The sequence below is a fragment of the Ahaetulla prasina genome, chromosome 17, assembly GCF_028640845.1.
Source record: "Ahaetulla prasina isolate Xishuangbanna chromosome 17, ASM2864084v1, whole genome shotgun sequence".
Lineage (NCBI taxonomy): Eukaryota > Metazoa > Chordata > Lepidosauria > Squamata > Colubridae > Ahaetulla > Ahaetulla prasina.
In genome coordinates, this window is record NC_080555.1 from 10,906,752 (window position 1) to 11,047,838 (window position 141,087).

At 47.1% G+C, this 141,087-nt stretch overlaps 5 protein-coding genes across 13 annotated transcripts in view; 3 read left to right on the top strand and 2 right to left on the bottom strand.

The window, feature by feature from the left end:
• The first annotated feature begins 917 nt into the window (after positions 1-917).
• Positions 918-8,497, top strand: ARL2 (ADP ribosylation factor like GTPase 2). The gene is made up of 5 exons (XM_058160069.1): positions 918-1,067; positions 2,326-2,436; positions 3,050-3,212; positions 4,417-4,497; positions 7,805-8,497. Exons 1-5 carry the CDS (start codon positions 1,003-1,005, stop codon positions 7,937-7,939), a joined length of 555 nt encoding a protein of 184 aa, XP_058016052.1. The 5' UTR covers positions 918-1,002; the 3' UTR covers positions 7,940-8,497.
• A 5,759-nt stretch (positions 8,498-14,256) lies between these two features.
• SNX15 (sorting nexin 15) lies at positions 14,257-66,443 on the top strand. Of its 7 annotated transcripts, none has more exons than XM_058160048.1 (8): positions 14,258-14,452; positions 15,705-15,740; positions 17,766-17,886; positions 18,454-18,569; positions 20,616-20,811; positions 21,929-22,084; positions 24,789-25,046; positions 66,255-66,443. In XM_058160048.1, exons 1-8 carry the CDS (start codon positions 14,354-14,356, stop codon positions 66,269-66,271), a joined length of 999 nt encoding a protein of 332 aa, XP_058016031.1. In that variant the 5' UTR covers positions 14,258-14,353; the 3' UTR covers positions 66,272-66,443. The 7 variants fall into 7 exon arrangements, with proteins under 7 accessions (XP_058016026.1, XP_058016031.1, XP_058016030.1 ...); XM_058160047.1 differs by lacking the exon at positions 66,255-66,443 and adding an exon at positions 60,731-60,765; XM_058160046.1 differs by lacking the exon at positions 66,255-66,443 and adding an exon at positions 37,839-38,157.
• On the bottom strand, positions 15,368-55,653 carry LOC131186456 (RNA-binding protein 4-like). 3 transcript variants are annotated; one of them, XR_009152371.1, is made up of 4 exons: positions 55,521-55,653; positions 46,566-47,560; positions 45,500-45,562; positions 15,368-15,755 (listed from the first exon to the last, which is right to left on the bottom strand). XR_009152371.1 is itself a non-coding variant. In XM_058160056.1 (3 exons), exon 2 carries the CDS (start codon positions 47,535-47,537, stop codon positions 46,587-46,589), a length of 951 nt encoding a protein of 316 aa, XP_058016039.1. In that variant the 5' UTR covers positions 47,538-47,560; positions 55,521-55,653; the 3' UTR covers positions 44,509-45,562; positions 46,566-46,586. The 3 variants fall into 3 exon arrangements, 2 of the variants coding, with proteins under 2 accessions (XP_058016039.1, XP_058016040.1); XM_058160056.1 differs by lacking the exon at positions 15,368-15,755 and having other exon boundaries at positions 44,509-45,562; XM_058160057.1 differs by lacking the exon at positions 15,368-15,755 and having other exon boundaries at positions 44,509-45,574.
• Positions 66,444-79,253: 12,810 nt separating the features above from the next.
• Positions 79,254-95,040, top strand: GPHA2 (glycoprotein hormone subunit alpha 2). The gene is made up of 4 exons (XM_058160070.1): positions 79,254-79,356; positions 87,864-87,970; positions 90,732-90,916; positions 94,852-95,040. The coding sequence occupies exons 2-4, from the start codon at positions 87,877-87,879 to the stop codon at positions 94,951-94,953; spliced, it is 381 nt and encodes a 126-aa protein (XP_058016053.1). The 5' UTR covers positions 79,254-79,356; positions 87,864-87,876; the 3' UTR covers positions 94,954-95,040.
• Positions 95,041-103,702: 8,662 nt separating this feature from the next.
• Positions 103,703-141,087, bottom strand: part of PPP2R5B (protein phosphatase 2 regulatory subunit B'beta) — a 45,996-nt gene continuing 8,611 nt past the window's right edge. Inside the window, exons 2-13 of the mRNA XM_058160039.1 lie at positions 127,392-127,588; positions 124,282-124,383; positions 122,962-123,054; positions 120,305-120,435; positions 112,971-113,030; positions 110,878-110,986; positions 110,708-110,761; positions 108,599-108,649; positions 108,361-108,480; positions 106,809-106,936; positions 104,621-104,722; positions 103,703-104,142 (exon numbers count right to left, since the gene is read on the bottom strand). Coding sequence (XP_058016022.1) covers positions 104,013-104,142; positions 104,621-104,722; positions 106,809-106,936; positions 108,361-108,480; positions 108,599-108,649; positions 110,708-110,761; positions 110,878-110,986; positions 112,971-113,030; positions 120,305-120,435; positions 122,962-123,054; positions 124,282-124,383; positions 127,392-127,588 — 1,277 coding nt within the window. The 3' untranslated portion in view covers positions 103,703-104,012. The remainder of the gene's footprint in view (positions 104,143-104,620; positions 104,723-106,808; positions 106,937-108,360; positions 108,481-108,598; positions 108,650-110,707; positions 110,762-110,877; positions 110,987-112,970; positions 113,031-120,304; positions 120,436-122,961; positions 123,055-124,281; positions 124,384-127,391; positions 127,589-141,087) is intronic.

Below are 141,087 nucleotides of genomic sequence, written 5' to 3' on the forward strand. Positions count from 1 at the left end.
TCCCTGATGGGTGGGGAATTCTGGGAGTTGAAGTCCGCAAGTCTTTTAAAAGTTGCCAAATTTGGAGAACCCCCAATTTAGCCAATGAAATATGAAGATCTGATTTGCAATTGGGGTGATTTTTATATGTAAACCAACTTGGGTGCCTTTTCTGAGCAATTTCATAATTTGCTTATTTTGCATTAAATTAAACACAAACGAATTTAGACAGAATTGAGATTTTTTTTTTCTTCCTAATTTCTTTGGGTCTATAATCCCTTCTCCCCGGCAAAATAAATAAATAATCTTTTTAAACTCTCAATGCAACAGCACGTATCTCTTCACAGTTTCTCAGATCTATGTTGCGGTAGGTGCGACAATCTTCCGGCTTGGCGATTGGTCTTTTCAACCCGGAAGAGGGCGGGACTCGTCGTTGAATGGCCACGGGCAGAAAAGGGGTGCGGTCACACTTGTGGGCAGATTCGACTTCAAGTTCCTTTTGACGATGGAAAAAACCTGACTAAATCACTAAAACCTTCCACCCATTTGAAAATATCAAATTAATTCTATAGAAGGCTTTTACTTCTGAGTAGACCGAAAACTTTGTCTCAGACACTCACATAAATGCATAACTAGTCTCGCAATATATAAATCATCCTGCTTATGCGGGAAGCGGGGTGGGGTTGGACTAGAAGACGTCTAAGGGTCCCTTTGTTATTTTGCTACATCTCTTCGCTGCCATCTACACAAAACCTCTACACAACCGTGTGCATCTATTCTATGCAGTAATTGCTTCACGCACCAAGGTTGCCGTCTTCTGGCTGCCACGCGGGGACCAGCAGAACTGCGATCGAGAGCCGGAAGTATCTATTACATTTCTCACACACCCCAACTCTGTTTCTTCTACAAGCGGGACCGCCCCCGGCCTTTCTGATTGGCGGAGGCGGAGTTCCGAGGGGGGGGCGGAGCCGCGCGCCGTATCCCGGCGGTGGGCGGAGCGCTGGCAGAGCTTCCGCGCGGGCGATGGGGCTGCTGACCATCTTGAAGAAGATGCGGCAAAAGGAGCGCGAGCTGCGCATTTTGATGCTGTATCCTTCCGCGAGGGGAGAAAAAAAAAGGACCAATGGGGGGAACTGGGATTTTTTTTGGGGGGGCTGAAGGGTTGAGTTGGGAAAGGCGGGGGGACCCCAGACTTTTGCATCCCAGGAAAGAGAAGCTGCTTTGGGCTGGGCTCCCTCCCTCCCTCCTTCCCTCCTTCCCCAGGCAGCCTTTCCATCTCTCCACTCCCCAGGTCAAGAGTGCCCTTGTGCATGGGCAGAGTGCTTTGGGCTCCAGCTCTGCATGCTTTGGGCTTCCCAGGAACGCTCGTCCTTAAGTTTAGGGGTGCAGAATTGCTGGGGGGGGGGTTGGGCTAGATGACCCATAAGATCCCTTTCAACTGTTTTTCTGTTAATAAATGGTGCAGGGTCCCCTGCTTGGGAGGGGGGTTGGACTAGATCAGGGGTCTCCAACATTTCGGGGACCACTAAATTCATAATTTTAAATCCCGAGGACCCACTAATATGAATTTTTTAAAAAGTATTTAGTGCAATAATAAAAAATGCAAATCATTTTTCTGCGGACCACCAACATTTTCTCGCGGACCACCAGTGGTTGGTGACCACTGCACTGGATGACCCACAAGGCCTCTTCCAACTCTGTTATTCTGTTAATCTGTTAATAAATGGTTAATAAATGGTGTAGGGTCTCCTGCTTGGGTGGGGGGCTGGACTAGATGACCCACAAGGTCCCTTCCAACTCTGTTTTTCTGTTAATAAATGGTGTAAGGTCTCTTGGGCGGGGGGGTTGGACTAGATGACCCATAAGGTCCCTTCCAACTCTGTTTTTCTGTTAATAAATGATGCAGGGTCTCCTGCTTGGGCCGGGGGTTGGACTAGATGACCTCCAAGGTCCCTTCCAACTCTGTTATTCTGTTAATCTGTTAATAAATGGTGTAAGGTCTCTTGGGCGGGGGGTTGGACTAGATGACCCATAAGGTCCCTTCCAACTCTGTTTTTCTGTTAATAAATGATGCAGGGTCTCCTGCTTGGGCCGGGGGTTGGACTAGATGACCTCCAAGGTCCCTTCCAACTCTGTTATTCTGTTAATCTGTTAATAAATGGTGTAAGGTCTCTTGGGCAGGGGGTTGGACTAGATGACCCATAAGGTCCCTTCCAACTCTGTTAGGGAGGCATGCATTTCCCTGCTCTGCAGCCTTCCTTTGCCAGGAGCTTGGCGCGTTCCTCTTAATGCTATCTCGCTTTGAAACACCGTTTACTTGTTGCCCTTGACCGGAGCCGTCCCGAGGGGCTTGGACAACGCGGGCAAAACCACCATCCTGAAAAAATTCAATGGGGAGGAGATTGACACCATCTCGCCCACGCTGGGCTTCAACATCAAGACCCTGGAGCATCGCGGGTGAGGATTCGGCACCCTCCCTTCCTCCTCCTTCCCGCTTCCCCTTTGTCGTGTCCCACTCCTCCTCTGACGGCCGGGTCGGGGAAGTCTGTCTCAAGCGTGGCCACGAAGCCTCTGCAGCTTTGCCAAAGTCCTGTCAGAGTTCTCAGGGCAGGCAGGAGTCCAAGGTGTGAGTTCGGCAACCAGATTAGACTTTGCCTGACTCAGAGAATGCCAGAAAGCAGATCCTTTATATAGGCCATGGGGTGTGGCTCCATGATTCAGCACTTATCCAGGCTGCCCCTCCCTTCCTTTTGCTGACGTCGCCTCTCCATTCTCCGGAAGCGGGGATTTATCCACCCTCCAGCTGCCGGCAATTCCAGCTCGTGACTGCTCCTCATGTTCACATGCTGTGGGGGAGGGGTTTATTTGCTCAGTTTGTCCGGGCCTGGTGCCAGGACTGGGGGCTGGAGGCATGCCAGGCCCTTCATCTGCACTATCAGTCTCTGGCTGAGATAACAGGAGATAAGAGGGGCCCGGCTGCGGAGAGGGGGGCGGGTGAGGCACAACACCCTTGGGGCTGGCTCTCCCATCTCCGCCTTGCCCCCCCCCCTCTCTCTCCCTCCACACACAGGTTCAAGCTGAACATCTGGGACGTGGGGGGCCAGAAGTCCCTGCGCTCCTATTGGCGCAACTATTTTGAGAGCACCGACGGGCTCATCTGGGTGGTGGATAGCGCCGACCAACAGCGGCTGCAGGACTGCAGGAAGGAGTTGGAGACCCTCCTGGTGGAAGAGGTGGGCGAGCTCGTCGCGGGCGTAGGTGGGGGATGGGATGGAAACGGGCGGCTTCCTCTGGAATGTGTGGGGCGGTCATTGCAAGCCTTCCAGCATCTTGGGAGACATCCACTCCCAGAATTCCTTGGGAGTGGAGCAGAGAATGTTGGGAATTCTGGGGCGGATTCCCCGAAACACCTAGAGCTGCGTTTCTCAACCGTGGGAACTTGGAAGAGATGTGGACTTCAACTCCCAGACTCCTAGTCTCTTCATAGATATAAACGTGCGATTTATATATATATGTATATAAAACCAGTTTTGTCTCGTGGTGAAGAAGGCTAGGAAGCGGGAGATGGTGAATTCTAGTCCTCCATTAATCATGAAAGCCAGTTTGGTGACTTTGGGCCAATCACCAGGAGATGGTGAGTTCTAGTGCTGCCTTAAACATGAATGCCAGCTGGGTGACTGTGGGCCAATCACCAAGAGGTAGTGAATTCTAGTCCCGCCTTAAACACAAATGCCAGCTGGGTGACTTTGGGCCAATTACTAGGAGACAGTGAGTTCTAGTCCTGTCTTAAACATGAAAGCCGACAGGGTGACTTTGGGCCAATCACCAGGAGACGATGAGTTCTAGTCCCGCCTTATGCATGAAAGCCAGCTGGGTGACTGGGCCAGTCCCTCCCCCTCAGCCAAGCCCACCTCACAGGGTTGTTGTTGATGTGGGGAAAATAGGAGGAAGATGCGTTGGGTATGTTTGCCACCTTGAGTTATTTGTAAAAAAAGAAAGGCGGGATACAAAATATATAAGTATCAAAAAACGAATATTCTTGGCAATGTAGTCTCTGCCCTCCCACCCTCCTGTGATTTCCTTGTGGTCTCCCATCCTGTCCTAACCAACTCCAGCAAGGTTGAGACCATCTGCCGAGACCCCGTCGAAGAAAACCTATTCAGGATTGTGCTGCTGCGTTATTGTGGCCCAACCCAGCAAGGCTGGGAAGGACTCTTACCTTCTATGCCAGCTGGGGAATTCTGGGAGTTGAAGTCCATCCATCTCAAAGTGACCACGTTTCTCCGTTTAGGGGAGCTGCCCCATCCCGGATCCGGTTTCTTAGGACTGCAGTTCCCAAAATTGGCATGTGGTGCGCTGCCCCCTGTAAGCTGTTAGGTTGAGTGAGAAAATTTGGAGAATTTGATGGGTGTTTTTTCTCTCTCTCCCTCTGTGCAGCGTTTGGCTGGTGCCACTCTTCTCATCTTTGCCAATAAGCAGGACCTGCCAGGTGCGTTAAGTCCCAGCGCCATCCAAGAGGTAAGGACCATGGCAGTTCGCTTGTGTGCTTATTTACTCAACCGGTTTGCCCAGCCTTCTTAACGCACGGGCAACCACCATCGTTGGGCATCTGGCTGGCATCTCTCACACAGTATTTCTCAGCCATGGGCTCTTTGAGATGGGTGGACTTCAACTCCCAGAATTCCCCAGCCAGCTTTGCTGGCATGACATGAAAGGCTGGGTGACTTTGGACCAATCACCAGGAGACAGTGAGTTCTAGTCCCGTCTTAGACATGAAAGGCAGCTGGGTGACTTTGGGCCAATCACCAGGAGACAGGGAGTTCTAGTCCTGTCCTAGGTATGAAAGCCAACTGGGTGACTTTGAGTCAATCACCAGGAGACAGGGAGTTCTAGTATTGTCCTAAGTATGAAATCCAACTGGGTGACTTTGGGTCAATCACCAGGAGACAGGGAGTTCTAGTATTGTCCTAGGTATGAAATCCAACTGGGTGACTTTGGGTCAATCACCAGGAGACAGGGAGTTCTAGTATTGTCCTAGGTATGAAATCCAACTGGGTGACTTTGGGCCAATCACCAGGAGACCTTGAGTTCTAGTCCCGCCTTAGACATGAAAGCCAGCTGGGTGACATTGGGCCAATCACCTGTAGACAGTGAGTTCTAGTCCCGCCTTAGATTTTAAACCCAGCTGGGTGACTTTGGGTCTCTGGTGGCTCAGCAGACTAAGTCTGTCTGTTATTAACACAGCTGCTTGCAATTACTGCAAGTTCAAGTCCCACCAGGCCCAAGGTTGACTCAGCCTTCCATCCTTTATAAGGTAGGTAAAATGAGGACCCAGATTGTTGGGGGGGCAATAAAGTTGACTTTGTATATAATATACAAATGGATGAAGACTATTGCTTAACACATTGGAAGCTGCCCTGAGTCTTCGGAGAAGGGCGGGATATAAATGCAAATTAAAAAAAAATCACCAGGAAACGGTGAGTTTTGCTGGCTGGGGAATTCTGGGTGTTGAAGTCCGCCCATCTCAAAAGCGCCCAGAGTTGAAAAAAAATCTACCTTTTAAGATTCCAAATTGAAAAACACAGCAGACTTTTAACTTTACTTTTTTAAAACTGGAGAAAGAACACGGGACAGAGAAATTTTGCATTTTTTTTCTTTTCTCCCTAGTAGCAAATTCTTAAGTGGGATGAAACAAGAACTTGCTTCTGAACGGTCCTTCCAAATTCAGAAAACCCCTGAGGTTCTTCTGCATGTAGAATTGTGCCCAGGGTGAGGGTTCGAATCTGTTTCCCCTCGCACAATTCGGTCTGCAGCTTCTCTCCCTTCTCTTCAACCCCGATGGCATTGAATTGGGGAGAAAAAAATCCCTCAGCTTTTCTTTCAATTCAAATCTTCCTCCGGTTCAAATCCTGCTCCTGACAGCTTGCAAAAAAAAAAAAAAAACACCTCACAGGTAGTCCTCCACTTACGACCAGAATGCAAACCACCACCCCCCAATTTTTTTTTTTTGTGGCGAAGTTGGTTTTGCCCCGTTTTACGACTTTTCTTGCCACATTGCTTACATGAATCACTGAAGTTGTTAAATCTAACAATCTAACACGGTCGTTAAGCGAATCCGGCTTCCCTTTTTCACTTGGCTTGTCAGTAGGTCGTTAAAGGGGATCGTGTGACACTCCCTCCCTCCCCTCCCCTCCCCCCCCCGCAGACACTGCAACCGTCATAAGTGTGAGTCAGTTGCCAGGCATCCAAATGTAAATCGTGCGACCGCCATGGGGATGCTCGCAAAAGGTCGTAAGTGTGAGAAACGGTCGTAAGTCACTTTTTTCAGTGCCGTTGTAACCCAGTCACTAAGCGAATTGTTGAAATGTATACCTGCATTTCTTCTTTTTTTTAAAAAAAAAAAAACTTATTTTATTAAACTTCAAGAACGCGGGTGGAATGAGTTTTAAAAAGCAAGGCGAGACCTGATACTGCATGCAAATTAAATTGCAGTGTATAAATTGCATTTTATAGCTGTATAAAATGATCTTTCAATTCATGGCGCACAAACGCGCAACACACGTCGATGTTGCTAAATTGCAGTTCGGGGGGTTTATTAGTGGTGTGGTAAAAAGACACAGAACAAAAAAACAAAAAACAAAAACTCCAGTGTTCTGACCCAGCTCCCCAAATTTGACAAACCCTCTGAAGTTAAATCAATGATTCCTTTATTAGGAGCGCCGGCAGGCCTGACCAAAAAAATTCTCTCTCACCACAGGCTAACAAGTCTGTCCTGCAGGAGATGAACAGGTGTCTGCCCCATCTATTCATCTCCGCCCCCTGCCTTTTATCCCCAGAACTAGGGTGTTGTGGTTCCAGCCCCCACACCCGGGCCTGGCCCCCTGCCAGAGAGTGACTCAGGGAGTGAGGGGGAAGGGCCGTCAGGGCTCCCTTCTGCAGGGCCGGCTTCCCTGGCTCAGCTCCAGGAGCCAGAAACAGGCCAAGTGGGAGAGGTGACGAGGCCTCTGTCTCCTGTATCTCCCCTCGCCCTGGAAACGCTTCCAGACCCAGCTGAGGACAATCAGTCCTGGTTAGATCCCAGGTTTCGTAGACAAGAGAGGCGGGAACAACAGAAGCAGGGGTGGGGCAGGCCTAGAAAGTCACGGAGCCACACCCCACAGGGTATAAAAGCAGGAGGGGCTGCTATACTGCTTCGTGACGAACAAATCAAACTGCCTAGAGAGAACTTGAGCTGAAGTGCTGTTTATTCCTGACTTCCTGGTTGACACGCCGTCATCAAGAAAGATAACAGAAAAACCTTGGCAGACGCTCGCTGGGTTGCTGCCAGAACTGATAGCTGCCATGGACTCAATTGCTGGCTAATTGAGTCATTTCTCGTGCCTCCCGGACTGCGGTGGGGGAACAGAACATAGGGTGAGGCTTCGCTAGCAGAAGTGTCTCTTCCGTCCCGAGGACCAGCCCATAGATTTCCACTGTTCTCCTCTCCTCTGCCTTCTGCACATCCGCACCTCAGGCACTGGACCCAGCTGTTCCTCCTCCTCTTCATCAGCCACCTCCAGATCTGGGGGCTGTTGGCTCTCCATCTGAGGGCTGACGGGTGGTCCAGGCTCCGCCTCTGTCTCTCTCTCTCTGCCAGCTCCATTCCCTCTTCCCCCTCGGAGCTCTCAGCTTGCCTTGATGCTGACCCTGACTCCCACGCCTACTCCTACTCCTCTGAATCAGCTTCTGGAGGGGCCGGCGGGTGAAAGGCCACAACTTCCAGACAACAGGAGGTCCTTGCACAGAAGGGGATTTTTTAAAAATGTTCTCTTTGCTTCCTCTCCAGGCCCTGGATCTCAACAGCATCCAAACCCACCATTGGTGCATCCGAGGCTGCAGTGCTTACACTGGGGAAAATCTTCTGGCGGGTGTCGATTGGCTGTTGGATGACATCTCAAGCCGGATATTCACCGCGGATTGAGAGGATCTAACATGTGTTTTTCAACCTTGGGCGCCGGAAGATGGGTGGACTTCAACTCCCAGAATTCCCCAGCCAGCTGGGTGGACTTCAACTCCCAGAGTTCCCCAGCCAGCTGGGTGGACTTCAACTCCCAGAGTTCCCCAGCCAGCTGGGTGGACTTCAACTCCCAGAATTCCCCAGCCAGCTGGGTGGACTTCAACTCCCAGAGTTCCCTAGCCACCTGGGTGTACTTCAACTCCCAGAGTTCCCCAGCCAGCTTAACTCCCAGAATTTTCCAAGTCCACCTATCTTCCAGCGCCCAAGGTTGAAAAACACCAATTAAAGACTCTATTCTGACCGCTGCTTAAAGGCCCATCTTTGGTCCTGGATCTGGGTGCAATTGAAACAACGCCCAGTGCAAAAATCAGTGTTTGGATCCACATTCGTTGTGGTCCGTGGCATCAATCCTGTGGCAGGGTGGGGGAGGCAAGAAATCCAAATGTCTTTTATTATCTCCCCTTATCCACAGGGGATTATGTTAAGAGCAGACCAATAAATCTGTGGCTGTTTTAAAGAGAATCTATTTTGGAGTCAGTTTGTGCGCGGCTGGGATCTGTTCGCTGTTCTGCGTTCGAGGTTTGCACAGGCTAAACCAGGTTAGGCTGCGTTCCTACGCTAACTATCCATAAACTCCCATCCCTCCCCTGGAACCTTAACTCCCTTCTTGCATTAAAAAAAATACAGAAAAATTTAATTGTTTCTTAAGTCGGTTAGTTCTTTCGTGGTTAGGCCATTTAAACTAGCATTACTTATTATTATTATTATACAAATAATTAATTATTAATAATTATTAATAATAAATAATTAAACAAATAATTCCATCAACACTGTCAGACTATTTACTGAATCTGCACTACTATTAATCGTTTCATAGTTCCCATCACCAATCTCTTTCCACTTATGACTGTATGACTATAACTTGTTGCTGGCAATCCTTATGATTTATATTGATATATTGACCATCAATTGTGTTGTAAATGTTGTACCTTGATGAACGTATCTTTTCTTTTATGTTCACTGAGAGCATATGTACCAAGACAAATTCCTTGTGTGTCCAATCACACTTGGCCAATAAAAAATTCTATTCTATTCTATTCTATTCTATTCTATTCTATTCTATTCTATTCTATTCTATTCTATTCTATTCTATTCTATTCTATACTTTATTCATTAAACACGAGACTCAGTCAATTGAATATTCAAAAAGGCATCACTGGTGCTAATGGTTGATACAGATGGCTGCCAGCGTCCTAGGTATATCAACCAAGTACCTACTTAAGATGTACAAAGTTCCAAGTTTTGCATTTTTGTCCCAGTCGCTTTACCGTTGTACACCCTGGTTCCCCAGCAATAGCCACTGAGCCCTGTAGCAGCCCATTTTTCGGCAGATGTCCGGGCGACGACCTATCCGGTATGGAATTTTGTTGATTTCTTCTCACCATTAGTGATGGTAGATGCCTGGGTTGGTTCACGGTGCCTAAGCCACTACTGATCTGAAGACCAGCGTTCCCATAACCAGAGACTGCACCTGTCCAGGCCCAGCCACGGGGAATAATAATAATAATTTACTTTATTCATTAAACATGAAACTCAGTCAACTGGACATTCAAAAATGCATCACAAATACCATTGACTGGTGCTGATGGTTGATACGGGTTGCTGCCAATGTCCCAGGTATCAACCAAGTACCTTCTTAAGATGTACGATGTTCCAAGTAGCGCAGTTTTTTGCAGTTCTGCTGGTGTTATTGCAGGAAACTGCAATTTGTTGATGTATCTTATAAAATTCTTGGACATGATACCAAGAATTGCCCCGATGACCCTGGGTATCACTGTTACATGTTTCATCCATAGCCATGTAGTTTCGATGGCCAGGTTGCGATATTTCATTTTTCCAGTTCTTTTTCTTCGACTCTGGCATCTCCTGGTACCACAATGTCAATAAATTGTACATTTTGGTTTTTGACAACTGATATCTGGTGTGTTGTGTTTCAAGTGACGATCCGTCTGTATTTGAAAGTCCCACAAGATCTTCACCTTCTCATTTTCTATAACTTTTTCCACTTTATGTTCCCATAACCTTTTGGATACAGGCAAGTCATATTTTTTACATAATGACCAGTGGATTAATTTAGCAACTCGGTCGTGTCTAGCTTTGTAATCAGTTTGTGCGATTTTGCTGCATTCACATATTAAATGTGAAACAGTTTCGACTTTGTTGTTGCAAAGTCGGCAGTTTGGATTGTCGGTGGATTTTTGTATCTTTGCTTTCTTGGCATTAGTTTGTAGTGCTTGTTCTTGAGCAGCGAGTATTAAAACCTTCCGTTTCTTTCTTGATGGTTCCCATCTTAAGCCATGCCCATGTCAAGTTGTCATCACATTTTCCTTCAATGTTTTTCAAGTGCTGTCCATGCAAAACTTTGGTTTTCCATCTATTTAATCTGTCATCCAGCTGTTTTTCCTTATATTCTGCCTTTGTTTCTGTTTTTATAATGTTCTCTGTTTTCACAGCCTGCAGTAATTTTTCTGTACTTTGGTTCAAAGTACATTCAAACTTCCTTTTTTCTTCTTCTACAGCTTGATTTGCAATAGCCCTCTGCCCCCTATTTTTCTTGGCAGGTACAATCTGTCAATGTCACTTCGTGGATGTAAAGCATGGTACATATTCAAAAGTTTGTGCGTTTTCCGATCCACATTTTCTAGTCCAGTTGATTATTATTATTATTGTTGTTGTTGTTGTTGTTGTTATTCAGAAAAAATATTGGGAATAGCTTCTGAATTTCATCCACATCAGCCAGCTGACCAGTTTTGTTTATTTGGTATTTGAATCGGAAGGCCAGCATGTGAGTTTCATTATTTGCTTTACTTATTATTGTAAAAATAATCTTTTTCCATGTTGCATAACTGTCCCCAGGTTCTTAAGAACATTGAAATAACCCATAATCCTACTTTGCAGAGGGAAACAAATCCGCTTATTCAACCCCAGAGGCAGGAAAACATATTTTTGATTTCAAAAGTTCTTCCCCCATTCCCTAATAAAAGAGATCTGGGTCCAGGTTGGAATAAGCCAGCTTTTTCCAGCTTGGCAATCTCCGCATTGGTGTTTCTTAATTTCGGATACTTGAAGATGGGTGGACTTCAACTCCCAGAATTCCCCAGCCAGCATGGAGTGAGTAACCTCTTCCATGGGTGGATTTGGCATACAGACCTACAACAGTTCACTTAGTAACTATTCTAAGTTAAAACGGCATTAGAAAAATGACTTATATAGATGGCACTTAGATCCCAAAAAATTATCATGTATGTATCCTAATATCCAAGCGAAATGTTGGAGGTGTGATTGTGATGACGCTACATATTTTCATATTTGGTGGACTTGCAAGAAAATTAAGGCCTTTTGGATAAGAATTTGGTGGATTATTCAAAATGTACTGAAGAAGAAGATAAAGTTCCTGCCACAATTTTTCCTTTTGGGAATTATAACGGATTGTACAGGGATTGAGACTAAATTGATTCTGAATTTAATAACAGCAGCAAGACTGTTGATTGGACAATACTGGAAGAAAGAAGAGATACCTACAATAGAAGAATGGATACTGAAAGTTATTAATTTGGCTGAGATGGCTAAAATCTCAGCTTTTTTAAAAGACAATACGCAGGAAAGATATTTAATTGAATGGAAAAAATGGATTGATTATCTACAAAACAGATATCAGATTAAGAAATATCAGATTGCCTTTGAATAATTAGAAAGTTATTTTATGTAATGGGGAGGGGGTTGGGAGACGAAAAGCTTTGGATGTGGTTATTTGGATTGGAAGGGAAAATTTTATTCTATGTTTGGTTTATGTATAACAATACCTTGTGATTGACCCGGGAAGCCGGGGGGGGAGGGGGTTTTTTTGGGAGGGAGGGGGGAAAAAGGGGGAAAATGTTTTTGTTTTTTAAAACTCTTTCAATAAAAAAAAAAAAATGACTTATGACCGTTTTCACACTTACGACCGCTGCAGCCTCCCCCATGGTCATATGATCAAAACTTGGATGCTTGGCAACTGACTCCTCTGTATAGAACGGCTGCTGTGGTTATGTGATCCCCTTTTGCAGCCTGGCAAGCAAAGCCAGATTCACTTAACAACCGTGTTACTAATCTTAACAACCGCAGTGACTCACTTAACAACGGTGGCAAGAAAGTGTCGTCAAACGGGTCACAGCTCACTAACCCACTGCCTCACTTAGCGGCAGGAGTTTTGGGCTCAATGCAGTGGCAAAATCCAATTTTTTTTTACTACCGGTTCTGTAGGTGTGGCTTGGTGGGCATGGCAGGGGAAGGATACTGCAAAATCTCCATTCCCACCCCACTCTGGGGACCGGCCAAAGGTGGAATTTGCCGGTTCTCCAAAGCACTCAAAATTTTCACTACCTGTTCTCCAGAACCGGTCAGAACCTGTTGGATTTCACCCCTGGCTCAATGGTGGTCGTAAATCGAGGATTCCCTGCATTTATTTGTTCCTTTTCAAGATTTGCATCCTTCCTGCCCCTTTCCACAATCTGGAGAATTCTGGGAGTCGAAATTCCCCTCCTCCCCCCCAGGGCCAGGTTAAAGTTTTTATTTATTTATTTATTTTGTCACAACAGTATATACAAGCATAAGCATGAAATAACTATACTATATATAAGCATATATATATAAGCATAAGTATGTAATAAGAATATTAATTGGATATTAATAAGATGAAGACACATCTTTTCATTCGCGTGGGGCTGGCTTGAATTGAATTTTATTAATTTTAAATTTTTATTAATTAATTTTAAATGGGGTTTTTTAGTCTAGTATATTTTAACCTATCAGGCTAATTTTAAAATAAGTTTTTTAATCTGCTTTTTAAATTGTATATTGTATTATCTGTTTTATTTTTGCCTGTATACCGCCCTGAGTCCTTCGGGAGAAGGGCGGTATAAAAATCAAATCAAATAAATAAATAAATAAATAAATATAATGAAAGGAAACAATAGGAAAGGAACGGTAGGCATGCTAGTGCTCTTATGCACGCCCCTTATAGACCTCTTAGGAATGCGCAGTTTCTTTTCCAAAAACACCACACTATTAACCAGAGCATGTTTTATATACAGCTCGCCTGTCTGGAACCCTCACCACATCTCTGACATCAATACAATTGAACGTGTCCAGAAATATTTTACAAGAAGAGTTCTCCATTCCTCTGAAAACAACAAAATACCTTATCCCACCAGACTTGAAATCCTGGGCTTAAAAAGCTTGGAACTCCGTCACCTCCAACAAGACCTAAGTTTAACTCACAGAATCATCTATTGTAATGTCCTAAAGACTACTTCAGCTTTAATTGCAATAATACAAGAGCAACCAATAGATTTAAACTTAATGTCAACCGCTTTAATCTAGATTGCAGAAAATATGACTTCTGTAACAGAATCATCAGTGCTTGGAATACTTTACCTGACTCTGTGGTCTCTTCCCATAATCCTAAAAGCTTTATCCAAAAACTTTCTACTATTGAATGGGGTGAAGTCAACAGTAGATACAGTCTTTGGTTAAAGCTTTGGGGATTTTGGGAAGAGACCACAGAGTCAGGTAGTGTGTTCCAAGCATTAACAACTCTGTTACTGAAGTCATATTTTCTGCAATCAAGATTGGAGCGGTTCACATTAAGCTTAAATCTATTGTGTGCTCGTGTATTGTTGCGATTGAAGCTGAAGTAGTCTTCAAGAGGAAGGACATTGCAATAGATGATTCTATGAGTTAAACACAGGTCCTGTCGAAGGCGTCGGAGTTCTAAGTTTTCTAAACCCAGGATTTCAAGCCTGGTGGCATCAGGTATTTTTGTTGTATTCAGAGGCCTGGAGAAGTTTGAGAAATTCAAACTCAAACTTGGGTGGCTGGGGTTGGACTAGATGACCTACAGGGGTCCCCTTCCAACTCTGTAATCCTCAGCAGTTGTGGATGGAGGGCGAAAGTCCAACTTCCCCAATTTCCTCCCTCCCCCTCCTTCCCCCCCCCGCCCCCCGCTTTGGAATTCGGGGAGGGGTCCTTTGCAAGGACCCCCGCTGAAGGGGCGCCAGGTTGGAGAAAGGAAACGATCCTCCTTCGCTTTTGGCCCAATCGGGGAGTTGCTCCACGATCCCTCCACGCCGCACTCGCAGGATTGTCCTTTGCAGACGCTCCCTTGGCTTAGTTGGAGAGGAAGGCGGGAGGGAGGGGGGGAGTTGAAAAAAAAAAAAAGGGCTGGGCGCGCATGCGCCCTGCCGGAAACCCGGCGGCGCGCGGACTTTTCGGCCGCAGCCCTGGATTTAAAGGGGCCGCGTCGCCCCAAAACAAAAAAAAAAAGAAGACGACGCCGGGATGTCCCGTCGGGCGAAGGAGGAGTTTCACCGCTCCTACGCGGTCAGCGACCCCCGCAGCCACCCCAAAGGCTACACCGAGTACAAAGTCACGGCCAAAGTGAGGAAGGGGTTGCAAGGCGGGGGTGGGGGGGGTCCCCAAAACCATGCAAATGCGGGTTGGGTGGGTGGGGGGGAGGGTGCAGTTGCAACCAGAGAAGCAAAGGAGAAGCATAGTTTCAGGAGCATGTGCAGAGAGCCCGGGCCAGATGGGAAGGGAGAAGGCACTGGGATTCCCCATTCTGCATTATTATTATTTTGCAAAAAGGGGTTGGGGGCTGCTTCCCCCCCCCTCCTCCCTCCCCAGCCTGTCCCCTTGGCAGAGGCGTGGGTGTGTGCAATGCGTGTGTGAGTGTGCAATGCAAGTGCCAGGTGGTGCAATTGGGGCTGCCAGTGGGGGAGATTTGGACGGAAGGGGGGAATCTCTGCCCCACCCCCACCCCAGGGTGCAATTGCTGGAGGGCCCCCCCCCAGAGAGCATCTGGACATGCAAGGAGGGAGCTGGCTTTGAGGAGCTGGCATCCCTGATCTGGGCCACCACCGCCACTCCCTGGTTCCTCTGCCATTCCTGGCATTGCTCAACCATCCGGGAAGGGTAAGACTTGGCAAGGCCTCTGGTGGCTCAGACTGCTAAGACAGTCTGTTATTAACAGCAGCTGCTTGCAATTACTGCAGGTTCAAGTCCCACCAGGCCCAAGGTTGACTCAGCCTTCCATCCTTTATAAGGTAGGTAAAATGAGGACCCAGATTGTTGGGGGCAATAAGTTGACTTTGTATATAATATACAAATGGATGAAGACTATTGCTTGACATAGTGTAAGCCGCCCTGAGTCTTCGGAAAAGGGCGGGATATAAATGCAAATAAAAAAAAAAGATGAGAGAGAGAGAGAGAGAGAGATAGATAGATAGATAGATAGATAGATAGATAGATAGATAGATAGATGAGATAGATTAGATAGATTAGATAGATAGATAGATGGGCCTCTGGTGGCTCAGGCTGGTAAGACAGTTTGTTACAAACACAGCTGCTTGCAATTACTGCAGGTTCAAGTCCCACCAGGCCCAAGGTTGACTCAGCCTTCCATCCTTTATAAGGTAGGTAAAATGAGGACCCAGATTGTTGGGGGCAATAAGTTGACTTTGTATATAATATACAAATGGATGAAGACTATTGCTTGACACAGTGTAAGCCGCCCTGAGTCTTCGGAGAAGGGCGGGATAGAAATGCAAATAATTAAAAAAAAAAGGCGGCCGATTGACTTTGTCTTCTTGTTCTCTCTCTCTCTCTCTCTTTTTTTTTTCCCCCCTTCCAGTTTGTCTCGAAGACGAATCCGGATGACAGCAAGGAGGTAGGTGGACCCAGCCTGCCAAGGAATTAGGAAGAGGGGGGGAAAAAAATAATCTCAATTCTGTCTAAATTCGTTTGTGTTTTAATTGCATGCAAAATAAGCAAATTACAAAATGGCTCAGAAAAGGCACCCACGTCGGTTTGCATATAAAATTGCTTAACACAGTGTAAGACGCCCTGAGTCTTCGGAGAAGGGCGGGATATAAATGCAAATTTAAAAAAAAAATCATCCCAATTGCAAATCGGATCTTCCTAATTTCGTTGGCTAAATTGGGGGATTCTCCAAATCTGGCAACTTTTAAAAGGCTTGTCGACTTCCAACTCCCAGAATTCCCCAGCCATCCTGGACTGTATGCAAGGAATATATGGACTACCGCATCCCAAGCTGGCTGGGGAATTCTAGGAGTCGAAGTCAACAGGTGCCTTAAACTTGCCAAGTTTGGTGACCCCTGGGCTAGTAACACTAACAGAGTTGGAAGGGGCCTTGGAGGTCATCTAGTCCAACCCAGGAGGACCTGTACTAGGAGATTCGAACTGCCGACCTTCCTGATCAACAAGCTCAGCGTCTTAGCCACTGAGCCACCTGGTCAGGCTTTGAGGCAGGAGTGACCCTTCGCACAACACACTGTCCCCACAGATGGGGGTCTGGGGCTGGTGGAGGGGTTTAGCGGCTGGATTCACACACAGCACCCTTAGCTGATGTCTCAAGCAGCCTTTTTCTGGGGTTTGCCCAATTGTGCCAATTCTCCGAGGACACTGACCCGGGTCAGTTGCAAATCTCCGTGGCATCCACACACCTTAATATGAATCTTGGTTAACAGAACACAGGCAAGTCCTCGACGTACGACCGCAGTCGAGGCCAACGTTTCTGGTAGCTAAGCGAGACATTGGTTACGTGAGTTTTGGTCCCATTATTACGACTTGTCTTGCCATCGTTGTTAAGCGGATCTGGCTTTCCCCATTAGCTTTGCTGGTCAGGAGGTCGCCAGAGTGGATCGGTGTGCCTTCACTAAGCTGGACAACCGTAATGTGTCTTGTGACCAAGGGCCCAAGTAGGTAGTAGGAAACTCGGTCCGTGAAAAAGCAAACAAACTTTATTTAAACAGCTGAGAATTACTTCATTCCCAGCGTTGTTCAATTCAAATTAAAGCAAATTCCTCCCAACACAAATTCCTCAGTCCTATCACCAACCTTGGTCCAATTAGGCAAACTGCCAAAGGCCTTTCTTGGCAAACGTTCAGAAGTCACAGAAATAAATTCAAGACGTAGATGAAGCAGAAGACGAAGCTATCAACATTGTTTTCCAGCAAAGCCCAGACACCGTTGCTGGTCTTTTAAGCCTTATGGGAGGGGCCAATCATCTCTTGGCCCTACTCCCGAGTTGTCCTCTCTGCTTGAGCTGCTCCTGCCTTCTGGCAGCTCTTCTCATGCGTGCATCAGTCTCTGGAGGCTCCGGAGTCCGCACCTCACTCCCCGATGGCCCTGGCCTCATCTCAGCCTCCGACTCAGTCCGACTCCGTTGCCAGCTCCGTAGGCTGCTGGCGGACCACAACAATGTGTGACTATGCTCTGAGTAGAAACTTACATAGTTCACGATGTTGTAGGAATCCTAAAACCAGTCATTTTGGTAAACCATTATTTTAACGATCTCTGGTCCTTGTTGGTACATAGGGGTCACTATGGTATTTTAGCAGTTATATTACAAAAATCAGCTAAGGCACAGTTAATGTCGCAGCAGGAGGTGGCTACTTAGCTGTCCCCGATGAGCCAGAAAACTAAGCAGAGTTTTAGCCCTGTTGAATGGGAGGCCACTAAGAGATCTCAAGATTGGAGGCTTGATTGGAAAGTAGCAATGATTTTCTTCCCGTCAACATTCTTTCCTTCAACCTGTGCTTTTGATGAAATCTGTCTCTTTTTTAGGCAATTTCCCAGCCTCATTGGGGGGGGAAGCTGGGGGACCATTAATTTAGCCAGTACCACAATGCGTCCTAGTCAGTTTCACAGACATCTCTTCACATTCCGACAGATTGTGGTCTGGAAGAGATACAGCGACTTTAAGAAGCTGCACGCGGACCTGGCCTACACCCATCGCAACCTCTTCCGCCGCATGGAGGATTTCCCCTCTTTCCCGCGGGCTCAGGTCTTCGGTGAGTCCTCAAACGACCCCTCTCCCCCCCCCCCCAGTCTAGTTTTGCAACCCAGGAAAAAAAAAATCACCAGATTTTGGGGTTCCGCTCCCTTCCTCCCCTTTTCCCACAACCAGCTGTCTTCTCGGGGATTACAATACCGCTAATCCCCAGCCATGAAGGTAAAGGTTCCCCTCGCACATACGTGCTAGTCGTTCCCGACTCTAGGGGGCGGTGCTCATCTCCGTTTCAAAGCCGAAGGGCCAACGCTGTCCGGAGACGTCTCCGTGGTCATGTGGCAGGCATGACTCAACGCCAAAGGCGCACGGAACGCTGTTTCCCTTCCCACCAAAGGCGGTCCCTATTTTTCTACTTGCATTTTTTTAACCTGCTTTCGAACTGCTAGGTTGGCAGAAGCTGGGACAAGCGACGGGAGCTCACCCCGTTAACGCGGCAGCACTGGGGATTCGAACCGTTGAACTTGCCGACCCTTTCGATCGACAAGCTCAGCGTCTTAGCCGCTGAGCCGCCACCGCGTCACCCAGCCATTAGGAATCTCTCAAAACTTTGCTCCCAAATCTTCCGCAGGCCGATTTGAGCCCGAAGTGATTGAAGAACGGAGAAAAGCGGCGGAAGACATGCTGCACTTCACCGTACATATCCCGGCTTTAAATAACAGCCCCCAGCTGAAGGAATTCTTCCGGGTACCTTCATTTATTTATTCTGCGTTTATTTTGGATGCGTGGCAACCCAGTGAGCCACGTTGGGTGGGGAAGGAGGGAGGGGGGCTGACTGACTGTTGCGCAATCATGTTTTGCCATATCCTGAATCTTCTTACGCGATAGAAGCCGCCCAGAGTCGCTTGGGACACGAGATGGGTGGCAAATAAATTTCATAATAAATACATAATAAATACAGGTTAGTCCTCCACTTACGACCAAAGTCGAGCCCAGAGTATACGACGTTCGTTAAAAGTGAGTTTTGTCCCATTTTGGCAACCGTCCTTGCCTCATCGGTTAACTGCCGCCATTAAGTGAGTCGCCCGGTCGCTAAGCGAATCCATCTTCCCTCGTTGACTTTGCTCGTCACAAGGTCGCAAAAGGGGTTCGCGTGACACCCCCCCCCCAGGACACTGCGACCGTCATAACTATGAGACAATTATCAAGGAGCTGAATGTGAACCCTGGGGATGCTGACACGGTCATAACTGTGAAAGATGGTCATAAGTCACTTTTTTTCAGAGCCGTTGTAAACTTTGAACATTCCCTTGGTGAAGTATTGTAAATCGAGGACTAGCTATAATCCCAAATAACAAAACAAACAAATTCTTGTTGCAGTAAAGCTGTTGAATTCACAGATGGGAGCCATTAATCCATGGACTGTTAGGTTTCACCCGGTTCGGGCAAACAGGTAGCGGAAATCGTTGCTGAGCCTGGCCACCAGCTTCGGCTCTAAGCCATCCTATTTAGGCACATTTTTGAGGCCGGGCGCATGCGCGGAAGGCAGGTGCGTGCACGAACCGGGCGTGCGCATGAAGCGAGCATGTGCGCACGCGGCGAACCGGTAGTAACACAATCCGAAACCCACCACTGCGCAGGATCGACTGTTGGGATCCGTCACAAGTAGCCAGGCTAGGATTTAGGGTTCAGGGTCAGTCACCCCGTGCCTGGGCCTCTTGCATGATACATTTATTTATTTATTTTTATTTATTCGATTTTTATACCGCCCTTCTCCTGAAGGACTCAGGGCGGTGTACAGCCAAAAATAAAAACAAACAATACAATATACAATTTAAAATACAAATTAAAAAACTTATTTTATAATTGGCCTAAAAAACTTTAAAATATATAAAACTAAAACCCCATTAAAATTAATAATAGATAATTTAAAATCAATAAAATTTAAGCCAGCGAATGAAAAGATGTGTCTTCAGTTTGCGGCGGAAGGTCCGAAGGTCAGGTATTTGGCGTAAACCCGGGGGAAGCTCGTTCCAGAGTGTGGGAGCCCCCACAGAGAAGGACCTTCCCCTGGGGGCCGCCAGCCGACATTGCTTGGCGGACGGCACCCTGAGAAGTCCCTCTCTGTGAGAGCGTACGGGTCGGTGGGAGGCATAAGGTAACAGCAGGCGGTCCCGTAAGTACCCGGGTCCTAAGCCATGTTGTTATACATGACATTAAACCCAGGGTTTCCCCGTCTGATGAACCCTAGCGTAGGTGGACTTCAACTCCCAGAATTCCCCCGGGGCAACTGATGTGCGTACAGTTCAAAGGGAATTCTGGGAGTTGAAGTCCAGGCATACCTGCAAGTTTGCTGGGGTGAGAATTAAACCAGCATTCAACCAGGATACGGTTTGATACCGTTGAATTTTTCTTACCAAAAAACCGATGCAACATGCTTAGCCCAGCCCAATTTGCAATTTTTTTTTTGGGGGGGGGGACTTCCGCTTTCCTGCAAAAAAAATAAAATAAAAAATATGGGGGATGGATTCACTTAACAACCATACATTCACTTAGTGACCACTGCAAAAAAAAATTCAAAAAGAAGAAGAAGAAAGAAAGAAATCAGGTCTGGTGACATGACCTCTCCCGACTTACAGCGACAATGGCTTATGGCCGTTGTTCCAGGCTCAACTATGGTCGTAAGCCGAGGACTGCCTATAATTTTTGACTGCCCTTGCTGGCCAAATGCAGAAGGCAGCAACCCCGGCGCCTCGGTTCCCCGGGTTGTGTGAACCAGGGTTTGTCCTTGCAGGGCGGGGAGGGGCAGAGCGGTCCCAGGCAATGGGAGTCGCCTCCGCTGCCCCTCCCTCTCATCCCAGTGCCCGCGGCGGGAGTCGAGCAGGGCGAGGAGGCTCTGGGCCTGGTTCAGGATGATGGGCTGCTGCTGGACCCGAAGCCGGAGGCGGCCTGCAAAGATGGTGTCTCCGAGCCCCGAATGGAGAACCAAGGTACCCCCCTTTAAGGCTCTTGATTCCAAAATGAGAAAGGTTGAAAGTAGCATTTTCTTCCTCCCTCCCTGATTCTCTCTCCTGCCATTCCTTTTTTCTGCCTTTCTTTTTCCTTCCTTCTCTCCTTTCCTTCCCCTTCCTTCCTTCTTTCCTGCCTTCCTTCTTTCTCTACCTTCCTTCCCTCCCTCCTTCTCTCTATCTTCGTTCTTTTTCTCCTTCCTTCTTTCCTTCTTCTCCCTGCTCTCTCCCTTCCTTTCCTTTTTTTTTGGCCTCCTTTCTCTTCCTCCTTCCTTCTCGCCTTTCCTTCCCCTTCATTCTTTCCTGCCTTCCTTCTTTCTCTACCTTCCTTCCCTCCCTCCCTCTCTCCCTTGTTTCTTCTTCTCCTTCTTCTCTCCTTTCCTTCCCGCTCCTTCCTTCCTGCTCTCCTTCCTCTCTTTTGCCTTCTTTCTCTTTCTCCTTCCTTCTCTCCTTCCTTCCTCTTCCTTCTCTCTCCTTCCTTCTTTTCTCCTTCCTTTCCTTCCCCTTCCTTCTCTCTCCCTTCCTTCTTTTTCTCCTTCCTTCTCCTTCCCCTTTCTTCTTTCCTGCCTTTCTTCTTTCTCTATCTTCCTCCCTCCCTTCTTCTCTCTCCCTTCGTTCTTTTTCTCCTTCCTTCTCTCCTTCCCGTTCCTTCTTTCCTGCTCTCTCTTCCTTTTTTTGCCTTCTTTTTCTTTCTCCTTCCTTCTCTCCTTTCCTTCCCCTCCAGCCTGCCCTCCCTCTCTCTGCCCCTTCCTTCCCCTTCCCTTCTTTCTGCCTTCTTTCTCCTTCCTTCTCTCCTTTCCTCCCTCCCTTCCTTCCTTCCTTCCTTCCTTCCTGTCCCTTCCTTTTTTCTGCCTTCTTTCTCTTTCTCCCGCCTTCCTTCCTTCTTCCTCTTCCCCTTCCTTTTTTTCTTTTTTCTGCCTTCTTCCTGCCCGGTGAATTCTGGGAGTTGAAGTCCACCCATCTTAAAGCTGCCGACATTTTGGTCTGATGAATCGCATGCCCGCAGCCTTTGGGGAAAACCTAATCCTAAAGTTCCATAATCTCCACCCTAGATGGGAGTTTACACTAAAAGGTTGTGTGCTGCTGCTTCTACTGACAGAGGGGGCCTCTGACGCTGTGCAGCAAGAGGAAGACCTGGATGCCCTCTTTGGCTCCCGGGAGGAAGACGAGGAAGAAGAAGGCAAGAACGACTCGCCTTCTCACTGCCTCTTATCGGTCCAAGAATTAGCCCTCTTTGACCCCTTCTCCAAAAAAGGTAGGTAGATGAAGACCCACGTCTCCTCTCCATATGCAGGCATGGTGGCCTGTGAGCCAAGACACGGATAAGGGGGGAATCTCCCCATGGAATATAGAATCCCAGGGCTGGGAGGGACCTCGGAGCTCTTTTAGCCCAGGGGTCTCCAACCTTGGCAACTTTAAACCTGGAGGACTTCAAAGCTGGATGGGGAATTCTGGGAGTTGAAGTCCACCAGGCTTAAAGTTGCCAAGGTTGGAGACCCCTGTTTTAGCGCAACCTCCTGCTCCAAGGCAGGAGACCTTACACCATCCCAGCCAAATGGTTGTCCAATCTATCAATCTATGTTTGTTTGTTTGTTTATTTATTTATTTATTATTTGCATTTCTATACCACCCTTCTCCGAAGACTAGGGTAGTTTACAGCCAAGCTAAAACACATATACAAAAGTTAAAACAGAATATTTCGATTAAAAATCTGATTCAATTGGCCAAAATATTAAAAATAACGAGTAAAACTATAAAACCAAACCATCAATAAAACCACCCATTTATTTTTATTTTATTTTATTAGATTTTTATACCGCCCTTCTCCCGAAGGACTCAGGGCCAAATATTAAAAAAAAACCCACAATATACACATTAAAACAAAACTAAACTAAAACAAGCATATTACAAATGGCCGAAATTTAAAACATTTTAAGATCATAAAATTATAAATAGCCCCAATTAAAAATTTAATAAAACTTTTAAGACTTTTAAGCCAGTCCTGCTTGAATAAATAGGTGCGTTTAATGCCATTAAAATTGGCATTAGGCCAGCCCTGCTCGGTAAAACAAAAAAGTCTTGAGCTCGCGCTTAAAGGTCCGGAGGTCGGGGAGTAGGCGTAGCCCCAAAGGTAAATTCATTCCACAGGGCAGGTGCCCCCACAGAGAAGGCTCTTCCCCTGGGGGCCGCCAGCCGACATTGTTTGGCTGACGGCACCCTGAGGAGGCCCTCTCTGTGAGAGCGCACAGGTCGATGGGAGGCTGTTGGTGGTTTGAAAGCCTCTGGTGATGGAGCACCAGTGGTGAAATGCAGCCGGCTCTAGCTGGTTCGTGCAAGTCGGTAGCACCGGCGACGAGCTGGTATCAGCAGCGGCGGGAGGCTCCACCCTGCCAAACCAGGATGTCATCACGTCCCAGTTTGGCTTTGCGCACGTGCAGAACACGGCACGCGCATGAGTGGAAGCAAGCACATGTGCTGATGATGGTGCATGGGCAGCATGCACACATTAGCAATCCGGTAGGAAAGGTAAGTGCATTTTAACCCTGTGGAGCCCCCACAAATTCCGAAGGCAAGACGTTCCACTGGTTAATTGTTCTCACTGTCGGGGAAATTTCACTTTAGTTCTAGATTGGACCTCGCCGTGGTAAGTTTCCGCCTGTTAATTTTTGTCCTGGCCTCAGGTGGTTTGGAGCTGAAGTCAATCCCCTCTTGTCTGTGACAGCCCCTCAAGTATTGGAAGACAGGTGTCAGTTTTGGAAGGCAATTTTCTTTTTGCTTCTTAACTGCCACATATTTTAGCTGGGGAAGTTGGGAGGGGGTTGTTGTTGGAGCGGTAGAAAGTTAGTCATAACAACAATCCGTATTCAAGGACTTTTGCCTGCGTCTGATGGAGACTGCCTGACGACTGTCTCCAATTGAGTGTGAAGAGTTGATTGGACAATGGGATGAACTTGTGGGTGTGAGGCAGGGCTGTGAACTGTCAACTGGGTGTGGAAAACCTAGAAGCTTTCAGTTTCGGGTTTTCCCAGCTGTGCCAACATGACATCTCTAATAAATTGGAACGTTGAGGAACCTCAAGCCTCAGAGCTTTATTTCGTTGGGGGTGTTCCTTGGAACCCTGACAACATATCTATCATGTCCCCTTGTCTCTTAGATTAACCAGCAGGGTCTCCAATTCTAACTTTTAAGACTTGTGGACTTGAACTCCCAGAATTGGACTGCGCCCAGGGAGAGATAAATCTGCCGCTACCTAGGATTGAACTCTCAATTTTCTGAACGGGAGGCGATTAGCTTCACCATTAGGCCACCACAACGCTCAGCTCCATCCAGTTACCCCGACTCTACCCTGAATTAGTTATGGGATGAGAGTCGTTAAAGGAAGCACTTGGGAATGTGCCGCCATGAAGCGCCTAATAAATAACTGGATTTCTTTTGAAGCTTGGCTCAAGACTCATGATTTAATTAAGGCATCCCTCGGAACCCTGATAGCAAGCCAGCTCTGACCCTACATAATTTACGCTCCAATTATTAAACCTGTTTTCCCCCTCCTCACAGAGTGTGCCATCAATCACATTTGCCAACAGAGCAATTTCGAGGTTTGTAGAGGTCACTCCCCTCAGCTGCTGTAGGTAACCCTGGGATACAGCCTTGAGAGAGATAAGCGTGGAATGTGCATCTGTCTTTGGCTGCTGTGCCATTTCGCTGGTTTGCCATTCCCTCCCGAAGAGGCCAGGGATATTTTGCGAGTTGTCACTCCCCATCCTAGCTGGGGAATTCTGGGAGCTGAAGACCACAAGTCGCCAAGGTTGGAGAGCCCTGGACTAGACATACCCCATTCCCTCAACCGTTCCTCGTACAATTTAGCCTCCAGATCATTCACCGTCTTTGTTGATCTTCTGGCCATCTCCTTCTCTAGCCAGTTGAGCATCTTCCCATCCGTTCTTTTCCTTCTGACCCAGCTTCTACTGCCACCGTTCTCTCCCACGGAGAAGGTCTGGCTTCTCTGGAGGCCTCAGAGACCAGACCGGAACTCCTCCTCAGCGCAGACACGACGCAGAAACCCGAGGCAGAAGGTACCACGTTGGATCCCGGCAGGTATCTGCCCCAAGCGACGGAGAGGATCCGACAAGCTGTGTTGTGCGAAGCGTCCAAGGACTACCAAGGTGCCTTTCACGGCTACCGCAGCGGAGTTGACTTGCTCCTTCAAGGTCTGCAAGGTACGTTGAGTTGGGTAGGTGGGTCTCTTCGGCTTCTGGGATTTTTTTTCCAATCTGGAGAGAAGTTTGATCCCTGGAGAAGCGCCGAGTGCAGCTGGAACCAAAGTCTAATCCAGGCAGCAACTGTTCTTGGCTGCTCCATCTTGCAGCAATCCTGGTTTGAGTTTGATGTGTGAATACGGCTACTGAACCAACAGGCTAGGTTGGTGCAATAGGCAAAACCTAAGGCAAAAATCATTAACTAAGGTCCACACTTAACCAAGTTTATTTATTTATTTATTTATTTATTTATTTATTGATCACATTTGTATACCGCCCTATCTCCCGAGGGACTCAGGGCGGTTAACAGGCATATAAAAAGGACATATAAATACAGATTAAAACACAAATAAAAAACTTATTCTAACCAGCCTGATTACCAAAACCAATTAAAATCAATATAAAATTTAAAATTTCAAAAATTTAAAAAACTAAAAAAAACAAAAACAAAAAAAAACTAAAAAAAAAAAAAGTTTATTGTGTGGTACAAGCGTAGCTGCTTCGTCTTTTACCAATTCTGGTTTGAGTGTGTGGTTTGAAAGTGGGCAGGAGAAGGCAGTTCTTAAAAGCCGGTCGCCTGTAACCGGTAGTCCTCGACTTACAACAGTTCATTTAGTGACCGCAGTTACAACGGCACTAAAAAAAAGTGACTTAGGACTATTTTTCACACGAGGGAAGACCGTCGTAGCATCCCCGCAGTTGTCGCAGGATTTGCATTTGGATGCCCGACAACTGACTCACATTTATGACGGTCGGACTGCGTCCCCGGGGTCACATGATCTGCTTTTGCAACCGTCTGACAAGCGAAGTCAATGGGGGAGGGGGCTGGATTCACTTAACAACCTGGTTACAACCATGTTCCTAATTTAAACAGCTGCGACGACTCACTCGACAAAGGTGGCACGGAAAGTTGTAAAAAAGGGGGGTAAAACCCACTTAACGAATGTCTCGTTTAACAACATACATTTTCGACTCCATTGTGGTTGTAAGTCGAGAATTATCTGTATTTTGCTAAATGCTTCAAGCTGCTCTTTTGACATTTTGGGTTGTTGTTTTTTTGCTGGCCGGATTCCAGGGTCCAAGTGAGTGGTGCGGTGGCCTAGAGATGAAGCTTTTGCCTCACAATCAGGAGGCTGTGAGTTCGATCCTAGGTAGCGGCAGATATTTCTCTCTCTGGGCACGACGAGAATATATCTGCTGAACAAAACTCCGCATTGGCGACAGGAAGGGCATCCACCCCGTAAAAACTCCATTCAGTTTTTACTGGCCGGACTCCGCCTTGCAAGGGATTATGGGGTTGTTAAAAGATGATGATGAAAATTAAGTCTTTCTGGATAAGAATTTGGTGGATTATGCAGAATGTTCTGAAGAAGAAGATAAAGTTCCTACCGCAATTTTTCCTTTTGGGAATAACAACAGACTGTACAGTGATGGAGACTACATTGAATTTGAACTTAATAACAGCAGCAAGACTGTTGATTGGACAATATTGGAAGAAAAAAGAATTACCCACAATAGAAAAATGGATATTGAAAGTTTCCAATTTGACTGAGATGGCTAAAATCTCAGCCTTCTTGAAAGACAGTACTCAAGAAAAATATCTAAACGAATGGAAGAATTGGATTGATTATATTCAAAATTAGATATCAGATTAAGAAATTTCAGATTGCCTTTGAATGAAGGATGTTGTTTTTGATTTTAATGGAAGAAGTCAGGTTATGTGAGAGAGAAGGATTATAATTGTGTTAGATTTTAAAAATTTAATGTTTTTTATTTTTATTTTATTTATTTTGTCACAACATCATACAAAAAGATTATATAGTATATACACATATAAACATATATAGGAAGAAGAAAAGAAAAACAATAGGACAGGAACGGTAGGCACGTTTGTGCGCTTATGCACGCCCCTTATGGTCCTCTCAGGAATGGGGTGAGGTCAATAGTAGAAAGTTTTTGGTTAAAGCTGTTAGGATTATGGGAAGAGACCACAGAGTCAGGTAAAGTATTCCAAGCACTGATGATTCTGTTGCAGAAGTCGTATTTTCTGCAATCTAGATTAAAGCGGTTTACATTAAGTTTAAATCTATTGGTTGCCCTTGTATTATTGCAATTAAAGCTGAAGTAGTCTTTGACAGGAAGGACATTACAATAGATGATTCTGTGAGTTAAACTTAGGTCTTGTCAAGGCGACGGAGTTCCAAGTTTTCTAAGCCTAGGATTTCAAGTCTGGTGGGATAAGGTATTTTGTTGTTTTCAGAGGAATGGAGAACTCTTCTTGTAAAATATTTCTGGACACGTTCAATTGTATTGATGTCAGAGATGTGGTGAGGGTTCCAAACAGGTGAGCTGTATTCTAGAATTGGTCTAGCAAATGTTTTATATGCTCTAGTTAGTAGTGTGGTGTTTTGGAAAAGAAGCTACGCAAAATTAGGTTTACAACTCTTAGAGCTTTTTTTGCTATGTAGTTGCAGTGGGCTTTGGCACTTAGATCATTTGACATGAAAACTCCAAGTTCTTTAACGGGAATGGGGTCGTCTGTAAGGTAATGTCCATCTAGTATGTACTTAGTTTTAGAGTTCTTTTTCCTATATGTAAGACTGAGCATTTGCTGGTTGAAATTTGAGCTGCCAATTTTAGACCAAGCGGTTAGATGGTCAAGGTCGTTTTGAATGATAGAAGTGTTGTCTGTGGTGTTAAATAGTTTGACATCGTCAGCAAAGAGAACACAATTACTTGAGATATGGTCACAAAGATCATTAATGTATAGAATAAAGAGTGTTGGTCCAAGGACGCTGCCTTGAGGAACGCCACTCTTGACAGGAACAGGATTTGATAAAGCATTGCCAATTTTGACCACTTGTTGTCTGTTAGACAGAAAAGCAGATATCCATTTGTGGAGGGGTCCTGAGATGCCATAGGATGTTAGTTTAAGGAGAAGTTTATCGTGTACTACTGAGTCAAAAGCTTTGCAGAAGTCTATGTAGATTGCATCTATTGATTTGCCTTGATCTAGATTTGAAGTCCATATGTTTTTGCAGTGGAGAAGTTGTGTTACATGATAACTTTTTCCTGAAACCAAATTGTTTGTTGGAGAGTAGGTTGTTAGTTTCTAAGTGTGAGGTAATGGATTGATTGATGATAGATTCCATGACTTTGCAGGTGACGAGCAAAGGGAGATCGGTCTGTAGTTTTCGACTAAGCTGGGGTCTCCTTTTGAAGATGGGGATGACTGTGGCTAGTGACCAAAGTTTGGGAAGAGAACTGGTAGTGAAAGCTTTATCAAAGATAATACTTAGGGGTTCAGCTATATTAATGGAAAGTTTTTTTAAGAAATATGCACATAGACCATCAGGTCCAATAGAAAGCGATGGTTTTAAGTTGTGAAGAGCTTTACCAACGTTGTCTTCTGTGAAATCTATATGAGTTAGATCATCATAGTCATTGCTGGTTCGTTTGTGGAATGTTGGATATGTGTTATCGGAGTTAACAAAACTGAGCCAAAGAAAATGTTGAAGAGGTTTGCTTTGACTGTTTCGTCATTGCATTCTTTGTTGTTAGAATCTTTTAGTGGTGGGATGGATCTTGAATCTTTAAGTTTACTGTTGACAAAATTATAAAAGGCACGATTGGAATTTGTGCGTAGAAGGTTTTCTTCTTGCTTGGTGTGGTAATTTGTGCATTCAGTTTTAATTTGGTTGCATATGTTTCTGTAACGGTTTCTGAAGTTTGTAACATAGCCTTTTTTGTTTCTTTTCCAGAGGGATTTTTTTTTGATTGAAGCTTTTTTATTGATATGGGTAGTTTGTTTTTCTTGGACATGGTAGTCATTCGTGGTACATATAATTTAATGACTCTATTGATTTCAAGTAGGAAGATTCTATAGAGGTCATCAGCGGTTATGCAGGTTGCAAACAGATTTTGCCAGTTCAGAAGTGAAAGATCGTTGTTTATAAGGTCGTAATTGGCTTTCTTGAAGTTGTAGTTGGGAGTTCTGGTGTTATGACGAATTAAGTATGGACGATATTGAGACGAAAATCAATCGTGCAGTGGTCACTGTTGGAAAAAGGTTCTTTAATTTGTAGTCCGTAAATTGAGTTTGGATTGTTGCAGAAGATGAGGTCAAGGCAGTTGTTGAGTCTTGTATTGTTAGTTACAAGTTGTTCAAGACCTAGGTTTGTAACAGCGTTGTATAGTGTAGTATGGATTGGGTCAGTTGAACATTCGTTGGTTGTCCAGTTAATGAGAGGTAGATTTAAGTCACCAAGGAAGATAAGAGGGTATGGGCAAGAGGTAGTCCATGTTAGCATTGAGGTTAGTATATTTGCGTGGGTAATGTCATAGTCGGGGCTCTGTAGCATAGTAAGAATCAAGAGTAGTGTCAAGGGATAGGTCGCATACTATGGTTTCAGGAAGAGAGAGTTTATGTGCTACTTGGATATTTTTAGATTCAGTGTCTTTTGTAAAAGATAGCCACTCCACCACCTCTTCGGTTTTCCGATCTGATCGATAGACTTGATATTCTTTGTTTGAGATAATGGAGTCAGGAAGGGATGAATTCAGCCATGTTTCACAAACAAAATGATATCAAATGTGCCACTGTTTAATAAGAGGATAAATTCAGGTAATTTGTTGACTATGCTTCTTGCATTTATCAATTTGCATTTGAGATCTGATATGATTGGTGTTGAAGAGGTAAGGCGTGCATACCTAGTTTTGGGTGTTAGTAGGTTGGGGTTGTGGACAATAGATGGTTGTATAGATGGTTGGATGGTAGTTTGGGTGTTTGGATGGATGGTTGTTTGATGGCTGGTTGGGTGGATTGTTGGGTGGCTGTTTGGATGGCTGGTTGGATGGCTGTTTGATGGCTGCTTGGATGGCTGCTTGATGGCTGTTTGGATGGTTGGTTGGATGGTTGGTGGGATGGCTGGTTGGATTGTTGATTGGATGGCTGTTGGTTGGATAGTTGGTAAGATGGTTGGTTGAATGGGAGGTAGGGGATGGGTACTTGGTTGAATACTGGGATGGCTGGTTGATTGTTATGGGTGATGGGGGTTTGAGGTGATTTTTGATTGCAGGTTTTATTTTTATGCAATCAGCATGGTAGTCGATGTATAGGTTGGATTCACCATTGTCTTGTCTTCTTTAAGTTCTGTGCGAAGTTCACGAGAGCGTATCCTTTGTAGAAAGGATAGGTCAGGACGTGATCTAAGTTTACTGTAGGTAGGGTTGGATTTAGCAATTGAGTTTATAGTCTTATGAATTTGCGTTTGCTGTCCTCATTAGTGCATATAACTCTACAAAATCTTGGTGCTGTTGTCCCATCGCTGTTTTTATATTCTGGTCCATCTCTGGAGACAGCAATTATTTCATTTGGGGAGATGGTTGATGAATTATAATTTCCAATGATGTTGTGAATCTTATTGATATCTGGTTCATTTGTGTTTTCAAGTCCAAATAATATTGCATTATTTATTTTTTGTCCTCTCTCCATTGCATCTCTGATTAGTTGATTAGTAGTTGTTTGTTGATTGGGTTGTGTTGTATTAATTTGATGTCTAGGTTGAGTTGTAAGTTGTATATTTTGTGGTGATAGATGAGTTTGGAAGAGATTTAGATCATTAGAGTTTTCATTTTTTAGTGTTGAAATTTGTTTTATCAAATCTGTGAAACTTTGTTCAATAACTGATAGAATTTTTTTCTAAGTTTTGTTCAATATTTTGAATTCTTTTTTCTAGGTTTTGTTCAATATTTTGAATTCTTTTTTCTAGGTTTTGTTCAATAGCTTGTAATCTTTTATCTATGTTTTGTTCAATAGTTGTTAATCTTGATTCTAAGATTTTATCAGCGTTTGATTTTCTGGCTGGCATAATGATGATCTTTCTTATTCCTTTGTTTTATTTTATTTTTATTTTATTTTATTTTATTTTATTTATTATTATTTTTATTTTAGTAATGATTAAGTGTCTGTCACTTAATCAATTATCTTTGATTTTATATTTGTCTCTTTAACTTTAAATGGTAGTCAATTTGGCAGTTGCTATGGTAATAGGGAGTTACTATGGTAACAGTGAGATTTGGCGGGAAATTTAAAATGGTGAGGTAGGGTGGTTGAAGAAGCTTCTTTACAGGTGGCTGTAATGGCGGAGATTCAAAAGTCAGTAGAGGCCGGAGACTGGAGTCTCCTAGGAACTCACCAGTAGTCCTGCAGCAGTCCTGCCGATTGGGGATAGGTTGATTAGGGTTGTTGTAAATGTTGCTGGGCTTTTATCTCCTTGGTGGGAAATTTAAAGTTTGTAGCAATGTGGGAGGCGATGATGGAGGGCGGTGATGGCAGCGGTGCGACTCACGGTATCGGCAGCGGCAGCGGCAGTCCCGGTCTGGTGGGGTGGCTTTAGTGGTTTCGGTGTCTCCAGCCGCCTTTAATGCGGTAGCGGTGGTCTCGGTCTGGCGGCGGCTCTGGCGGCACAAGCGGTAGCGGCAATCCCGGGCTGGCGGCAGCTCTGGCGGCGGCCCGTGGCGCCACGGGCTGGCGGCGGCCCGCGGTGGCTCCGCGGCACCAGTGGCAGCTGGCAGCAGCAGTCTTGGGGCTGGCAGCCCGTGGCGGCACAAGCGGCAGCGGCAGTCTCAGGGCTGGCGGCTCAGGGCTGGCGGCAGCTCTGGCGGCGGCTCCAGCCTCTTTCAGTCGACGGCCTCACGGCTGCGGCAGTCCAGGCTCCGGCGGTCTCCGGCTCTTTGCCCACCGCCTGTGTCCTCTGCAGCCTGGGAGAACCCCGGCAGCCTCAATCCACGGCAGCCTGGAAAACCTTCGGCTCTGGAGTATCGCCAGCAAGGAATTGGGAAACTGCTCTCCTAAGAGCTCAAAAGAGCCCTTTTACAGAGAGCATTTCTCCGGTGCAACCTTCCTGGTCGCCATCTTCCGGAAGAAAAGTATGACTGTTTGTTTATTGAACTATACCTTGTGTTTGCTCCGGGAAGTCGGGCGGGGGGGAGGGGGGTTTTGGAGGGAGGGGGGAAGGAGGGGGAGGGGGGAGGGGAGGGGAAAAATTTAATTGTTGTTGTAAAACTTTTTCAATAAAAAAAAAAAAAGATGATGATGATGATTCCAGGGTCCAAGTGAGAGCCACCAAAAAGGCATCCGATATGTCTTCCCGTTCGCAGGCGATCCCAATCCAGCCCGCAGGGAAGCGGTGAAGAAGAAGACGGCGGAATACCTTCAGCGGGCTGAAGAAATCTTCCAGCAACATTTGAAGCATCTGGAATTGTGACTTCCAATTCCGCTGCTTGTATTTATTTCCTGCCGCCAACAGACCCGGGTGACCACTTTCCCTTTTTGTCACGGGTTGGGAATTCCCACGTAAAAACAAGTTTGTACATTATTATTTTTATTTTTATTTTTCTTTCCGAAGGACTGCAGCTGAATTCTTGGCTTTCGTTGTGCGTTTGTGCCTTTTCTAATCCTCCTTCGCCTTCGATCCCAGATTTGGAAAGTTAAACCTGGGCGAAAAATTAACCTTGGGGACTTTTTTTTTTTTTCCTTTCGGGGAGGGGCTGAGAAAATGACGGGGGTGGTGGTGGAGAAGCTGAGGTTGGCCGAAATGGCTTCGGTTTACACAGTTGTCTGAATGTGGAAATTCCCGTCTCAGTTGATTCAACTTCAGAAGTTTTCCCAAACTCCCTGCGTGTTAAAACTTCAAGCAGCGGGTTGTGTGAAGGCAAAGCCGAACATCTAGAGAAGGAATTCTAGATATGATCATTGTTATTTTTTTTATTTTTTTTGGCAACTCCTCTTTAGAAGTGCCTTCCTTTCTTGAGCTGGCTTTGAATCCGTGTCGGTTGTCCAGTAATTGCTGTGGACGTCCAAAGCGACACAATCCCAGAGAGAGAGAGAGAAAAAAAAATATTTGAGATCATTGGGAAGAAATATCGAGGGGTTTTTTTTCGTCAAAAATGGGAGGCCCGAGAATAAAGAGGTCTGAAATGTTTGGTTCAGGGAGAAAAATACTTTATGCTTATTTAGAGGTCTTCAATTTTCATGAGATGGGATTAATTCCCAGAATCCCCCAGCCCAGCATAGCTATGCTGGTTTGGAGAATTCTGGGAGTTGAAGTCCACAAGTCTTAAAGCTACTAAGTTTGAAGATCTCTGCCTTTAGGTTTACTTTTCCAATTCATTTATCACATTTATTTATTTGTTTGTCAAATTTCTTTGCTGCCCATCTTACAGTTTAAGGCAGGGGTCTCCAACCTTGGCAACTTTAAGCCTGGTGGACTTCAACTTTGCTGGCTGGGGAATTCTGGGAGTTGAAGTCCTCCAGGCTTAAAGTTGCCAAGGTTGGAGATCCCTGGTTTAAGGCAACTCGGCTGCCTCCTCCAAGTGTGTTGGGATACCCCCTGCCCTAATTCGAACCTGTTTCATCTCTTTGAACTTGCTTGGTTCTTCCCCTGCCTGGGCCGAAAAATGTGGAATTCAGGATGATAATCCTTGAATTCCAAATTGAAGATCGGATGACGTGGAGTAAAATTTACTATTCAGTGGTGATTGGGACCAAATTCCCTCTTAAATTTAAATGAATGATGACCAATGAACGACGATGATTACTCTTAAGAAATACGGTGACAGATAGTCCTCAGCTTATGACCACAACTGAGCTCAACGTTTCTGTTGCTAAGCGAGTTAAGGGAGTTTTTACGCCCTAAGTTTACGACTTTTCTTGCCACAGTTGTTAAGTGAATCACTGCAGAGGGTAAGTTAGTAACACGGTTGTTAAGTGAATCCAATTTCCCCCTTGACTTTGCTAGTCAGAAAGTCACAAAAGGTCACATGACCCCTCCCGGGACACGTCATCCGTCATAAGTACATGCCTGTTGCTAATCGTCTGAATTTTGATCACGTGACCATGGGGATGCTCCAACGGCCGTAAGAGTGAAAAACAGTCGTAAATCACTTTTTTCAATGCCATTGTAACTTCAAACGGTCATTAAATATGGACTGAGAACTACCTGTATAAGTTCATACAAGCATTGAATCTCTGCTTCGTTTGCGTAACACGCTAAATTCGGTTCGTATAGTCGTCATCATCTTTTAATGACCCCATAATCCCCCCGTGGGGTGCAGTCTGGGAACTGAATGGCCTGGAGTATTTACTGGCCGGATGCCCTTCCTGTTGCCAGTGCGGAGTTATATTTAGCAGATAAATTCTGATTGTGCCCAGACAAATAGCTGCCTCTACCTAGGATCGAACTCACAGCCTCCTGATTGTGAGGCGAGAGCTCCTTCTCTAGGCCACCGCACCACTCACCATCATTCATTTAGTGACCATTAGAAATTACAAGAGGACTGAAAAATGTGACCTGTGACCGTTCTTCACACTTACGACCGTTGCTGGATCTCCATAGTCACGTGATCAAAATTCAGATGGTTGTCAACTGACTTGTATTTATGACGGTTGCAGTGTCCTGGGTCTCGTGATTCCCCCTTTGCGACCGTCTGGCAAGCAAAACCAACGGGGACACCGGATTCAAATTAATGACCGTGTTACTAACTAGCTGCAGTGATTCACTTAACAACAGTGGCAAGAAAGGTTGCAAAACTCACTGAACAACTGCCTCACTTAGCAACAGAAATGTTGGGCTCCGTTGTGGTCATAAGTCAAGGATTACCTGTTTGGGGGAAGTAATTGACTGTACTTAAATTTATTCTTGCTGTAAAAAGATGCTCTTTAAATGACTTTTCATCAAAACAGTCAAGGGGTTAAGCAGTTTATTCACAATTATTTCTATTAAAAGATTTGGAGGAAGAGATGGAGAGAATCTGTATCGAATCCGCAAAGGACAGAAAATTACCCTAGAAGACAAGAAATAAAATGCAAAATGATCTTATGAGGGTGGGCTGAAACTTAACCACACTATAAAACAGGTGTTGAGACTCTAGAGTGCAGAGAAGAGCAACCAGGATGATGAGGGGACTGGAGGCTAAAACATGCGATAAACAGTTGCAGGAACTGGGCATGGCTAGTCTAGCGAAGAGAAGGACCAGGGGAGACAGGAGAGCATCTTCCAATATTTGAGGGGCTGCCACAGAGAGGAGGAAGGGGGCCAAACTAAACAGGACCAAGGAGAGATTCAACCTGGAAATGAGAAATTTTCTGACAGTGAGAACAATCCACTAATGGAACAGAAGTTGCCTTCGGAAGTTGTGGGAGCTTCATCACTGGAGGCTTTCAAGAAGATATAGTGTAGGGCCTCCTGCTTGGAAGAGGGGTTGGACTAGATGACCCACAAGCACTTAGACTTGTGTACCATTTCACAGTGTTTTCCAGCCCTCTCTAAGCGGTCTACAGAGTCAGCCTGTTGCCCCAGCAATCTAGATCCACATTTTACCCACCTCGGAAGGACGGAAGGCTGAATCAACCTTGAGCCTGGTGGGATTTGAACTGCCAAGTTGCATGCAGCCGGCAGGCAGCAGGAGTAGCCTGCAGTACCGCACTTTAGCCACTGCGCCACCGTGGCTCATAATCTGTTAATCTAACAGTGACAAATGCTGTCTTTTTTAAAATTTATTTATTTACATTTATATCCCGCCCTTCTCCGAAGACTCAGGGCGGCTTACACTATGTTAGCAATAGTCTTCATTCTATTTGTATATTTATATACAAAGTCAGCTTATTGCCCCCAACAATCTGGGTCCTCATTTTACCTACCTTATAAAGGATGGAAGGCTGAGTCAACCTTGGGCTTGGTGGGACTAGAACCTGCAGTAATTGCAGGCAGCTGCTGTTAATAACAGACTGCATTAGCAGTCTGAGCCACTCAAGGACCCAAGGACTAAAATTTTAAAATTTAGGATAGTGAATAGCCGTGATATTCAGCGAAAATGTCCTTGATTGCAACCTGGATGTGAGCCGGCGGTGTGATACAACTGCAAAAGAGACAGAGGCCACCTGGTTTCCAAAATTAGAAATCATCGTTTTTATTGCATTTTCATCAGGCGCTACTCTGGGTTCGGTTTTGGGCACTGAGTGAAAGCAGAAAGTAGGTTTAGAGGGGAAGGTGGGGGGGGGAGAGAAAAGGGGTTAGAAATTAAATCCAAAACCACCAGAGGGCAGGACAAGAAGTAATGGGTGGAAACTTTAATTAAAGACAGATCCAACCTAAATTTAAGGAGAAATTTCCTGACTTGAAGTCCACAAGTCTTAAGGTTGACAAGGTTCGATACCCCTGCTGGAGGGCTTCCTGCTTGAGTAGGGGGTTGGACTAGAAGACCTCCAAGGTCCCTTCCAGCCCTAGGAGTCTATGATAGCGAGGCAGAGTCCAAATGGATTGTTGGAGGGAGGGGGGAAATCCCCTTTGTAATAGAAAAGGGTGTTTTAGCACCAGATCCAATAACCCAGGCACCGATGGGCATCCCTTCGTGGGTTATTTTTATGGTAGGAATAGAATCTCATCCTGGCTCTCGCCTCACAATCAGGAGGCTGTGAGTTCGATCCTAGGTAGAGGCAGATATTTTCTCTCTCTGGGCCCACTGAGAATATATCCTGAGTCCTTCGGGAGAAGGGCGGTCTAGAAATCTAATAAAATAAATAAAATAATTTTTTTTTTGTTTTACATTTATACCCTGCCCTTCTCCGAAGACTCAGGGCGGCTTACAATGTATAAGGCAATAGTCTCATTCTATTTGTATATTTTTTACAAAGTCAACTTATTGCCCCCCCAACAATCTGGGTCCTCATTTTACCTACCTTATAAAGGGTGGAAGGCTGAGTCAACCTTGGGCCGGGCTCGAACCTGCAGTAATTGCAGGCTGCTGTGTTCTAATAACAGGCTTCTCTATTGCCTGAGCTATCCGCTGAACAAAACTCAGCACTGGCGACAGGAAAGGGCATCCGGCCAGTAAAACACTCTGCTAGCTCCATTCAGTTGTCCAGACTCCACCCCGCAAGGGATTATGAGGTCATTAAACGAAGATGATGATGATTACGATAGAATCTCATCCTGCCCTGAGCAGAATTGGCCTCGGACACCTCAGTGTTTCTCCCAATTTTATGGTTTATGCGTTATAGGTAGTCCTCGACTTACAATTCATTACTGACCATTCAAAGCAACAACGGCACACACACACACACCCCGAAAAAAAATGACGGTTGTTCTTCACGCTTGCTGCATTCCCCATGGTCACGTGGCTAAAATCCAGACATCTGCCAAGTGACTCATATTTACGACGGTTGCAGTGTCCCAGGGGTCCTGTGACCTGCTTTTGCGACCTTCTGACAAGCGACGTCAATGCGGAAGCCAGATTCACTTCAAACAACTCTTGTTACTAATTTAACAACTGTGGTGATTCATTTAACGACGATGGCACGAAAGGCCGTAAAATAGGGCACAACTCACTGAACAAACGTCTCACTTAAATTTTGGGCCCCCATTGCGGCAGTTAAGTCGAGAATTACCTGTACCAAAACTCTTGTGCCTGCTTGTCACCCTCAACTGGGCAAAACGGCGCATCCCACAACAACTATTTTTGGAATGAACCAACCCCAAATGGACTAATTTACAGAATGCATCCAAAATCCGGCGCCCGGGATTCCTACGGGGTTGAAAACTGGCAAAGTTGCGGCCACTTCAATGCCACAGTTGCATGATTTTCATTTCCAATTGTCTCTGCCAGTTTCTTTCAAGGAAAGTCACACAGGAAGTCGCTTCAGTTTCGAACTGCTTTTTTTTGGCTGGCTACGTTCGTTGTTTTTCTGTTTAGGTAAGGAAATATCTTTAAAATGATCCAACCGGTTCCAGGGTATCTACTCCTTGATTAATGTTGTCGCTTCAGCTGCTCCTCTTCACTTTTGACCCCTTCACTTTCTATCAAACCAAAAAAGACTTTTTAAATCAGAATCATGAGGACTACCATCTCCAGGGCGCAAAACATCCCAGATGAATCCTCGCTATCTTCAGGGAAGATAAAAGCTACGAAAAGTCTGTCATTTCAGAGACCTGCAGGAAGAAAATGTGGAGCACAGAAAAATAAAATCTCAAAACCAGCCGCTTCTCTTTTGAGGATGCTGAAGTTCAAACTTGGCAACTTGGAAGAATGGTGAACTTCAACTCCCAGAATTCCCCAGCCGGCCATGCAGTTCTGCATCCCCCCCCCCCAGCCTCCTTCAAACTGCTTGAATCAGGGGTCTCCAACCTTGGTCCCTTTTAAGACTTGTGGACTTCAACTCCCAGAGTTCCTCAGCCAGCTTTGCTGGCTGAGGGACTCTGGGAGTTGAAGTCCACAAGTCTTAAAGGGACCAAGGTTGGAGACTCCTGCTTTGCTGGCTGAGGGACTCTGGGAGTTGAAGTCCACAAGTCTTAAAGGGACCAAGGTTGGAGACTCCTGCTTTGCTGGCTGAGGGACTCTGGGAGTTGAAGTCCACAAGTCTTAAAGGGACCAAGGTTGGAGACCCCTGGCTTGAATGACAAAAATGGACTTTTCAAAATGTCTTGCCAGAGCGAGCCTGGGAGCGAATGCTTTCCATTCACTTACATTCACTGGGTTGCATCCACACAACACAAGTAACCTGGTTACTACATAGATGAATTGATGTGGTGGGTTTGCGCAATTGGAAGAACCTCATCATACCCATATTAATCGCATTATCAACCCCTGGAAGCTTTCAAGAAGAGACTGGACTGCCATTTGTCAGAAGTGGTGTAGGATCTCCTGCTTGGGCAGGGTTGGACTAAATGACCTAATAGGGTCCCTTCCAACTCTGTTATTATTCTGTTATTCAGAAGTTGTGGGAGCTTTATCACTGGAAGCTTTCAAGAAGAGACTGGACTGCCATCTGGCAGAAGTGGTGTAGGGTCTCCTTGGGCGGGAGCGGGGGTTGGACTAAATGACCTACAAGATCCCTTCCAACTCTGTTATTCAAAGATTGGAGAACCATTTTGAGTGGGATGGTCCAAGGGTTCCTGCTCGAGCAGGGGGTCAGACTAGAGGATCTCCAAGGTCTCCTCCAACCCCACTATTGTGGGTTGTGTTTTCCAAACGCAGTAAGGCCGAAAGACGGAAACGAAAGCAATTCCATTCACGTAACCAGGTTTATTAAGATTGTCTAGACCCTTTTACCTGGTTTGTTTACATCCTGGTTTTCACGGCCTAGTCTACTAGATGACGCGATGTCTTGTCTTCCCGTTGCATCCTCTCTTCGTGGTGGGATCACGTGCCGGTCGCTTCCGAATGATGGGCAGATGCACCCAAATAATAATAAAACTTAAAAGGAAAATCGAATAACAAAAGGGACATTGGGGAAGAGTTGCCACCGTGGCTCATAACGGATTTGGGAAGGGTGGGGATGGATACAGGATGCCAAACCAGCGAGGAATCAAATTCTTTTATTTATTTTTGACACCAAAAAAGGCATCAGGTGTTGTGACTCCAGTCCCCAAACCTGGCCCCATGCCCAAAAGTGACTCTGAAAGTGAGGGGGAAGGGCCGGTAAGGCTTACCTCGGGAGCACCGATTCCTTTGGCTCGGCTCCAGGAGCCAGAACCAGACCAGTCAGAGGACGTAATGAGGCCGTCATCCCGATTCCTCCCTTCCCCAGGCTACGCCTTCAGACCCAGCTGATAATAATAATAATCAAGCTTGGCTCAACCCGCGCTTCAGATTAGAGAGGCGGCGTCATCAAAAGGAAGGGTGGGCCAGGAGCCCCACCCCACAGGATATATAAGGAGCTTTGGGACTGCTCTCACTCCACGGGAAGCAAAAGTTTAGCTGAACTGTTTCAAAAAGAGCTGAAAGTCTTGCTACGTGAGTCATTTGTTTGAACTTTGGCAGGCAGCTGCGATTTCTCTGCCAGGACTGATAAGAGCTGTGAATCCACTGGCTGAAGGCCAGCTTGTGGGTCTGAAGTGGGGAAGGAGATAGAACAGGAGGGTCTAATTACTGACTCACCTCGGGGCAGCGGCACCGACAGCCCCGCTCAGCAGGATCCGGCCCACTTTGTCCGGATCGATCCAGAGCTCTGTTATTGGGTGCAGAGGGCTTTCCATAAGGCCTCTGGCCACGAACCGGAGGCCGGGATGGCGCCGTGCGTGTCGATCCGGAGGCCGTTTCTTGGCTGCGGAGGGCCTTCTGGAAGGCATCCGACGGTGAAACGGAGGCTGGGGGGGCGACACGCACTTGTGGGGCAAGTGGCCACAATAGAAGTAGGACTGCAAGTTGAGACAGGTGTCGGAGTGTGCAAGGGTAAGTAGGGCAGCTCCACCCCCCATCCCCACCCTAGCTTAATTTTTACTTGTGCATCTTGCACTTATTTTTGGGGTAGGGCTAACATTATTTTTCGGAGTGTAAGATGCACCTTAGTTTTTGGAGAGGGAAATAACAAAAAAGGTGATTGGCAGGTGGATGGGCCTCCCAGAATACCCCCAATCAGCTGTTCTCAGAGGTGAATTTTAGCAGCAGATTCCTTGGTTGTGAGCTCTGCGCCTTGCTTTTTTTCCCTGCCTCTGAAACCTCTGTTTCAGAGGCATTTTTTTCTGCCTCTAGAACTTCTGAAACTCTGTTTTAGAAAAAACTTTTTTTTCTGCCTCTGAAAGAGCTTTTTTTCTGAAGCTCTGTTTGGAGGCTTTTTTTCTGAAGCTGTTTGGAGGCTTTTTTTCTGAAGCTCTGTTTGGAGGCTTTTTTTCTGAAGCTCTGTTTGGAGGCTTTTTTCCTGAAGCTGTTTGGAGGCTTTTTTCCTGAAGCTCTGTTTGGAGGCTTTTTTTCTGAAGCTCTGTTAGGAGGCTTTTTTCCTGAAGCTCTGTTTGGGGGCTTTTTTTCTGAAGCTGTTTGGAGGCTTTTTTCCTGAAGCTCTGTTTGGAGGCTTCTTTTCTGAAGCCTTTTTTCTGAAGCTTCTTTCAGAGGCTTTTTTTCAGCCTCTGACACCTCCGTTTGAGAGGCTGGGCGGGGCTACATTCGGCGTATAAGACGCACCCAAATTTTCAACCTTTTTTGTGGGGGAAAGGTGCATCTTATACTCCGAAAAATACAGTACATTGAGCACATATGTAAAAATCAAGCTAAGACTTACTTTCAAGGTAGGTCATTTTTTGGGGGAAACACAGTACATTTAATAAAATAAATAAAATAATGGCTGCCCTCCCTGATTCCTGCCTCTTCCTCCCCTTTATGCCAGTCTGGGTTACCTACCCACCAAAGAGGTTGTGACTCAGCAGCTGACAGCCAGGAAACAGAGGGGTAGAAACAAGGGTGAAATGCTCCCGGTTCAGATCAGATTGGCCGATCCGGTAGCAATGGTGGCGGGTAGTTCGGAGAACCGGAGCAAAAATCCCTGCCCACCCATCCCCATGCCCAGCTGAGCCGCGCGATCATCAGAGGGTGTTTTTTTTTTACTTTTAAAAGCATTTTTTAAAAGGTAAAAAAGCTGAAGCCTGCTAGGCAAAAAATGGGGGGTTAGGGGTTCGTTTGAGAGAGAGAGAGAGAAAGGAAGGAAGGAAGGAAGGAAGGAAGGAAAGAGAGAGAGAGAGATCGGAAGGAAGAAAAAGAAAGAAAGAAAAAGAAAGAAAGGAGGAAAAAGGAGAGGAAGGAAGGATTACAAACCTGGCACTAGACGCAGCTGCAGAGGATAATCCAGGGCAGGAAGGGACCTGGAGGTCATTTAGTCCAACCCTGCTCCAGCAGGACATTGTTAGTGAGTTTCTGTCTTTTGGTCCCCCCAGTCGCATAGCCACGCCCATCCAGTCACGTGACCCCGCGCCCACCAAGCCACGCCCACAAGAACCGGTAGGAAAGAAATTTAGATTTCATTTTAGAAACCATTTGGCACTATATACCAGCTTCCTGTCCTCTGAAAGGAGTCCAGAAGTTTGGGACTTCGGTTCCCAGAATTCCAAGCCAGCTGTCGGGTCAGCCCCATCTGGATCGCCAATATGCAGGTCGTCCTCAACTTGCAACCGTTCGCTTAGCGACCGTTCGAAGTGAACAACAGCCCTGGAGAAAGCGACTTAGGGTCCCCTTTTCACACGACCGTTGCGGCACCCCCTATGGGTCACGTGATCCAAATTCGGAGGCTTGGCAACTGGCATGGACTTACGATAGTTGCAGTGTCTGTCCCGGGGAGGGGGGGGGTTGTCACGTGATCCCCTTTTGTGACCTTCTGGCAAGCAAAGGCAACAGGGGGGAAACCAGATTTATTTAACAACTAACGTTGCTCGTTTAACAAAAGCAGGGAATCCTTTAAGGCAGGGGCCTCCAACCTTGGCAACTTTTAAGACTTTTCGGCCACAAAAAAACAAAATGCACAGGTACCGTATATGTGGTACCTTGCTCAACAGTAGTACCTGTGAAAGGGATCTTGGAGTCCTAGTGGACAACCATTTAGATATGAGCCAGCAGTGTGCAGCAGCTGCCAAAAAAGCCAACACAGTTCTGGGCTGCATAAACAGAGGGATAGAATCAAGATCACGTGAAGTGTTAATACCACTTTATAATGCCTTGGTAAGGCCACACTTGGAATATTGCATTCAGTTTTGGTCGCCACGATGTAAAAAAGATGTTGAGACTCTAGAAAGAGTGCAGAGAAGAGCAACAAAGATGATTAGGGGACTGGAGGCTAAAACATATGAAGAACGGTTGCAGGAACTGGGTATGTCTAGTTTAATGAAAAGAAGGACTAGGGGAGACATGATAGCAGTGTTCCAATATCTCAGGGGCTGCCACAAAGAAGAGGGAGTCAAACTATTCTCCAAAGCACCTGAGGGTAGAACAAGAAGCAATGGGTGGAAACTAATCAAGGAAAGAAGCAACTTAGAACTAAGGAGAAATTTCCTGACAGTTAGAACAATTAATCAGTGGAACAACTTGCCTGCAGAAGTTGTGAATGCTCCAACACTGGAAATTTTTAAGAAAATGTTGGATAACCATTTGTCTGAAATGGTGTAGGGTTTCCTGCCTGGGCAGGGGGTTGGACTAGAAGACCTCCAAGGTCCCTTCCAACTCTGTTATTATTATATTATTATTATAAAGTCTTAAAGTTGCCAAGGTTGGAGACCCCTGCTTTAAAGGCTGCGGCAAGGAAAATTGTAACGGGACAAAAATTCACTTTAACCACACTCTCACTCTCTGCACTCTGTTGGACTGAAGTGTTGGATTTTTTAAAATAGACTTATATACCGCTTCACAGTGCCTTTACAGCCCTCTTTAAGCGGTTTGCCCAACAATCTGGGTCCTCATTTTACCCACCTCGGAAGGATGGAAGGCTGAGTCAACCTTGAGACGGTCAGGATCGAACTGCTGGCAGTGGGCAGAGTTAGCCTGCAATACTGCATTCTAACAGGAAGGAAGGAAGATAGCAATAGCACTTAGACTAATATACCGCTTCACAGTGCTTTTACAGCCCTCTCTAAGCAGTTTACAGAGTCAGCCTCTTGCCCCCAACAATCTGGGTCCTCATTTTACCCACCTCGGAAGGATGGAGGGCTGAGTCGGCCTTGAGCTGGTTAGGATTGAACTTCTGGCAGTTGGCAGAATTAGTCTGCAATACTGCATTCTAACTACTGGGAGGGAGGGAGGAAAATAGCACTTAGACTTATATACTGCTTCACAACCCTTTCTAAGCGGTTTACAGAGTCAGCCTCTTGCCTCCAACAATTTGGGTCCTCATTTTACCCACCTCAGAAGGATGGAGGGCTGAGTCAACCTTGAACCAGTCAGGATCGAACTGCTGACTGTGGGCGGAGTTAGCCTGCAATACTTCATTCTAACAGGAAGGAAGGAAGGAAGGAGGGAGGGAGGGAGAGAGGAAGGAAGGAAGGAAAATAGCACTTAGACTTATATCCCACTTCACAGTGCTTTTACAGCCTTCTCTAACCAGTTTATCGAGTCAGCCTCTTGCTTCCCCAACAATCCGGGTCCTCATTTTACCCACCTCGGAAGGACGGAAGGCTGAGTCGACCTTGAGCCTGGTGAGATTCGAACTGCCAAATTGCAGGCAAGACGGCAGTCAGCAGAAGGAACCTGCAGTACCGCCGTCTAACCACTGCACCACCGTGGCTCATAATGGATTTGGGAAGGGCGAGGATGGATACAGGTTGCAGCCATCCCGTTGGGGGGGCGGGGGAGAGGGGGGAAGATCTATAACTCAGAAGTGAACCGTTGGATCGTGGCATTCTCCGAGAACATCAAAACCCCGAGAACGGCCATTTTCAGAACACCCTGTTCTGTGTTTCCCGGTGCCTATTTTAAGACTGTGACAGGAGGTCAGGATATTTTCCCTTTGGGTAGATGAAGCAGCTTCTTGTCAGCAGATCAAAAAGGCGCCGGGTGGTTTCGGATCAGCTTTGCCTGCTTGGAAGATGGTGGGGGGTGGGGGGCCTCCAAAATTCCTGGCTTCCACAGCTGTCCACAGAGAAAGAGAAATCAATGAGGGGGAGGGGGGGAACAGGGTTAAACAGCATCAGTGGCCTGGCAGTGTTCGGTTAGTCTCAAAGCCAAAAGCGACGGAATCCGGCATTCGCACAAGACCACGGCTTCGGATGGCGCAACGGTTCGGCTGACTCTCACGGCCGGGGAGAGGGTGGGGGGGGGGAGTTAGTGGCGAGAGCAGCCCCCTGGCGGGGAAAGGAGGTGGCGGTGCAGAGGGCCGTCGTTTTGGAAAGCAAAGGAGGGGAGGAGGGCGGCGTAGGCGGTGGGAGAGCGCAAAAGGTGTGCCCCACGCGGCCCAAATCTGGATCGTTCCGTTCCCATGCAGACAGGAGTGGGTAGCAGGCGGTAGAGGTGAAGTCGGATCGAGGAGGGGGGGGCGACTGCAACGCGCATTTGACGAGGCGGACGCGAGAGGTTCTGTGAAAGCCGTTTAATCGTTCACATCTCAAAAACCAGAGGGAGAGGGAAGCGAACAACTTTCTGCCAGCAACCCCCATTTCGTTTTAACCGGTTGTACAAAATTAAAACGAGAACAAATCAACGGGGACAAAATAAAAAAGAGAAGAGATCTCGATCAAACCAGGGAGCACCCAAGAATACAGCAAAGCGGAAAAAGGAAAAAACAACCCAAGCCCCAAATAGCCTGGTTTAGAGAGGCCGGCATCATGGCGGCGGCGGCGGCGGCAGGGAATCGAAGCTTAGCACGCAAAACACACAGCAAGCAAAGATTGGAGCTGGCGGAAGGGGGGGAGCCGTTGTGTGCAAAGGTTGTGCGGCATTCCGGGCCGGAGGGAAGAGTTCGGAAAAAAACCCCACGACAACGGACAACACCGTCTTCGGCCCCATCGCAGTTTCGCAAGGCGGGGTTGGCGTGGCAGTTCTTCGACCGGATCGGATCGAAAACGTGGGGGGCAAGGAGGAAGGAAGGAAAGGAAGAGAAAGGAGATGGGGATGGTGGGGAGGAGGGGGAAGGAAAGGAGGGACACACAAAATGCAGCATCACCAACCTTGGAAGTCAGTGCTCGGCTGGTCGGCCAGGAGGCATCGCTCCGAGTCTGCCCAGGAAGAGCCTGTAAAGAAATCTACGTAGTTTAAGGGGTACGTAAGAATCGCAAAACGCGCGCGCCAACCCCAGAAATCGCACCCATCTGTCTGGAAGCAAGCTGATTGCTTTTGGGGTACCACATGGGGGGGATAACAAGAAGGGGGGGCCTAGCATCATCTAGAAACCACTGAACTGTACTCACAACTTACAACCATTCTTTTAGTGACCGTTCAAAGTTACAACAGCACTGAAAAAAACCTGATTTATGACCGGTTTTCAAACGGCCGTTGCAGGCATTCCTAGGTTCCCGTGATCAAAATCCCAGCGCTTGGCATCTGGCCTGTATTTATGATGGTTACACATATGTTGGTTATACTATCCGGCCTATATTTAGGATGGTTTAGAGCAGGGGTCTCCAAACTGGGCAACTTTAAGACTTGTGGACTTCAAAGTTGGCTGAGGAACTCTGGGAGCTGAAGTCCACAAGTCTTAAAAGTTGCCAAGGTTGGAGACCCCGGTTCTAGTCTGCTTTCCCACCTCCAGGAAAAACGGATGGACACAAATGCAGACCTACAAACAGGTATAAAGACACTGCCTTGCGGGGCCCTTTGCTGCACTGACTCCTAGATCAGAGGTCCCCAACTCCCTGGCCGCAGCCCAATCCTGAACCTTGAACCGTTTGGAACCGAGCCGCGGAAGTGGCAGGCGGGCGTGTGCGCGCATCTCCCCATTTGCATGAGCAGCCGGCAAGCGCAATGCCCATGGCTGCATTTGCGCGAGCAGAGGACGTGTGCGCCTCAGAGTTTCATGCACGCCCGTCTGCTCACCCACAATTTGCACAGAAACTCTTCCCTCCCTCTGGTCCGCAAAGCCATGGGAAGGTTGGGGAACTCTGTTCTAGATCTGCCGTGCTGCTTTCGCCTTGTCTTTTATTTTTTTTACCCGCAAAACAGGGACCCTCGTCCCTCCCGCCTCCCTGGCTCCCTTCCCTGCACCCCCCATGCAACTGAGCATCTCTGGACACTTACAACTGGAAGGGTGCAGTGCTCTCAGAACGTCTGGGCGTACTGGTCAGCGTAAGCACTGGCGTACCTCTCATAGTACTCCGCCACATTGTAGGCAGTTCCTAGACTGTACTGAGAGTACGTTGCAGCAGCCGAAGCAGCGGCGTACCCAGGTTGGCTGTAGGCTTGGCTGTACGTCTGGTTCGCTGCAGCCATGGCCGCGGCGGCGGCCGCTGCAGCCGCAACAGCAGCATAGGGGTCAGTGTATTGGGCCACTACGGCAGTAGGGGTAGATGTCCTCCGCCCCACTGGGCTCCTTTCTCTGTAGGCAGCTGGGGCCGAGGGTAGGGCTCGGTCATACGCTGCTCGTGCTCGATCGTAGAGCTCATACGTGTACTGATCACAATACTCCCGATCATACCAGCCACGAGCACAGTAGGGCGAATAGGTGGCAGGAGCAGTGGGCACGCGTCCCCTGGAGAAGTAGTAGCTGGATGTCGGAGTGGCCGGGGTGGGCACCGAGGCCCCTTTGGTAGCCCGGAGGGAACTATTACTCTTGGAAAGGGTGACAAAAATTTTCTGATCCTCCAGCGGGGTGTCGTTGAGGTGCAAGATGGCGTCCATGGCTTCCCGCTCCTTGGCCATGTGGACAAAGGCGAAGTTCTTGACAATGTCGCACTCCACCACTTTGCCGAAGCGCTCGAAGAGCTGGCGGATTTGGGCGGTGGTGGCCTTGGCCGAGACGTTCCCCACGTAGATCTTGGTGGCGTTGCGGATCTTGGAGGTGGCGTACTCCACGGTCAAGTGGGTCCCGTAGAATTCGCTCTTGTGCAGGGTACTGATGGCCTGGTGGGCCTCGTCTTCCTTCTCCATGTGGACGAAGGCAAAATTCTTCAAAATGTCGCACTCGTTGACTTGGCCGTACTGCTCAAACAGCTTCCGCAGTTCTTCGGCTGTGACCAAAGGAGAAAGACCCCCAACAAAGATCTTGACCATGGTGGCCCCACCTGCCAGGAATCCTTTGGAAGAAAGGAAGGAAGAGGAAAAGAGTGAATCCAAAGACATTCAGACATTACGCTTCTCTGTGGTCAGTTGAACAAGATTGCCCCCACACAATGTTGGTTTCTTTTGATCCTGGTTAGGGGTGGTTGTGTTGCCTTAGTTTGCTCTACTGGTCTCTTTGGCTTGTTCAGGGTGTTGCACAAACCGAGAAAACGGGTTAATTCAAATCATCATGTGTTGTGCGAACGGAGCCATTCCTTTCCCAACCCATTTTAACGCAAGCTGGTAGACACGATTTTGGCACCATCCCAATTATTGGCTTTGAGGAAGCTGCCAATCATCCAGTCAATCATTTAACTCCACTTTGTCTATGAGATAATGCAGTTCCATCATCCTCAGCTGTAACGACATGTATTTATGGCTCTTTCTGACCAAAAAATAAAGGCAGTCCTTGACTTATAACCATTCATTCAGCAGTTATGACAAGCCTCCCCAAAAAGTGACTTGGTCCTCAGACTTACAAATCATTATTGCAGCATCTAATTCTGGGAGTGACTCACCTTAAAGCATGCTGGATGGGGAATTCTGGGAAATGACGTCCGTCTTAAAGCATGCTGGCTGGGGATTTCTGGGAAGTGAATTTCACTCACCTTAAAGCAGGGGTATCAAATTTGTGGCCCATGGGCCGGATGCATCGCATGCTGGCCACACCCACCCCTGGTTAACGAAGGGGGGGGAGTCATGATATGTCACATGACGACCTGAGGTCCTGAGTTTGACACCTGTGTCTTAAAGCATGCTGGCTGGGGAATTCTGGGAGTTGAAGTCCTCCCATCTTAAAACATGCTGGCTGGGGAATTCTGGGAGTTGAAGTCCTCCCATCTTAAAACATGCTGGCTGGGGAATTCTGGGAGTTGAAGTCCTCCCATCTTAAAACATGCTGGCTGGGGAATTCTGGGAGTTGAAGTCCTCCCATCTTAAAACATGCTGGCTGGGGAATTCTGGGAGTTGAAGTCCTCCCATCTTAAAGGATGTTGGCTGGGGAATTCTGGGAATTGAAGTCCTCCCATCTTAAAGCATGCTGGCTGGGGAATTCTGGGAATTGAAGTCCTCCCATCTTAAAGGATGCTGGCTGGGGAATTCTGGGAGTTGAAGTCCTCCCATCTTAAAGGATGCTGGCTGGGGAATTCTGGGAATTGAAGTCCTCCCATCTTAAAGGATGCTGGCTGGGGAATTCTGGGAATTGAAGTCCTCCCATCTTAAAGCATGCTGGCTTGGGAATTCTGGGAATTGAAGTCCTCCCATCTTAAAGCATGCTGGCTGGGGAATTCTGGGAGTTGAAGTTCTCCCATCTTAAAGGATGCTGGCTGGGGAATTCTGGGAGTTGAAGTCCTCCCATCTTAAAGGATGCTGGCTGGGGAATTCTGGGAGTTGAAGTCCTCCCATCTTAAATCATTCTGGCTGGGGAATTCTGGGAATTGAAGTCCTCCCATCTTAAAGGATGCTGGCTGGGGAATTCTGGGAGTTGAAGTCCTCCCATCTTAAAGGATGCTGGCTGGGGAATTCTGGGAGTTGAAGTCCTCCCATCTTAAAGGATGCTGGCTGGGGAATTCTTGGAATTGAAGTCCTCCCATCTTAAAGCATGCTGGTTAGGGAATTCTGGGAGTCGAAGTCCTCCCATCTTAAAGGATGCTGGCTGGGGAATTCTGGGAGTTGAAGTCCTCCCATCTTAAAGCATGCTGGCTGGGGAATTCTGGGAATTGAAGTCCTCCCATCTTAAAGGATGCTGGCTGGGGAATTCTGGGAGTTGAAGTCCTCCCATCTTAAAGGATGCTGGCTGGGGAATTCTGGGAATTGAAGTCCTCCCATCTTAAAGGATGCTGGCTGGGGAATTCTGGGAGTTGAAGTCCTCCCATCTTAAAGCATGCTGGCTGGGGAATTCTGGGAGTTGAAGTCCTCCCATCTTAAAGCATGCTGGCTGGGGAATTCTGGGAATTGAAGTCCTCCCATCTTAAAGGATGCTGGCTGGGGAATTCTGGGAGTTGAAGTCCTCCCATCTTAAAGCATGCTGGCTGGGGAATTCTGGGAGTCGAAGTCCTCCCATCTTAAAGGATGCTGGCTGGGAAATTCTGGGAATTGAAGTCCATCCATCTTAAAGCATGCTGGTTAGGGAATTCTGGGAGTTGAAGTCCACCCATCTTAAAGCATGCTGGCTGGGGAATTCTGGGAGTTGAAGTCCTCCCATCTTAAAGGATGCTGGCTGGGGAATTCTGGGAGTTGAAGTCCTCCCATCTTAAAGCATGCTGGCTGGGGAATTCTGGGAGTTGAAGTCGGCCATCTTGAAGCATGCTAACTGGGGAATTCTGGGAGACGTAGTCTACCCAAATTAAAGCATGGTGGCTGGGAAATTCTGGGAGTTGTAGTCCACCCATCTTAAGGCATGCTGGTTGGGGAATTCTGGGAGTTGAAGTCAGCCATCTTAAAGCATGCTGGTTAGGGAATTCTGGGAGTTGAAGTCCACCCATCTTAAAGCATGCTGGTTAGGGAATTCTGGGAGTTGAAGTCCACCCATCTTAAAGCATGCTGGTTAGGGAATTCTGGGAATTGAAGTCCATCCATCTTAAAGCATGCTGGTTAGGGAATTCTGGGAGTTGAAGTCCACCCATCTTAAAGGATGCTGGCTGGGGAATTCTGGGAGTTGAAGTCCTCCCATCTTAAAGGATGCTGGCTGGGGAATTCTGGGAGTTGAAGTCCTCCCATCTTAAAGGATGCTGGCTGGGGAATTCTTGGAATTGAAGTCCTCCCATCTTAAAGCATGCTGGTTAGGGAATTCTGGGAGTCGAAGTCCTCCCATCTTAAAGGATGCTGGCTGGGGAATTCTGGGAGTTGAAGTCCTCCCATCTTAAAGCATGCTGGCTGGGGAATTCTGGGAGTTGAAGTCCTCCCATCTTAAAGCATGCTGGCTGGGGAATTCTGGGAGTTGAAGTCCACCCATCTTAAAGCATGCTGGCTGAGGAATTCTGGGAGTTGAAGTCCACCCATCTTAAAGCATGCTGGCTGAGGAATTATGAGAATTGAAGTCTACTATCTTAAAGCATGCTGGCTGGGGAATTCTGGGAGTTGAAGCCTACCCATCTTAAAGCATGCTGGCTGGGGAATTCTGGGAGTTGAAGTCCTCCCATCTTAAAGGATGCTGGCTGGGGAATTCTGGGAGTTGAAGTCCTCCCATCTTAAAGGATGCTGGCTGGGGAATTCTGGGAGTTGAAGTCCTCCCATCTTAAAGGATGCTGGCTGGGGAATTCTGGGAATTGAAGTCCTCCCATCTTAAAGCATGCTGGCTGGGGAATTCTGGGAATTGAAGTCCTCCCATCTTAAAGGATGCTGGCTGGGGAATTCTGGGAATTGAAGTCCATCCATCTTAAAGCATGCTGGCTGGGGGATTCTGGGAATTGGAAGTCCTCCCATCTTAAAGGATGCTGGCTGGGGAATTCTGGGAGTTGAAGTCCACCCATCTTAAAGGATGCTGGCTGGGGAATTCTGGGAGTTGAAGTCCTCCCATCTTAAAGCATGCTGGCTGGGGAATTCTGGGAGTTGAAGTCCACCCATCTTAAAGGATGCTGGCTGGGGAATTCTGGGAATTGAAGTCCTCCCATCTTAAAGGATGCTGGCTGGGGAATTCTGGGAGTTGAAGTCCTCCCATCTTAAAGCATGCTGGCTGGGGAATTCTGGGAGTCGAAGTCCTCCCATCTTAAAGGATGCTGGCTGGGAAATTCTGGGAATTGAAGTCCATCTTAAAGCATGCTGGCTGGGGAATTCTGGGTTGAAGTCCATCCATCTTAAAGCATGCTGGCTGGGCAATTCTGGGAGTGGAAGTCCTCCCCTCTTAAAGCATGCTGGCTGGGGAATTCTGGGAGTGGAAGTCCACCCCTCTTAAAGCATGCTGGCTGGGGAATTCTGGGAGTTGAAGTCCTCCCATCTTAAAGCATGCTGGCTGGGGAATTCTGGGAGTTGAAGTCCTCCCATCTTAAAGCATGCTGGCTGGGGAATTCTGGGAGTTGAAGTCCTCCCATCTTAAAGGATGCTGGCTGGGGAATTCTGGGAATTGAAGTCCATCCATCTTAAAGCATGCTGGCTGGGGAATTCTGGGAGTTGAAGTCCACCCATCTTAAAGCATGCTGGCTGGGGAATTCTGGGAGTCGAAGTCCTCCCATCTTAAAGGATGCTGCCTGGGGAATTCTGGGAATTGAAGTCCATCCATCTTAAAGCATGCTGGTTAGGGAATTCTGGGAGTTGAAGTCCACCCATCTTAAAGCATGCTGGCTGGGAAATTCTGGGAGTCGAAGTCCACCCATCTTAAAGGATGCTGCCTGGGGAATTCTGGGAGTTGAAGTCCTCCCATCTTAAAGGATGCTGCCTGGGGAATTCTGGGAATTGAAGTCCATCCATCTTAAAGCATGCTGGTTAGGGAATTCTGGGAGTTGAAGTCCACCCATCTTAAAGCATGCTGGCTGGGGAATTCTGGGAGTTGAAGTCCTCCCATCTTAAAGGATGCTGCCTGGGGAATTCTGGGAGTTGAAGTCCTCCCATCTTAAAGGATGCTGCCTGGGGAATTCTGGGAATTGAAGTCCATCCATCTTAAAGCATGCTGGTTAGGGAATTCTGGGAGTTGAAGTCCACCCATCTTAAAGCATGCTGGCTGGGGAATTCTGGGAGTTGAAGTCCACCCATCTTAAAGCATGCTGGTTAGGGAATTCTGGGAGTTGAAGTCCACCCATCTTAAAGGATGCTGGCTGGGAAATTCTGGGAGTCGAAGTCCACCCATCTTAAAGGATGCTGGCTGGGGAATTCTGGGAGTCGAAGTCCACCCATCTTAAAGGATGCTGGCTGGGGAATTCTGGGAGTTGAAGTCCTCCCATCTTAAAGCATGCTGGCTGGGGAATTCTGGGAGTTGAAGTCCACCCATCTTAAAGGATGCTGGCTGGGGAATTCTGGGAGTTGAAGTCCTCCCATCTTAAAGGATGCTGGCTGGGGAATTCTGGGAGTTGAAGTCCTCCCATCTTAAAGCATGCTGGCTGGGGAATTCTGGGAGTTGAAGTCCACCCATCTTAAAGCATGCTGGTTAGGGAATTCTGGGAGTTGAAGTCCACCCATCTTAAAGCATGCTGGCTGGGGAATTCTGGGAGTTGAAGTCCACCCATCTTAAAGCATGCTGGCTGGGGAATTCTGGGAGTTGAAGTCCACCCGTCTTAAAGCATGCTGACTGGGGGATTCTGGGAGTTGAAGTCTATCCGTCTTAAAGCATGCTTGCTGGGGAATTCTGGGAGTTGAAGTCCACCCATCTTAAAGCATGCTGGCTGGGGAATTCTGGGAGTTGAAGTCCACCCATCTTAAAGCATGCTGGCTAGGGAATTCTGGGAGCTGAAATCCAATAATCTTAAAGCATGCTGATCAGGGAATTCTGGGAGTTGAAGTCCACCCGTCTTAAAGCATGCTGGCTGGGGAATTCTGGGAGTTGAAGTCCACCCATCTTAAAGCATGCTGGCTGGGGAATTCTGGGAGTTGAAGTCCATCCATCTTAAAGCATGCTGGCTGGGGAATTCTGGGAGTTGAAGTCCACCCGTCTTAAAGCATGCTGGCTGGGGAATTCTGGGAGTTGAAGTCCACCCATCTTAAAGCATGCTTGCTGGGGAATTCTGGGAGTTGAAGTCCACCCATCTTAAAGCATGCTTGCTGGGGAATTCTGGGAGTTGAAGTCCACCCATCTTAAAGCATGCTGGCTGGGGAATTCTGGGAGTTGAAGTCCACCCATCTTAAAGCATGCTGGCTGGGGAATTCTGGGAGTTGAAGTCCTCCCATCTTAAAGCATGCTGGCTGGGGAATTCTGGGAGTTGAAGTCCACCCATCTTAAAGGATGCTGGCTGGGGAATTCTGGGAATTGAAGTCCTCCCATCTTAAAGCATGCTGGCTGGGGAATTCTGGGAGTTGAAGTCCTCCCATCTTAAAGGATGCTGGCTGGGGAATTCTGGGAGTTGAAGTCCTCCCATCTTAAAGGATGCTGCCTGGGGAATTCTGGGAGTTGAAGTCCTCCCATCTTAAAGCATGCTGGCTGGGGAATTCTGGGAGTTGAAGTCCACCCATCTTAAAGCATGCTGGCTGGGGAATTCTGGGAGTTGAAGTCCTCCCATCTTAAAGGATGCTGGCTGGGGAATTCTGGGAGTTGAAGTCCACCCATCTTAAAGCATGCTGGCTGGGGAATTCTGGGAGTTGAAGTCCTCCCATCTTAAAGGATGCTGGCTGGGGAATTCTGGGAGTTGAAGTCCTCCCATCTTAAAGGATGCTGGCTGGGGAATTCTGGGAATTGAAGTCCTCCCATCTTAAAGCATGCTGGCTGGGGAATTCTGGGAATTGAAGTCCTCCCATCTTAAAGGATGCTGGCTGGGGAATTCTGGGAATTGAAGTCCATCCATCTTAAAGCATGCTGGTTAGGGAATTCTGGGAGTTGAAGTCCACCCATCTTAAAGCATGCTGGCTGGGGAATTCTGGGAGTTGAAGTCCTCCCATCTTAAAGGATGCTGGCTGGGGAATTCTGGGAGTTGAAGTCCTCCCATCTTAAAGGATGCTGGCTGGGGAATTCTGGGAGTTGAAGTCCTCCCATCTTAAAGCATGCTGGCTGGGGAATTCTGGGAGTTGAAGTCCACCCATCTTAAAGGATGCTGGCTGGGGAATTCTGGGAGTTGAAGTCCACCCATCTTAAAGCATGCTGGCTGGGGAATTCTGGGAGTTGAAGTCCTCCCATCTTAAAGCATGCTGGCTGGGGAATTCTGGGAGTTGAAGTCCTCCCATCTTAAAGGATGCTGGCTGGGGAATTCTGGGAGTTGAAGTCCTCCCATCTTAAAGCATGCTGGCTGGGGAATTCTGGGAGTTGAAGTCCTCCCATCTTAAAGGATGCTGGCTGGGGAATTCTGGGAGTTGAAGTCCTCCCATCTTAAAGGATGCTGGCTGGGGAATTCTGGGAATTGAAGTCCTCCCATCTTAAAGCATGCTGGCTGGGGAATTCTGGGAATTGAAGTCCTCCCATCTTAAAGGATGCTGGCTGGGGAATTCTGGGAGTTGAAGTCCACCCATCTTAAAGCATGCTGGCTGGGGAATTCTGGGAGTTGAAGTCCTCCCATCTTAAAGGATGCTGGCTGGGGAATTCTGGGAGTTGAAGTCCTCCCATCTTAAAGCATGCTGGCTGGGGAATTCTGGGAGTTGAAGTCCTCCCATCTTAAAGCATGCTGGCTGGGGAATTCTGGGAGTCGAAGTCCACCCATCTTAAAGGATGCTGGCTGGGGAATTCTGGGAGTCGAAATCCACACCGCTTCAACTTGCCAAGATTGAGGGACCCTGCGCCAGACCAACTCAACTGGCAATGCGTGTGCGCGTGCATATAACACACAGATTCCCAATGATGGAGGATGGGGGGGTCATCTCCATTTTAAAGCCCCTTCCCCATCTGGGTCCAAACTTAGCCCCAGGACCCCCTCCTCCCCACATGTCCCTCCCTCCCCTCCCTCTCCCGCTTTTTCCAACCTCATCCTCTTGTCCTCTTCCCCCTCCCTCCTCCCCAGCCCTCTCCCCCCCCCGCCACCTGCTTGGCAATCCATCCTCCCCCCCCCCCGGCTGAGGATGATGGGATGCCAAGTCGGCCTTGTCTGGAGGGGCGCGGCGGACCTTTGCTTGGAAAGGAGGGGAGGGGGCGAGGGTAAAGAGGGAGGGGGAGAGGACGATGGGTCCCGCAGTCCCCGGAGCCAAGCTGCGTTGCGGATCCCGGCTTGCAGCGGAGGACGCCAGGCCCACGCCGCGATGGGGGTCCCTTTGCAAAAGGATGCAAAAAAAAATAAAAAATAAAAATGCTTTTGCACCATTGCAACATCAGGATCCCTGCAAAGCCCCCTCCCCACCTCCCATCCCACCTCTCCCCCCACCACAACTCACCGGCCCGGATTCCTCCTCGTGCAATGCAACGACCCCCGCCCTTTTTTTCTTTTCTTTTCTTTCTCTCTCCTTCCTTTTTTTCCCCCTCCCTCCCTCTTCCTTCCTTCCTTTCTCTCCTTTCTTCCTTTCTTTTTTTTTCTTTTTTCCTTCCCTCCCCCCCCTCCTCCGTCTGCCTTAAACCTCCCGGACGACGGTGAAGCTGCCTAGGACTGCGCCATGTTGGGCTCCTTCGGGCTCACGTGACTCGAGGGAGGGGTGGGGGGGCGAGGACAGGCCCTCCCCTCCCCCTTAATCCTCCTCCTCCCCCTCCCCTCCTCCTCCCCCTCCCCTACCCGCTTAAGCTAAGCCGAGGAGGCGTTCCCACGACCAGATGTGGACGCGCGTTGCACGTGGGAACGGCTGCCTGGGGAGCGGGGGAGGAAAAGGCGGGTTGCTGGTGCGTGTATGGTGGGGAGGTTTTGCAAACTGCAAAGAAGAGCAACTAAGATGATCAAAGGCCTGGAGATTAAAACCTAGAAAGAACAGGTACCGGATATGTGGTACCTTGCTCAATAGTAGTACCTGTGAGAGGGATCACACCGTGTGGCTCAGGCTGTAAGAAGCCTGTTATTAAACACACCTGCCTGCAATTACTGCAGGTTCGAGTCCCACCAGGCCCAAGGTTGACTCAGCCTTCCATCCTTTATAAGGTAGGTAAAATGAGGATCCAGATTGTTGGGGGCAATAAAGGTTGACTTTGTATATAATATACAAATGGATGAAGACTATTGCTTAACACAATGTAAGCCGCCCTGAGTCTTCGGAGAAGGGCGGGATATAAATGTAAATAAATAAATAAAATAAAATAAATAAATCTTGGAGTCCTAGTGGACAACCATTTAGATAGGAGCGAGGCGTGTGCAGCAGCTGCCAAAAAAGCCAACACAGTTCCGGGCTGCATAAACAGAGGGATAGAATCAAGATCACGTGAAGTGTTGATACCACTTTATGATGCCTTGGTAAGGCCACACTTGGAATATTGCATCCAGTTTTGGTCGCCACGATGTAAAAAGGATGTTGAGACTGTAGAAAGAGTGCAGAGAAGAGCAACAAAGATGATTAGGGGACTGGAGGCTAAAACATATGAAGAACGGTTGCAGGAACTCGGTATGTCTAGTTTAATGAAAAGAAGGACTAGGGGAGACATGATAGCAGTCTTCCAATATCTCAGGGGTTGCCACAAAGAAGAGGGAGTCGGGCTGTTCTCCAAAGCACCTGAGGGTAGAACAAGAAGCAATGGGTGGAAACTGATCAAGGAGAGAAGCAACTTAGAACTAAGGAGAAATTTCCTGACAGTTAGAAAAATTAATCAGTGGAACAACTCGCCTGCAGAAGTTGTAAATGCTCCAACACTGGAAATTTTTAAGAAAATGTTGGATAGCCATTTGTCTGAAATGGTGTAGGGTTTCCTGCCTGGGCAGGGGGTTGGACTAGAAGACCTCCAAAGTCCCTTACAACTCTGATATTATTATTATTATAACAGTTGCAGGATTTGGGTTTGGCTAGTCTAAAGAAAAGAAGAATTAGGGGTGACATGATAGCAGTATTCCAATTATTTGAGGGGCTGCCCCAAAGAAGAGGGGGGATCAAATTATTATCCAAAGCACCAGGAGGCAGGACAAGAAATGATGGATGTAAACTAATCCAAGAGAGATTCAACCTGGAATTTAAGGAGAAACTTCCTAACAATGAGGACAATTAACCAGTGGGACTGCTTGCCACCAGAAGTTGTGGGTGCCTCCATCCTTGGAGGTTTTTAAGAAACGACTGGACAGCCACCTGTCTGAAATGATATAGGGTCTCCTGCTTGGGCAGGGAGGGGGTTGGACTAGATCAGGGGTCTCCAACCTTGGCAACTTTAAGCCTAGTAGACTTCAACTCCCAGAATCCCCCAGCAGGCAAAGCTGGCTGGGGAATTCTGGGAGTTGAAGTCCACCAGGCTTAAAATTGCCAAGGTTGGAGACCCCTGGACTAGATGACCTCCGAGGTCCCTTCCAACTCTTGTTATTCTGTTCTGCTTTCAAGAAGAGTTCGAACTGCCATTGGTCATAAACGGTGTAGGGTCTCCTGCTTGGGCGGTGGGTGGCTGGGGGTTGGACTAGATGACCTACAAGGTCCCTTCCAACTCTTGTTCATCTGTAACAGAGCCACGTGTAAATGAAATGGGCCGAACCGGATGGTGGACTCGGAAAAGGGACTGCCTCCAGGATAAGGCAAAGCCAACCGGAGACACACACACACAAGCCATGAGGTTGGCACGATAGACACCCACCCACCCACCCAAGAGTCACTCAACTTGCTAACCAATAAAGCTGCTGCCCCATCTGTGACTTCACAGTCCATCATCCGGCTGGGCTGCAGGCCCCACTCGGGCACTCCTGCCTCCACCATGCGTGGCCCCCTCTGCCTTTTCTGCCTGTGCCAGGGAGGTTCAGCCGCACACCAAGGCATCGCCGGGGGTGGGCAGGATGCAGAAGGGACCCTTTCCCTGGTGTGGGAGTGGCTGGCGGTCTGCTCGGCCATGGTGGTGGCACTGGTGTTGGCGCTGGCGACGAAATTGCTCACTGGGAAGCAAAGTCCGGAAGGCAGGAGAACATCCAAGGTGAAGGGCCCAAAGTTTTAACTGTTCTGTCTCCTTCCCCACTTCGGAGTAACGAGCTGGCCTTCAGCCAGTGGATTCAGGGCTCTTATCAGTCCTGGCAGAGAAATCGCAGCTGCCTGCCAAAGTTCAAACAAATGACTCACGTAGCAAGACTTTCAGCTCTTTTTGAAACGGTTCAGCTAAACTTTTGCTTCCCGTGGAGTGAGAGCAGTCCCAAAGCTCCTTATATATCCTTCCTTTTGATGACGCCGCCTCTCTAATCTTCTGAAGCGCGGGTCGAGCCAAGCTTGATTATTATTATCAGCTGGGTCTGAAGGCGTAGCCTGGGGAAGGGAGGAATCGGGATGACGGCCTCATTATGTCCTCCGACTGGTCTGGTTCTGGCTCCTGGAGCAGAGCCACAGGAATCGGTGCTCCCGAGGTAGCCTTACCGGCCCTTCCCCCTCACTTTCGGAGTCACTTTCGGGCATGGGGCCAGGTTCGGGGGTGGGAGTCACAACATTAACAGATGAGTTGGAAGGGACCTTATAGGTCATCTAGTCCAACCCCGCGTTGAAGACTTGAAGGGCCCGGTTGGGGAAGTGGTGCCTGGGCCCTGTTTGTGGCCCATCAGGGGTGGGGAAGCGGTCTGGATTGACTGTGAGGTGAGATGGGGTAGCCAACAAATAAATATAGGCAGTCCTCGACTTACGACCGTAATCGAGCCCAAAACCTCTGTTGCTAAGCCAGACGGTTGTTAAGTGAGCTTTGTCCCCCCATTTTGCGACCTTTCTTGCCACCTCAACTGACCCCAACATTTCCGTTGTTAAGCGAGACATTTGTTAAGTGAATTTTGCCCCATTTTTTTTGACCTTCCTTGCCACCGTCGTTAAGCGAATCGCTGCCGTTGTTAAGTTAGTACCACGGTTGTTAAGCGAATCTGGCTTTCTCGTTGAGTTTGCTTGCCAGAAGGTTGCAAAAGGGGATCCGACAAGTCGGATTCACTTAACAACCGTGGTACTAACTTAACAAAGGCAGCGATTCGTTTAATGACGGTGGCAAGGAAGGTCAAAAAAAATGGGGCAAAATTCACACAACAAATGTCTCGCTTAACAACGGGAAATGTTGGGCTCACTTGAGGTCGTAAATCAAGGACTACCTGTATTCCATTGTGGTAGACCTGAAATGAGGAAAACCAAGGCGGTTTGAACACTTTGTGTAAAGCAGCAACATCCCCTTTCTCTCTCACAAACAACAATTTTCTTATCTATCACGAACAAATTTTGCAACAGGGTTTTTCAAACCTGGCAACTTTCACCTGTGTGGACTTCAATTCCCAGAATTCCCCAGCTATCCGGAGGAATTCTGGGAGCTGAGGTCCGCACAGCTTCAAGTCGTCAAGTTCGGGGGGAAAAAAACACTGATCTAGAACAGGTCTTCCAAATTTGACAACTTTTTTAAGACTTGTGGACTTCCACTCCCAGAATTCCTTAGCGTGACTGGCTGGGGAATTCTGGGAGCTGAAATCCACGCAGCTTAAAGTCACCAAGTTTGAAAAGGCATCTTTTAAGTTCTCCAAACTTGGCAACTTGTGGACTTCAACACCCAGAATTCCCCAGCCAGCGCATGCTGGCTGGGGAATTCTGGAAGTTGAAGTCCACACAGCTTAAAAAAGTGCGGAATTTGAGAAAACATCATTCTATGATAACAAGGGACATTTTTCTCCGTTTCTTGCCTCTTTCTGGTTTCCACCGCACCAACTGCCATCTGTCAGAAATGGCGTAGAGTCTCCTGCTTGGGTGGGGGGTTGGACTAGATGACCCACAAGGTGTCGTGTCCCACTCCCACTCCGACGAACGAGTCAAGGAAGACCGTAACAAACTTGGCAATGAAGCCTCTGCAGCTTGCCAAGTTCCTTCGAGGTTTATCAGGGCAGGCAGGAGTCCAAGTTGTGACTTCAGCGATAGGGTCCGATATCAGCAAACTCGATAAGACTTTCCTTGACTCAAGGTTGGAATCCCAAAAGCAGGTCCTTTATATAGGCTGTGGGGTGTGGCTCCATGACTCAGCATTTATCCAGGCCTGCCCCACCCTCCCTTCTGCTGGCGTCACCTCTCAGATCTCCGGAAGCGAGGGTCCTCCCACTTTGAATTGTCTTCAGCTGGATCTGCTGGCAGCTTCTGGGAAAGGGAGGGGTCAGAGGGAGTAGGGCCGAGTAATTCCAGCACCTGGCTGACTTCCTGCTCTGATGGCGGAGCCAAAGGAACACACTCTGTATGAGTGAGGTTTATCGGGCTTGTCCTCCCACTCCTGGAATCCTCTCCAGGCATGGGGCCAGGGCCGGGGGCTGGAGTCATGACGGACAGTTCATCTTCATTATCAGACTCGGAGGCCCGGTTGGAGACGGGAGGGGCCCGGCTGAGGAGAGGAGGGAGGATGAGTCACAACACGAGGTCCCTTCCAACTCTGTTAATCTCTTATCTGTCAGAAATGGTGTTGCTTGGGCGAGGGGTTCGACTAGATGACCCACAAGGTCCCTTCCAACTCTGTTAATCTCTGTTTTTCTGCTAATCTTCCGTCCCTTCCGCAGCAGCGAGATGCCCTGGCTGATTCAGACGAGCTGAAAAACCGACTCCTGCAGACTTTCTCCCGGATGGAACAGGAGCTGGTCAGACTCATGACCTTAGTCCGCAACCACAGGGCCAATCTTGTCACCCGCCACCGCGGCTGCAAATCCCCCGCCTGCCAGCGGGTTCGCGAGAACAGCAAAGCCTTTAATTTGGCCGTCTACGATATCGTTGAGGAGTGAGCGACAGGAAAAACAGATTAGATAACGGGAAATAAAAGTATTGACAGTGGACGGGCGCCACTTGGCAGAGATTGTGCCTTCTGTGTATGGTCCAGATTAAAAGTGGCTCGGGGTGTGTGTGTGTGGATGGCGCCAGGTAACAACCCGGTGAGATTGGGGGCGCGACTTCCGTGCATGCGGCCGGCCTTCCACTGTACAATTTGTTACTACCGGTTCTATGGCCGTGGCTTGGTGGTGATGGGTCATGTGACTGGATGGATTTTTTTTTTTAACTTTTAAAAGCATTTTTTCTACAACCTCTTCGGTCGATGAGGTTGTAAAAAAAAGTGCTTTTAAAAGGTTCTGGCGATCCGGCAACTCAGCTGGGATCGTCAGAACCCTTTAAAAGCATTTTTTTTTTGGCCGAAGAGGTTGTAGAAAAAATGCTTTTAAAAGGTTCTGGCGATCCGGCAACTCAGCTGGGATCGTCAGAACTCTTTAAAAGCATTTTTTTTCGGCCAAAGAGGTTGTAAAAAAAATGCTTTTAAAAGGTTCTGACGATCCCAGCTGAGCCGCGCTGATCATCAGAGGCTTTTTTTTAAATTTTAAAAGCATTAAATAGACTTAAGCATTAAAAGCATTTAAATGAAGCATTAAAAAGGACAACAAAGAATGTTCTTTCTGCGCCAACTCAGTAAGCTCAAACTGCCCAAGGAGCTGCTGATCCAATTCTACAGAGGAATTATTGAGTCTGTCATTTGCACCTCTATAACTGTCTGGTTCGGTTCTGCAACCCAACAAGAAAAACACAGACTTCAGAGGATAATTAGAACTGCAGAAAAAATAATTGCTACCAACCTGCCTTCCATTGAGGACCTGTATACTGCACGAATCAAGAAGAGGGCGGTGAAAATATTTGCAGATCCCTCGCATCCTGGACATAAACTGTTTCAACTCCTACCCTCAAAACGACGCTATAGAGCACTGCACACCAGAACAACTAGACACAAGAACAGTTTTTTCCCGAAGGCCATCACTCTGCTAAACAAATAATTCCCTCAACACTGTCAAACTATTTACTGAATCTGCACTACTATTAATCGTTTCATAGTCCCCATCACCAATCTCTTTCCACTTATGACTGTATGACTATAACTTGTTGCTGGCAATCCTTATGATTTATATTGATATATTGATCATCAATTGTGTTGTAAATGTTGTACCTTGATGAACGTATCTTTTCTTTTATGTACACTGAGAGCATATGCACCAAGACAAGTTCCTTGTGTGTCCAATCACACTTGGCCAATAAAATTCTATTCTATTCTATTCTATTCTTTCCTCTCCCCCACTCCTCTCCTCTTTCCCTCCTTTCTCACCTTCTCCCCTACTCTTATCCTCTATCCCAGGGGTCTGCAAACTTGGCTCTTTTAAGACCTGTGGACTTCAACTCCCAGAGTTCCTTAGCCAGCTTTGCAGAGTTGCAAAGTTGCAAAGTCCAACTTTGAACTCTGGGAGTTGAATTCCACAAGTCTTAAAAGAGCCAAGTTTGCAGACCCCTGCCCTATCCTATCTTCCTCTCCTTCCCCTTCCTTTTATCCCTCTCTCTCCTTCGGCTCCTCCATCTTACCCTCTATTCCTCTCTTCTTTCTTTTTAAGAAATTTTTGTTGAACTTTGTAATCATATAGATCAGGAATCGGCAACCTTAAACCCTCACTGAAAACAAAACACCGGGAGCCACAAAACCCTTTTTGACATCTGAAATGAAGCTAACACTGCCTATATCGGTTTTTTTTACCTTTATGCTATGTATAAAAAAACCCTATATTGTGTGTTGCATTTACGAAATCAATGACCCGCTACAGAGAAAGCAAATTTTTATTTCTGCATGCAACAAAAACGTTTTGAACTCCGGGGGGAAAAAAAATAGATAGGTTGAAACGCTCAATAAATCACGTGTCGGTGGGTGCCGTACATTGGCGGTCGGGACACATATTTTGAGTGACAGGGAGCCACAGCAGAGGCATGAAAGAGCCTACGGGTTGCAGGCCCTTGATATAGACCATAGAATAATAGAGTGGGAAGGGACCTTGGAGGTCTTCTAGCCTAACCCTCTACTCGGCAGGAGAACCTATATTATTCTAGACAAATGGCTGTCCAGTCTTTTCTTTAAAACCTTCAGTGGTGGAGCACCCATGATTTCTGGTGGCAAGCTGTTCCACTGGTTAATTATCCTCACTGTTAGGAAGTTTCTCCTTAATTCCAGGTTGCTTCACTCTTGGATTAGTTTCCATCCATTGTTTCTTCTCCTGCCTTCTGGTGCTTTGTAAAATAACTTGACCCCCTTCCTCCTCTCTGGGGCAGCCCCTCAAATATTGGAAGATGCTATCCTGTCTCCCCTGGTCCTCCTCTTCACTGGACTAGCCAGGCCCAGTTCCTGCAACCGTTCACCGTATGTTTTAGCCTCCAGATGCCTGATCATCTTTGTCGCTCTTCTCTGCACTCTTGAAGTTCTCATCATTTGTTTTATTTTTTATTTTTTTGTATCATAGTGGACCAGAAGTGGTGCATGTGGTGCAGAGAAAGGCAAACTTTAGGGTCGGTGGCACAAGCTGCAATTTTTTGAATTTTTATTCCTTGGCCTGCTGGGAGAAGACACCTGAAGAGGATTTTAGAAGAATTTAGACAAGTCTAGACATATTTGGACAGTGATATGCTGCCATGGAGCAGGCTAGAATTTTTCTGCATCGCCCAAATCACACATCGGGAAACTCTGCGCTTGTTTCCAGCGCCCCCTGTACCAAAAAATGGGTGGGTGGGTGTCATACAAGCTGCCCACCCCAAGTCTCTTGCATAGCCAGCTTGCCTGTCTTGGCCTATTTTTTAAAAAAACTCTTTTATTTTATTCAGAACAAAGTTAAAATACAAAACACAAAGCAGTCAGAACATTAAATGTCAGCTAGGGAATTCTGGGAGTTGAAGTCCACCTATGCTGACCAGGGAGTTCTGGGAGTTGAAGTCCAGCTATGCTGACTAGAGAACTCTGGGAGTTGAAGTCCACCTATGTTGACTAGGGAGTTCTGGGAGTTGAAGTCCACCTATGCTGACTAGAGAACTCTGGGAGTTGAAGTCCACTATGCTGACTAGGGAATTCTGGGAGTTGAAGTCCATCTATGCTGACTAGGGAATTCTGGGAGTTGAAGTCCACCTATGCTGACTAGGGAGTTCTGGGAGTTGAAGTCCAGCTATGCTAGCTAGGGAATTCTGGGAGTTGAAGTCCAGCTATGCTAGCTAGGGAATTCTGGGAGTTGAAGTCCAGCTATGCTAGCTAGGGAATTCTGGGACCTGTGGACTTCAACTCCCAGAATTCCTGAGTCAGCCATGCTGGCTCTGGAATTCTGGGAATTGAAGTCCACAGGTTGTAAAGGGGCCATAGTTGCCCACCCCTGACCTATGCTGACTAGGGAATTCTGGGAGTTGAAGTCTATCTATGTTGACTAGAGAACTCTGGGAGTTGAAGTCCACCTATGCTGACTAGGGAATTCTGGGAGTTGAAGTCCACCTATGCTGACTAGGGAACTCTGGGAGTTGAAGACCACATATGCTAGCTAGGAAATTCTGGGAGTTGAAATCCACCCAGCTCCCAGAATTCCCCAGCTAGCACATGCCTGGGGAATTCTGGGAGTTGAAGTCCATTCACCCTAAAGTTGCCAGGGTTGGGAAACAGAGGCCTGGCAGCTCACCTCTGCAGGGGTTTGTGATGTCACGGTTAGCCCACACCCAGCTGAGAGCCCGGCAAAGCCAAGCATGACTGAATGGCTCTCCAGGAGGGCAGCTCCCTTCTCAAGGCGGTCTTCTCCTGCCTGCTGGGCTGGACGGGTCCCACTTTGGTCCTGAGCGATTCAGATAAGAACCACGAGGGATCCCTGGACGAACAAGACTTGCAGCTCCCCTCCGAAGTGCTGGGACAAAGGCTGCTGCTGTGGTTCTTGACGCTGGCGGGCTTTTACGGGCTGGTCTGGATCCTGGACGATTTCACTGGAGTAGAGTGGTGCAGCCCCACAAGGCCAAAGGAAGCTGTGGTGAGTCCTGGGGGTGGGGGGAGAGACAGTGACCCTGGGAAGATGGGGGCCCACCTGAGACAGAACACGGTGATGGATGGATGGATGAGAAAGAGAGACAGACAGACAGACAGATGGAAGATAGATAGACAGGTCCTTCTCTTCACTAGACCAGCCATGTCCAGTTCCTGCAACCGTTCATCGTATGATTTATCCTCCAGTCCCCTCATCATCCTGGTTGCTCTTCTCTGCACTTCTTTCTAGAGTCTCAACATCTTTTTTATAGCGTGGTGACCAAAACGGGATGCAGTATTGTAGACAACCGGTTAAATAGGAGCCAGCAGCAGCCCCAAAAGCCAACGCAATCCTAACCTGCATTAACAGAGGGATACAATCAGGATCAAGGGAGGTACTAATACCACTCTATAAAGCCTTAGTAAGGCCACACCTAGAGTCCTGCATCCAGTTTTGGTCACCACACTATAAAAAATGATATTGAGACTCTAGAAAGAGTGCAGAGAAGAGCAACTGGAGGCTAAAACATACGGTGAACGGTTGCAGGAACTGGACATGGCTGGTCTAGTGAAGAGAAGGACCAGGGGAGACAAGAGAGAATCTTCCAATATTTGAGGGGCTGCCCCAGAGAGGAGGAAGGGGGTCAAGCTATTTTCCAAGGCACCCAAAGGCCAGACAAGGAACAATGGATGATAGAAACTGATCAAGGAGAGATTCAACCTGGAAATAAGGAGAAATTTTCTGGCAGGGAGAACAATCAACCGATGGAACAGAAGTTGCTTTTGGAAGTTGTGGGAGCTTCATCACTGGAGGCTTTCAAGAAGAGACTGGACTGCCATCGGTCAGAAATGGTGTAGGGTCTTCTGCTTGGGCGGGGTGGGGGTGGGGTTGGACTAGATGACCTCCAAGGTCCCTTCCAACTCTGTCAATCTGTCATATCTGTAAACCCGCAGTGCCCAAAGATTAAAAGAAAGAAGAAGAAAAAAACAGTCTAGGGCAGGGGTCTCCAACCTTGGTCCCTTTAAGACTTGTAGACTTCAACTCCCAGAGTCTTTGCTGGCTGAGGGACTCTGGGAGTTGAAGTCCACAAGTCTTAAAGGGACCAAGGTTGGAGACTCCTGGTCTAGGATGATTTGGTACAGGCCACATGCCAAGAAAAGAAAGACCACAAAAAATCCATCCGCCCGTTGAAATCCTGCGTCTATTTTAAAGGCGGCGCCTGCTTCCATCTTTTTATTTTGATCCACAGATCAGAGATTGGCGTAGGATCGCGGCCCAGGATTGGTCTCCTCCTCGGCGTCACTGCAATATGCAATCCAGTCTGAGAACCCTCGGGCAGACCGAACAGGATCTGGTCACTTTGTTGTACAAACTCCGCAAGCACAAAGTGGCCTTGGCCACCGGATGGCTCCAGGGGAAGCGGAGAAGGTGTCGGCAGATCCGCAACGATCTGGTGATCTACACAATTCAGGATGAGACCTGACGGATGCGGAGGAAAACAGACCCCCCTCCTTCCCTTCCTCAGGAGAATAAAAGATTTCTGAGAGTGACCCGCACAAGGAGTTTTGGCACAAGCTTGGTTTGATCCACACAATGACACCCACAACTCGGATTGGTCAACGTTACGGCTAGATCAGTGGTGAAATCCAATTTTTTTTACTGCTGGTGGGCGTGGTGTGGCTTGGTGGGCGTGGCAGGAGAAGGGCACTGCAAAATCTCCATTCCCACCCAACTCCAGGGGAAGGATATTGCAAAATCCCCATTCCCTCACCACTCCAGGGGAAGGATATTGCAAAATCCCCATTCCCTCACCACTCCAGGGGAAGGATATTGCAAAATCTCCATTCCCTCTCCACTCCAGGGGAAGGATACTGCAAAATCTCCATTCCCTCCCCACTCCAGGGGAAGTATATTGCAAAATCTCCATTCCCATTCCACTCCTGGGGGAAGGATACTGCAAAATCCCCATTCCTCCCACTCCAGGAAGGATAATGAAAATCCCCATTCCTCTCCACTCCAGGGAAGGATATTGCAAAATCTCCATTCCTCCCACTCCAGGGAAGGATATTGCAAAATCTCCATTCCTACCCCACTCCAGGGAAGTATATTGCAAAATCTCCATTCCCATTCCCACCCAACTCCAGGGGAAGGATATTGCAAAATCCCCATTCCCTCACCACTCCAGGGGAAGGATATTGCAAAATCCCCATTCCCTCACCACTCCAGGGGAAGGATATTGCAAAATCTCCATTCCCTCTCCACTCCAGGGGAAGGATACTGCAAAATCTCCATTCCCTCCCCACTCCAGGGGAAGTATATTGCAAAATCTCCATTCCCATTCCACTCCTGGGGGAAGGATACTGCAAAATCCCCATTCCCTCCCCACTCCAGGGGAAGGATAATGAAAAATCCCCATTCCCTCTCCACTCCAGGGGAAGGATATTGCAAAATCTCCATTCCCTCTCCACTCCAGGGGAAGGATATTGCAAAATCTCCATTCCCTCTCCACTCCAGGGGAAGGATACTGCAAAATCTCCATTCCCACCCCACTCCAGGGGAAGTATATTGCAAAATCTCCATTCCCATTCCACTCCTGGGGGAAGGATACTGCAAAATCCCCATTCCCTCCCCACTCCAGGGGAAGGATATTGCAAAATCTCCATTCCCTCTCCACTCCAGGGGAAGGATACTGCAAAATCTCCATTCCCTCCCCACTCCAGGGGAAGTATATTGCAAAATCTCCATTCCCATTCCACTCCTGGGGGAAGGATACTGCAAAATCCCCATTCCCTCCCCACTCCAGGGGAAGGATACTGCAAAATCCCCATTCCCTCCCCACTCCAGGGGAAGGATATTGCAAAATCCCCATTCCCTCTCCACTCCAGGGGAAGGATACTGCAAAATCTCCATTCCCTCCCCACTCCAGGGGAAGGATATTGCAAAATCCCCATTCCCTCCCCACTCCAGGGGAAGGATAATGAAAAATCCCCATTCCCTCCCCACTCCAGGGGAAGGATATTGCAAAATCTCCATTCCCACTCCACTCCAGGGGAAGGATATTGCAAAATCCCCATTCCCTCTCCACTCCAGGGGAAGGATACTGCAAAATCTCCATTCCCTCCCCACTCCAGGGGAAGGATATTGCAAAATCTCCATTCCCACCCCAACTCTGGGGCTAGCCAGAGGTGGTATTTGCTGGTTCGCTGAACTACTCAAAATGTCCGCTACCGGTTCTCCAGAATCTGTCAGAACTTGCTGGATTTCACACCTGGGGAAGTCCTACGACCGCAATTGAGCTCAGAAGTTACGTTGCTAAGTGAGAAATCCGTTAAATGAGTTTGAAACCGCTCCTTTAACCCCATTTTTACGACCTTTCTTGCCACAGTTGTTAAGTGAATCACTGATGTTTTTAAGTGAATCTGGTCGCCCCCCAGTGACTTTGCTTGTCAGAAGGTCGTAGAAGGGGATCACATGACCCCAGGGGACCCTGCAACGGTCATAAATATGAGTCAGTTGCCAAGTGTCTGAAGTTTGAGCGTATGACCTTAGGGATGGTCGTAAGTCTGAAACACGGTCGTAAGTCACTTTTTTCAGCACCGTTGTAACTTTGAACGGTCGCTAAACAAACTGTTGTAAGTTGACAGCTACCTATATTACTCTATCAATGTTTTTCTCAACCTGAGGGAATTTAAGAGGGGTGGACTTCAATTCCCATAGTTCCACAGCCAACATAGGAATTCTGGGAGTTGAAGTCCACTTGCCTTAAACTTGCCAAGGTTAAAAGATATTTTTCTGCAGTAATTCATCCAATCTACGTGTAGTCCTCAAGTGATAAACACAGTTGGGACTTGGTAATAAGCGAGGAGCTTGTTACGCGAGTCGTACCCTTTTATGACTTTTTTCTTGCCCTGGTTGTTAAGTGATTCGCACGGTCGTTAAGCGAATCCATCTCTCCCACATTGACTTTCTTCTTGGAATCTGGCTGGGAAGATTGCAAATCTGGTGACCCCATGGCCAAGGGATGCGGCAACCAGCCAGTTGTCAATTGTCCAACTTGTAATCGTGCAACAATGCGGATAACCAACAGTAGTAAGTACGAGGACTGTGTATATATATATATGTGTGTGTGTGTGTGTGTGTGTGTGTGTAGGTCTTTGGTTATTTGAGTTTTCTCCCGCGTAAAGTTGGAAGTGTCTTGGCGACGTTTCGACGAAGTCTCATTAGTCATCTTCAGGCTTCATCTTTGTGCTTCTGGGAGCAATGTGTGATTGCAGCTGTTTCTTCCTTTTTAACTGCTAGTGGGGGTTTGAACTGATTGGGTGGGAGCTTGGCTGTGCTCTGATTGGATGGGGGTTTTTTTGTGCTCTGATTGGATGGGGGTATGTCCTGTTTGGGTGGGGCTTGGTTGTGCTCAGATTAGTCTGAGTTGCAGGGGGATTTGAGCTGGTGAGCTGCATTGCTGTTGTTTGGCTTCGTGTTTGTGGTCGTGCTCAAATCCTCCTGCAACTCAGACTAATCTGAGCACAACCAAGCCCCCACCCAAACAGGACACACCCCCAGCCAATCAGAGCACAAAAAAAACCCCATCCAATCAGAGCACAGCCAAGCTCCCACCCAATCAGTTCAAACCCCCACTAGCAATTAAAAAGGAAGAAACAGCTGCAATCACACATTGCTCCCAGAAGCACGAAGCTGAGGCCTGAGGATGACGAGTGAGACTTCGTCGAAACGTCGCCAAGACACTTCTAATTTTACACGGGAGAAAACCCGAACAACCAAAGACCTACATATATATATACATACACACACACACACACACACACACACACACACACACACACACACATATATATGATTAAAAAGGAAAAGAAACTAATAATTCAAAGCGAAGCAAGAGAATCAGGGGTGCTATTCTGCCAGTTCACACCAGTTCTGGCGAACCGGTAGCGGCGACTCCATGTGGGCCCGTCCACCCACGTGGATGTTAATGTCGTCCTATTTATCCACATTTTTGAAGCCGGGCACACGCCTAGAAGGTACGTGTACGAGCGAAGCACATGCGCGGAAGGCCAGGTGCATGCCTGGCAGTACCGCACACGCGTGAAGCAAGCGTGCGCACTTTCGGCGAACTGGCGGTAAGGATTTCTGAAACCCACCGCTGAAGAGATTGATATGTATTTAGTTCTTGTTCTATGTTTTGTTTGCGCGACGGAAAAAGAAAGAAAGAAAGAAAAAAAAAAAACCCCAACCAGAAAATCCTTGGCAGCTGCACGGGATTTGCAAAAAGCTTTTTGAGTTCTTCCTTGGAGGCTGTTTCCATCTCTCCGTCTTGGGGGTCTCGCCCATCTTTGTCTCGATAACCCCTTGCAAAAAAAAAAAGAAAAAAGAAAAAACAATACAGAGATAGAGAGAAAGAGAAAGAGAGGGGAAAAAAAAACCAGAGAAGGAAAAAATCCACTTAAGAAACGCCCCACCCAGCTGGCTTCCATCTGCAAATGAGATCATTTTCTCTCCCTGGAAAGTACAGTTAGTCCTCGACGTACGACCGCATTGGAGCCCAACATTACCGTTGCTAAGCGAGACATCTGTTAAGTGAGTTTTGTCCTGCTTTACAACATTTCTTGCCGCGGTTGTTAAGTGAATCACTGCGGTTGACACATTAGTCGCACGGTTGTTAAATGAATCCGGCTTCCCCATTGTCACAAAAGAGGATCGCATGACCCCGGACACTGCGACCGTCGTAAATACGAGTCAGTTGCCAAGCGCCTGAACCACAGGGCTGCTAGGTAGGTTGCAACTGTGAAAAAATGATCGCAAGTCACATTTTTTCAAAGCCACGGTAACTTGGAATGGTTACTAAATGAACTGTTGTAAGTCGAGAACCGCCCGTATATGACGGATCCAATTTTATGAACGTTTTTTTGTGGCGGTCATTAAAGCAAACATTTTAAAGTAGAATAGAATAAAACTTTATTGTCACTTTAAAGGTATACTAATCAGCATACATTAAAATGAAATTTTGTTGCATTCAGATCTCAAAGGAGGACCATTGTGCATGATACACACACACACACACACACACACACACACACACACACACACGATGGTGTTACGACCCAGGGCATGGCACAGAGGTAGCACAGGCAGCTTTATTATTGCTCCAAATTTCCCCTCTTTATTGCTCCAAATTTCCCCAAATGCTCCCACATTTGTGGCAAGTCCCAGAGCAGAGTGATAACAAACCCCCACACGAACCTCAAGCAGCTTCTGGCTGCATATTAGTCCAGCCCAACTCTGTGGGCACCATGGCTGCAAAGCAAGAAATCCAGAAAGAATGCAAGGAATCCAGGAAAGTTCACACGTTGGCACTCAACGCTCCAGGAATTCAGCGTTTGTTCCCGACGAATGCCCCGCCCCACAGCATCTCCTTTAAGTCTCAGTCCCCAGGTGTGCCTTGAGAAGGAAACAACCAACTGAATGGAGAACTGCTGGTGGCCTTCTACCACAGCACCATAGAGAGTATTTTAACTTACTACACCTGTGCAAAGGTAAAGATAAAGGTTCCCCTCGCACATGCATGCTAGTTGTTCCCGACTCTAGGGAGCAGTGCTCATCTCCGTTTCAAAGCCAAAGAGCCAGTGCTGTCCAAAGACGTCTCTGTGGTCATGTGGCCGGCCTGACTCAACGACAAAGGCGCACAGAACGCACAGAACGCTGTTAAAGGTGGTCCCTATTTTTTCTACTTGCATTTTTACGTGATTTCGAAACTGCTAGGTTGGCAGAAGCTGGGACAAGTCACGGAAGCTCACCCCGTTACACGGCAGCACTAGGGATTCGAACCACTGAGCTGCCGACCTTTCGATCGACAAGCTCAACGTCCTAGCCCCTGAGCCACCGCGTCCCTGCACCTGTGTATGGTTTGCCAATTGCACAGTGGCAGATAGGATAGCACTCCAGAGCAGTGGTGAAATCCATTTTTTTTTACTACCGGTTCTGTGGCCGTGGCTTAGTGGGCATGGCTTGGTGGGCATGGCAGGGGCAGGATACCGCAAAATCTCCAATCCCACCCCACTCCAGGGGAAGGATACTGCAAAATCCCCATTCCCACCCCACTCTGGGGCCAGCCAGAGGTGGTATTTGCCGGTTTTCCGAACTACTCAAAATTCCCGCTACCGGTTCTCCAGAACCTGTCAAAACCTGCTGGATTTCACCCCTGCTCCAAAGGGTTAATGTCACGGCCCAGAGGATCATTGGTTGCCTTCTCCCACTGCTTTAAGAAAGTTCAAAACATTCTTAAAGATCCATCTCATCCTGGGCACCCCTTTTTTTTTTTTTTTTTTGAACTATTACCATCTGGCAGCCGGTACAGGGCAATAAAAACAAGGACACGTAGGCTGAAAAACAGCTTCTATCCCAGGGCAGTAACTATATTGAATTCTAATGTGCAGCGCAATATTAACTCAGTATCCGGTGTTTTCTGTTCAACTGTATAGAATGTGAAGGACGTGCGTTTGTGTTTTATTTTTATAATTATAATGCACACTGAAGATGGCATTTAATTTCGTTGTACGAGGTGCAATGACAGTCAAGTAAACTAAACTAAACTGAAGAAGGGCGGGGCGCTCTCCTCCCAAGTTGTCGGGTCAGTCTGTGCTGTTCTCGCCTTCTCTCCACTCTCCATGCTCAGGGATCAGGAGGGGATGGTCCTTGCTCATCGCCGGAGCTCTGTCTCTCAGGGTCATTGCTTAGCCTCTCTTGGTCATCCTGCTGCCCTTCCTCCCTGCCTACAAACGGTCCCAATCCTGAAAGGCCCTGGCCGGACTGGCTCTGCTCCTCCGTATTTTCCTCCGAAGCCAATGAAGCCACCCCCTCGATCTCTGTCGGCTCCAGTTTTGGCTGATCTTCAGGCTACGACAGGGGGAATGACAGATGGCTGGATTCGGATTCGCAGAATTCCCCCATCCGCTTGAAGAGTTGTGGCTTTCAACTGTCTGCCCACCCCAATCGGCCTGGGCCGAAGCCTTCTTCTCAACTTGGCCTGGCTTGGAGACCAGCCCAAGGAGCTGAGAACTTTCCACAATGCTCTCCTTGCTAATAAAATATTGATAGTGGAAGCTTTTGGGCCCGTTATTACAACTTCTAGGAAGTTCCCACGAGGGAGCACGGTGGAAACTGCTTGTCCGAGGCGGAATCGTGGGTCTCTCTCTGCCAAGCTCTGAGGCGGCCGCTGAGTAGCTAAATGGCTTAGGAGACGTTGCCAAAACCCCATTAATCGTCTTGATCTTCTTGAGACTTTCTCAATTGGAGTGGGTCCATTAAGAGCTCCTCATTCTTTGCCAGAGGCAGCTGCTTTCAAAAGAGGTCCAAAATTCCCTTTTGGCACATAGATCTGCCTGTGCATGGCCACCCTCTCTGCCATGCTAGACGTTCATTTTGGAAAAATAAAGTCATCCTTTTCAAAAAATAGAAAATCAAGCCATGGACCCCATATTTTTTTTCCAAATGTGATGGCTTAGAACAAGGATTTCTCAATATTGGCAGCTTTAAGGAAGGTGGACTTCAACTCCCAGAATTCCCCAGCCAGCTTGCTTAAAGCATGGTGGCTGGGGGATTCTGGGAGTTGAAGTCCTCACACTTAAGTCAAGATGGCTGGAGGATTCTGGAAGTTGAAGTCCATCCATCTTGAAGCATGGTGGCTAGGGAATTCTGGGAGTTGAAGTCCATCCATTTTGAAGCATGGTGGCTGGGGGATTCTGGAAGCTGAAGTCCTCACACTTAAGCCAAGATGGCTGGGGAATTCTGGGAGTTGAAGTCCACCCATTCTGAAGCATGGTGGCTGTGGGATTTTGGGAGTTAAAGTCCATTCATCTTGAAGTCCATTCATCTTGAAGTATGCTAACTGGGGAATTCTGGGAAATGAAGTCCACTCATTTTGAAGCAGCCTGGCTAAGGAATTCTGGGAGTTGAAGTCCACCCATTTTGAAGCATGGTGGCTGGGGGATTCTGGGAGTTGAAGCCCATTCATCTTGAAGCATACTAACTGGCGAATTCTGGAACTTAAAGTACACCTATTTTGAAATACGTTGGCTGGGGGATTCTGGGAATTGAAGTCCTCACACTTAAGGCCAGATGGCTAGGGAATTCTGGGAGTTGAAGTCCACCAGTCTTGAAGCAGATCACGAAGTGCTAAGATTGAGAAACCTGTGGTAAAGGAAGAACAGGAAACGGGGGGGAAAAAATCCATGTCCGAATCCAGTTTAGGATCAAAGGTCGCAAGTGACCTGGACTTTATGAAAATGACCACCAGGTTATGGAGGGGATAGGGCTCCATCTTGACCTTGTGAGATGCCCAGAGGCACCTGGTTGTCTACTGAAAATGCTGGATTAAATGCAGGTGCTGGCTACTTTCTTATCCACCCAGCCCTAGCCTACCTCACAGGGTTGTTAGGAAGCTACGAGGGGCTCAAAACCAGTTCCCTGCCCCGACCAGCTTATTCCTTCCAAAAAAATAAAAGGAAGAAGAGGACTTGCAACATGAGTCTGCAAACACACACACACACACACACACACACACAAATTGGACCATGCACAATTCAGAATTTACAATAAATGTGTCGGAAAGAACAGAGTGTTCTGCAGGATGGATTTTAAGCTTCTGCCTTTAGGCGATGGAGACTTGGCAGATCAGACAAAGTGTGTGTGTGTGTGTGTGTGTGTGTGTGTGTGTGTGTGTGTGTGTGTATTATCTCTGGCTGTGCATAATTTGGAGGCAAAAAAAACCCCATAGCTTAGTCTCCTCTCAGAAAGAGCAGGTCTGGTCTGGCCCACATAGTAGCTAGCGAAACAGGGAGACTGCGCTGAAGAATCAGAATCAGAATAGAGCTGGAAGGGACCTTGGAGGTCTTCTAGTCCAACCCCCTGCTCAAGCAGGAGACCCTATACCAGGGATGGCAAACCTTTTTGCCATTGTGTGGCAAAAGCGGGAGGGGGCGTGCGCCCACACCCATAATTCTATGCGCCCCGTCCCCACGCTCCTCCCGCTTTTGGCTCGGTGGGCCCAGTAGGCCCGTTTGCCAACTTCCGGTGGGACCGGAAGGCCCGTTTTTCACTCTTCCCCAGGCTCCAGAGCCTTTCTTGGAGCCTGGGGTGGGGCGAAAACGGCCTTCCCCACACACACACCCCCCCGAGGCCAGAAACAGCCTGTTTCCCAACTTCCGGTGGTACCATAGGTTTGCCATCACGGCCCTATACCATTTCAGACAAGTCTGAAAGCCCAGTCTTTTCTTAAAAGCCTCCACTGCTGGAGCACCCACAGTTTCTGGTGGCACGCTGTTCCATTGGTTAATTGTTCTCACTGTTAGGAAAGTTCTCCTTTAATTCTAGCTTGTTTGATTAGCTTTTATCCGTTGTTTTTTTGTCTTCGGGAAAATAAGTTGAGTCCCCTCTTCTTAAGTTGTGGGAGCTCCATCCCTGGAAGCTTTTAAGAAGAGACTGGACTGCCCTCTGTCAAAAACGGTGTAGAGTCTGCTTGGGCAGGGGGGTTGGACTAGATGACCTCCAAGGTCCCTTCCAACTCTGTTAATCTGTAAAGAACAGAAGTTGCCTCAGAAGTTGTGGGAGCTCCATCCCTGGAAGCTTTCAAGAAGAGACTGGGCCGCCCTCTGTCAGAAATGGTGTATGGTCTCCTGCTTGGGCGGGGGTTGGACTAGATGACCTACAAGGTCCCTTCCAACTCTGTTCATCTGTTAAATACTGGAAGACTGCTATCATATCTCCCCTAATCCTTCTCTTCTCTAGACTGGCCAGACCCAAATCCTGCAGCCGTTCTTTATACGTTTTAGTCTCCGGGCCTTTGATCACCTTAGTTGCTCTTCTTTGCACTTTTTCAACCTGGTACAGGTAGTCCTCAATTTAGAGCGGTTCATTTAGTGACCGTTCACATTACAACATCCCTGGGAAAAAAACAATGACATGTGACCATTTTTCACATTTATGACCGTTGCAGCCTCCCCAGGGTCACATGATCAGAATTCAGACATTTGGCAACCGACTCGTATTTATGACAGTCGCAGTTTCCTCGGGTCACATGATCAGTTTTTGCGACCTTCTGACCAGCAAAGTCAACGAAGGAGCCAGATTTACTTAACGACCGTTTTCCTAACTTAACAACTGCAGTGATTCACTTAACAACCTGGGCAAGAAAGGTCGTAAAAGGGAGCAAAGCTCACTTAACAAACGGCTAACTTAAGAACAGAAATTTTGGGCTCCATTGTGGTCGTAAGTCAAGGACTACCTGAATATATATATGTATCAGGGGTCTCCAACCTTGGCAACTTTAAGACTTGTGGACTTCAACTCCCAGAATCCCTCAGCCAGCAAAGCACAAGTCTTAAAGTTGCCAAGGTTGGAGACCCCTGATATATATCATAATTGTATATGTATCATTTGTAGATGATGGATCCAAACTCCCTGCCTCTTAATGAAACCTCGCCTCTTCCAGGATCACCTAAATCTGTCAACCTCTTTATTTCTGAGGCGTGCTGCTCCTAACTATGGAGGCTCTACTGCCAGCTTTCATAGCTTTACAGAGTTCGGAGGCCTGCTCTTCCTTTATAAAAAAGCCCGGTGTGAAATTGCTGAAGGCAAAAGCGATACGGATTGCAGGAGGTAATCCTCGACTTACAACAATTCATTTAGTGACCGTTCAGAGTTACAACGTGCCCTGAAAAAAGTGACTTGTGACCGTTTTTTTCACAATTATGACTTTTGAAGCATCCCCAGGATCATGTGATCCAAACTCAGACGCTTGGCAACTGACTCACACTTATGACCGCTGCTGTGCCCCCAAGGTCACTTTGATCCCCTTTTTTGCGACCTTCTGACAAGCAAAGTCAATGGGGCATCTGGATTCGCTTAACGACCGGGTTACTAACTTAATCGCAACTGCAGTGATTCACTTAAGAGCTCGAGCAAACCACTGTCAAATGGGGCAAAACTCACTTAAACGACAGAAATTTTGGGCTGAGTTGTAGTCATATATCCGAGGGCTACCTGTACAGAAAAACAACAAAACCCTGTGGTCCTTTTTATATTATTTTTGGTCTTTGTTTACGTCACGTGTTTCAAAGCAGCCCGGAAAAAAAATGAGATCCCGATTCTTCTTCTCCGGTAATATTGTACTGCTAACTAGGGCATACAAAACCTTTGCTAGACCAATTCCCGAATACAGCTCATCTGTCTGGAACCTGCACTGTATATCGGATCTTAATACAATTGAGCGAGTCCAGAGATATTTCAGGGGACGCGGTGGCTCAGGGGCCAGGACGTTGAGCTTGTCGATCGAAAGGTCGGCAGCTCAGCGGTTCGAATCCCTAGTGCTGCCGTGTAACGGGGTGAGCTCCCGTGACTTGTCCCAGCTTCTGCCAACCTAGCAGTTTCGAAAGCACGTAAAAAATGCAAGTAGAAAAAATAGGGACCACCTTTGGTGGGAAGGTAACAGCGTTCCGTGCGCCTTTGGCGTTGAGTCATGGCCACATGACCACGGAGATGTCTTCGGACAGCGCTGGCTCTTCGGCGTTGAAACGGAGATGAGCACTGCCCCCTAGAGTCGGGAACGACTAGCACGTATGTGCAAGGGGAACATTTACCTTTAGAGATATTTCAAGAGAAGAGTCCTCCACTCCTCTGCTCACAATAGAATCCCTTATGCCAGGGGTCTGCAAACTTGGCTCTTTTAAGACTGGTGGACTTCAACTCCCAGAGTTGAAGTCCACCAGTCTTAAAAGAGCCAAGTTTGCAGACCCCTGCCTTATGCCACCAGCCTTACAATTTTGAGCTTAGACAACTTAAAACCCGCAACATGCACACAGTAGATACAAACTCCAAATAAACCGCTCCAAACTAGCTTGCAGAAAATGCGACTTCAGCAACAGAGTGGTCAACGCCTGGAATCCACTGCCTGACTCTATGGTTTCTTCCCCAAACCCCCAAAACTTTAACCTAAGACTGTCTACTGTCGACCTCATGCCATTCCTAAGAGGTCTGTAACGGGCATGCATAAGCGCACCAGCGTGCCTTCCGTCGCTGTTCTACTGTCCCCATTTATACGTATCCATTCCATGTATTCATAACAGAGGTGAAATCTAAACAGGTTGGCTACCGGTTCGCTGGCCGTGAATGCGCGCTGCGTGCCAAAGAAGCACGCATGTGCACCAAAAGCACACTGCGTGTGCGTGCACAGTACACACCCAAAGCGTGCTGCGTGTTTAAAAAGCTACTGGTTCAGGCAAACCGGTAGTTAGCTACTGGTTCGGTTGAACATAGTACGCGCCAAAAGGCAGCTTGGGAAGGTTAGTAGAACGGCGACGGGGGGATCAGCTGTGGGGCGCAGTTTAGCTTTGCTAAAAAGGTAACGGTAAAGGTTCCCCTCGCACATACATGCTAGTCGTTCCCGACTCTAGGGGGCGGTGCTCATCTCCGTTTCAAAGCCGAAGAGCCAGCACTGTCTGAAGACGTCTCCGTGGTCATGTGGCCAGCATGACTCAACACCAAAGGCGCACAGAACGCTGTTACCTTCCCACCAAAGGTGGTCCCTATTTTTTCTACTTGCATTTTTACATGCTTTCGAAACTGCTAGGTTGGCAGAAGCTGGGACAAGTCACAGGAGCTCACCCCGTTACACGGCAGCACTAGGGATTCGAACCGCTGAGCTGCCGACCTTTTGATCGACAAGCTCAACGTCCTAGCCCCTGAGCCACCATGTGCCTTGCTTTCTAGCAAAGCTAAACTGCGCGCCACCGGTGATCGTTGGATTGTAGCTTTTTTTTTTACTACCGGTTCGCTCGGTCCGGTAGTTTTTATTGCTACCGATTTGTCCGAACCGGGCCGAACCGGTAGCATTTCACCCCTGATTCATAATCATGTTTATACTTCTATCTGTTATACATGTTTGACAAATAAATACAAAAAAATAAAAATAAAGATATCCCAGCAGGAAAATTGGAAAGCTGCCCCTAAGTGGGGCATTACATTTCTTTTCCATAAATTCTCCAAAAATCCAGCTAAATTCCTCTGATCCACAAAGGCTTATTAGCATCAATCCTCTGATTTCAAACTCGGAGTCCCGGAATCTTACCTGGCAGGCAAGGCAGGCAGGTGTGAAGGGCCTCTGCCTTGGTTGAGAAGTGGGTGGAGAGAGGAGGAAGGGGAAGGCTGAGCCCAGGTGAGAGAAGAGGCAGCCAGGTGAGGGAGGTGGTTGGGTGGGAGCTCAGACAGACCGTAGACGGTTGAAAAGAACAAACCGGCTACAGCCCATCAGGCGGAAACTGCAGACCTCTCAAGCGATCAATCAGGTAAGTGGCTAAAAGGGAGTCGGGGGTCCCGTTGGCTGGAGATCTAATGCAGATCGACTTTGGGATCTCGGCTGGGAAAGGACGGAGATCCTAGGCTTAGAAAACTTGGAACTCCGTCGCCTTCGACAAGACCTAAGTTTAACTCACAGAATCATCTATTGTAATGTCCTTCCTGTCAAAGACTACTTCAACTTTAATTGCAATAATACAAGGGCAACCAATAGATTTAAACTTAATGTAAACCGCTTTAATCTAGATTGCAGAAAATATGACTTCTGCAACAGAATCATCAGTGCTTGGAATACTTTACCTGACTCTGTGGTCTCTTCCCATAATCCTAAAAGCTTTAACCAAAAACTTTCTACTATTGACCTCACCCCATTCCTAAGAGGACCATAAGGGGCGTGCATAAGCGCACAAACGTGCCTACCGTTCCTGTCCTATTGTTTTTCTTTTCTTCTTCCTATATATGTTTATATGTGTATATACTATATAATCTTTTTGTATGATGTTGTGACAAAATAAATAAAATAAATAAAAATAAAAGGGGATTTCAAAGGGACAACAAAGGCATCCGAGCAGATGCTAAATCCCATGAACTGCAGAAAAATAATTCTGCATTTTTTCTCCTTGCGTCCAGAGGAATTCTGGTTTTAAAAAAGTTTAGAAAAGGGTACAGTGGGGATACTTGGGAAGACGGGTTTACGTGTGTGTGTGTGTGTGCAAATGTTCATTTTATTAATTGCACCAGCCTATCAGTAACAGAGTCAGAGGGTACCTTGGAGGTCATCTAGTCCCCTGCTCACCCAGGAGAGCTGTACTAGGGATTCGAACCGCCGAACTGCTGACTTTTCTAATCAATAAGCTCGGTGTCTTAACCACTGAGCCTTGCGGTCCTCGAGGTGTTTACAATCTCTCTGGCTTTTCAACCTTTACAATGAACATACAGGAGGTCCTCTATTTAAAATGGCTCATTTAGTGACCGTTCAAAGTTACAACCGCACTTCTTTCCCCCAAAAAACTGACTTATGATCATTTTTGCAACCATTAGCAGCATCCCCAACAGTCACACACACACACGCGCGATCAAAATCCAGACGCTCAGGAACTGACTCATATTTATGACAGTTGCAACTGGGTTACATGATCCCTTTTGCGACCTTCTGATAAGCAAAGTTAAGATTTTACGTAACCACTGTGTCGCTAACTTAACAACTGCGGCAAGAAAAGTTTAATGGGGAAAATTCACTTAACAACGGTCTCAGTTAGCAACAGAAATGCTGGGCTCAATTGCGGTCGTAAGTCGAGGAGCATCTGTATCATTCTGAATATTGTGGCTGTCCGGTTTCTTCTGAAAAGCTTCCAGTAATGGAGCACCCACAACTTCTGAAGTCGAGACGTTCCACTGGTTAATTGTCAGGAAATTTGCCCTTAATTCTTACAGTAGCGGCCAAAATTGTGGGAACCTTTTGGGAAAAGTGTATTTTCTAAAACTAGCTAATAACACCACTTTTCTTTTTTTTTGGAGTAGTACCATAAAATTATATATCAATGGAAAGATAATTTAATCAAGAATGTCATGCAATAACTTTTAGGAAGGATTTGCTATTAGAATAGCAGTTACAGTGTAAAGAAGAAAAGTGAAACACGTAGAAAAAAACGAGATATACAAAAATGATCCCCATGTCAGTTCATACTTCATTGGGTCACCTTTAGCATGAATGACGGCCTTCCAACGTCTTCCCATGGAGTGAACCAAATCTTTGAGTTCTGCAGCTGTTATCATGTGAAACCAAGATTGAAGAATGGCTTCTATTAACTGGGTTTTATTGCTGGGTGGCTTCTGACTAGCAAGTTTCTAGAGTCGGCTCCATCGATTTTCAATTGGGTGAAGGTCTGGGCTATTCCCAGGCCATTCCAGCAGTGGAATAGGATTATCTTGAAACTCCCCCCCCCAAAAAAAGTGGTGTTATTAGCCATCAGACCTCAAAAATACACTTTTCCCAAAAGGTTTCCACAAGTTTGGCCACTACAGGATTTGCTAATCTGGTCCAGAAGAAAATAGTATAATAACACGGAGTAGAGATGATCTTTGAGTTCCAATAATTTGGTTTAGTGACCTTCAAAGTTGGAATGGAACTGAAAAAGCACTTCCGACCGGTCCTTGCATGGTTGCAGCTTCCCCAGGGAGACACGATGAAATCACGGCGAATTTTTCCGTTGGGAATCCGAGTTCAGAATGTAAGATTTGAATAATTTTTTTTCCCTGGAAAAACAACAACCTTGTAAGGTAGCTTGGCTCAGCTTAAGAAATGCCGGCTGTGTAGAAATTTGAACCCCGATGTTACTGGTTTGGGTCAAAAGCATGAACTGCTACCAATGGTGGGTTTCACATTTTGTTGCTACCGGTTCGTCCCGTGTGCGCATGCACCTTTCGAGCATGTGCCCGGATTTCGCCGCATGTGCTGTGCTCACATGTGAACTTTCCACGTATGCATCTGGCCTCAAAACCATGCCTAAATAGGATGGCATAGTGCAGGGGTGAAATGCTCCCAGATCAGACCGGATCGTGCAATCCGGTAGCGATGGCAGCAGGTGATTCGGAGAACCGGTAGCAATAATCCCTGTCCCCCCACCCGCCCATGCCCAGCTCAGCCGCGCGATCATCAGAGGTTTTTTTTTTTTAAAGCATTTTTTCGGCTGAAGAAAAATGCTAAAAAGTTGTTTTTACTTGCTGGCCAAAAACGGTGTTGTTTTCCTCCCAGCAGGCTTCTGGGGAGGAAAAACGGACTCTCCCCCACCCCGTTTTTTGGCTTGCCTAGCAAGCCTGCTGAAAGGGAAAACGGGGTGTGTGGTGGTGGGGGTTCGTTTCTGAGAGAGAGAGAGAACGAAAGGAGGCAAGAAAGGAAGGAAGGAGGAGAGGAAGGAAGGAGTATAAACTTGGCACTAGATGCAGCTTTAGAGGATAATCCAGGGCTGGAAGGGACCTGGAGGTCATTTAGTCCAACCCTGCTCCAGCAGGACATTGCTAGTGAGTTTCTGTTGTTTGATCCCCCAATCACATAGCCACACCCATCCAGTCACATGAACCCCCCACCAAGCCACGCCCCACCAAGCCACGCCCACAGAACCGGTAGCAAAAAAAAAGATTTCACCCCTGGCATAGTGCCAGGCGGGTGGGCTGGCCCACCCACGATCTCCGCTGTCAGTTCTCCCGAACCGGTGCAAACCGGTTGAATCCTTGGTGATCTTTATTGTTGTGGCTTCGCACCGAATGTTGCTAATTACTGAACTTCTATTTTTTCAGAGATTCCAAAGAAATGCCGAGGTTCTTCTTGGCCGCCGTCTTCTCTTGCCTATTGGCCACAGATGTCTGGGCTCACAAAGCTGCAAGACTCGGTTGTCACCTGCACTGTAAGCCTGGTTTACAAATGGACAGACAGACAGAGAGACTAAAGGAGAAACATTAGCACGGATGATGCAACCTAGTTTGGTTAATTGCTTTTGAGCTCTTTATGTTAATTGGGCAAGATTCTAAATTTAAGGAGCTTTGGGGATGAAGAGCATAATTGGAATTGCTTTGACATGGAGATCCTTCTGGTTCATGCCGTGCATTCACCATAACAGAACAAAAGAGCTGGAATGGGCCATTGGAGGTCTTCTAGTCCAGCCCCTGCTCAAGCAGGAGACCCTTACAGAATAACAAAGTTGGAAGGGACCTTGGAGGTCTTCTAGTCCAGCCCCTGCTCAAGCAGGAGACCCTTACAGAATAACAAGAGTCGGAAGGGGCCTTGGAGGTCTTCTAGTCCAGCCCCTGCTCAAGCAGGAGACCCTTTCAGAATAACAAAGTTGGAAGGGACCTTGGAGGTCTTCTAGTCCAGCCCCTGCTCAAGCAGGAAACACCCTACAAAGCTGTCCAATTCTTTTAAAAGCCTCCAGCGATGGAGCTTCTTCTAGAGGCATGTTGTTCCACTGATTAATTGTTCTCCTGTCAGGAAATTCTTCCTGGATATCTAAGGTGCTTGTCTCTGTTAGTGGTAATTGTTGTTGTTGTTGTTGTTGTTGTTGTCTTGCCTTCAGCTGCTTTGGAGAATAGGTTGACCACCCACCCCCACTTTCCTTATGACAGCCTCTCAAATATTGGATGACAGCTAGCATGTCTCTTTGTGATGCTTGATATATCCAGGTCCCACAACCATTCATTGTAGGCTTTTGGCCTCCAGTCTCCTCATCCTCCTCAACCCAAGCTAGAACTAAGGAGAAATTTCCTGACAGTGGCAAGAATTAATCAGTGGCAGCAATTAATTAATCAATGAATCATTTCTATCTATAATCATCTATCGTCTCTCTGTCATTCCTTCCAGAATAGAATAAGGAATAGGATAGAATAGAATAGAATAGAATAGAATAAGGAATAGGATAGGATAGAATAAGAAATAGAATAGAATAAGGAATAGGATAGAATAGAATAGAATAGGGAATAGAATAGAATAAGGAATAGGATAGAATAGAATAGAATAGAATAAGGAATAGGATAGAATAAGGAATAGGATAGAATAAGGAATAGGATAGAATAGCATAGCATAGAAAAAGGACTAGAATAGAATAGAATAAGGAATAGGATAGGATAGGATAGAATAGAATAAGGAATAGAATAGAATAAGAAATAGGATAGAATAAGGAATAGGATAGAATAGAATAGAATAGAATAGAATAGAATAAGGAATAGAATAAGGAATAGGAATTAGAATAGAATAGAATAGAATAGAATAGAATAAATAAGGAATAGGAATTAGAATATAATAAGGAATAGGATAGAATAGAATAAGGAATAGGATAGAATAGAATAGAATAGAATAGAATAAGGAATAGGATAGAATAGAATAGAATAGAATAGAATAGAATAGAATAGAATAGAACAGAATCAGGAAATGATTACATATAAAGATCTTTTGTATACTGAAAGAGGTAATTTGCAATTAAAATCTCTGCACGTACTAAAGAAGAAGGAAAATTATACTTGGTTTCAATATGAGCAACTACGTGCTAGATGGAAGGAAGATCAGAAAATTGGTATAGAGCAGAACGAGGAAATTTGGTAAAGCAAATTAGAAATCAGTCTCAGGAGCATATAAAGAGATTGTATAATGTGTTACTTGAAATAGATTCAGACAGAGAGACTAAAGGAGAAACATTAGCACGGATGATGCAACCTAGTTTGGCTAACAAAAGCTCCCTGGGCTTGCCTGTTTTCGGCAAGAAAACAGGCAAGCTCAGGGAGCAGCTCCAAGGAGCTTTGGGGATGAAGAGCAGAATTGGAATTGCTTTGACATGGAGATCCTTCTGGTTCATGCCGTGCATTCACCATAACAGAACAAAAGAGCTGGAATGGGCCATTGGAGGTCTTCTAGTCCAACCCCCCGCTCAAGCAGGAGACCCTTACAGAATAACAAAGTTGGAAGGGACCTTGGAGGTCTTCTAATCCAGCCCCGTGCTCAAGCAGGAGACCCTTACAGAATAACAAGAGTCGGAAGGGGCCTCGGAGGTCTTCTAGTCCAGCCCCCTGCTCAAGCAGGAGACCCTTTCAGAATAACAAGAGTCAGAAGGGGCCTTGGAGGTCTTCTAGTCCAGCCCCCTGCTCAAGCAGGAAACACCCTACAAACGGCTGTCCAATTGCTTCTTAAAAGCCTCCAGCGATGGAGCACCTACCACTTCTAGAGGCATGTTGTTCCACTGATTAATTGTTCTCCCTGTCAGGAAATTCTTCCTGGATATCTAAGGTGCTTGTCTCCTTGCTTAGTTCCGTCCATTGTTGTTGTTGTTGTTGTTGTTGTTGTTTGTCTTGCCTTCAGCTGCTTTGGAGAATAGGTTGACCACCCACCCCCCACTTTCCTTATGACAGCCTCTCAAATATTGGATGACAGCTAGCATGTCTCTTTGTGATGCTTGATATATCCAGGTCACACAACCATTCATTGTATGCTTTTGGCCTCCAGTCTCCTCATCCTCCTCAACCCAAGCTAGAACTAAGGAGAAATTTCCTGACAGTGGCAAGAATTAATCAGTGGCAGCAATTAATTAATCAATGAATCATTTCTATCTATAATCATCTATCGTCTCTCTGTCATTCCCTCCAGAATAGAATAGAATAGAATAGAATATTTTTATTTATAGAAGCTGTGGGTCCTCCATCGTTGGAGGTCTTGAAGGAGAGACTGGATAGCCATTTGTGCAGAATGGTATAGGGACTCCTGCTCGAGCAGCGGGTTTTTTTTTTTTAATTTGCATTTATATCCCGCCCTTCTCCGAAGACTCAGGGCGGCTTACAGTGTGTAAGCAATAGTCTCATTCTATTTGTATATTTACAAAGTCAACTTATTGCCCCCCCCAACAATCTGGGTCCTCATTTTACCTACCTTATAAAGGATGGGAGGCTGAGTCAACCTTGGGCCTGGTGGGACTCGAACCTGCAGTAATTGCAAGCAGCTGCTGTTAATAACAGACTGTTTTACCAGTCTGAGCCACCAGAGGCCCTGGGTTGGACCAGAAGACCTCCAGGGTCTCTTCCATACCTATGATTCTATCAAATAGATAAGATACATAAATAGATGAGAGAGAGAGAGGGAGGGAGGGAGAGAGAGAAAGAGAGAGAGAGAGAGAGACGGGAAATAAATTGATATATATTTATCCATCCATCCATCTAATCATCTGTCTATCTACCTATCTATTTATTTTTTATTTATTTATTAAATTTTTATACCGCCCTTCTCCCGAAGGACTCAGGGCGGTGTACAGCCAAAGTAAAACAAAAATGTATACAATTTAAAACAACAATTAAAAAGAGCAAATTTTAAAGGCTGATTATTAAAATTTAAATTAAGAAGTTAAAAAATATTTAAAAACCCAATTAAAATACATCACTAATTATGCCAGTCCCGCTTTAATGAATAAATATGTTTTGAGCTCACGACGAAAGGTCCGAAGATCGGGCACTTGACGAGACCGGGGAAGTTCATTCCAGAGTGTCACTGCCCCACAGAGAAGGCCCTACTCCTGGGGCCGCCAGCCGACACTGTTTGGCGGACGGCACCCTGAGGAGACCTCTCTGTGAGCGCACGGGTCGGTGGGAGGCAAAGGTAACAGCAGGCGGTCTCGTAAGTACCCGGGTCCTAAGCCATGGAGCGCTTTAAAGATAGTTACTTGAAATAGATTCTGAAAGGGACTTGGTAAAGGACTGTATGATAAAGTGGGCACAAAATTTTCAGGAGCCAATATTATTGGAAACTTGGGAAAAAATTTGGGTTAGAAATGTTAAATTCACGCAGGCACAGAATCTGAGGGAAAATTTTTATAAAATGTTTTATAGATGGCATATAGATCCTAAGAAATTATCGTATGTATCCAGATATGCAAGCAAAATGTTGGAGATGTAATTGTGATGATGCTACATATTTTCATATTTGGTGGACTTGTAAGGATATAAAGGCCTTTTGGATAAAAATTTGGTGGATTTTACAAAATGTTTTGAAAAAGAAGATAAAGTTCCTGCCGCAATTTTTTTTGTTGGGAATTATTACGGACTGTACAGTAATTGAGACTAAATTGATTTTAAATCTAATAACAGCAGCAAGATTACTAATAGGACAATACTGGAAGAAAAAAGAAGTACCTACAATAGAAGAATGGATATTGAAAGTTGCCAATTTGGCTGAGATGGCAAAGATATCAGCCTTTTTGAAAGACAATACGCAAGAAAGATACTTAAAGGAATGGGAAAATGGATTGACTATATTCAAAGTAGATATCAGACTAAGAGTTATCAGACTGTTGTTGAATGATTATGATGTATTATTTCTGATTGTTTTCGGGGGAAGTTAGGAATTGATGATTGTAGGGTATAATTAAGTTGGGACGAATTTTTTTAGCATATGTTTGTTTTATTTTTAACTATACCTTGTGCTCGTTCCGGGAAGTCGGGGGGGGGGTGAAGGGAGGGGAGGGAGGTGGGGGAAAGGGGGGGGATTTTTCTGTAAAACTTTTTGAATAAAAAAAGAAAAAAAATAACAAAAGAAAAATGAAATAAAAAAAGAAAAAAAAATTAAGAAAAAAAAAGAAAAGAGGAAGGAAGGAGTACAAACTTGGCACTAGACGCATCTTTAGAGGATAATCCAGGGCTGGAAGGGACCTGGAGGTCATTTAGTCCAACCCTGCTCCAGCAGGACATTGCTAGTGAGTTTCTGTTGTTTGATCCCCCAATCACATAGCCACACCCACCCAGTCACATGAACCCCCCACCAAGCCACGCACCACCAAGTCATGCCCACAGAACCGGTAGCAAAAAAAAATAGATTTCACACCTGGCATAGTGCCAGGCGGGTGGGCTGGCCCACCCACGATCTCCGCTGTCAGTTCTCCCGAACCGGTGCAAACCGGTTGAATCCTTGGTGATCTTTATTGCTGTGGCTTCGCACCGAATGTTGCTAATTACTGAACTTCTATTTTTTCAGAGATTCCACAGAAATGCCGAGGTTCTTCTTGGCCGCCGTCTTCTCTTGCCTATTGGCCACAGATGTCTGGGCTCACAAAGCTGCAAGACTCGGTTGTCACCTGCACTGTAAGCTTCGCGGGGGGTGGGGTGGGGTGGGGTGTTGACAAATGGACAGACAGACAGAGAGACCGAGGGAGCGATAAAGGAGAAACATTAGCACGGATGATGCAACCTAGTTTGGCTAACGAAAGCTCCCTGAGCTTGCCTGTTTTCGGCAAGAAAACAGGCAAGCTCAGGGAGCAGCTCCAAGGAGCTTTGGGGATGAAGAGCAGAATTGGAATTGCTTTGACATGGAGATCCTTCTGGTTCATGCCGTGCATTCACCATAACAGAACAAAAGAGCTGGAATGGGCCATTGGAGGTCTTCTAGTCCAACCCCCCCGCTCAAGCAGGAGACCCTTACAGAATAACAAAGTTGGAAGGGACCTCGGAGGTCTTCGAATCCAGCCCCATGCTCAAGCAGGAGACCCTTACAGAATAACAAGACTCAGAAGGGGCCTCGGAGGTCTTCTAGTCCAGCCCCCTGCTCAAGCAGGAGACCCTTTCAGAATAACAAGAGTTGGAAGGGACCTTGGAGGTCTCCTAGTCCAGCCCCCTGCTCAAGCAGGAAACACCCTACAAACGGCTGTCCAATCGCTTCTTAAAAGCCTCCAGCGATGGAGCACCTACTACTTCTAGAGGCATGTTGTTCCACTGATTAATTGTTCTCCCTGTCAGGAAATTCTTCCTTGATATCTAAGGTGCTTGTCTCCTTGCTTAGTTCCGTCCATTGCTGTTGTTGTTGTTGTTGTTTGTCTTGCCTTCAGCTGCTTTGGAGAATAGGTTGACCACCCACCCCCCACTTTCCTTATGACAGCCTCTCAAATATTGGATGACAGCTAGCATGTCTCTTTGTGATGCTCGACATATCCAGGTCCCACAACCATTCATTGTAGGCTTTTGGCCTCCAGTCTCCTCATCCTCCTCAACCCAAGCTAGAACTAAGGAGAAATTTCCTGACAGTGGCAAGAATTAATCAGTGGCAGCAATTAATTAATCAATGAATCATTTCTATCTATAATCATCTATCGTCTCTCTGTCATTCCTTCCAGAAGCTGGGGGTCCTCCATCGTTGGAGGTCTTGAAGGAGAGACTGGATAGCCATTTGTGCAGAATGGTATAGGGACTCCTGCTCGAGCAGCGGGTTTTTTTTTCTTTAATTTGCATTTATATCCCGCCCTTCTCCGCAGACTCAGGGCGGCTTACACTATGTCAAGCAATCGTCTTCATCCATTTGTATATTATATACAAAGTCAACTTTTATTGCCCCCAACAATCTGGGTCCTCATTTTACCTACCTTATAAAGGATGGAAGGCTGAGTCGACCTTGGGCCTGGTGGGACTTGAACTTGCAGTAATTGCAAGCAGCTGCTGTTAATAACAGACTGTCTTACCAGTCTGAGCCACAGAGGCCCTGGGTTGGACCAGAAGACCTCCAGGGTCTCTTCCATACCTATGATTCTATCAAATAGATAAGATACATAAATAGATGAGAGAGAGGGAGGGAGGGAGAGAGAGAGAGGGGAGATAAATTGATATATATTTATCCATCCATCCATCTAATCATCTATCTATCTACCTATCTATCATCTATCATCTCTCTCTAATCTTTCTTTCTTTCTTTCTATCCATCATCTCTCTCTAATCCATATCTTTCTTTCTTTCTCTCTCTCTCTCTCTCTCTCTCTCTCTCTTTCATTCTTTCTTTCTTTCTTTCTTTCTTTCTTTCTTTCTTTCTTTCTTTCTTTCTTTCTTTCTATCCATCATCTCTCTCTAATATAGAATAGAATAGAATATAATTTTTTATTGGCCAAGTGTGATTGGACACACAAGGAATTTGTCTTGGTGCATATGCTCTCAGTGTACATAAAAGAAAAGATACATTCATCAAGGTACATTATATCTATTTTATCTATCTATCTATCTATCTATCTATCTATCTATCTATCTATCTATCTATCTATCTATCTATCTATCTACCTACCTATCTACCTACCTACCTATCTATCTATCTATCTATCTATCTATCTATCTATCTATCTATCTATCTATCTACCTATCTATCTACCTATCTACCTATCTACCCACCTCCCTTCCTCCCATAGTTGTGGGTGCTCCGATACTGGAAGTTTTCAAGAAGAGACTGGACATCTATTTGTCCAGAATGGTATATAGGGTCTCCTGCTTGAGCAGGGGGTGGACTAGAAGACCTCTGAGGTCCCTTCCAATTCTGTTATTCTGTTTCTTTGCTGCTCTTCTCTGCCCTTTTTCTAGAATCTCAGAAAACACAATAAATCTGCTTTCCTAAACTGAATACTTTTGGACAGGGGTTCCCAACCTTGGCCACTTTTAAGACTTGCGGACTTCCACTCCCAGAATTCCCTAGTCAGCCATGCTGGCTGGGGAATTCTGGGAGTGGAAGTCCGCAAGTCTTAAAGTGGGCCAAGGTTGGAGATCCCTGGTTTAAACCAAGGAAAGCCGAAACTGACCTCTCTAGGAGAGAGAATCTCTTGCCCTCTTTAAGTCTTTATGCTCTCGCACCCTCCCATCCCCGGCCGCTTTAAGGCTTGCAGACTTCCACTCCCAGAATTCCCTAGTCAGCCATGCTGGCTGGGGAATTCTGGGAGTTCGAAGTCCAACAAGTCTTTAAAAGTGCTCGAAGTTGGAAGACCCCCCCTGCTTTGGGGGATGTGCCTGATCGGAACCCCCGTGACCTCCAGTCAAGATGATGGGAGTTGTAGTCCGCCCCAGAAACCAATGCCGTCCTGTTTTTCTTCTTCTCGCTCAGCTTTCAACGTCACCATCCGGAGTGACCGACAGGGCATGTGTCGGGGCACCCGGGCCCTCCAGGCCTGCGTGGGGTATTGCGAATCCAGCGCGTTTCCCTCCAAGTATTCGGTGCTCCTGGCCAGCAGCTTCAAACACAACATCACCTCGGTCTCCCAGTGCTGCACCATCAGCCAAATGCAGACGGTGAGAGAATTCGGACGGGCTTTTCCCAGTCCTCGACTTGCAACAGTTCACCTAGCGACCGTTCCAAAGCTACAAGGGCCCTGAAAAATGCAACCGGTTTCAGAGTTGCGACCTTTGCAGCATCCACACATCCCTTCCCCCCCCCCCATGGTCATGTGATCAAAATTCAGGCGCTGAGCCACTGGCTCATATTTACGACGGTTTCGCGACCTCCTGACAAGCAAAGCCGAAGGGGAAGTCGGATTCATACTTAACAACCGTGCTAATATCATGGCGCCTGCAATGATTCGCTTAACAAAACGGTGGTAAGAAAAGTGCTAAAACGGGGCAAAATTAGCAAATGTCTCACTTAACAGCAGAAACCCGAGGCTCAATTTTTTATTTATTTATTAAATTTTTATACCGCCCTTCTCCCGAAGGACTCAGGGCGGTGTACAGCCAGGATAAAACTCAATATATATACACAATTAAAACCAGAATTTAAAACGAAGCAAATCGCAAAAAAGGCCGACATTAAAATTTAAAACCCTAAGACAATAAAGCCCAATTTAAAATAGTAAAAACTATGATGCCATTTGTGGTCCTAAGTCAAGGACTACCTGCATTATGGAATTCCGGCTGCTTATACAGGTAGTCCTTGACTTAACGACTATACCTGAGCTCAGATTTTTATTGTTGTTAAGTGGACCATCTGCTAAGTGAGTTTTGCTCCATTTTACGACATTTCGCGCCATATTTGTTAAGTGAATCACCGCAGTCGGTAAGTTAGTCACACGGTTGTTAAGTGAAACCGGTTTCCCCGTTGCCTTTGCTTGTCAGAAGGTCGTAAGAGGGGATCACGTGACACCCCCCCAAGGACACTGCCACCGTCATAAATGCGAGTCAGTTCCCTTCTCTGTGGGAGCACCTACTCTCTGGAACGAACTTCCCCCCGGTTTACGCCAATTGCCTGACCTTCAGACCTTCCGCCGGGAACTGAAAACTTATTTATTTATACAAGCGGGACTGGCCTGATTTTTTAAATTCTAAATTTAAATTTTTAAACTTTTAATGGTAATTTTATTGGGTATTTTAGATGGTCAACTGACGGTTTTAATTTGGCCTTTTATTGAATAAGCTTTTTAATTGTTATTTTAATATGTATATTAACTGTTTTAAATGAAGGCTGAGTCCTTCGGGAGAAGGGCGGTATAGAAGTTTGATAAATAAATAAATAAAATAAATAAAAAGCGTCTGAATTTTAGATCACGTGACCATGGGGATGCTACAACGGTCGTAAGTGCGAAAAACGTTCATAAGCCACTTTTTTTCAGTGCCGTTGTAACCTTGAATGGTCACTAAGCGAATCGTTGTAAGTCGAGGACTACCTATATCCTTGACTTATGATCATTGGTTTAGCAACCGTTCAGTTACACTGAAAAAGGTGACTTACAACTAGTCTTTTAACAACGGTTGCAGCATCTGCACAGGGTGTGTGTGTGTGTGTGTTTGTGTGTGTCACGGGGAAGCCAAATTCGCTTAACAACCCTGTTGCTAACTTAACCAACTGCAGAGTTTCTCTTAACGACCGTGGCAAGGAAGGTCGCAAAATGGGGCAAAGCTCACTTCACAACCGTCTCGCTTAGCAAAATGGGAATTCTGGACTCAGAATTGTGGTCATACGCAGTTGGAGACGTAACTGTGATGACGCTGCATATTTGGTGCATATTTGGTGGACTTGTAAGAATATTTGGATAAAAATTTGGTGGATTCTACAAAATGTTTTGAGAAAGAAGATAAAGCGCCTGCCGCAATTTTTTTCTGCTGGGAATTATCACGGACTGTACAGTAATTGAGACTAAACTGATTTTAAATTTAATAACGGCGGCAAGGTTACTGATAGGACAGTATTGGAAGAAAAAAGAAGTACCCACAATAGGAGAATGGATATTGAAAGTTGCCAATTTGGCTGAGATGGCAAAAATCTCAGCCTTTTTGAAAGACAATACGCAAGAAAGATACTTAAATGAATGCAAAAAATGGATTGAATATATTCAAAGTAGGTATTTTACAAGAAGAGTTCTCCATTCCTCTGAAAACAATAAAATACCCTATCCCACCAGACTTGAAATCCTAGGCTTAGAAAACTTGGAACTCCGTCGCCTTCGACAAGACCTAAGTTTAACTCATAGAATCATCTATTGTAATGTCCTTCCTGTTAAAGACTACTTCAGCTTTAATTGCAATAATACAAGAGCAACCAATAGATTTAAACTTAATGTCAACCGCTTTAATCTAGATTGCAGAAAATATGACTTCTGTAACAGAATCATCAGTGCTTGGAATACTTTACCTGACTCTGTGGTCTCTTCTCATAATCCTAAAAGCTTTAACTAAAAACTTTCTACTATTGACCTCACCCCATTCCTAAGAGGACCATAAGGGGCGTGCATAAGCGCACAAACGTGCCTACCGTTCCTGTCCTATTGTTTTTTTCTTTTCTCCTTCCTATATATATGCTTTGTAAAACTTTTTGAATAAAAAAAAAAAAGAGAATTGTGGTCATAGGCCGAGGACCACATGTAACAGTGTAAGCAGCCAGAATTCCGTATTATAGGTAATCCTCAATTTATGACCACAATTTCTGCACTTAAGTGAGACATTTTAAGAAAGGCATTTTGAAGACTGAAAGTAAAAAAAAAGACCCCAAACTTAGGTGTTCTGATCAGGTGAGCAACACTGCAGCCCTGGAGACATTGAATGTACAATGTTTGTTAGTGCACTGGGTGCGATTTATTGCTCATGTTCTGCACAGTTCTTTTTAAATTTGCATTTATATCCCGCCCTTCTCCGAAGACTCAGGGCGGCTTACACTATGTCAGGCAATAGTCTTCATCCAATAATAACAAATTTAAATAATAAAAAATAATTGTATACTATATACAAAGTCAACTTATTGCCCCCCAACAATCTGGGTCCTCATTTTACCTGCCTTATAAAGGATGGAAGGCTGAGTCAACCTTGGGCCTGGTGGGACTTGAACCTGCAATATTGCAGGCAGTTGCTGTTAATAACAGGCTGCATTAGCGTGATGAGCCACCAGAGGCCTTTATAGTTTTGCAGGGCTGAGCTGCAAAAAAAAAAAAAAAAAAGGATCAGGGGTGAAATCCAGCAGGTTCTGACAGATTCTGGAGAACCGGTAGCGGAAATTTTGAGCAGTTCGGAAAACTGGCAAATGCCACCTCTGGCTGGCCCCAGAGTGGGGTGGGAATGGGGATTTTGTAATATCTTTCCCTCAGGAGTGGGGTGGGAATGGGGATTTTACAACATCCTTCCCTCAGGAGTGGGATGGGAATGGGGATTTTACAACATCCTTCCCTCAGGAGTGGGGTGGGAATGGGGGTTTTGCAGGATCCTTCCCTCAGGAGTGGGGTGGGAATGGCGATTTTACAACATCGTTCCCTCAGGAGTGGGATGGCAATGGAGGTTTTGCAGGATCCTTCCCTCAGGAGTGGGGTGGGAATGGGGGTTTTGCAGAATCCTTCCCCCAGGAGTGGGGTGGGAATGGGGGTTTTGCAGGATCCTTCCCCCAGGAGTGGGGTGGGAATGGGGGTTTTCCAGGATCCTTCCCTCAGGAGTGGAGTGGGAATGGGGGTTTTGCAGGATCCTTCCCCCAGGAGTGGGGTGGGAATGGGGGTTTTGCAGGATTCTTCCCCCAGGAGTGGGGTGGGAATGGGGTTTTTGCAGGTATCCTTCCCTCAGGAGTGGGGTGGGAATGGGGATTTTACAACATCCTTCCCTCAGGAGTGGGGTGGGAATGGGTTTTTTGCAGGATCCTTCCCCTGCCACGCCCACCAAGCCACACCACGCCCACCAAGCCACGCCCACAGAACCAACAGGATGCTATGATATCACTGATGTCAAAACGGGTTTTTTTTTTACGTTGTCCTCTCCAGGTGAAACTCCGGCTGCGTTGCAGTCTCGGCTTGCAGAAAACGGTGGACATTTTCACTGCCAAGACCTGCCGGTGTGACGTCTGCCGCCTCTCCAGATACTGAAGTGCCTCCGAGGATTTCTGCAGCCACCAACAACTGCTGTGATTCTGAACTTACGACAACTTTATATATATATATATATATGTAGGTGTTTGGTTATTCGAGTTTTCTCCCACGTAAAATTGGAAGTGTCTTGGTGACATTTCGACGAAGTCTCATTCGTCATCTTCAGGCTTCATCTTTGTGCTTCTGGGAGCAATGTGTGATTGCAGCTGTTTCTTCCTTTTTAACTGCATAGACACCCACTATGAAGATGCAGCATGACCACGAACACGAAGCCAAACAACAGCAATGCAACTCACCAGCTCAAATCCCCCTGCAACTCAGACTAATCTGAGCACAACCAAGCCCCCTCCCAAACAGGACACACCCCCAGCCAATCAGAGCACCAAAAAACCCCCCCATCCAATCAGAGCACAGCCAAGCTCCCACCCAATCAGTTCAAACCCCCACTAGCAGTTATAAAGGAAGAAACAGCTGCAATCACACATTGCTCCCAGAAGCACGAAGCTGAAGCCTGAAGATGACGAATGAGACTTCGTCGAAACGTCGCCAAGACACTTCCAATTTTACGTGGGAGAAAACCCGAATAACCAAAGACCTACATACAAAAACCCGTGAAAACCTCAGAAAATATATATATATATATATGCATAAAGTGAAATAAAAAACCCAAACAAAATACTTTTAAGATGCGAGGACTTCAACTCCCAGAATCCCCCAGCCAGCTTCTGGGAGTTGGAAGTCCACGCATCTTAAAAGTTTCAAAGGTTGAGACACCCAGAAGCAAATGGACTTTCTGTGGACTGGGCTTGCCACTGTCCTGGGGTTCAAATGGCCCAGTTTGTGTTTTTAAAAAAAGACCAAAAAAAAAAAAAGACACTTTTAATTCTGTAAGAAATTACAAGGGGATTTCTGTGTATGAGGGAAGCCCAGTTGCCTCTGGAATCCCTTGAATGCTTAGGAACTTGGCAGTTGAATACATTCTCGGTTTTTTTTTACAATGGTTACATGTGTTTTTTTTTTATTATTATTATTTTATTTTACATTTATATCCCGCCCTTCTCCGAAGACTCAGGGCGGCTTATATTGTGTAAGGCAATAGTCTCATTCTATTTGTATATTTACAAAGTCAACTTATTGCCCCCCCAACAATCTGGGTCCTTGCCTTTTTTGTTGATAGGTTTTAATGGTGTGGCGCTAATCAACTGAAGGAAAGAAGGAAAAAGAAGGGAGGGAAGGAAGGAAGGAAGGAAAGAAGAAAAGAAAGGTGGGAGGGAGGGAGGAAGGAAGGAAAGAAAAAGAAGGGAGGGAAGGAAGGAAAGAAAGAAGGAAAGAAGAAAGGAGGAAGGGAGGAAGGAAGGAAAGAAAAGGAGGGAGGGAAGGAAGGAAAGAAAGAAGAAAAAAGAAGAGAGGGAGGGAAAATGGAGAGAGGGAGAGGGAGAGAAGGAGAGAGGGAGGGATGAAGAAAGGAGAAAGGGAGGGGGGAAAGAAGGAAGGAAAAGAAGCGAGGAAGAAAGGAGGAAGGAAGGAAAGAAAAAGAAGGAGGAAGAAAGAAGAAAAGAAAAGGAGGGAGGGAGGGAAGGAGGGAGGGGAAGATGGAAAAAGGCGGAGGGAGACAAGGAGGAGGGAGGAAAAAGAGGAGGGAGAGATGAAAGGAAGGAGGAGGAGGGAAGGGAAGAAAGAAAAAGAATGGAGGGAAGGAAGGAAAGGAGGAAAGAAGGAAAGAAAAAGAAAGGAGGGGGGAAGGAAGGAAGGCGGAGAGAGATGGAAGGAGGGAGGAAAAAAGAAGGGATGAAGGGAAGAAAGAAGAAAAGGAGGGGGAAAGAGAGAGGGAAGAATAAAGGAAGTAGTGAGGGAGAAAAGGAGGGAATGGAGGGAGGACAGAAGGAAGGAAGGAGGAAGGGAAATAGTTTCTAATCCTGAACAAAACCCAAATTAAATGAGGCATCAATGAGAAAGCCCTTCTGAAGGGACTGTGTGAACGTCCATCCAGGGCCCTCCCCAGAGATATCAGGGAGTAGAGTTGTAGTAGCACTAAATATTTACCAGCTGTGCCTTTTAAAGGGAGTTTTTTTGGCTGGGATCCTTTCTGCAAGAGCCAGCCACACAAGGCAGGAAATTTCTCAAATCTTGGAATCCTCCTTTCCCGCGAGTTTTAGATTTACGTTAGGACAACCGAGGCACAATCCTGCTCGCTTTTCAACTCATCTTCCCACTCCCCCACCCACCCCAATAACAGTCCAGAGCAGGGGTCTCCAACCTTGGCCGCTTTAAGACTTGTGGACTTCAACTCCCAGAATCAAGAAACGATGGATGTAAACTAATCCAAGAAAGATTCAACCTGGAATTAACTTCCTAACAGTGAGGACAATGAACCAGTGGAACTGCTCGCCACCAGAAGTTGTGGGGGCTCCATCACTGGAAGTTTTCAAGAAGAGACTGGACAGTCAGCTGACTGAAATGTAAGGATCTCCTGCTTGGGCAGGGAGGGGGCTGGATTAGAAGACCTTGTTGTGTCTGCGCCCCCCGAGCCGGGCCCCCTGCCAGAAAGTGACTTGGAAAGTGAGGGGGAAGGGCCGTCAGGACTTACCTCTGGAGCACCAGCTTCCCTGGCTCAGCTCCAGGAGCCAGAGGCAGGCCAGGTGGAGGAGATAGACTCCCCTGACTCTTCCCCCCCCAGGCCACGCCTCCAGACCCAGCTGATGGCAATCAGGCCTGGCTGGACCCTAGGTTCCATAGGCAGGAGAGGCAGGAACAACAGAAGCAGGGGTGGGGCAGACCTAGGAAGTGCTGACTCATGGAGCCACACCCCACAGGATATAAAAGGTAGCAAAAGCTGCTGTGCCTCTTCGTAGCAGGCAAATTAACTGCTTAACTAAGAGCTGAAGTACTGTTTGTTCCTGGGTGACTCATCGGCGTCGAGGGAAATAACAGAGACACTTGGCAGACGCTCGCTAGTTTGCTGCCAGAGCTGATAGTGCCGGCTAATTAAGCCATCGCTCGGACGGAGGCGAGGGGGGGGCAGAACAGACCTCCAAGGTCCCCTCCGGCTCTATTCTGATTCAGGGGTGGGTTCTAATTTTTTTTACTACTGGTTCTGTGGGTGTGGCTTATTTTGTGGGCATGGCTTGATGGTCATGTGACAGTGGGTATGGCTTGATGGTCATATGACTGGGTAGGCGTGGCCAACTCAATGTCTCTCATGTCAAGGGGTACCTCGCCTGGTATTATACTAATCTGTTCTGGGAAGGAATCAAACTCCCCCCTCTTCATTTCCCAAATAAAATATCCCAGATATTTAATCAAGCTGCTAGCAAGGAACCTGCCTGGAATTCCACATTCCTGCCAGCTGCATAAAGGAAACTTTGTAAGCAGAAAACAGCTACGGGAAGTTCGGCTCCATTTACAAGCAGGCAGAAAACTCATTCAAGACAGTATACTTCACAATGTAAATCGCCCAAACCTTTTTAGAAACACAAAGCCCCATGTTGCACAAACCCCAAAACTTCAAAAACTTTGAACCATATAAGAATTCCTCCACTTATCCAATTTGTTGTTCAGCTGACCCAGAAAGGCGCTTCCAGCTCTGTCAATTTAAAGTGACAGTATTTCCCCCCCCCCTTCTTCTTTGCCAAGTGATCTCCTGGCTGAGAAGCAGCCGATCAATTTAAAGGGACGGTGTCTTGTTTTTTATTTTTCTCTTCTTCGACAAGGGAGTCTTGATTTTTTCCTTCTAGCCGATCAGCTGGGAGTCGGGAGGCAGCAAGAGATTGCAGGTGGGGCCAGGCAGAATTTTTACTACCGGTTCTCCGAACTACTCAAAATGTTTACTACCGGTTCTTGCGAACTGGGGAGAACCGGTAGCAACCCACTACTGTTCTGATTCTAATTGAAACCTTCCTGCAGACTTGGCCCACTCCGGACCCACGCACCGCTTGTGACATGAAACTTTCTCTTTATTGAATACAGAGTCGTCCAGTAAAAGGAAGACGGGGGGGGGGGGGAAAGGGAAGGTTCGTGATCCAGGAAACTGTTCATAAATAGACTCGACCCCCCCCACCCATCCCCCGCCCGCCCCCACAAAATATCTCTCTTGCAGCCCCCTCCCCAGGTTTACCCTGCCAGCCCCACTTCAACCACCACCGCCGCCATCACCCCTGGCCCTCCCCTCCAGCGCTTTGGGGACGGGGGGGGGGGAGGTCTTCTCCTGTGAAAACTACACCGTGGCGAGGCATTACTAAGTCCGATTATATAGGAGAAGAATCCGACGACCCGAGTGGCCTACTAAAAAATAAACTGCAATGAAAGCTGTGTCCCCTTTCCCTCCCCACCCACCCCCAATCCCCAACGAGGGTCTGTTTTTGGGTACCAAGACTGTGTTGAGGTGATCATGCCTATAGAGGGAGGGGAGGGGGGGTGTCTTTTACCTTGCACTCATCTCCCTCACATGTACTCTTACACACACACACACACACAAACACGCAACCTTTGGTGGAGAGAAAATTGTTAATTTGGAGGAAGAAGAATAGAATTAGAATTAGGAATAGAATAGAATAAGGAATAGGATAGAATAGAATAGGGAATAGAATAGAATAAGGAATAGGATAGGATAGGATAGAATAGAATAAGGAATAGAATAGAATAAGAAATAGGATAGAATAAGGAATAGGATAGAATAGAATAGAATAGAATGAGGAATAGGATAGGATAGAATAAGAAATAGAATAGAATAAGGAATAGAAGAGAATAACATAGAAAAAGGACTAGAAGAGAATAGAATAAGGAATAGGATAGGATAGGATAGAATAGAATAAGGAATAGAATAGAATAGAATAAGAAATAGGATAGAATAAGGAATAGGATAGAATAGAATAGAATAGAATAAGGAATAGAATAAGGAATAGGATAGGATAGAATAGAATAGAATAAGAAATAGGATAGAATAAGGAATAGGATAGAATAGAATAGAATAGAATAGAATAGAATAAGGAATAGGATAGGATAGAATAAGAAATAGAATAGAATAGCATAGAAAAAGGACTAGAATAGAATAGAATAAGGAATAGGATAGGATAGGATAGGATAGAATAGAATAAGGAATAGGATAGGATAGAATAAGAAATAGGATAGAATAAGGAATAGAATAGAATAGAATAGGATAGGATTAGGATAGAATAAGGAACAGAATAGAATAGAATAAGGAATAGAATAGAATAGGATAGGATAGGATAGGATAGGATAGGATGGGATAGAATACAATAGAATAAGGAATAGGATAGGATAGAATAGAATAGAATAGGATAGGATAGAATAGAATAAGGAATAGAATAGAATAATGAATAGAACAGAATAATGAATAGAATAGAATAGAATAACAGAGTTGGAAGGGACCTTGGAGGTCCTCTAGTCCAACCCCCTTAGGCAGGAAACCCTACACCACTAGCAACAGCACTTAAGACTTATATCCCTTTTACAGCCCTCTCTAAGCGGTTTACAGAATCAGCCTCTTGCCCCCCCCCCCGGCCCCAAACAATCCGGGTCCTCATTTTACCCTCCCTGGAAGGATGGAAGGCTGAGTCAACCTTGAGCCTGGTGAGATTCGAACTGCCAAATTGCAGGCAGCCGGCAGCAGAAGTAGCCTGCAGTACCGCACTCTAACCACTGCGCCACCGCACGACTAAATTACAGTTCAAAGAAATCCGGATGGGGAAGGAATTGAATAGAACAGACTGTGTGGAACTGACTGCCACATGAAATGGGAAGTTCTCCTTGGCTAAAGGTCTTCGACCGGAGGCTGGAGGGCCTTCCTTTCAGATCCTGACCTAAAGTGGGCGGTTGGACTATGTGACCTGCGGGTTCCCTTCCATCCCAAGGAGTCTGTGTCGGGGGGAAGGGAAGAGAAGATACCATGGCAGCTACAGCCATAACGTGGCACTTAAAATTAGGGTTGAGGGCTCCTCGAGGCTCTCCGAGCTTGGTTGTTTTCTTGCAGGCGTTTCATGACCCAACTAGGTAACGTCATCAATGCGTCCCACATCAACCCTAGCACATCAGCAGCCAACCAACCTAACGCATTCTTTGGTGGCATAAACAGAGGCACAGAATGAAAAGCAAGTGTGAATACCCCTTTATAAAGCCTTAGTAAGGCCACACCCGGAATGCTGCATCCAGTTTTGGTCCTCGCATTACAAAAAAAAAAAAAGGAGTGTTGAGACTTTGGAAAAAGTGCAGAGAAGAGCAACCAGGATGATCCAAGGCCTGGAGACTAAACCATAGGAAGAACAGGTTGCAGGAATTGGGTTTGGCCAGTCTAAAAGAAGGACTAGGGGTGACGTGATCGCAGTATTCCAGTATTTGAGGGGCTGCCACAAAGAAGGGGGGAGGCGTCAAATTATTTTCCAAAGCATTGGAAGGCAGGACAAGGAGCAACAGATGGAAACTAACCAAGGAGAGAAGCAACCTGGGATTAAGGAGAAACTCCCTAACATTGAGGACAGTTAACCAGTGGAACGGCTTGCCACCAGAAATCGTGGGCGCTCCATCCCTGAAGGTTTTCAAGAATACGTTGGACAGTCTAGGAAATGGTATAGGCTCTCCTAATTGAGCAGGGGGATGGGCTAGCAGACCTCTTGAGATCCCTTTCCAGCTGCATTCCGATTGACTAGCACTGGTGTGACCTAGCTGGATCGGGAAGCGTCTGCAGGAGAACAACCGAGCTCAGAGACCAACAAAGGACCCCTCAGTTCAACTAGAAGCTATAAAAATTAGGTTCAGGTGGCTTTCCAGATGTTCTGTCTCTCTGAGCATCCCAAGCCAGATGTGGAGGCCTCCAGAGAAAGGAATCAATTGCTTTTCAGGTGTTCTTATGAGCATCCCTCCCCTCTTCTCTCCTCCAAACAAGGACCACCAGAGGGGCTGCTGCGGTGGGGTTTCCTGCAGTGCCCTCCTGCGCTGAGATTTTGGTGGCTGAGAACGACTCTCCTGCGTACGAAACACACACGACAGGCAGACACACAAACACATACACACAGAGCGAGATAGGCAGAGAGCCTGCTGCACCCTCTTTGAAGTCACTCCGTGTGCTATCCAGCAAATATGTCTTCCCCAAGGTCAGGAACCCAGGGAGGAAAAGGAGGGGGAGGATGGAGAAGAAGTGGAGGAGGAGGAGGAGAAGAGAGGGAAGGAGGAGGAGGAAAGAGAAGGTGGCAGCTGGGGGAAGGAGAGGAGGAGGAGGAAGGGGAGGAAGGAGAAAGAAGAAGAGGAGGAGAAGAGGGGGAAGAAGGAGGAGGAAAGAGAAGGAGGAGGAGGCAGCGGGGGAAGGAGAAGAGAAGAAAGGAAGAGGAGGGGGAAGAAGGAAGGAAGGAAGGTAGGAGAAGGAGGAGGAAGGGGAGGAAGGAAAGAGAAGGGAGGAGGAGGAGGAGAGGGGGAAGGAGGAGGAGGAAAGAGAAGAAGGAGGCATCTGGGGAAGGAGAAGAGAAGAAAGGAAGAGGAGGGGGAGAAGGAAGGAAGGAAGCTAGGAGAAGGAGGAGGAAGGGGAGGAAGGAAAGAGAAGGGAGGAGGAGGAGGAGAGGGGGAAGGAGGAGGAGGAAAGAGAAGGAGGAGGCGGCAGCTGGGGAAGGAGAAAAGGAAGAGGAGGAGAGGAGGAGGGAGGAGGAGGAGGAGAGAAGAAGGAAGCAGCTGGGGAAGGAGAAGAGAAGAAGGAAGAGGAGGGGAAGGAAGGAAGGTAGGAGAAGGAGGAGGAAGGGGAGGAAGGAAAGAGAAGGGAGGAGGAGGAGAAGGAGGAAAGAGAAGAAGGAGGCAGCTGGGGAAGGAGAAAAGGAAGAGGAGGAGGAGGGGGAGAAGGAAGGAAGGAAGCTAGGAGAAGGAGGAGGAGGAGGAAGGGGAGGAAGGAAAGAGAAGGGAGGAGGAGGAGGAGAGGGGGAAGGAGGAGGAGGAAAGAGAAGAAGGAGGCAGCTGGGGAAGGAGAAAAGGAAGAGGAGGAGGAGGGGGAGAAGGAAGGAAGGAAGCTAGGAGAAGAAGAAGGAGGAGGAAGGGGAGGAAGGAAAGAGAAGGGAGGAGGAGGAGAAGAGGGGGAAGGAGGAGGAGGAAAGAGAAGGAGGAGGCGGCAGCTGGGGAAGAAGAGAAGAAGGAAGAGGAGGAGGAGGAGGAGAAAAGGAGGAGGAAGGGAAAGGCCTACTTTGGCCCTCGCAATATACACACTTCGGATGCTGTTCTTCGCTCTGACCCTGTGTGGGGTCTCTTGTGTGTGTGTGTCTTGTGCGTTTCTGAAACCTTCTGGGGAACACAAGCAGAAGAGGACACACGCCACTCCCTCTCTCTCTCTCACACACCACACAACCACACAGCCAGACACAACTGCGAACCCCCACTAAGAATTGCTGGGGGGGGGGGAAGAGAGAGAGCACATTTCTTCTCCACGCAAGCCCACCACCACACACGTGCCTTGCGCAGGGCCTCTCCGGGTGTGCCCCCCCCCTTTCTTCCTTGGCAGGACAAGCGCCCCCCCCTCCCCACTTTCAGCACCATCCTTCTGCCTACTGCCCCCCCCCTCCCCCCCCCACCCACCCAGCAAAAGAGGAAGGAAGGGTGGGGCTTAGGAGGCAAGGAGGGGCTCTACAGGGTTAGGGTCACTACTAAGGGGGGGTGGGTGGGCTGCATTTTCCCTGCCCCGGAGGACCTGCCCCCCCCCGTCGGGTATTGCACTCCAATTCTCCCAAAAGGCCTGTCTAGCCATTTCCCCCCCCCCAAAATTGTCTTTGCAAGATTGTGGCTCCCCTATTATTTACAGGCCCATCAGTTTTAGGCAAGGAGGGGGAGCAGCCCAGCCCAGCGGAGGGGGGGCCTCTGCCCCTCCCTCCACTGCCCCACCCCACAGCCCAGTCCCCGAAACTCTCGTCCTTTGGCTTTCCGGCTGGCCTCGTGGTGTGTGGGGGGGCAGACGATGTGGGGGGGTGAGGAGGAGAACCAGCTGTCTCGGCCTGGGAGGGGTGGACCGCTCCCACCGCCCACGAGGGGCGGGGGAGGCGGGGGTGTCACTTCCAAGGGCGGAGGAGAGGCTCCTAGCTGGCCAGGGTGCGTTGCAAATTCAAGCGGTTCATCTTGGCTTCTTCCAAGCCTTGGAGCTTCTGCAGCTGAAGTTCATCCAGATGCCTCCAGAGCTCCTGGCGGTCCTTTTCCTTCTTCAGTTCCCTGCAGGGGAGGGGGGGGGGGCAGGAGGAGGAGGAGGGGGGAGGTCAGGGGCGAAGAAGGCGGCTTCCCATTTAACACCCCCCCCAACCGGCCCAACCACATACCCCCCCACCCCACCGCAACCACGTGCCCAGCAAAACGACAAAATTCAGAATTACACAATTAACAAGAGTTGGGAGGAAGCTTGAACGTTCTTCTAGACGAGGGGTCTCCAACCTTGGCAACTTTAAGACTTGTGGACTCCCAGAATTCCTCAGCCAAGCTTTCAAGAAGAGACCAGCCTGACATTTGCCAGAAATGGTGTAGGGTCTGTTTGGGTGGGTGGGGTTGGACTAGATGATCTACAAGGTCCCTTCCAACTCTTGTTAATCTGTATCTGTAACTTGGAAGGCTTGTGGGCTTCAACTCCCAGAATTCCCCACCCCCATCTCCCCACCCCCACTCAAACAGTTCACACCCTCGCACAAACAAAACTTACTGCTGCTTCTCCACCTTGTAGGAGGCAGTGAGCTCATCGAACAGCTTGCCGTTCATCTCCATGAAGGTCTTTAGGACGTTGTAGACCAGGGACACTATGGTCCTGGGAAGAGAGGTGGGACGGGGCGGTGAGGACAAGAAGACAAACCTGGGACACACGGAGAGGACCAACATCCCTACAGTCCCACAACTACGACAACTCACCACGACCAACTGCAGCCACACAGCCATGGTCAACTCTTCATGGCCAATTCACCATGACTGACTCACTGCAGCCAACTAGCCATGGTCAACTCTTCATTGCCAATTCACCGCAGCCAACTAGCCATGGTCAACTTTCATGGCCAATTCACCATGACCGATTCACTGCAGCCAACTAGCCACGGTCAACTTTCATGGCCAATTCACCATGGCCAACTCACTGCAGCCAACTAGCCATGGTCAACTCTTCATGGCCAATTCACTGCAGCCAACTAGCCATGGTCAACTCTTCATGGCCAATTCACCGCAGCCAACTAGCCATGGTCAACTTTCATGGCCAATTCACCATGACCGATTCACTGCAGCCAACTAGCCATGGTCAACTTTCATGGCCAATTCACCATGGCCAACTCACTGCAGCCAACTAGCCATGGTCAACTCTTCATGGCCAATTCACTGCAGCCAACTAGCCATGGTCAACTCTTCATGGCCAATTCACCGCAGCCAACTAGCCATGGTCAACTTTCATGGCCAATTCACCATGACCGAATCACTGCAGCCAACTAGCCATGGTCAACTCTTCATGGCCAACTCACTGCAGCCAACTAGCCATGGTCAACTCTTCATGGCCAATTCACTGCAGCCAACTAGCCATGGTCAACTCTTCATGGCCAACTCACTGCAGCCAACTAGCCATGGTCAACTTTCATGGCCAATTCACCATGGCCAACTCACTGCAGCCAATTAGTCATGGTCAACTCTTCATGGCCAATTCATTGCAGCCAACTAGCCATGGTCAACTCTTTATTGCCAATTCATCACAGCCAACTAGCCATGGTCAACTTTCATGGCCAATTCACCATGGCCAACTCACTGCAGCCAATTAGCCATGGTCAACTCTTCATGGCCCATTCACTGCAGCCAACTAGCCATGGTGAACTCTTCATGGCCAATTCATTGCAGTCAGTCAACTTGCCATGATCAACTCTTCATGGCCAATTCATCACAGCCAACTAGCCACGGTCAACACTTCATGGCCAATTCGCCATGGCTATTTTGGTCCATCAGCAGCCTATGGAGCTGACAACGGAGTCAGACAGTGATGAGGCTGAGGTGAGGCCAGGGCCATCGGGGAGTGAGGTGCGGACTCCAGAGCCTCCAGAGACTGATAGTAGTGAGGCAGAGGAACAGGAGGAGCCTGTTCCTAATGCATGCATGAGAAGAGCTGCCAGAAGGCAAGAAGGCAGCTCAAGGAGAGAGGACAACTAAGGAGTAGGGCCAAGAGATGATTGGCCCCTCCCATAAGGCTTAAAACAGACCAGCAATGGCGTTTGAGCTTTGCTGGAAAACAACGTTGTAGCTGCATCTTCTGCTTCGTCTTCTGCTTCGTGTATGTCTTTGTTTTTGTGGCTTCTGGATGTTTGCCAGGAAGGGCCTTTGGCAATTTGCCTAATTGGACCAAGGTTTGCAAGATAACTGAGGAATTTGTGTTAGGAGGCATTTGTTTTACTTTGAGTTGAACAGCTGTTCGTATAAAGTTTGTTTTTCCATGGACTAAGTTTATTACTACCTACTGGGGCCTGGGTCACAACAATGGCCAACTCCCCGCAGCCAACTAGCCATGGTCAACTCTTTGTGGCTAATTTGCCATGGGTAACTCGCTGTGGGACACATCACACTAGGATCGAAGAAGCGGTTGAATAAAATCGTTAAGGATGCCAAAGGAGGGACGAAATAAAATGCGAATGACCAAAATTATAATATTTTTTAAAAATTATTTGAAATAACTGAATTGAATTCTTGGATCATCCCACGGTGAACTGGCTGCGGTGAGTTGTCCCATTCCGACTGACCAAGAGGACAACTTCCGCCAGGTTGTAATTTCCTGGAGAACGGGAAGTGGGCTTTTTCCCAGGTGAGTTTTCTAACTTTTGGGGAAATCTGAGGAAGTCCTCGTTCTCTGGCCAAGTTCTCACTGCCGAACTCACGGGTTCCAATGCTCCTTGGAGACGCGGTAGAGCGTGCCGAATATGCTGGGTAGCACCGTGTGGCAGTTGTCCTCCACCAGGCTCAAGATGTATTCGTTGTTCCAGAAATAGAGTGCCCGTTCGGCCACCTGTTTTTGGGGAGGGGGAGAACAGAGCAACGGCTGTGAGGATTCAAAAGCCCATTTGAAAACTCCCCCGACCCCAGCTGGGCAGTCCTTGATTTATGGCCACAATCGGGCCCAAAAATTTCTGTTGTGAAGCGAGACATTTATTCTGAGTTTTGCCCCATTTCCCCCTTCTAAGCAAGACGGTCGTTAAGTGAGCGCCGTCCTGTTTTATGACCTTTCTTTGCCACGGTGGTTAAGTGAATCACTGCGGTGGTTAAGTTAGTAACCTGGTTGTTAAGTGGACCTGCTTTCCCTGTCGGTTTTGCTTGTCCGACGGTCGCAAAAGGGGATCGCGTGACCCCCAAGACACTGCTACCGTCATAAATCCGAGTCAGTCGCCAAGCGTTTGAATTTTGATCATGGGGAGGCTGCGTCGGTCGTAAGTGTGTGACTAACGGTCGTAAGTCACTTCTTTCAGGGCTGTTGTAACTTTGAACGGTCACTAAACGGATGGTTGTAAGTCGAGGACTACTTGTAAGGCAGGCTTTGAATTATGACCACCGGCTGAACGGTAATTCAAAGTTACGACGGCCTCGGAAAAAGCGACTTAGGACCCATCCTCAAAGTTACAACGGTCGGACTTCTCCCGTTCGGTCACCTGACCGCATTTCATCACAATTGGCCATCGTGCGTATTACAGTTGCAACTGTACTCCGACCGGGTTTCCAAGAAGCAGAATCAATTGGAGGGAGTAGCCAGGTTCACTTAGCGACCGGGTGATTCGCTTTAACAATCGTGCGATTCGCTTCACGACCGCAGTCAAACTGGTTGCGAAATGCAGTCCCGATGGCTTCATGATTGCATTGCTTGGCAATTGAAACTCCATCTCTAATTGGGGCCGTAAGTTGAGGACGACCTGTAAGAACAGGGGTCTCCAACCTTGGTCCCTTTAAGGCTTGTGGACTTCAACTCCCAGAGTTCCTCAGCCAGCTTTGCCTCAGCAGCAAAGCTGGCTGAGGAACTCTGGGAGTTGAAGTCCACGAGTCTTAAAGGGACCAAGGTTGGAGACCCCTGCTCTAAGATGGCTCCCACCCAACATTGAAATCCAATTTCTTTTTACTACCGGTTCTGCGGGCATGGCTTGGTGGGCGTGGTGTGGCTTGGTGGGCGTGGCAGGGGAAGGGTACTGCAAAATCTCCATTCCCACCCCACTCCAGGGGAAGGATATGGCAAAATCCCCATTCCTGGGGGAAGGATATTACAAAATCCCCATTCCCTCCCTACTCTGGGGCCAGCCTGAGGTGGTATTTGCCAGTTCTCCGACGTATTCAAAATTTCCGCTACCGGTTCTCCAGAACCTGTCAGAACCTGCTGGATTTCACCCCTGCTCCCCCCCCCCGCCCCCTGCCCCCGTCCTTTTGCTGAGCGCCCCCTCCCCAAAACACCTGGAAGTGGGGGCTGGCGATGCATCGCGCCACTTGCTTGAAGAGCGGCTCTTGGATCTTCACGAACTGCGAGGGCTCGATAACATCCAGGATCTCCTCAATTTCCCCCAGGAGCATCACCTGATCAGGAAGGGGGGAGAAGGAGGGGATGAAGGGAGGAGGAGACCCTTGTGGGGCCTGACCCCCCTCCCACATATGTGTGCGACACCCCCCTCCCCTGGACCGAGCCCTTCGGTACCTCTTTTTGGGTGCAGGTCTTCGGCCAGTATTTCAACAGGCCCCGTATCACCTGTCGAAGAAAAGAGCTATTGATTGATTGATTGATTTGTATTTAGCGTACGGCATCCATAGAGGTCATGCAATCGCCGATGTTAAAATTAAATAGAGCGTCAGCAAATATGTGTCTCTCTGTGTGTGTATCTCACTAAATGGATGGTTGTAAGTTGAGGACTAGACGCATACACACCAGGAGTGAAATATAAAATTTTTCCCTACCCGTTCTGTGGGCGTGGCAGGGGAAGGATACTGCAAAATCCCCATTCACACCCCCACTCCGGGGGAAGGATACTGCAAAATCCCCATTCACACCCCCACTCCAGGGGAAGGATACTGCAAAATCCCCATTCACACCCCCACTCCAGGGGAAGGATACTGCAAAATCTCCATTCCTTCCCCTCTCCTAGGGGAAGGATACTGCAAAATCTCCATTCCTTCCCCCCTCCAAGGGGAAGGATATTGCAAAATCTCCATTCCCACCCTGCTTCAGGGGAAGGATACTGCAAAATCCCCATTCCTTCCCCTCTCCTACGGGAAGGATATTGCAAAATCTCCATTCCTTCCCCTCTCCTAGGGGATGGATATTGCAAAATCTCCATTCCCACCCTGCTTCAGGGGAAGGATACTGCAAAATCCCCATTCCTTCCCCTCTCCTACGGGAAGGATATTGCAAAATCTCCATTCCCACCCCACTTCAGGAGATGGATACTGCAAAATCCCCATTCCTTCCCCTCTCCTAGGGGAAGGATACTGCAAAATCTCCATTCCTTCCCCCTCCAAGGGCAAGGATACTGCAAAATCTCCATTCCCACCCCACTTCAGGAGATGGATACTGCAAAATCCCCATTCCCTCCTCTCTCCTAGGAGAAGGATACTGCAAAATCTCCATTCCCACCCTGCTTCAGGGGAAGGATATTGCAAAATCCCCATTCCTTCCCCTCTCCTACGGGAAGGATATTGCAAAATCTCCATTCCCACCCCACTTCAGGAGATGGATACTGCAAAATCCCCATTCCCTCCCCTCTCCTAGGGGAAGGATACTGCAAAATCTCCATTCCTTCCCCCCTCCAAGGGCAAGGATACTGCAAAATCTCCATTCCCACCCCACTTCAGGGGAAGGATACTGCAAAATCCCCATTCCTTCCCCTCTCCTACGGGAAGGATATTGCAAAATCTCCATTCCCACCCCACTCTGGGGCCAGCCAGAGGTGGAATTTGCCGGTTCTCCGAACTACTCAAAATTTCCGCTACCGGTTCTCCAGAACCTGTCAGAACTTGCTGGATTTCAACCCACACACACATATTGTAGGTGGGAGAAATGGTCATAAGTCAATATGTACATACACACACACATATATGATATATATAGATATATATATGTTCAGGACTACATATATACATTATACATATATATGTGTATGTGTGTGAGTTTGTGTGTGTGTGTATGTATGTATGTAACCTGTTCCCCGAAAATAAGACCCAACCGGAAAATAAATCCTAGCATGATTTTTCCAGAATGCTCGAAATATAAGCCCTATCCCAAAAATAAGCCCCACTTAAGATTGGCAGCCAGATGGGTGCATCTTGTACCGTATTTCCCTGAAAATAGCTAATCAGAAAATAAGCCCCAATGTGTCTTTGGGAGCAACAATTAATATTATTAATTATTTTCAGGGAAACACGGTATATATGTATGTTGAGGACTACATATATATATATAATACACACACACACGTGGGTGTGGGTGTGTGGGTTTGTATTTAATGTTTAAAAAACCTATTTTTAACCCAAACTTTTTAACCAAAGTACCTGAAGGCAAGACAAGAAACAACGGATGGGAACTAATCAAGAAGACAACCTAGAACTAAGGAGAAACTTTCTAACAGGGAGGGCAATTAACCAATGGAACTGCTTGCCACTAGAAGTTGTGGGTGCCTCCATTACTGGAGGTTTTTAAGAAGAGATTAGAGAGCCATTTGTCTGAAATGGCACAGGGTCTCCTGCTTGAGCAGGGGGCTGGACTACAAGACCTCCAAGGCCCCCCCCTGCCCCTTCCAAAGACCGGACTCACGTGCTCGGTCAGCGTGGCATCTTTCTCCAAGAACTGGACCACGCAGTAGGCCAGCTGCAAGAGAGGAATCCGGGTTGAGGAGCTGGACCACGGGGCGCCCCGAGGGCTTGTCTCTGGCACCTCCACCCCCCCCCCCGGGGTTGCTGGGTGCCAGGCGCTGCCAGGCTCACCTGGGCGTGGAAAATGGAGAGCGATTTGACGGAGTGAAGCGGGATCAGAACCCGCACCAGGAACTGCTTGTGTTCCGCCTTCAAGGGCAGCGCGAAGCCGTTGATGATGCTGAAAGAGAAGCCGGGGGTGGGGTGTGTGATTTTACGGGAGGGAGGGGGGGTGATCCCCTGCAGGGTCGTTGTTGCAGCAGCTAATTTCTCGTATCGGTGGCGGGGGGAGCTAGATCAGGGCTTCCCAACGAAGGGGCTTGGCGGAGTGGACTTCAACTCCCAGAATTCCCTGGCTAGGATTTCCCAGAGGTTGAGAAAGACTGAGATGAATGAATTTAAGAACTATCTCCAGTTTTATAATTTTCTCTTTCCGTCTTCCTACCTTCCTTCCTTCTTTTCTCTTTCCTTCCTTCCTTCCCTTTTTTCTTCCTATCCTATCCTCACTTTTCCTTTCTCTTTCCTTCCTTTTTTCTTTTCTTTTTTCTTTCTTTCATTCTTTCCTTCCTTCCTTTTCTTTTTCTTCCCATCCCATCCCATCCTTTCTCCTCTCTCTTTCCTTCCTTCCTTCCCTTTTTTCTTCCCATCCTATCCCCACTTTTCCTTTCTCTTTCGTTCCTTCCTTTTCTTCCTTCCTTTTTTCTTTTTCCTTTCATTCTTTCCTTTCTTCCCTTTTTTCTTTTTCTTCCCATCCCTTCCCTCCTTCCTTCTATCCTTCCTTCCTCCCTCTTATCTTTTTCTTTTTTCCCGACGGCTATCACTCTGCTAAACAAATAATTCCATCAACACTGTCAAACTATTTACTGAATCTGCACTACTATTAATCTTCTCATAGTTCCCATCACCAATCTCTTTCCACTTATGACTGTATGACTATAACTTGTTGCTGGCAATCCTTATGATTTATATTGATATATTGACCATCAATTGTGTGTAAATGTTGTACCTTGATGAACGTATCTTTTCTTTTATGTACACTGAGAGCATATGCACCAAGACAAATTCCTTGTGTGTCCAATCACACTTGGCCAATAAAATTCTATTCTATTCTATTCTTTCCTCTCCCCCACTCCTCTCCTCTTTCCCTCCTTTCTCACCTTCTCCCCTACTCTTATCCTCTATCCCAGGGGTCTGCAAACTTGGCTCTTTTAAGACCTGTGGACTTCAACTCCCAGAGTTCCTTAGCCAGCTTTGCAAAGTTGCAAAGTTGCAAAAGTCCAACTTTGAACTCTGGGAGTTGAATTCCACAAGTCTTAAAAGAGCCAGGTTTGCAGACCCCTGCCCTATCCTATCTTCCTCTCCTTCCCCTTCCTTTTACCCCTCTCTCTCCTTCGGCTCCTCCATCTTACCCTCTATTCCTCTCTTCTTTCTTTTTAAGAAATTTTTGTTGAACTTTGTAATCATATAGATCAGGAATCGGCAACCTTAAACCCTCACTGAAAACAAAACACCGGGAGCCACAAAACCCTTTTTGACATCTGAAATGAAGCTAACACTGCCTATATCGTTTTTTACCTTTATGCTATGTATAAAAAAAATCTATATTGTGTGTTGCATTTACGAAATCAATGACCCGCTACAGAGAAAGCAAATTTTTATTCTATTCTATTCTATTCTTTCCTTCCGTCAGCAGAAGTAGCCTGCAGTACTGCAACTCTCACCACTGCGCCACCACACGGCTAAACTACAATTCGAAGAAACCTGGATGAGGAAGGAATTTGTATAGAACGGCAGCCTGTGGAACAGACTGCCACATGAAGTGGCAAGTTCTCTTTAGCTAAAGGTCTTCGACCGGAGGCTGGAGAGCCCTCCTTTGATCCTGCCCTAAAGCGGGGGACGGGGTTGGGCTAGGTGACCTGCGGGCTCCCTTCCATCCCAAGGTGTCTATGCTATAAAGTAGGGCCTCCAACCTTGGCAACTTTAAGACTTGTGGACTTCAACTCCCAGGGTTCCTCAGCCAGCAAAGCTGGCTGAGGAACTCTGGGAGTTGGAGTCCACAAGTTTTAAAGTTGCCAAGGTTGGAGGCCCCTGCCTTAAACAATAGGGAAAGACCACCTTTAAATGCCCTTCCGGAGTGTTGCTTCCCCCAGCCCTAAAATATTTACCTCCCAAGGATTTCCAATAATTCCGCCACTCCGTTGAAATGTTCGGTCTCGTAGATAAACCTGTCGGGGAGGAACAAAATAAACAGGGAGGGTTTTATTCTTGTCCGTTGTCTTCCCGAAAAACCTCCCCTTTGCCCCCTTTCCCCATCATCCCCACCTTCTCGAAACTCAACAGGGAGCTCCTATATTTACAGCAACCCCGCTTACCGACCGACCGAAGCCACAACGGGCTCCTGATCAAAGCGACTTTTACGATCGTTTTCCCCCCCACTGAACGACTGTCGCATCTCCCTCGGTCGCGTGATCGAAATTGGCCACCGACTTGTATTTTTATGACGGGGGGGGGGGGTGCAGCGTGCCCGGAGGTTACGTCGCGATTCCCCCGTTTGCGGCCTTCTAACATGCAATGTTGATGGAGGGGCGGGAGCCAGAACAACTTGCAAGGATTCACTTAACGGTGGTGGCAAGGAAAAGTCGTACAACAGGGCACGGGCCACGGCATGCCAGCAATCGGCCCGCTCAAACAAGCCAAGCCCCATCTGCGGGATGTGTTGTGACTCGTCCTCCCTCCTCTCCTCAGCCGGGCCCCTCCCGTCTCTAACAGGGCCTTTTATTTATTTATTTATTTCGATTTTTATACCGCCCTTCTCCCGAAGGACTCAGGGCGGTGTACAGCCAAGTAAAAATACACTATATACAGATTAAAAGAAATTAAAAGAAAACATATTATAATGTGGCCGAAAAATTTAAAACAATTTAAAATCTTAAAATATAAATAACCCCAATAAAATTTTAATCCAGTCCCGCTTGAATAAATAGGTGCGTTTTCAGCTCACGCCGAAAAGTCCGAAGATCAGGCACTTGACGTAAACCGGGGGGGAAGCTCATTCCAAAGCGTAGGAGCTCCGACAGAGAAGGCCCTTCCCCTGGGGGCCGCCAGCCGACATTGCTTGGCGGACGGCACCCTGAGAAGACCCTCTCTGTGGGAGTGTACGGGTCGGTGGGAGGCATAAGGTAACAGCAGGCGGTCCCGTAAGTACCCGGGTCCTAAGCCATGGAGCGCTTTAAAGGTGGTAACCAGAATCTTGAAGCGCACCCGAAAGACCACAGGAAGCCAGTGCAAACTGCGCAGGATTGGTGTTACATGGGAGCAACGAGTTGCTCCCACTATTACCCGCGCAGCTGCATTCTGAACTAGCTGCAGCCTCCGGGTGCACTTCAAGGGCAGCCCCATGTAGAGAGCATTGCAATAGTCCAAACGGGAAGTGACAAGGGCATGAGTGACCGTGCATAAGGCATCCCGGTCAAGGAAGGGGCGCAACTGGCGCACCAAGCATACTTGGTGGAAGGCCCTCTTGGAGACGGCCGCCAAATGATCGTCAAACGACAGCCGCCCATCCGAGTCTGATAATGAAGATGAACGGCCTGTCATGCCTCCAGCCCCCGGCCCTGGCCCCATGCCCTGAGAGGATTCAAAGAGTGAAAGGAGAAGCCCAATAAACCTCACTCATACAGCGTGTGTTCCTTTAGCTCAGCCTTCAGAGAAGGAAGCCAGCCAGGTGGTGGAATTACCCGGGCCTACTCCCTCTGACTCCTTCCTTTCCCAGACGCTGACAGCAGATCCAGCTGAAGACAATTCAAAGTGGGTGGACCCTCGCTTCTGGAGATCTGAGAGGCGACGCCAGCAGAAGGCGAGGAGGGGCAGGCCTGGATAAATGCTGAGTCATGGAGCCACACCCCACAGCCTATATAAAAGACCTGCTTTTGGCATTCCAATCTTGAGTCAAGCAAAGTCTTATCGAGTTGGCTGATACCAGACTCTATCGCTGAAGTCACAACTTGGACTCCTGCCTACCCTGATAAACCTCGATGGAACTTGGCAAGCTGCAGAGGCTTCGTTGCCAAGTTGGTCAAGTCGGAGTGGGGGGTGGGACACGACAGGATGCAGGCAATACACAAAACCACAGTCCCTTTCGGTTTGTGGAAAAATCTCTCTGCACGGAACCGGTTATTGGAGCCCAAAAGGTTGGGGGGTACTGCTCTAAATCAGGGGTGAAATGCTCCCGGTTCGGACCACATCGGCCAATCCGGTAGCAATGGCAACGGGTGGTTCAGAGAACCGGTAGCAAAAATCCCTGCCCCCATGCCCAGCTAAGCCGCGCGATCGTCAGAACCTTTTTTTTTTTTTTTTACTTTTAAAAGCATTTTTTTTTAATAACTTCTTTGGCTGAATAGGTTGTAAAAAACATGCTTTTAAAAGATTTTTTTAAAAAAAGGCTCTGACAATCACAGCTGAGCCGCGCGATCGTCAAGAGCCTTTTTTAAAAAAACTTTTAAAAGCATTTTTTTTACAACCTCTTTACAGCCGAATAGGTTTGTAAAAAAAATGCTTTTAAAAGTAAAAAAAAAGCTTGCGTGCCACAGCTGATCATACAACCCCCCCCCCCAATGCAGACTGTTCTACTTACCCCATGCCTCCTTTTGGCGTGCAATGTGCGCACAACTCGCATTTGGTGCTGCGCGCATGCACAGCTGGCAGTGGTGGGATTCAAGTAATTTAACAACCGGTTCTCTGCCCTAATGATTTCTTCCAACAACCAGTTCACCAAACTGCTCAGAAAGTTAACAACCGGTTCTCCCGAAGTGGTGCGAACTGGCTGAATCCCACCACTGACAGCCAGCGAACCGGTAGTAAACCGGTTCAGATTTTACCACTGCTCTAAATAGCCTTCCCACCCCAGAAGGGAGTTCAGCGGGGATCTTAGTCTCACAGGTGAGTTCACACTCAGCCCCACACCTTCCATCTAAGCCTCTGGGTGGGCTTAGTGGCTGCAATCTGCAACCTATCGGGTCATTTGTCCAGCTTATTGTCCAGATCAAAGATCCGTTCCCCAATGAGTCTGCACAACTTATGCAAAACTAGGTTTTTTTTTCTAACCACAAGAAATGGGATGCAAATATTTTAAATTGATGTTTCTCTGACTGTGAAACTGTGGAGTTCGGCTCCCAGAAATCCCCCTCGCCCAGCATCTTCTAATATGGATGGACTTCCACTCCCAGAATTCCCCAGCCAGCATGCTTTAAGATATATGGACTTCAATTCCCAGAATTCCACAATCAGGGGTCTCCAACCTTGGCAACTTTTAAGACTTGTGGACTTCAACTCCCAGAATTCCCCAGCCAGCATGCTTTAAGATGAGTGGTCTTCAACTCCAGCCTGCTGGCTGGGGAATTCTGGGAGTTAAAGGCCATACATTTTAAAGGGGTCAAATCCCCAAAAAAACACTTGGTTTTAAATTCACCCATTTAGGCTTCAAACAAGTCATGATTCTTGGCAAATTATTAAGGCAGTATAAAGCAGGGGTCTCCAACCTTGGTCCCTTTAAGGCTTGTGGACTTAGGACCCATCCTCAAAGTTACAACGGTCACACTTCTCCCGTTCGGTCACCTGACCGCATTTCATCACAATTGGCCATCGTGCGTATTACAGTTGTAACTGTACTCCGACCAGGTTTCCAATAACCAGAATCAATTGGAGGGAAAGCCAGGTTCACTTAGCGACCGGGTGATTCGCTTTAACAATCGTGCGATTCGCTTCACGACCGCAGTCAAACTGGTTGCGAAATGCAGTCCCGATGACTTCATGATTGCGTTGCTTGGCAATTGAAACTCCATCTCTAATTGGGGCTGTGCGTTGAGGATGACCTCTAAGAACAGGGGTCTCCAACCTTGGTCCCTTTAAGACTTGTGGACTTCAACTCCCAGAGTTCCTCAGCCAGCCAGGTTGGAGACTCCTGCTTTGCTGGCTGAGGGACTCTGGGAGTTGAAGTCCACAAGTCTTAAAGGGACCAAGGTTGGAGACTCCTGCTTTGCTGGCTGAGGGACTCTGGGAGTTGAAGTCCACAAGTCTTAAAGGGACCAAGGTTGGAGACTCCTGCTTTGCTGGCTGAGGGACTCTGGGAGTTGAAGTCCACAAGTCTTAAAGGGACCAAGGTTGGAGACTCCTGCTTTGCTGGCTGAGGGACTCTGGGAATTGAAGTCCACAAGCCTTAAAGGGACCAAGGTTGGAGACTCCTGCTTTGCTGGCTGAGGGACTCTGGGAGTTGAAGTCCACAAGTCTTAAAGTGGCCAAGGTTGGAGACTCCTGCTTTGCTGGCTGAGGGACTCTGGGAATTGAAGTCCACAAGCCTTAAAGGGACCAAGGTTGGAGACTCCTGCTTTGCTGGCTGAGGGACTCTGGGAATTGAAGTCCACAAGCCTTAAAGGGACCAAGGTTGGAGACCTCTGCTTTGCTGGCTGAGGGACTCTGGGAGTTGAAGTCCACAAGTCTTAAAGGGACCAAGGTTGGAGACTCCTGCTTTGCTGGCTGAGGGACTCTGGGAATTGAAGTCCACAAGCCTTAAAGGGACCAAGGTTGGAGACTCCTGCTTTGCTGGCTGAGGGACTCTGGGAATTGAAGTCCACAAGCCTTAAAGTGGCCAAGGTTGGAGACCTCTGCTTTGCTGGCTGAGGGACTCTGGGAGTTGAAGTCCACAAGTCTTAAAGGGACCAAGGTTGGAGACTCCTGCTTTGCTGGCTGAGGGACTCTGGGAATTGAAGTCCACAAGCCTTAAAGGGACCAAGGTTGGAGACTCCTGCTTTGCTGGCTGAGGGACTCTGGGAATTGAAGTCCACAAGCCTTAAAGGGACCAAGGTTGGAGACTCCTGCTTTGCTGGCTGAGGGACTCTGGGAATTGAAGTCCACAAGCCTTAAAGGGACCAAGGTTGGAGACTCCTGCTTTGCTGGCTGAGGGACTCTGGGAGTTGAAGTCCACAAGTCTTAAAGGGACCAAGGTTGGAGACCCCTGGTATAAAGGAATCAGCTGCCTGAGAAAATGAGGGGAAGAGCACAGAATTAACTCCTTGTGCCTGCTGGCATGCCTCCCCTCCCCCCCCAATATCTTGACTTTTGAATGATTTCAGCTGGGGATGATGGGCTTTGTCCCCCAACGTATTTAGACAGCATTAGATTAGAGAAAAGGTTGCATGGGCAACTCTCTAGCATAGCGTTTCTCAGGCTTGGCTACTTAAAGGCTGGTGGACTTCAACTCCCAGAATTCCCTAGCCAGCAGGTTGGAGTTGAAGTCCACCCATCTTAAAGCATGCCGGCTGGGGGATTCTGGGAGCAGAAGTCCACCCCTCTTAAACCATGCTGGCTGGGGGATTCTGGGAGTGGAAGTCCACCCCTCTTAAAGCATGCCGGCTGGGGGATTCTGGGAGCAGAAGTCCACCCCTCTTAAACCATGCCGGCTGGGGGATTCTGGGAGTGGAAGTCTACCTATTTTAAACCATGCTGGCTGAGGGATTCTGGGAGTGGAAGTCCACCCATCTTAAAGCATGCCGGCTGGGGGATTCTGGGAGTGGAAATCCACCCATTTTAAAGCATGCTGGCTGAGGGATTCTGGGAGTGGAAGTCCACCCATCTTAAAGCATGCCGGCTGGGGGATTCTGGGAGCGGAAGTCCTCCCCTCTTAAAGCATGCCGGCTGGGGGATTCTGGGAGCGGAAGTCCTCCCCTCTTAAAGCATGCCGGCTGGGGGATTCTGGGAGTGGAAGTTCTCCCCTCTTAAAGCATGCCGGCTGGGGGATTCTGGGAGTGGAAGTCCTCCCCTCTTAAAGCATGAAGGCTGGGGGATTCTGGGAGTGGAAATCCACCCATTTTAAAGCATGCCGGCTGAGGGATTCTGGGAGTGGAAGTCCACCCCTCTTAAAGCATGCTGGCTGAGGGATTCTGGGAGTGGAAGTCCACCCCTCTTAAAGCATGCCGGCTGGAGGATTCTGGGAGTGGAAGTCCTCCCCTCTTAAACCATGCTGGCTGAGGGATTCTGGGAGTGGAAGTCCACCCATCTTAAAGCATGCCGGCTGGGGGATTCTGGGAGTGGAAGTCTACCTATTTTAAACCATGCTGGCTGAGGGATTCTGGGAGTGGAAGTCCACCCATCTTAAAGCATGCCGGCTGGGGGATTCTGGGAGTGGAAGTCCTCCCCTCTTAAAGCATGAAGGCTGGGGGATTCTGGGAGTGGAAATCCACCCATTTTAAAGCATGCCGGCTGAGGGATTCTGGGAGTGGAAGTCCACCCCTCTTAAAGCATGCTGGCTGAGGGATTCTGGGAGTGGAAGTCCACCCCTCTTAAAGCATGCCGGCTGGAGGATTCTGGGAGTGGAAGTCCTCCCCTCTTAAACCATGCTGGCTGAGGGATTCTGGGAGTGGAAGTCCACCCATCTTAAAGCATGCCGGCTGGGGGATTCTGGGAGTGGAAGTCTACCTATTTTAAACCATGCTGGCTGAGGGATTCTGGGAGTGGAAGTCCACCCATCTTAAAGCATGCCGGCTGGGGGATTCTGGGAGTGGAAGTCCTCCCCTCTTAAAGCATGAAGGCTGGGGGATTCTGGGAGTGGAAATCCACCCATTTTAAAGCATGCCGGCTGAGGGATTCTGGGAGTGGAAGTCCACCCCTCTTAAAGCATGCTGGCTGAGGGATTCTGGGAGTGGAAGTCCACCCCTCTTAAAGCATGCCGGCTGGAGGATTCTGGGAGTGGAAGTCCTCCCCTCTTAAACCATGCTGGCTGAGGGATTCTGGGAGTGGAAGTCCACCCATCTTAAAGCATGCCGGCTGGGGGATTCTGGGAGTGGAAGTCTACCTATTTTAAACCATGCTGGCTGAGGGATTCTGGGAGTGGAAGTCCACCCATCTTAAAGCATGCCGGCTGGGGGATTCTGGGAGTGGAAGTCCTCCCCTCTTAAAGCATGAAGGCTGGGGGATTCTGGGAGTGGAAATCCACCCATTTTAAAGCATGCCGGCTGAGGGATTCTGGGAGTGGAAGTCCACCCCTCTTAAAGCATGCTGGCTGAGGGATTCTGGGAGTGGAAGTCCACCCCTCTTAAAGCATGCCGGCTGGAGGATTCTGGGAGTGGAAGTCCTCCCCTCTTAAACCATGCTGGCTGAGGGATTCTGGGAGTGGAAGTCCACCCATCTTAAAGCATGCCGGCTGGGGGATTCTGGGAGTGGAAGTCTACCTATTTTAAACCATGCTGGCTGAGGGATTCTGGGAGTGGAAGTCCACCCATCTTAAAGCATGCCGGCTGGGGGATTCTGGGAGTGGAAGTCCACCCTTCTTAAAGTTGCCAACATTGAAAACTGCTCCTCAGGCTCAGTTAATAAGGTTCTCTCCTTGGAATGAATCAGAAAATTTTGTGCAAGGTTCAAAATTAGGAAAGGTTGTGCATGGCACACAACACTCCTTGATTGTTCAGGATGAAAACGCAGGCAAACCGAAGGCAAGGAAGCCCCTCACCTCAAAAAAATGTTATTGCATTGCTTGCGAATATATGCCCGAAGGCCCAGGAATTTGCCATAAACCCGGTGAAGGATGGTCTTGAGGTATTCACGCTCCCTGGGGTCTTCGCTGTCGAACAATTCCAGCAGCTGGAGGATGGCGAAAGAGAAAAAGAGCGCATTGGCAAGGATTTCGAAAACGTTTCCCATTTCGTGACCTCAGTTGGATTGTAAGTTATATTTTATTATTCTATTCTATTCTATTCTATTCTATTCTATTCTATTCTATTCTATTCTATTCTATTCCATTCCATTCCATTCCTCCTCTTCCATTCCATTCCATATTCTATTTCATTCCATATTTTCTATTCTATTCTCTTCCATTCCATTCCATTCCATTCCTTTCCATATTTTCTATTCTATTCTATTCTATTCTATTCTATTCCATTCCATTCCATTCTATTTCATTCCATATTTTCTATTCTCTTTCATTCCATTCCATTCCATTCCATATTTTCTATTCTCTTCCATTCCATTCCATTCCAAATTTTCTATTCTATTCTATTCTATTCTATTCTATTCTATTCTATTCTATTCTTTCCATATTCTATTCTATTCTATTCCATTCCATTCTATTTCATTCCATATTTTCTATTCTCTTTCATTCCATTCCATATTTTCTATTCTATTCTATTCTATTCTATTCTATTCTATTCTATTCTATTCTATTCTATTCTATTCTATTCTATTCTATTCTCCATTCTGTTCCATTCCATTCCATTCCATCCCATTCGATTCCATTCCATATTTTCTATTCTCTTTCATTCCATTCCATTCCATGTTATATATTATTCTATTTCTACTTCTATTCTTTTACTGAATAACATTCTGTCCGATCGTATCCTAATTTTAGAATGTTATTTTATTTTTTGCCTTGGCCCCATTCCTCATTTGTGGGGCGGCTCTTCCTAGCCTAGGCAGGTAATTCTCAACATATGACCTCAATTAGCTCCAGACTCCAGCTAGTCATCAGAATAAGCTAGTCATCGTCTAACTAGGCCAGATTTTATTCCAGATAGTCCTCCGCTTACAAGCATTCGTTTAGTGACCGTTCACAGCTACAACAGCACTGAAAGAAGTGACTTATGACCTCGTTTCACACTTATGACGGTTGCAGCATCCCCATGATCACATGGTCAATATTTAAATGCTTGGCAACTGGAATGTACTTATGATGGTTGCATCCTGATCACATGATCAGGTCACATGATCCACAGGTCACATGATCCTCTTTTTGCCACCTTCTGACACTTAACAACTGCAATAGCTCACTTAAGAACCGTGGCAAGAAAAGTCGTAAAAAGGATAAAAATCACTTGACTGTCTTGCTTAGCAGCAGACATTTTGGGCTCCTGAACCTTTTTTTTTTTTTTTTGCTGCAGTCATTAAGTGAATCACACAGTTGTTAAGAAAATCCAGAAGCCAGCTGGATAATTGCAGGACTGCAAGTGGCTTTTTTCCTCTTTCAATGGTTCAACACGTAGAGCAAAAAATTACTTAATTCAAATAATCTAAATTCTATAGTTAATAATCTAAATTCTATAGTTAATTAGTTAGCACGCAGAACTTGGACACTAGACGGATCATCCTGGATCTCAACAGACCAAGCTGCATTGAACGTTGAGGAGTTTCCAGAGAGCAAACAAGAACAGAAAATACAGAATAATAGTGTTTGGAGGGACCTCGGAGGTCTTCTAGTCTAGCGGTCACCTACTGGTGGTCCGTGGACCACCGTTGGTCTGCAAGAAAATTTTGGTGGTCCCCAGAAAAATTATTTGCGTTTTTTATATTGTACTAAATCAGGGGTCCTCAAATTGGGCCGGATACGTGCAATTGTGTTGCTGCAGAGAGTTTCCCCCTTTGGGGTCTTTTTGTGAGGGTTGGAAAGGGGCAGAAATTCTGACTTGGGGTCTGCTTCAGCCGCCTGGTGTAGGGCTTTGGGCGAAGGCTGGAAGGAAGTGCTGCTGGTGGCGAAGAGCCGGAGGGCCTCATTCCAGTGGGACTGCATCATGGCCTGGAACTGGCTGACGATCTCAGCTTGCTGAGCCTCCAGGCGCCGGTACTTGGCCTTGCACTCCCGCAGGTCTTCCCTCTGCTTGGAAAGCCTAATGCTCCTAGTCCTCAGTGAGGTGCTTCTGCTGAGCCTCCTTCTCGGTCAGATCCAATTTGAACTGAGCCGTTTTGCCAACTCTTTTCTCATGGTGGCTGCTTCCTATTGGGGCCCTAAGGAGCAACTGCTTCCTATTGGGGCCCTAAGGAGCCTGGGCGGGCAGGCGAGAAGTAGCTGGGAGGGGGGTGCGAATAGAGGCTGGCGAGGCACCCCTCAACATGAGTGACATCGAGTTGGCCACCCAGTCACACGACCACCTAGCCACGCCCACCCAGCCAATCATTAGGCAGATCATATTAGTGGTCCGCAGGATTTAAAATTATGAATGTTGTGGTCCCTGAGGTCCGAAGGGTTGGGGGACCCCTGATCTAGTCTAACCCCTGCCCAATCAGGAGACCCTATACACTCATGATGGCGAACCTATGGCAGAGCAACCAAGACCTCTGGAGGAAAGCCTTCCCACCATGATTCCTAGCCATAAAACCCTCCCTTTCCCTCTCACTTACCATCAATACGAATTTCTGGTCTATGTATCTCTTGGCAACCGAGGGTTGGAAGTCTGGACTTTCAAGGAACCGGAGGAAAAATTCATATACAAGCTGGAAACAGAGACACACACACACACAGAGAAAGGGAATCGATCAAATCCAACTCAACTTTCTTCTCCCACTGGGAGGCAAAGCCTTGAAAAGATGGAAGTTCCACCAGGCCCTTTCCTCCAGCCAGGGATACATCCAAACCCATGAGCCACTCCTCAAGGAGGCATCTCAAGGTTGACTCAGCCTTCCATCCTTCCCAGGTCAGTAAAATAAGGACCCAGATTGTTGGGGGCAAAATGCTGACTCTGTAAAATGCTTAGAGAGGGCTGTAAAGGCACTGTGAAGCGGTATGTAAGTCTAAGGGCTATTGCTATTTTTTTTTTCCTTCCTTCCTTCCTTCCTTCCTTCCTTCCTTCCTTCCTTCCTTCCTTCCTCCCTCCCTTTCCTTCCCTTCCCTTCCCTTCCCTTCCCTCCCTCCCTCCTGTGGTGGAACAGTGGTTAGAATGCAGGATTGCAGGCTAATTCTGCCCACAGCCAGGAGTTTGAAGCGGAATATAAGTTTAAATGCTATTGCTACCCTGTTTTCCCCAAAATAAGACATCCCCTGATAATAAGCCCAATCGCGCTTTTGAGTGCATGGCAATAAAGCCAAGCACTTATTTCAGGGTTCAATAAAATATAAGACAGGGTCTTATTTTTGGGGAAACATGGTATTTTTTTTCCTTCCTTCCTTCCTTCCTTCCTTCCTTCCTTCCTTCCTTCCTTCCTTCCTTCCTTCCTTCCTTCCTTCCTTTTCTTCTTTCCTTCCTTCCTTCCTTCCTCTGTCCACTGCCAGTAGTTCAATCCTGACTGGCTGAAGGTTGACTGAACCTTCCATCCTTCCGAGGTGAGTAAAATGAGGACCCAGATTGTTGGGGGCAAGAGGCTGACTCTGTAAACCGCTTAGGGCTGTATGGCACTGTGAAGCGGGATATAAGTCTTAGTGCTATTGCTATTTCCCTTTCTTCCTTCCTTCCTTCCTTCCTTCCTTCCTTCCTTCCTTCCTTCCTTCCTTCCTTCCTTCCTTCCTTCCTTCCTTCCTTTCTCTGCCCACTGCCAGAACCTGACCAGCTCAAGATTGACTCAACCTTCTGTCCTTCCGAGGTGGGTAAAATGAGGACCCAGATTATTGGGGGAAAGAGGCTGACTCTGTAAACCACTTAGAGAGAGCTGTAAAAGCACTACAACGCGGTATATAAGTGTAAGTGCTATTGCTATTAATTTTATGGTCTTCAGAAGTTCTCTTACCTGGAGATGGGGCCAAGACGGTTCCAGGTTTGGTTCATCTTCTTCGGGATCGAACTCGGGGTTTTCACTGGGTGGAAGAATTCGGAAAATGTTGACTGAGATCTGGAGGGAGAAGGGAGAAATCAGCGCCAAGCCCAAAACCTGGAATTAAGACCACCTTTCAAGGGCAACCAAAAACAGACTCCACACAAACTTCAGATCCACAGCTAAGCCCAAGGAGCGGGGGGAGGGGGGAGAGAAATAACAGGAGCAATTCAACCTAGAACTAAGTGGAAATTTCCTTACAGTGAGAACAATTAATCAGGGGAACAGCTTGCCACCAGAAGTTGTGGACGCTCCATCACTGGAGGCTTTTAAGAAGAGATTGGAGAGCTATTTGTCTGGGATGGTATAGGGCAGGGGTCTCCAACCTTGGCAACTTTAAGCCTGGAGGACTTCAACTCCCAGAATTCCCCAGCCAGCAAAGCTGGCTGGGGAATTCTGGGAGTTGAAGTCCTCCAGGCTTAAAGTTGCCAAGGTTGGAGACCCCTGGTATAGGGTCTCCTGCTTGAGCAGGGGGTTGGACTAGAAGATCTCCAAGGTCCCTCCCAACCCTGTTATTGTTTTTTTGCTTTTATTATACATCAATTTTGGAGGGGAGGGGTCTTCAGGTCAGTGTTGACACCTAGCAACTGACAGGACCGGTCCCTGCGTGTTTTTTTGGCAAGGTTTTTCATAAGTGGCTTGCCATTGCCTCCTTCCTAGGGCTGAGGGAGAGCGACAGGCCCAAGGTCAGCCAGCTGGCTTTGTGCCTAAGGCGGGAACTAGAACTCACCCTTGCCTGGTTGCTAGCCTGGTGCCTAAACTACAACACCAGACTGGCTCCCAGCCATCCATAGCGCCATTTTATGTTGATTTTTTTAAATGATTAAATCAGTGGTGAAATTCAAATTTTTTTACTACGGCTTGGTGGGTGTGGCAGGGGAAGGATATTGCAAGATCTCCATTCCCACCCCACTATGGGGCCAGCCAGAGGTGGTATTTGCCGGTTCTCCAAACTACTCAAAATTTCCGCTACCGGTTCTCCAGAACCTGTCAGAACCTGCTGGATTTCACCCCTGGATTAAACCGTGACTAATTGTAAAGCAAATTCTACATTTGTCTGTTTTACTAATTTAAACAATGAATAATGAATAAACGTTGACTGTTTTCTGCATGTTTATGAATGTGTCCCACTAATTAACCCATTTTATGTAACTCAGCTCTCCCATTCGAGTTTGAAACTCCTATTTTAAACTATTGGAAGACTGAATATACCAATGACTGCATCTCCAATGATCCATCTGTTAAGCTACTGAAGTTCGCAGATGACACAACAGTGATTGGTCTCATTCGAGACGATGACGAATCCGCATATAGACGAGAGGTCAAACGACTAGCCTTGTGGTGCAACCAAAACAATCTGGAACTGAACACACTCAAAACCGTAGAAATGGTGGTAGACTTTAGGAAAAACCCTTCCATACTTCCACCTCTCACAATACTTGACAACACAGTATCAACAGTAGAAACCTTCAAATTTCTAGGTTCTATCATATCGCAAGATCTAAAATGGACAGCTAACATCAAAAACATCATTAAAAAAGGACAACAAAGACTGTTCTTTCTGCGCCAACTCAGTAAGCTCAAACTGCCCAAGGAGCTGCTGATCCAGTTCTACAGAGGAATTATTGAGTCTGTCATTTGCACCTCTATAACTGTCTGGTTCGGTTCTGCAACCCAACAAGAAAAACACAGACTTCAGAGGATAATTAGAACTGCAGAAAAAATAATTGCTACCAACCTGCCTTCCATTGAGGACCTGTATACTGCACGAATCAAGAAGAGGGCCGTGAAAATATTTACAGGCCCCTTGCATCCTGGACATAAACTGTTTCAACTCCTACCCTCAAAACGACGCTATAGAGCACTGCACACCAGAACAACTAGACACAAGAACAGTTTTTCCCCGAAGGCCATCACTCTGCTAAACAAATAATTCCCTCAACACTGTCAAACTATTTGCTAAATCTGCACTACTATTAATCGTTTCATAGTTCCCATCACCCATCTCTTTCCATTTATGACTGTATGACAGTAACTTTGTTGCTGGCAATCCTTATGATTTATATTGATATATTGACCATCAATTTTGTTGTAAATGTTGTACCTTGATGAACGTATCTTTTCTTTTATGTACACTGAGAGCCTATGCACCAAGACAAATTCCTTGTGTGTCCAATCACACTTGGCCAATAAAAATTCTATTCTATGAAAGCTTAGATCGGATTCTCCAAAATAATTTAACCGCAACGGCATTAAAATTTAAAGAAGTTATAACTTAAATTCAACAAAGAAGTCATAATTTAACTTCTCCGATTCCCTGAAAACAAAATATAAAAGGTATCTTAATCTTTTCTTCCTTTCGACAGCATGCATGTCGTCTTCGATTCAGCTTCGCCTTCCCCTGGATAAATCTAAGGATGAGTAATGCTCTAGGTAAGTAATTCCATTGTTCCATTTTTCTTGATCTTTTTCCTTCTTACTTTCATAAAAAGAGCAACGGATCAAGATCAAACTCAGGAAGGTTGGTGCAGGGAGACCTCAAGTTCCAACAGTTCGTTTAGTGACCTCCCAAAGTTACGACGGCATTGAAAACAGTGACTGAGGACCTTTTTTTCCACACTTAACGACGGCTGCAGCCTCTCCTCGGTCACGTGATCAAAATTCACAGGCTTGGCAACCTGATTCACATTTACGACGGCTGCCGTGTCCCAAGGTCGTGCGATCCCCTTTTTTTGTGACCTTTTCACAAGCAAAATCGGTGCGGAAGCCGGATTCCCTTAACGACCGTGGTGCTAATGTAAAAACCGCAAGTGATTCACTTAACAACGGTGACTAGAAAGGTCGTAAAATGGGGCAAGGCTCACTTACCGTCTCACTTAGCAACAGCTATTTGGGGGCTCTACTGCGGGCATAAGTCAAGGGCTACCTGAAATACGAGCCTAGGTTCCTACTCCCATGCCCATCGTACCCCACTGGCCCCATTACTCTGTCCCCCACTTCCCAGGTTTTTTCGGCCAGCCGTTTACCATCTTGATGATCTCGGGATAGAGTGGTTCGATGAGGATGCCACGGTTAGTGGCCACGCACTCCACCAGTTCGTTCAGGGCTGCCCGCTTGATCTCCTTGCCCTTCAGGTCAGCAACGCAGTCCAGGAAGTCGAAGACGATGGAGCATTGCTGAAGCTTCTTGCACAGAAGGTCGTGCAGCTCAGAAACTGGAGCATCTACAGGGGTGAAGCAGAGACAACGTGAGAATTCATACAGCAATGGCACTTAAGACTTATCTACCGCTTCACTGTGCTTTTACAGCCCTCTCTAAGCGCTTTACAGAGTCAGCCTCTTGCCCCCCAACAATCTGGGTCCTCATTTTACCCACCTCGGAAGGACGGAAGGCTGAGTTGATCTTGAGCCGCTCAGGATCAAACTCCTGGCAGTGGGCAGAGTTAGTCTGCAATATTGCATTCTAACCAGAAGGAAGGAAATGGAAAGAAAAGGATGGATGGAAGGAAGGAAGGAAGGAAGGAAGGAAGGAAGGAAGGAAGGAAGGAAGGAAGGAAGGAAGGAAGGAAGGGAGCATTTAGCCTTACAAACCACAGTGCCTTGCCAGCCCTCTCTTAGCAGTTTACAGAGTCAGCCTCTTGCTCCCCAACAATCTGGCTCCTCATTTTACCCACCTTGGAAGGACAGAAGGCTGAGTCAACGTTTAGAAAGAAGGAAGGAAGGAAGGAAGGAAGGAAGGAAGGAGAGGGGAAAGAGAGAGGAGGGAGGGAGGGAAGGAAGGAAGGAAGGACAGTAGCAATAGTACTTAGACTTATCTACCGCTTCACAATGCTTTTACAGGCCCCTCTAAGCTGTTTACAGAGTCAGCCTCTTGCCCCCAAAACTCTGGGTCCTCATTTTACCCACCTCAGAAAGATGGAAGGCTGAGTCAATCTTGAGCCGATCAGAATCGAACTCCTGGCAGTGGGCAGTTAGCCTACAATAATGCACTCTAACCACTGCACCACCACGGCCCTTCCTTCCTTCCTTCCTTCCTTCCTTCCTTCCTTCCTTCCTTCCTTCCTTCCTTCCTTCCTTCCTTCCCACTTAACAATAGACTTATATACCACTTCACAGTGCTTTTACAGCCCTCTCTAAACTGTTTACAGAGTCAGCCTCTTGCCCCCCAAAATCTGGATCCTCATTTTACAGACCTCGGAAGGATGGAAGGCTGAGTCAACTTTTAGGAAGAAGGAAGGAAAATACCATGTTTCCCCGAAAATAAGACCCTGTCTTATATTTTTTTGAACCCTGAAATAAGCGCTTGGCCTTACTGCCATGCGCTCAAAAGCCCGACTGAGCTTATTATCAGGGGATGTCTTATTTTGCAATAGCATTTAAACTTATATTCCGCTTCCAGCTCCTGGCTGTGGGCAGAATTAGCCTGCAATCCTGCATTCTGGGCGTAATCTGGGCGTCCTCCTGGATGCACGGCTGTCTTTAGAAGATAATATGATAGCCGTCACCAGGGGAGCCTTTCATCAGGTTCGCCTGATACGCCAGTTACGCCCCTTTCTGAATCGGGCTTCCTTATGCACGGTCGCTCATGCCCTTGTTACATCCCGCCTGGACTACTGTAATGCTCTCTACATGGGGCTCCCCTTGAAGTGTGCCCGGAGACTCCAACTGGTCCAGAATGCGGCTGCGCGGGTGATAGAGGGAGCACCTTTTGGCTCCCGTGTAACACCCCTCCTGCGTAATCTGCACTGGCTCCCAGTGGTCTTCCGGGTTCACTTTAAGGTACTTGTCATCACCTTTAAAACGCTCCATGGCCTAGGGCCAGGATATTTACGGAACCGCCTACTGCCACCATTAGCCTCTCACCGACCAGTGCGCTCTCACAGAGAGGGACTCCTCCGGATACCGTCAGCTAAACAATGTCGGCTGGCAACCTCTTCGGGGAGGGCCTTCTCTGGGGCCCCTACCTCTGGACCGAGCTCCCTCTGGGGCTTCGTCAACTCCCCGATCTCAAGTCCTTCCGCCGCGAGCTGAAGACGCTGCTGTTTCGAAGAGCAGGACTAGCCTGAATGTAGTTTTAAATTGGGATTTTTAAAAAAGGGGTTTAATTGAGGTTTTAAATTTGTATTTAAAAGTTAGAGCATCAATTGAATTTAACTATCTATTCTTTAGCTGTTTTTTATCTATTATATGTTTTCTGTTGTTTTTTGTCTGTGAACCGCCCTGAGTCCTTCGGGAGATGGGCGGTATACAAATATAATAAATAATAATAATAATAATAATTCTAACCACTATTCCACCACAGGAGGGAGGGAGGGAGGGAGGGAAGGAAGGAAGGAAGGAAGGAAGGAAGGAAGGAAGGAAAATAACAATAGTCCTTAGACTTATATACCGCTTCACAGTGCCTTTCCAGCCCTCTCTAAGCGGTTTACAGAGTCAGCCTCTTTCCCCCAACAATCTGGGTCCTCATTTTACCCACCTCGGAAGGATGGAAGGCTGAGTTAACCTTTAGGAGGGAGGGAGGGAGGGAGGGAGGAAGGAAGGAAGGAAGGAAGGAATGAAGGAAGAGAGCAATAGCACTTAGACTTATATCCCGCTTCACAGTGCTTTCTAGCCCTCTCTAAGCGGTTTACAGAGTCAGCCTCTTCCCCCCAACAATCTGGCTATTCATTTTATCGGCCTCGGAAGGACGGTCAGGATCGAACTCCTGGCAGTCGGCAGAGTCAGCCTGAAATACTCCATCGTAACCACCGCGCCACCACGGCTCGTACCATGGGATCCTCCACAAGTAAACAGAGGTCCCGTGAGAATTTACAAGAGGCCTCATATGTTGAAGCACATGCGTGGCTATCTCTTTCCCTTCACTGTCATCCAGCTTGGTGGCATGACTGGAATAACACGCATGACACCTCCTTTCGCTCTTTCCCGCTGCTTTTGAAGGGAAAGAGCAGAGCTGTTGAGCATTGCCAACGGCTGCGCATACAACCATCAACAACGCTGGAAATCCTTGGCGGTCGCGGGAAGGCACCACGGTTCAGAATTGGATTGGGAAAGCTGTATCTCTAACTCAACAGACCTGGGAAAATCTCCCCCCCCCCACTCTATCTCTGGGGTCTAATTGCTATCAAGCAACACCACGCAACAGCAATTAACAGGATATTTTAATTACAGTGCTTTACGGCCGCACTTCAAAGACGGCTCGTAAAACTTTATGGCTAGTACTGTACATGGAAATATCACAATTCATAGACGGGTGACTCACAACCGGTGGCAGAACACAAATTCTGTGCTGTTGCAATGTCCAAAAGAAAAAAAAATCGGTTACAGGATTATAGCTGTCAACTTGTGCCAATTTTTTGGGAGATGTTGCTAACAATTTTTGGAAAATTATATTTACACACAGACGTATCGGCTCACTGCTCACGTAACTGTTTGCAAACATGTATTTTCTTAGCCGGGATGTTATTATCCACTATTAATGTCGGTACTTTTTTTTTCATATATTGTAAACAACGATGTCTATTGCTGTGTCTATGACCGTAATAAAGTTCTATTCTTTTCTATTCTTTGTGAACGATGGCAAACTCACAAAAGCAATGAGAGACTCCTTTAATTACCTGATATTCTACTCTTGCTATTAATTGTTAACTGCTAACTTTTAAAAGCTTTTCGTAAGGAAAGATGATGTTTATTATTATGTATGATGGATATATAAATATGATGGATTATAAGGTATGCTGAGGAATAATTTTTGATATTACAACCTTGGAAGATGGGATACTGTTTATTACAGAAGATTGGATTCTAAACTTAATGGACTTAGATGGGAAGGTAGAATTATCAGCATATTTGAAAGATTATTTTTGAAAGATATATATATAATGGAGATTGAAATAACAAAATACTAAATAGCTTTTAAACGAATAGAAGGTAATTGTATTAGTATTAATATTTTCCTTTTTCTTCTTTTTTTATGGAAAAGAGGAGTTGAGGTTCAAGAAGAGGGATGGGATTTTATGTTAATTAGCATATTTTAGTTTATGATTGTTAAATATGATACCCTGTATTTGCTCTGGAAGTAGGGGGAGAAGGGGGGGAAGGAGGGAGGAGAGAGGGGGGATGTATGGGGGAAAAAAATCTTGTACAACTTTTTCAATAAAAGCTTTTTGCTTGGTTTTGAAAATTCCTTTTTCATAATCGTTGCTTGATTGTGTAAATAAACTTCGATTGCTTGATTGATTGCAAGTCAAAGGGGACTTACAACCCGTGCATTTTTTTTTTTTTAAAAAAGAGTCACCGGGATCCAAAAACCAACAGAAAAACCATTCCCAAAATAACTGCGGAGGGGAGGGGTGACCACCAAGTCGCCAGAAAGTGAGGCTCAACTCAAGACACTTCACTTCCAAAAATTCCTGCGGTGGGAAATATATATATATATATTCTGTTAATTTCTGGGCGCGTCTGGTTAAAAAAATAATAATTACAAAGGGTGTAGCTCCCTCAAAGAAAAAAAAAATGCTTGCCTGGATAGACATGCGTACCTCTCAGATATAACTGACTAAGCAGCCATAAATATATTATAAGCTTATATTGCAGACGTAAGTCTACATTTAAATTTGCAGGGCAATTAAGCTTTGGAAGAAGCTGAAACTGGATCTGCTTCTTGCAAGGCGGAGAGTTGTTTGACCTTTCCTGCGTTCCCACGGCTTAGCTCCACCGCTGATCTTTCCGTGGCCTCCGCAGGCAAAACTTTCACTCTATTTTCAGTGACTTTGTTCCTTTCCTAAAATAGGGCCAGAAGAACGCTCCAAATGTTTACAAATCGTCCAGTAAATACAGACACAACTCCTCCCCCCCCCAATCTACGTACCAGGGAAGCTAACCCTGAAGGTTAGGTTTAAATCTGCCGCTGTCCTCTTGTCACCCCAAAATATTTCAGTTGACAAATGGGGAGGAGGGGATTTTTTTGAGACCCGCGTGCATACGGTCCTACGTTTGGGAGTTACTTGAGGCTATCAGGCCCAGCCTCTCTGCTCAGTGTAGGAATCCACCCCAGATAGATAAGCGTCTAACTTGTGCATTTGAGACATCCAGCGAATATCCGTTTGGTTAACGTTGAGTTGGTTGAGTTGTTTTCGGCTCTTAGGAAGAACCTGAATCACGGTTACTCAGCCTGGCAATTTTAAGATGCGTGCACTTCACCCAGAATTCCTCAGCCAGCCTATGTCTAAGACATGCCCTGTACATAATTCAAATTAAATGAATATTTTTCAAAAAAACAAAACAAAAAAACACTACACAAGGTCCTGTGAAAAAGAAGTACTTTCAATATTTTTTTAAAAAAGAAGATGAAGTAATCTAAATTCCCAGTGTAATTCTGCTGGATTCTCACACACGGATCACAAAGTTTGTCTCAACCATCAGAAGACAATGGTTTTCCAACCACGTCAACTTTAAATTGGGTGGACTTCAACTCCCAGAATCCCCCAGCCAGCATGCTTTAAGGGTGGCCTCCAACTCCCAGAATCCCCCAGCCAGTATGTTTTAAGAGGAGTTGGACTTCAACTCCCAGAATCCCCCAGCCAGCATGCTTTAAGAAGAGTGGCTTTCAATTCCCAGAATCCCCCAGCCGGTATGCTTTAAGGGTGGCCTCCAACTCCCAGAATCCCCCAGCCAGTATGTTTTAAGAGGAGTTGGACTTCAACTCCCAGAATCCTCAGCCAGCAAGTTTTAAGAGGGGTTGGACTTCAACTCCCAGAATCTCCCAGCCAGTATTTTAAGATGGATGGACTTCAATTTCCAGAATCCCCCAGCCAGCAAGTTTTAAGATGGGTGGACTTCAATTCCCAGAATCCCCCAGCCAGCAACTTTTAAGATGGGTGAACTTCAACTCCCAGAATCCCCCAGCCAGCATGCCCCAGTCAGGAATTTTGGGACTTGAAATCCACACATCTTAAAAAGTTCCCAAGCTGGAGGAAACGCTGACCTAGATCAGCGGTCCCATCCTTGGTGGCCTGGGTGGGTGGGTGGGTGGGAGGGGAACCGAGCCACGCGAGTGGTGGGTGGTCCATGCGTAGCTCAACTTGTGTGAGTGGTGGGCTCGAAACGAATAGAGCTGTGCCCGGTTGCGAATAGGCCCAGTTGTGGGTTGCAGTAGTGGGGACTGGGGACCCCTGACCTAGATTAAGATTTTCCTCCATGACCATCTTCTTCAAAGCTGACCCTTCTTCTCAAAGCTAAATATTTCCAGCGGCTTCCACGCCTCTCCTCCCAGTTCCCACTCAATGTCTCTGTCCCTTTCCCCCCCCCCCATTTTTCCCTTTTTCATGATTTTCACATCGGCACGACTCCTGCTTAAAAGCGCTTGGCCTTTTTAAAAAAAAGAGGGTTTAGGGCAGGGGTCTGCAAACTTGGCTCTTTTAGGACTTGTGGACTTTCAACTCCCAGAGTTCCTCAGCCAGCAAAGTCTTAAAAGAGCCAAGTTTGCAGACCCCTGGTTTAGGGGGGGACCGGCGCAGAAGAAGGATAGAAGGATGAAAATCCCATGACTGCTTCCATTGATGTCACCTAAAATGGTCTTTTTTTTTTTAAACAGTCATTGCTCACACACTGCTGATTCACACTTGGCTTGTGACCAAAAACAGCTCCCCCCACCCCCTCTCACACACACATGCACATTTATTCCCGGGCAAAAGGATAATTTACTTTTCAACAGCATCCGGTTGGTTTCAGCTTGCTAAGTGAAAGCTAATTTGGCATTAGGTAAAGGTAAAAGTTCCCCTCACACATATGTGCTAGTCGTTCCCGACTCTAGGGGGCGGTGCTCATCCCCGTTTCAAAGCCAAACAGCCAGCGCTGTCCGAAGACGTCTCCGTGGTCATGTGGCCGGCATGACTCAACGCCAAAGGCGCATGGAGCACTCTTCCCTTCCCACCAAAGGTGGTCCCTGTTTTTTCTACTTGCATTTTTTACCTGCTTTCGAACTGCTAGGTTGGCAGAAGCTGGGACAAGTCACGGGAGCTCACTTCATTTGGCGGCGCTAGGGATTCGAACCGCTGAACTGCCAACCTTTCAATCGAGTGTCTTAGCCACTGTGTACCAATTTGGCATTAGCATCTCTTAAATTTCCTTCGATTTTTCAGCCTGATTCTCTAACGGTTTGTTCGTTCATCTATTTAGGAAAATTTCTATGGCCACCAAACTCGCTCAATGTGATATTCGGGGTGCCTTATAGCAGTGGCCCCTAATCTAAGGTTCTACATTTAGGCAAAAAAACCCAAAATGCACAGGTACCGTATATGTGGTACCTTGCTCAATAGTAGTACCTGTGAAAGGGATCTTGGAGTCCTAGTGGACAACCATATAGATATGAGCCAGCCGTGTGCAGCAGCTGCCAAAAAAGCCAACACAGTTCTGGGCTGCATAAACAGAGGGATAGAATCAAGATCACGTGAAGTGTTAATGCCACTTTATAATGCCTTGGTAAGGCCACACTTGGAATATTGCATCCAGTTTTGGTTGCCGCGATGTAACAAAGATGCTGAGACTCTAGAAAGAGTGCAGAGAAGAGCAACAAAGATGATTAAGGGACTGGAGGATAAAACATATGAAGAACTGTTGCAGGAACTGGGTATGTCTAGTTTCATGAAAAGAAGGACTAGGGGAGACATGATAGCAGTCTTCCAATATCTCAGGGGCTGCCACAAAGAAGAGGGAGTCGGGCTGTTCTCCAAAGCACCTGAGGGTAGAACAAGAAGCAATAGGTGGAAACTAATCAAGGAGAGAAGCAATTTAGAACTAAGGAGAAATTTCCTGACAGTTAGAACAATTAATAAGTGGAACGACTTGCCTGCAGAAGTTGTAAGTGCTCCAACACTGGAAATTTTTAAGAAAATGTTGGATAACCATCTGTCTGAAATGGTGTAGGGTTTCCTGCCTGGGCAGGGGGTTGGACTGTTGGACTAGAAGGCCTCCAAGGTCTCTTCCAACTCTGTTATTATTATTATTATTATCTTTTGGGCATTGGGGACCGGTTCCATGGAGTGGTTTTTTCCCCCCACGGACTGGAAGTGGGGTGGGTGAACGTGGTTTCATGCGTTTCCTGCATCCCACGCCTGTGCGGTTGGAGTTTTGCATGCTTGTGCAACCTGGTTCTGAGCCAGAAGTGTGCGGCGGCAGCTAAAAAACCTAATACAATCCTTGGTTGGATAAACAGAGGGATAGAACCTAAATCACGTGAAGTGTTAGTACCGCTTTATAAAGCCTTAAAGGTAAGACCACACCTGGAATACTCCGTCCAATTTCGGTCACCACATTACAAATAAGAGGTCAAAACTTTGGGAAAATGTGCAAAGAAGAGCATCTAAGATGACTAAGGCCTGGAGACTAAAACATTTGAAGAACGTTTGCAGGAATTGGGTTTGGCTACTCTAGAGAAAAGAAGAATTAGGGGTGACATGATAACAGTCTTCCAGTATTTGAGGGGCTGTCACAAAGAAGAGGGGGGTCAATTTATTCTCCAAAGCGCCAGAAGGCAGGACAAGAAACGGTTAGTTTCCATTAAGTGTTTCTTGTCCTGCCTTCTAGTGCTTTGGAGACCACCTTTGGAGCTAACCAAGGAGCGAAGCAACCTGGAATTAAGGAGAAAGTTCCTAACAGTGAGGACAATTAACCGGTGGAACAGCTTGCCACCAGAAGATGTGGGTGCTCCATCACTGGAGGTTTTTGAGAAGAGATTGGGCAGCTTGTCTGAAATGATTTGGGTCTCCTGCTTGAAAAGCTTGTCTGAAATGATTTGGGTCTCCTGCTTGAGCAGCGGGCTGGACTAGAAGGCCTTCAGGGTCCCTTCCAGCTCTATTCTGATAATAATTCCGATTCTCTGAACTCTTTCCAGACTGAGGGTTGGGAAGAGAATTAAGTTCTAAAAAAAAAAAAAAAAATGAGGACGAAGGGAGGATACATTAAATCATTTCTAACTTTTCCTAGATAATTTTTTTTTCTTTTTTCTTTTCTCGCTCCCAAAAGTTTATTAAGTTTCAGAAAAGCGTAAAACACAAACGAGGGAAGAAAAAAAAAAGAATGAAAAAGAAACAAGGAAAGGGGGAAAATTAGGGAGGGGGAAATTAGGGAAAATTGGGGAAAATTAGGGAGTCAAACGGAGACAGCTGGGGGAGGGGGGGGAGAAGGAAAGTTCTGGTTTTCTTTGGTACTGATAAAAACCTACAAAAAACCAATGACCCTTTGAGCTAGTAGAGATAAAACTTTTTTTCCTCCCTAAACAATAAACAAGGAAGGACACTTATTTTCATTAAGGATGGGAAACTTTTGAAGATTCAGAGCAGTGTTTTTCAACCTTGGTCACTTGAAGACGTGTGGACTTCAACTCCCAGAATTCCCCAGCCAGCTCAAGTGACCACGGTTGAGATACACAGATCATGGCTACGCTCCCAGGATCTTAACTAGCTTGCCAGTGACTAGAAAACGAAGTAAACAACTTTTACAGATTCACAAATTACTCATCTATATTTTGATTTAGTGCAAGCTGGTACATTTGACCAGGCTTAAAACAGTCAATGGAATGTAAAGCTGCTTTTCGAGGACTGAAGGTTGCAATTAAATTCATTTGTTACAGCCAAAAGGATTGCTCCACACATAGCAAAACAATCCTCCCCACCCCACCCCACTTCCCGTGTGGGAATCCTCCAACAGGATAATTCCCGCTGCCATTTAACCGGCATAGAACTGGAAGGGACCTTGGAGGTCTTCTAGACCAACCCCTTGCTCAAGAAGGAGGAGAACCGATACCATTTCAGACAAGTGGCCGTCCAGTCTTTTCTTAAAAAGCTTCCAGTGTTGGAACATCCACAACTTCTGGTGGCAAGCAGTTCCATTGGTTAATTGCTCTCATCGTTAAGAAAATTTCTTGATTCCAGGTTGCTTCTCTCCTTGATTAGTTTTCATCCGTTGTTGCTGCTTCTCCTGCCTTCTGGTGCTTTGGAAAATAAGTTGACCCCCCTCTTCTTTGTGGCACCCCTCAAATACTGGAAGACTGCTATCATGTCCCCCCCAGTCCTTCTTTTCTCTAGACTAGCCAAACCCAATTCCTGCAACCGTTCTTTATAGGTTTTGGTCTCCAGGCCTTCAATCAGTGGAGGCATGCTATCCTATTTAGACAAGTTTTCTAAGCCACACGTATGCGTGCAACCAAGCAAAATCCCCATTCCTAGCCCACTCTGGGGCCAGCCAGAGGTGGCATTTGCCAGTTCTCCAAACTCCTCAAAATTTCCACTACCGGTTCTCCAAACTCCTCAAAATTTCCACTACCGGTTCTCCAAACTCCTCAAAATTTCCGCTACCGGTTCTCCAAACTCCTCAAAATTTCCGCTACCGGTTCTCCAAACTACTCAAAATTTCCACTATCGGTTCTCCAAACTACTCAAAATTTCCACTACCGGTTCTCCAAACTCCTCAAAATTTCCACTACCGGTTCTCCAAACTCCTCAAAATTTCCGCTACCGGTTCTCCAAACTCCTCAAAATTTCCGCTACCGGTTCTCCAAACTACTCAAAATTTCCACTACCATTCTCCAAACTCCTCAAAATTTCCACTATCGGTTCTCCAAACTACTCAAAATTTCCGCTACCGATTCTCCAAATTCCTCAAAATTTCCTCTACTGGTTCTCCAAACTCCTCAAAATTTCCTCTACCATTCTCCAAACTCCTCAAAATCTCTGCTACCGGTTCTCCAAACTACTCAAAATTTCCTCTACCATTCTCCAAACTCCTCAAAATCTCTGCTACCGGTTCTCCAAACTACTCAAAATTTCCACTACCGGTTCTCCAAACTCCTCAAAATTTCCATTACCGGTTCTCCAGAACCTCTCGGAACCTGCTGGATTTCACCCCAGCTCTGCCTTCAATCCTCTTAGTTGCTCTTCTCCGCACTTTTTTTTAAAGAGACCCCTGCCAGAGATGGCAGGGGGAAGAGAGCCGCAAGTTGCAGAATCAGGTCCCAGAGACCCCAGGACGGTCAACGCAAAGATGCCAAGGAATTGCCATCCTTAGTTCATCAGAGCCAGAAATCCTGTTAAGCAATGGCATAAGAGCAGAAGGCTGGCTGCGACTGAGGCGCAGTGGGCATGTTGTCTCCATCTCCCATGTTCTCCGTTCACCACCGATGCCCCTTGGGGGCACCAAGCAACTCTGGCAGCCTTCCCCCACCCCCGGGAACTGTAACCATGACAGCTGGGAGGCTGATAGGCTTACATGGAAGAGAATAGAGCATCCAAGCATCTAGCAACCAGTAGGACGTGGTAGCATCAGATGACCTTTCCAATAAGACCGGATTCCTGGAGCAAGGAATCTCGGGAGATCTGAGGCCACATCTGGAGAAGGGACCAAATGCACCCATCGGCTGAGAGAGAAAGCGCACCATGGCTTCTCATGGAGAAGGCCCAGGAATCAGGGAGTGGTCCTTAGTCCCCTCTGAGCTTAGTTGTTTTCTTGCAAACGTTTCATTATTCAAACTAGGTAACATCATCAATGCTAAAAGGGATGTGCGGTTGTGGAAAGGAGAAGGAGGAGAGGGAGGAGGAGGAGGAAGAAGAAGGAGGAGGAAAAGGAGGAGGAAAAGGAGGAGGAGGAAGAGAAGAAGGAGAAGAAGGAGGAGGAGGAGGGAGAAGGAAAAGGAGGAGGAAGAGAAGAAGGAGGAGGAGGAGGAGGAGGAGGGAGGAGAAGGAAAAGGAGGAGGAGGAGGAAGAGAAGAAGGAGGAGAAGAAGGAGGAGGAGGAAGAGAAGAAGGAGGAGGAAAAGGAGGAGGAGGAAGAGAAGGAGAAGAAGGAGGAGGAGGAGGGAGGAGAAGGAAAAGGAGGAGGAGGAGCAAGAGAAGAAGGAGAAGAAGGAGGAGGAGGAGGAAGGAGGAGGAGGAGGAAGACATTCTTATCTACACAGAAACAATGGATGAGCACATAAAGCTAGTAAGAGCAGTACTCAAAAAATTATTAGCAGCAGAACTCCATGCCAAACTATCCAAATGTGATTTTCATCAGACAAAAATAGACTATTTGGGATACCGCAAGGAGAAGGAAGAGAAGGAGAAGGAGGAGAAGGAAACAGAGTTGGAAGGGACCTTGGAGGTCATCTAGTCCAGCCCCCCCTGCTCAGGCAGGAGACCTATACTAGGGATTCGAACTGCCGACTTTTCTGATCGACAAGCTCAGCGTCTTAGCCACTGAGCCGCCTAGGGAGCCGCTTCATTAGCCAAACTAGGTAGCGTCATCAGTGTTAGAAGGGATGTGTGGCTGTGGAAGAGGAGGAGGAGGAGGAGGACGGTGGGGATCCTGGGTGGCTCTCTGCGCTTGGTTATTTTCTTGCAGACGTCTTATTACCAAAATACGCAATGAACTCAGTGCACGGGTGATGTTCCCTAGTTTGGCTAATGAAAGCCTGCAAGAAAACAACCAAGCTCAGAGAGCACCCAGAGGACTAGTGGTGAAATCCAATTTTTATTTTTTTACGGTGGGCGTGGTGTGGCTCGGTGGGCGTGGCAGGGGAAGGATGCTACACAATCCCCATTCCCACCCCACTCTGGGGCCAGACGGAGGTGGCATTTGCCGGTTCTACTCAAAATTTCCGCTACCGGTTCTCTAGAACCTGTCAGAACCTGCTGGATTTCACTCCTGCCTGGGACCCCCCCCCAGTCCTTTTCTTCTTCCTCCTCCTTTCCACAACCCCCTTTCCTTTTTAACACTGATGATGTTACGTACTTGGGTCATGAAACGTCTGCAAGAAAACCACCAAACTCAGAGACCACTAAGGACCCCACAGTCCTCTTCTCCTCCTCCTCCTCTCTATAAACCCCCTCCCTTGTAGCACTGATAATGTTCCCTATTTGGGTCATGAAACGTCTACAAGAAAACCACCAAGCTCAGAGAGCACCAAGGACCCCTTCTCCTTTTCTTCTTTCTTTCTTTCTTTCTTTCTTTCTTTCTTTCTTTCTTTCTTTCTTTCTTTCTTTCTTTCTTCCTTCCTTCCTTCCTTCCTTCCTTCCTTCCTTCCTTCCTTCTTCTCCTCCCCCTCCTCCTCTCTGCAAACACCTCTCACTTCTAACACTGATAATGTTCCCTATTTGGGTCATGAAACGTCTGCAAGAAAACCACCAAGCTCAGAGAGCACCAAGGACCCCTTCTCTTTTTCCTCTTTCTTTCTTTCTTCCTTTCTTCCTTCCTTCTTCTCCTCCCCCTTCTCCTCTCTGCAAACACCTCTCACTTCTAGCACTGATAATGTTCCCTATTTGGGTCATGAAACATCTGCAAGAAAACCACCAAGCTCAGAGAGCACCAAGGACCCCTTCTCCTTTTCCTCTTCCTTCCTTCCTTCCTTCTTCTCCTCCCCCTCCTCCTCTCTGCAAACACCTCTCACTTTTAACACTGATAATGTTCCCTATTTGGGTCATGAAACGCCTGCAAGAAAACCACCAAGCTCAGAGAGCACCAAGGACCCCTTTTCCTCTTTCTTCCTTCCTTCCTTCCTTCCTTCCTTCCTTCCTTCTTCTCCTCCCCCTTCTCCTCTCTGCAAACACCTCTTACTTCTAGCACTGATAATGTTCCCTATTTGGGTCATGAAACGCCTGCAAGAAAACCACCAAGGACCCCACAGTCCTTTTCTCCTCCTTCTCCTCCTCCTCCTCCTCTTCCTCTCTACAAACCTCCTCCCTTCTAGCACTGAT

Coding starts and splice junctions, on each gene's coding strand:
- ARL2 (XM_058160069.1), top strand. CDS start 1,003: ATGGGGCTGCTGACCATCTTGAAGAAGATGCGGCAAAAGGAGCGCGAG. Junction 2,437..3,049: donor AAGACCCTGGAGCATCGCGG/GTGAGGATTCGG, acceptor CTCCACACACAG/GTTCAAGCTGAACATCTGGG. Junction 4,498..7,804: donor GTCCCAGCGCCATCCAAGAG/GTAAGGACCATG, acceptor CTTCCTCTCCAG/GCCCTGGATCTCAACAGCAT.
- SNX15 (XM_058160043.1), top strand. CDS start 14,354: ATGTCCCGTCGGGCGAAGGAGGAGTTTCACCGCTCCTACGCGGTCAGC. Junction 20,812..21,928: donor GCCCCGAATGGAGAACCAAG/GTACCCCCCTTT, acceptor TTCTACTGACAG/AGGGGGCCTCTGACGCTGTG. Junction 22,085..24,788: donor TGACCCCTTCTCCAAAAAAG/GTAGGTAGATGA, acceptor CTTCTGACCCAG/CTTCTACTGCCACCGTTCTC.
- LOC131186456 (XM_058160056.1), bottom strand. CDS start 47,537: ATGGTCAAGATCTTTGTTGGGGGTCTTTCTCCTTTGGTCACAGCCGAA.
- GPHA2 (XM_058160070.1), top strand. CDS start 87,877: ATGCCGAGGTTCTTCTTGGCCGCCGTCTTCTCTTGCCTATTGGCCACA. Junction 87,971..90,731: donor ACTCGGTTGTCACCTGCACT/GTAAGCTTCGCG, acceptor CTTCTCGCTCAG/CTTTCAACGTCACCATCCGG. Junction 90,917..94,851: donor CCATCAGCCAAATGCAGACG/GTGAGAGAATTC, acceptor TGTCCTCTCCAG/GTGAAACTCCGGCTGCGTTG.